At 37.3% G+C, this 144179-nt stretch overlaps 1 protein-coding gene across 5 annotated transcripts; it reads left to right on the top strand.

Annotated features, from left to right (window-relative positions):
* The first annotated feature begins 45328 nt into the window (after window positions 1-45328).
* Window positions 45329-111999, top strand: ETV1 (ETS variant transcription factor 1). Of its 5 annotated transcripts, none has more exons than XM_033066462.2 (13): window positions 45329-45353; window positions 46365-46499; window positions 47288-47375; window positions 49094-49141; window positions 58933-58986; window positions 79398-79527; window positions 81093-81281; window positions 85099-85346; window positions 97324-97392; window positions 99757-99825; window positions 102933-103102; window positions 106524-106625; window positions 109175-111999. In XM_033066462.2, the coding sequence occupies exons 2-13, from the start codon at window positions 46455-46457 to the stop codon at window positions 109394-109396; spliced, it is 1434 nt and encodes a 477-aa protein (XP_032922353.1). In that variant the 5' UTR covers window positions 45329-45353; window positions 46365-46454; the 3' UTR covers window positions 109397-111999. The 5 variants fall into 5 exon arrangements, with proteins under 5 accessions (XP_032922353.1, XP_032922374.1, XP_032922364.1 ...); XM_033066483.2 differs by lacking the exons at window positions 45329-45353; window positions 47288-47375 and adding exons at window positions 45664-45837; window positions 49517-49658; XM_033066445.2 differs by lacking the exon at window positions 45329-45353 and adding an exon at window positions 45665-45837.
* Window positions 112000-144179: the final 32180 nt, after the last annotated feature.

Below are 144179 nucleotides of genomic sequence, written 5' to 3'. Positions count from 1 at the left end.
CTAAGCTTGGACTGAGATGCAAATTCAGGCCTTTGCACTTTGTTAGTAGTGTTGGTCAAAAATTCCTTAACTTCTGTTTCATCAAAATTCATTAAATTGTGTGGAGGAACCTACCTTCACTAATCAATCAGCTTTTTCACTGGATTCCCATTTTAGAGCAAAATAAGACTTACTTTTTAAATGTCAAAATATTTTGTCCTTGAATGTCAAAAGGAAATGTAAAGTTCTCTTTGATTCATTATTTCTGGTTCATTAATGTAATGATTAGAATTGTAGTATAACTGACTTTTCACTTTAAAAAGCAAAATGTGAATAAAATGAAGCTAATTTTAATTCACTACAAACATAATTCTTATTTCCTTTAAGAAAAAATTTTAGTTCTTGTATTTGTTCAAGATCCTGCAATGAAACTTTCAACCTTTGTGCCTCTACAGCTGACAGCAGAGTAAAAGGCTGCTCATTAAATTCTAGTATTTATTTAAAATACCTGCATTTTTGATATTTCAATAGGTATGTGTCTCCAAAGTAGAGAGTTGCTTTTTCATTGTTTCTCTTTTTTCAGATTAATTTGTCAGTACAAGTCTACCTGGTCACTGAACAAAGAAGGGAAATTACATTATTAAATTATCCTAATTATTATAAAATAAGTGAATCACAGAAGAATATTTTAGACTAGGCATTGTAAAGCAAGTTATTGACAAGACAGATATAATGCTTGTTTTTATTCTAAGGTACAGAAGACGCTTAACTTAATTAAAAATATCCATTCAATCACTTATGTTGATAAGTTGTATGGCGTTGATAAGGCGTTGATAAGTTGATAAGGCGTGTATATGTCACTATAATTCTCAGAATCCTGCAGTCTTTAACATCTCTCCATCTTTCGGGTGAATTATCAGCTGCTATTGTGTGCTGGATGATCTGTGAACTCTTTTTACATCGAAGTTACCCAAAACATGTACACTCTCTGAAGTTTTGCTAGGTTCTTTTTGGTCACTCTGTCACTAAGTGCTGTCTACCCAATGTCTAACCCAATTGATACCATGCAAAATTCTTGCTGTGGCAATCGTCAGTCTCATTTTTATGATCTTGGAACACCAGGTTAGTGGACTTGCATGAGGTTAATGGGGCTTTAAGAAAATGTTACATTTCTTTGGCACAAGATAAGGTTCCCTTCTGATGGGAGTCCTGTCACTTTTTAAGATGTAACAACTTCCTCTGTCAAAGAGTTGAGATATTACTCTGTGTGAAATGATTTATAGTTTTTCTTTGGCTTGCCTGCTGAATCTTAGCCAAGAAAAAAAATCTTATGGCAGATGCCAATTGTTTCCTTTCAGTATGCATGTAGAAATACGTATCACCACAAGAGCTAGTGAAAGCATTCAGATATAACCAGAAAACCTGTACTGACAACAGAGAGCAGTGCTCAGTTCCTGGAGTCAGACTCACACAGGCAGAACTTGAAACGTTCATAAACGGGTTAAACACCCTTTATTCGTTTCTAGGGTGACTTCTGTCTAAAAATGCAAGAGTACAAGTAGGTATTAAATACGTCTGTAACTTGCCACTGCTAACGCTCGTATGTCTGCGCAATATTTCTGCTGTTTTCTGTCTCAGATATAGAACAAATGGTAATTGTTAACTATTTCTACTATGTGCTTCCTCCACAAAGCACAGTGCAATAGCACAGCATAAAACCAGATTTTAATAAGTGCAATAAAATAAACGTTTTAAGGAACCCAAGATACCTTCTGGTCCAATATCACAGGACGGTAAAAGGATTTGCAGGAAAAAAAATCACAGAATGCCAATTCCACCTGTTCTCAGTAGAAGTTGGCAACACAGAGGACTTCTAGCCAAATTAATTTATTGTTTCATTCTAGCTTGTTCACAAATCAATTTGGAGCGTTCCTATGATATGATCCTTATCGGAATATGCAGACACAATTGCTTGAGGGGATTGAGAATATTTTGGCAGACTTGGTTCCCCTTACACAAGTGCCATGCTATTTCTGCTACACCAATGGGGATCTCTTAGGAGCATTTAAAGTCCTAAAGTATAATGCCATATTCAGTCATAGTTTTGGCGATTATGATTGAAACATAGCCTTGGTTGAGACAATTTGAAGTTAAGGATGTGGCTGTGAAGTCCCAAGTCCACTGAAATCTTTGGTTTGTCACTGCAAACGCAGAGCCTGGGTTTTATCCCTGCTGTCTGGTGGTAGGGCTAGGAACATCTCTTCTGCCCCAGTTAAAATGTCTGCAAAGAAGTTCAAGTAAGAGATAGAGGAGTTATGTGCATTCACACATCTGTAAAAATCTACTGAATGGTTGCACTTGTGAAGTTTCGCCACACTATTAGCCTCGAAATGAGGTCACCAGATCTCTTCCTTTCAGCAGAGTGCTCATGTTTTCCTTTCTCACTCTTCTGTGCCCTTAGCAATCCTGTATTTCTGTCTTCAAAACCATTAGTTTCATGATACTGTATTAGAATGTTTTCATCTACACAGTTCTGTAGGTTGGTGGTTAGGCACTAGACTGAGAAATGGAAATTTTTAATTTCTCAGGTTAAGGAATAAATCAGGCTCCGGTTTTCTAGCAAGCACTGTAAGTACTATAAGCAGTGTTATAAGAGAGTCCTGCTCGGTTAAGGACCTGTCTTAAACTCCACCCTACAAATCTCAAAGGCAAGAGAATTTTCAAGCTCCAACTAGGTGGAGTTCACACATCACTGCTTTATTTTGCATCTGCCAATTCACATGTAAATTTTGCAGATTCTGTGTGTAACTGTGCCTCTTCTCACTATTCAGAGCCTTAAAAATCTACCCTTAATGTTTGAATCATCCTACTGGGGTAATGTAACACCGAACTTGAGTATGAATGAATAAATAGTTGCTTTGAACCCAGCTTTTAGGACTTCAGCAGAATATTGACTTGGTAACAAATTCTGTGCTGTTGCCTTAAGAGGCCCTGACACAGCGCTGCAAAAACCAGGTTTACATACAGCATAACACAACCCACTCTTAATTATTTCTGCCTAAAGTAGCTGCTGCTGTTGGATTTCTTGCCTTTCATGCTTAAAACAGCAGTGACGCAGTTGTGAGTCAGGCCTTTGCCAGTGCTTAAATAGCCAGGACTAGGTGCTATATAAAAACATTAATTTTTTTTTCCTAAAAGCTGGTATGTGTGTAATTCTTGGTAAGGATGTCATAGATCTAAGGTATGCAAATGGTGTACAAAGAGGGTATCTTCAGCCTCCTACATTTATGTACTGCTTTTTGTTTGCAGTATCAGCTAATGTCTGTGTAGTCTTGCTTCTGTTGTGTGATTTTCGGCACCCTCTGCACACCTTCAAGCTTGCTCTGTCTTATGTATAAAGCCAATCTCATCACTCATTTTTTCCATGTTGTTAAAATGTTAATCAACAGTTAGTATAAAGCAGGATATTAAAATATCAAATAGAAATATTTTGTGGGCACTTTTTATTCATAACTAAAAGAATTAATTTTCTAAAAACTGTTAATCTTATGCCTTAAAAAACTGTTGCATGTAGAACTATAAAAATATTTTAAGTTAGCTCACTGCTCTAACTAGTGGTAAAGAAAGGCTGAGAATACTTATATGAAGCAATCATTCAATTGTCATGTGACAGTATTGAACATAGAGAAGATACAAGGTTCTTGTCCTTATTTATTTGATTTCCATTATTTCTCAGTTTCATTCAGATATTCCTATGCATGCCATTAAGCTGGACTGCTACTTAGCAGTTCTTTGACTTCTGTTTAATCACTGTTCTATCTTAATCTTCAGTCATAAAATAATAACCAATTGTCTTAATTCTCCTCCATCTTTGAAGTTTTTGTTTGTTTTCCCATCACTTTGTTTTTCCGTCTGCTAGTTTGCTTCCTTTACTTTGTTCATACACTTCTAATTAGAAGTACTTGTTATTTTGATCTGAGTCACAGCCCTTGTAAATTTTCTTTGCTATTCAGATCCATTCAAAGTTCACCTCTAAAGGATTCCTGGTCTGTCAGTTCACAATCTTATCTTCTGTCAGGAGCCATTCTCAGAATGTTTTCTTCCCTGACACCCCGCCCCCACTTCCCTTCCTTTCTGGTTACATTAGGCACAGGTTATTTATTTGTCTTTACTTATGAGGCCTTTAGTGGCTTACATCTACCTTGACAAAAAGTATTTTTATGTCTGTGCCTAAAAACATTTAATGCTGACATCTCTCATTTCATAAAATCTCTTTGATAGAAAGGCAAATGCTTATTCATATGATCTACATCCATTTAAGCCATGGCAATATTCTTTAGCCAGTAGTTTTAGATTTTAAAGCAAATATTTTGGCAATTTTAACATACTTAATACCCAATCAAAATTCCTATGGAAACGTCTACAAAGCTACTCCATTACCTTCCTTCACATCCTTCTTTCAACTATGTTCAGAAAGACCAGGTTATAACTATTACTGCAGAAATCAGAACCTGTGGTCTTTCCTATTCTCATGTAACTGTATCTGTACTTAACAGCTTTTAAATTACAAGCTTGCTTTTAGGGATGGGGAAGAGAACTCCATGTTCTGTGGTGTTAGAGCATCAAGCACAATAGGAGTTCTGCTCCACTACTACATCATTTAAATGTTAGGCCAACAGAGATATATCTATGTAATTTTATGTTGGCAGATGGATTTATAGCCCACTGATGATTACATTGCATGTCCCATCTGTACATGATCTGCAGGAAACATGAACCCAGTTAGAAGATTTACTCTGTCACAGTTTTAGCTTACTCTTCTGAAACTTTTGTCATTCATTCTCTCTTCTGTTGGTCAAAACCAGCAATCATCATGTAACTGGGCTATATGGAGATTTCACTTTTTCCCTACTGCATTTTCCCCACAAATAGAAGAAACTGTAAAATGTTTGTCTCATAAGGATGTGCTTTTTTTAAAATCCCAAATGTCCCCCTGCCTAAAAAAAAGAAAAAGAAAAAAAAAAAAGATGTGACGAACACATATACAGTAATATCACGACCACAAGGCGCACGGGACTATAAGGCGCACCCCCCGGGAGTTGGCAAAATTCGCAACTTTGTAGATCAGATAAGGTGCACCGGACTATATGACGCACTTTTTTTTTTGCAGTGAGGCTCCGCCCCCAGCTCCCTCCGCGCCGTTGCTGGCCGACGCCCCGCCTCAACCCGGTAGCCATTGGCCCCCGGGCCCGCCTGTACCCGGCAGGAGGGGCGCCGCGGGCCCCCAGGCCTGCCTGTATCTGGCGGGGCCGGGGCTTGCCCGCCGCTGCTCTGTGCTGCCTCCACGGGGCTGGAGGCGTGCCCGCCGCCACTCCACCCCGCCTCCACCTGGCAGCCATGGCCCTGCCGGCTCCCCCCGTGGCTTGCAGCTCTCACTTCCGGGTAGGCAAATTTTTTTAACTTTGTCCATCAGGTAAGGCGCACCGGACTATAAGGCGCACTTCTGGGTTCGGGGGAAAATTTTAGTCAAAAGGGTGTACCTTATAGTCATGAAATTACTGTAATCCCAGATCGAGCAACATTGGAGACTTTTTAGGAAGATGCTGAATAGACCAAGTTTGCATGCTTCCTTTCTCTCCTGCATTCCCCAGGGAAGCTGGCCTTCTGAAATTTTTTAGCATTTAATTGATTTGCCAGAGACCTGATGCAGGATCAGAAAGAAAGATGCAAAAAATCTTTAGTCTGGATTTTGACTTGAATTTTCAGGTAAAATACCCTAACTATGATATGGGCATGCAAGGTTAGAACTTGAAGGCTAAACCTGGCCACCTGAGGTCACAGAAAGAGATTCCTGGCTTGAAGTACCTCCCTAGGCAGGGTGACACTGTAGTGAGGGAATGGATCACATACTCCTCTCTCAATATGCTTTATTTGATCTGCTATTTACCTTCTGTAACTTGTCTCATTTCCATTCCTCCAGTGAGAAGCTGCATTGCTAAAACTCGTTCCATAACTTTAGTGACAGAAGTTGCAAGAATAAAGAAGTATATGTATTAAAAATGAAGAGAAAAAACAAAATGCAGAGTTTGTCATAACTGCCAGTAAGCTACTTCTGTTTTGTTGCCCCCACCTGTTATTTTCCCTTGGTGTTCAACCAGGCAAGATGTTTTCAGGGATAAAGAGAGAAAGTAAGATTACTTGGAGTCAGGGGAAATTAATGTGTTATTTGCAACAGAGGTGAAGTTCAGTGCATTGTATAGAAGGTAGCTTTAATTAAAACCTCTGTTTCAGAAATAAAATAAGTAGGTTGAAGTCCAGGTGAAAGAAAGGAGAGGGGAATAAAAGTTGCATTGTCTTTCATTTTTCTGTTTTAGAGACTGCCTACAAGCTGAGAGCAGTCCCTGTGCCAGGCTGTGCCTGGTTTGTCATGGGGCTCTGCAGGCAGGAGAGGGGAGCACACTGCCTACAGCTCCTGGATCAGCCTTTTCAATAGCCTGGGTTTCTGCAGCCTGCCCAGTCTCCTTTATGCAGCAAGCACTGTCTTCAATCTACATAATACTGGAGACCCCGTCCCCCTGTTATGTGGCCCACTGGCCTGACACCTTTTAATGAAACTTAAGAGAAATAATTAAGTGTAGTTATAAGGTTACTGCTGATATTTTGTGCCTTCTTGGACAAATCTTTTCAGTGTGTTTTCATCACTGTCTCTAGCACTGTCTTGGTTCTTTGTTTCCCTGTACAGCTAATTCTTCTAGCTCTTCAGACCTTCTTAACATAGGAACTAAAATTTCAAAGAACTTACTGTATAGTATTTCTTTGCAATATATTTTTTGTCAGGAAAATGGATATGTTTCACCTTCCACCCATTTGCTGACCAGATAATATGCACAGGGAAAGCTAAGTACTAAAAGGATTAAATATTTTGCTTCTCTCAGGATTCCAAAGGTATACAGTAATTTCATGACCATAAGGCGCACCGGACTATAAGGCGCACCTCTGGGAGCCGGCAAATCTCGCAACTTTATACATTATATAAGGCGTACTGGACTATAAGGCGCACTTCTTTTTGGGAGCGAGGAGCTGCGCCACGCGCAACAAAGTAACAAAATAGTAACGGAATTGCGCAATCGCAGGGTTTACTGGCAGGTGCTCAATTTACAAACATTTTTCACAGATTGGCGTAGCCTTTAAACACAGCCCCAGGTACCCTCCCCATGCCATGAGCCTCAGCGCTCCCACCTGTCCACGGCGCCAGCTGGTGAGGCGCAGCTCAGGGCGGCCGCAGCTCGCAGTGGTCCAGGGCGGCTCGGGGCTGCCCGTGGTCTGGGTTGGTGCGGGGTGGCCGCGACTCACGGCTTCTGTGGCCGCCTGCTCCCTCCCTCCCCGCGTGGCTCACGCCGGGCCAGCGGCGGCACCTCCCTCTCTCTCCGCGCGGCAGTCGGGGCCAGCACTGCTCCGCTCCCTCCCCGCGCGGCTCGCACATGACCAGCGCTGCCTCCCTCTCTCCCCACGCGGCTCGTGCGGGACCGGTGCCGCCTCCCTCTCTCCCCATGCGGCGGGCGGGGCCAGCGCTGGCTTCCTCCCTCCCCACGTGGCTCCTGCCGGCTGCGGCCGCCCGCTCCCACCCCGCCTCGTGACTCGGCGCTCCCACGGCACCACCCGCCCATTGCAGCTCACGCTTCTGGGTTGGCAAATTTCCAAACTTTGTCCATTATATAAGGCGCGCTGGGGCTATAAGGCACACTTATGGGTTCAGGGGAAAATTTTAGTCTAAAGGGTGTGCCTTATAGTCGTGAAATTACTGTATTTCTTTGTTGCAGTCTGTTCCCTGAATGAAAGTACAGAGGAAATATCTCTGTTGCTGTCTTCTGTATTTCTTTTGCAGAAATGCCAGCATTTGGACTGGAATCTCGTTCATTGTAATTCAATTTCACAACAATCAGCTGAATTGTTCTAGATTTTACATGAGATTAGAACCCAGCCTGGAAGATTGGTTCAAGTAAGATCAGGATAAGGAATTGTTCTGAAAAGTATTTCAGGCTGCCTCATCTGGTTTGACTTTACAGCCATCAATGTGTTTTACAGATGTGAGAAGAAATTTCAGATTTTGCTAGCTGTACTGACAATGGTGTTCTTACTGCCTTGAGTGGTCCTTCCTTTCAGCAGCAGTATGAATTGCAAAGTCTGGCTCCCATCCCCAAGGGAATTTACCTATTTCAGAAGAGATCCTTAATTCAGCACACCTGTCTTTAAGAGTCAAAACTTTCTCAACTTCATAGAGAATTATTTATCAGTTATGTCAGAAGTGGTCTAATAAAGCAAAGATAGCAAAGTGGTGTTAAATGTGTGACTTCCATTTTTAAAATACATAACTAGGTCTTACAAAAAGGTTTTAATTCTGTATGTTAAGCAAGAAAAATCCAAATGAAACTTTGGATTTTTTAAAATTTTATTTACATTAGAATTATGAAATTGTTTGCTTTTTACTCTAGAAAATTAACTTTGGGAGAACTCTCAAATTCTCTTTGAGAACTTGCTTAGCTCTCACTCAGTTTGGGTTGAGTGATGTTGTGGTCTCAGCATTACTATGTTTGAAGTTTTCAGTTTATTCCAATGGGGACTTCTTGTTAAAGTACTCAGGGTGCAAGCTTATTAAAGGTTTGCTTGAGGAAGAGACTCAAGAGCTTGACTGGAGGTTTTGAAAACTGACTTACAGTTTGCAGAAAGGGCATTATCAAGACAACCCTTTTTCAATGAACAGAACAAAAAGCTATAGCCTGCAAAACGCACAAGTCAAGACTGGTTTTGTCAAATAAACACCTACTTCACCACAGGCAGCTATGACTCGGGACCTAACCTGAGATGTGTGACTTTGCTTGTTCTTTTACTCCCTGAGAGCATTTGTTCACTTACTGCCATGCAGATAATGCATTGCATTTCACAGCACAGCAAGTTTAATCAGGACATGTCATCATTAATTTGTACCGATATGCACTGATGGACAGGGCTTTCCAGGAGCGTGACTAGCTGTTTATCAAACGATCATCAATTCTGGAGAAGAAATGGTGCAATCCCCCTGTTGTTTTACAGCATCTGCTTTATCATCTGCTCAGAGGAGTACCTTTTTCTCCACTCCTTCTCTGGGTTTCCCTTCGTAGCTGTCACTTGTAGACAGCTTCATTTATTTTTGCTGCTTTCTAATTCCTTTAGGAGAGATGTCGAAAAGATGTGCTTGATTTATTGAAACATGTTGTGCAACTGAAATGGTTAATGATGGCAAGACAAGACTAAATACCACAATCTGCATTTGATTTCTGAGGCTTTCCTGTTATTTACAAAGTGTCTCTTTGAGTACCATAAATAATTTACAGTTCAAAGTGAGTAATTCTAAGTGCTAAAAAAGTCAAATTCGCATTTATTTCATTTGCTAATGTTTTCGCAATATAACACAAAGCATAAACCCCCCTCTCACTGCTCTATAGTTTAACAAAAGAGCTGATAGATTAGCACAGAAGCTCCAAAGGACTCTTATAACAGCAGGTTAAGGAGAGGTATCAGTTCTTCAGTCTTGTAGTCCCTACTATGGTAAAATTCTAACTTCAAGCACAGAGAATTTACCGAGAATTTTACCTGACAAAAGACACCAGGGTAAGCTTTTAGCATACAAAACTTACCTCACAAATTTGTTGTTTTATTGCTTCAAGGAATTTTACAGTGACAAGGACTCTGAAAACTAATCTTAGCAAATAATTTAATTTTATTTGGACATACTGTCACTTGTCTGTAATAGGTAGAAGTAGCACACATGACTTACAAAATTAAATCATAATCACAAACAGTAGAAGAAAATAAAATCCACAGAAATCAAAATGTTTGTCATTGATATGCAGTTGTGCACATCAATTTTAAACAATTCTTTCTATTCTTCTTGCTGTCATATAATCCAAGCCAAGTTAAAGGAATTTGTAGAAGCATTCATTAGTTGAACACTTCCAGTATTTTATCCAAAACATATAAGGCCTTTTTTTATAATGCCTAGTTCTTTTTGAAGCTAAGCATCCCAAATGCTGCTGACAAGACCAAAAAAAATAAAAAATAAAAGGAAATTAAAGAAGCAGCCATTAATGTTAGGGCAAAAAAATCAAAGCCTTAAACAGAACAAGAAAAGCTTACTCTTTTAAAAATTGAACTTAGTATCTTTATAACAATTATCACATCGCAAGATAACTGACCTCATTACAAGATTTCCTGTAGGAGATCAGATCCTGTCCCTCATTTTCTGGAGAAAGGTAAATATAGGTTCTATCTCACATTTGCATGGACATCTCATTCAAGGTGAAATACGAAATGAGCTGTATCTGAAAACTGTATCCAATATTTAAAATCCTATATAATTTTGATATTACAGAAATACAGAAATCAAATAGTATCAAATACTGACCAAAAAATAAAGTATCTGCAGAATTCTTGTAAAGAGAGGGAAGATGTTATGCATCTGTCTGTATTCAGTTTATTCCAAAAAAATAGTACTACTAGCACTGACCTATGACAGACTTGACCCATCAGACCTATTTATTATCTGTCATTATTTGTACACCAACTTTTCCTTCTGAATGATTGAGGTTTCCTTCGCCTACCAAAGTTGATATAAAGGATTGCTACGCTCACAGTTAAAATTAGTCTGTAATGTTTAATGTTATCTAACAATTTCACAAAGCTGTGTAAAGAGTGAAAAGTAAAACAACTAATGCCCAGAAGGAATTTTGGGGAAATAGATACTAACTCATCAGATCAACATTTCAGCATTGGGGACAGGTTCATAGTAGAGGTGAATAGGAGTAGTTGTCTCGCAGTAGTGGAGTTGATTTATTACCAGCTGAAAGACCAGCGCTGGACCAACAATATCCCAGCCCTGTGAAAGGACGTGTGCTATTCTGGGTGAATACCAATGGGATGGGCCTTTTGAATGGGCCTGAGTGGATGTTTTGTATGTCTGTGTGATTTGGCAAGTGGTTCATTTTCTGAGGCCTGAAACGATTTGCAAATTTGGAGGAAGAATTCAACCAGACGAAGAGAGGGGGAAAGGAAAAAGGAAAAAGAGGCCAAGATTTTTGGTAAAAGAAACCATAGGGACAGGGTGTGCTACCCTTCTAACAAGTGAGATGTAGCTAAGGGTACTTGCACTGCAAGTACCAGCCGAAGAATATGTCTACATTAAGGGACTTGCATCCTCACTCTCCAGTTTCTAAGAGCTCTCTCTATTTTGGTACCTGGTGTACTGTGAACGTACTTTGGAGCAAGCCTAGAGTGTGTTTTTTGGGAAGGAATGAGTGGATAGACTGTTTCATGGGGAGTAACTGCCTCAGGACAGGGACTTGGCTTTCTCTCTGAATAGATGGGTTTCACTGAATTTGAATTTGTCAGCTGAAGAAATGAAGGATTTTGTGGTAGGATAAGAAAGTGCTTTGTACCAAGCCTACTTTAACTTTGACTCTCAGGACCCTTCATTTCCTCCAGAACTGCCAAGGAAGGATGCGGGAGAGGAGCAAACTGACTGTGATGCGTTGGACAATTGGGCTGCAAGCTCTCAGCCTCACTTAAAGTATTCTAGTACATAGAATGAGATTAAATAGTATATTTCATGTAGCTGTTCATACATAGTTTTCTTACATGTATTTGATGTCATTGTCCTTCATGATACCTTAGTTTACCTTAGAAACTGCAGTGTGTGAAGTGGGCAAGTATTGCTTGTGAAACAGTTACTTCAGCTTTTTAAATGAGTTGTTTGTCAACATTTCACAAGGGACTTGCAGATTATTGAATCTTGTTCCAGCTGACACCATTTAGAAAAAGAATGATCTTTCATGAAATATAAAGATATAGCTATATATATAAACATATTTATGAACCGGAGACTGCTATGAATGTAGTAGTTATAAATTAAATGTAACAGCTAATTAAGAGGTGCCATTTCAATGAATAGAACCATGGATTTGGTCTTTAAATCCAAATTTTCCTCCGTTTAAATTAATCATTACTGTATTTATATGGCCTTAATAACTAAGGATGCAAAGTAAAAGAGAGAGAGGGACAGTGTAAAATGCCAGAAATCCTTGAGCTGTATATTCAAATTGAGACATAGTTACAAATGCAGGCAGCTTTAATGATAATGTTAATTGTCTCCCTTCCCCCTTCCCTCCAGCCTCCCTATCTCTGCTAACATTCAAATCCACTATTTCTTCTGGATTTCATTTGGCAGTCACATCCCACTCAATATGAAGGCGTGTAAAAGAGAAAAATCAGTCTGCTAGCATACTATATTGGACCAAATTTCTTACTCATCTCATGGCACCAAGACTTCTTTTATCTGCAGGAATGCCAACTGATAGAGCAAATGACAGATGAAGCAGTCACTTGCAACAGTTTGGTTACAGAATTAGGGATACTTTTTTTCCACATTGTGAAATGCCCTTTGGTACTGGCAAAAAAACTCCAACAAACTAACACAAAAACAAAAAAAAAAAAGCTTGAAAAATTGACAACATTTTCAAAGGCATCCAAATTAATTAGCATCCAGATCTCACGTTCCTTTGTACCATCGCATGAGAGCTCCACATTTATTTTTCCTAGACACACAAATTGTTGAAAGCTACCAGTTACTGACTTGTTAAAGTGAGAAGTGTCCTTACTTTCTGAAAGGCTAGAGTTACTCTTACTAAGTTTTCTAGTTCACCAACATGCAGAATGCCATGGGAATTCTATTGCAGCATAGCAAAGACATCCAGTTGTCTTTAAAAGGTAGTAGCATTGTATTTTGATTTTGTCCTGTCCTGAATCCTATTAATTTTATTCAAAAGGTTTCCTACTTAACTATTTTAGGATTTCTGATCTTCTCAAAAAGAAATTTGTTGTTGCTAAACTTTAATGGAAATTTCAATTTTCATTTTTATTGTATTTCCTTTAATTTCATTACTAGTTAGTAATTAGTCCTTGTGAATTCTTTTGAAATATTTCTGTGCAAAACACAAATTAGAATGACAAATAATTTAGATTTATACCCATCTTGCTAAAAACAGTTTTGCAGTCCTGATGTCTCTGAGGTTAGACAAAGGCCTTGTCCAGTTGAGTTTTGAATATGTCCAAGGGTAGAGATTCTAGTTTGTCTCTATTATGGTGTCCAACCACCTTCCTGGAGAAGATCTCTTCTTGGTGTCCAACTGGATATTTTCTTCCTGCAAAATACATCTATTGCCTGTTCTCTTCTCCACTGGTTAAACAGATGAACCTGCAGTGACCCAGATCTGCTCTTCCTGAAGACAGGTGAAGACATTCCTCAGAGAGCTCCCACTCGTGTTAGTCTATTCAGTGACTGAAGAAGTGTGTCTCAGTGAAACTTGCAGGCTCCCTCAGCTGCCTCTGAAGATCAGTCTGGTTCCATGGATCTGCATGTTAAATTTGCTCTGAGTCTTCCATGCTTCATATTAACACAAATAATATGTGTTCTGTTCCCCAGTATTAGGGACCAACCCGAAAGAAGCCTTTACAAGTTACAGCAAAGCAGACATCATGCTCCTCATCCTTTTTGTGTCTTCTGTCATTAAGTTCTCTGCCCCATTCAGCAATGGGTCTACATTTCTGAGACAACAATAACTTCTTAACTGCTTCTTTTGTACCTCCTGACAGCTGAGCTTTGGTATAATTGATTTTACAACTGAATGTCTGAGAAATATTTTTGAGTAGCGCAACACTGCTTCAAATTTCTGTACAATTCCTTTTAGCATTTGAGCTCACACAGAAGTTTCCTATTCAGGCAAGCTGGCTTCCTGTGCTTGACCTTTTGGCTCATTGGAATGGACAATTCTTGTTCTTCTTCTGTTGTTGAAGGTCAACCAGCTCACCTGGCCTACTTCAAGTCAGTTGCTCATGTGATTCTGCCTACAAGTTTTATTTGACTATTTGACTTCCTCATGTCTCTTAGGACTTTAAAATCCTTCTCCTACTCAGTTCTGCCAAGGTTATCCTTAACTACCGCATTCCCAACTGGTTCTTTCTTATTTCTGAGTAGCAGCTATGCCAAGAGGGTATAACCCTCCCTGCATCTTCATTGCTTGTGCAAAAAATTTCCCCTGATGTACTCCATAAATTTTGTGTGTTTGTGTTCTGAGATTTCCCTACTCCAGCAGATATCAGTATGATTCAAGTTCTCCTTGACAAAGAGGGCCTGCAGCTACAAGCCTTCCAGGTTTTTCAAGAAGGCTTTGTCCATTTCATATCAAATGGTATGTCATCCATACATTGCAGCCCTCCAGTCATGGTGTCACCTTCTGTCATGCCAAAGTGGGTTTGTGAATGTAGTCACAAATTATGACTACATTCGTAACTTTTTTCATCACTGAAATGTAGAGCACAAATTCTTGAACTGTTTGTTTGTTTACATTTGTCACCTTCTCAGAAAAATAGCTTACTCAGATCAGGGGCTTGCTTTAAACCATCTTTGCTTTCCCATGTTTAAAACTTTGCTGTCTGAAATGCAGGTTAAAGCACAGTTTGTCTATGGTGTGCATGCCCTGAGTTTGTCTAGATTTTCTGAGTGTTGATAATTCTCCAGTGAATCTTTAGTTCTCTGCCAAAAGGACCTACACATAACTAATGCAAGACCAGGAAATAATACAACAGTGCCTTATCTTGGAGGATGCACTAGGTGCCCCAGTGAGCACAGGGACAATGACAATATAGAAATCAAGGTATGGCATTGCAGCTGGGCTCTTGCTCCAACTTAGCCTGTACTATCTGAGGTTCCTGTCAGCAAACTGTACTGTGTAGGTATTTTGTATTTTATGTATAGCCATATAAGTATAGCTATACTGTGTCTTGGAAAACATTACCCTCTCTTACATCATAAAGACATAAGTTGTAAAGGCACTGGTTTGATTTACTGAAATTTTTTCTTTATGTCCACAATGAAAGAATACAAATTATTTTAGGTTGTGTTTCACAATGAGAGAAAACATTTGCTCAGTCTTGAAGGAACAAAAAGAATTTCATACACCCATATACATCAGAATAACTGGACTTTGAAGAAATCAGCAAATGGTGGTTTAATAATCATGTGTTTGTTTTCCTCTTACCTGTTATGTTGCTCTAAGATTTCACCTAGAAGTTGCTAAACTGGTGTAGCAAAAAGGTAAAGTTACTCAATTACATTGTGTAGACCAGCAGTGGTCTGAGAGCATAAGGTGATTGCAAATCTTAATGACTGCATGATTCACTTGAGAGCCTCTAAACATTCAGAACTTGTATATATGGTGTATATAATAGATGGCATTTCCATATATTGGAACTCAGGATTCTTGGACTCACAAAAGTCTTTACATGACAGTATCCTTGACACTTGTCTGCACTGAAGTGAAAAATTCTGGTTCTTTTTGACCCAATTCATCTCTTTGGGATTTTTCTTTTCCCTTAAATACTTCAAATAAAATGCTAAATATTTCCCCAGCTTGCCAAAATTAGTGCAATCTGGTTGCTAGAAAAGGAGACAGTAGCTTGGTAGAAGATTTAATCAGATGACATGTATGTGAATGATTTCTTTAAAGACAATGGATTTATCACCATTGTGACAGTAGAATGTGTCTTTAGGGTTTTTTCTGTGATGGTGTATTTTTTAGTGAAATTTCACAACCCAGAACTTTGCAAGTGATCAGAAAGTACTCAGCTACTACAGAAAAAATAGTAATAATTCTTTCTTCCCCGTCTGTGGAGGAAATAGCTCAATTAGCTATTTTTATTTGCTTGTTCATATGTTTGAGAGAGTAGTTACCATCCATGTAAATATTAGGTCCACTCAAGCCAGCAAGTCTCATGAATTTCATCATCATCAAATGATGTTCCTTTAACAATGCCTTGAAACAGTTTTCAATATCTAGGATTTATGGATTGGTGAGTTGTTTCTCAGGTTAATTTTATTTCCAGTTTTACAGATTTAAAAGACTCCCCGAGGGCTTTGTTTGGAAAGATATTTCCTTGCATTTTAACCAAGATTTAAAAAAAACCTTTTTTTTTAATCCTCTCGCCTTCATCTGCATGGGTTAAATAGAAACATGCATTATCCTGCTGAGCAAAGGAACTATTTTTCATTAAAGCAGTTCAAATGGTGTTCATAGACCCAGATAGAAAGGTGGGCTCCATTCATCTAACATCAGTCAATTGAAACTGGGACCCTGGGTGCTTATGTATTGATAAACAACTGCAGAAGTCCGTATGTAAGTTTATAATTAGACTAATTTAATGTTTTCACCTCAATGCTATTTTTGACCTAGGTTTCTATTTACTACCTCTTTTTATGGCAGTGCTGAGTTATTCCAGCCTGTTTCTGATTTTGAATTGGAATGCATGTTGATTCAATCAGAAATTAATGCAATTTTTCAAGTATATAACAAAGGGGTGTTTTAGTTTTCTGAAATCTGAAGAAAACACTGTTGAGAAAACTAGAAGAGAAACCCTACAGAAGGTGCACAAGAAACATCAGGGGAAATTTCTGACTCAGTTGGAAGCTCACATCATTAAAAAATTAAACAATTGATTTACCAGAGCAATAAGGCAAAAATCAGAGAGAAAACTGAGACTTAGATTTTGTAAGAATAACAACAAACTACTCAACTATTCTTGGTCTCGTTTCTATAGCTGCTTGTCTGGTACACTGTCTGGAACCCTTTAATTCAGAAACATCTGGCAATAAAACTTAGAGATTACCTTTCATGTTTTCATCACTTTCAGTCTCTAAGTCTTTGAGCACTCTGCTTCCTTGTATTTCGGAAAATAAATATAAGGCTTTTTGAAAATTTTTCGTAAGTTCATGGAATTGGATTTCACTTTTGTGCAACAATACAGATATTTAAACACTGCAAATGAGTTCCAGGTGCTGGAATCTTCACTCCTCAGGCTAAGAATATCTTTCTGGAATAAGTGCACCTCAGTAATTATGTTCCTATATAAAAATGTTCATTTCATCTCTCATCCCCTATTGATCGGTGGTATCATTTAACTATTTTTATTTTTTTCATCAAAGATGCCTCTCTTCATACAAAGCTGTATTATTTGATTACAGGACCAGAAAAATAAGTTATGTTTGGTGTTTCTTTAAAATATTATTTAATTTTGCTGATTAATATATGAAACCTTACAATTTCAAAGGAGTTGTAGTGATTTGAAAATACAAATCTAGAAAAAGGGGAAAGTGAATAAATATCTATTTTTTAATGAGAAAAAATATCTTCCTGGAGATTTCTGGGTGGTAATTGACCCAATAGATGTATCTTTTAAAATTTAACAATCCTATAAAATTAAAGCATTATAATTTTGGAAGCAGTTGGGCATATCTACATTCTCTAATTTTTTAATTGAACCTTACACTACTGAATAAAAACATTCATCCTTAGAATTATCCTCTACTTATTCCATCCATTTTGTTCCAGGATCAGCTACAGGTTGCTCCTTTTCTCAAGCAAATTTTCAAGAAATATATCAATTTCTTTGTTTATGATATGACTCAGCATTGTTTCTGCTTTGAATTTTAGCAGTTTTCTTTGGTCACTGGGTGAGAGCTGAGCCTTGTTTTTCACTCCAGTGCTGTCTATTGTGCACTGCATGCTACACAAACACGCATCCTAAAAAGGAGCAGTGCTCCAAGAGCGCTGGTGGACTTCCGGCATAGAATGGATCATGGGATTTGATTCTCTTCAGTATAAGTGGGTTTTGGTTGATATTTTTAAAATTTCTTTACTTGATACAAATTGCATTTTGACCAGCATCTAAAGTCATAGCAAATTAGGTAAGCTGCAACCCATCAGTTTTCTTCCTGCTCCCTCAGTCAATGAGGAAGGAAAGCATTACATCACCCCTTTGTACAAGCAGATTTCTCTCTGATGTACTTGCCCCACTACTCAAGGCAGTGAAATGTGAAGCGAGAGTCATTCCTTTGCTTTCCTTCATTTGTTCCTTTCTCAGCTTTTTGTCCCTGGAGCTACAAATCAAATGCTGCTGAGGAAGGGGAGCATGATTTCTCTGGATAACCTAAAAAGGCAGTGTTGATTTCCCTCTCTGGAATAAACAGTCAGTGGTCTTGTCCTCCCTTGCATTTGTTATTAGCCAGTGAGAATCTGGGAAGGATAGGAAAAGCACCTGTGGAAACAAATAACGTGGGGTTTTCCCTGAGCTTCTGTCAGCTCAGGAACAAAAATAGAAGTGCTTCAGCAGCACAAGAGAGGCATTACTCTGCTGCTTGTTCCTTGAGATACACATTCCTTGAGATACACTAATGCTCTATAGTTTGGGAGGGGTGTGTGTGTGCATGTCAAGGTTTTTTTTTTTTGCCGGTGGGGGGGAAGAATCATACAGGCAGCTTTTCTCTCAGTGGATAATTGGTAGTGTGACTGGTCACACCCTGGGCTCGGGGAGAGGACAGGCTCCAGTGCTGCTGGGAGCAGCAGCATGGCTGTGATAAAACACAGATATGCTCAAACAGGTAGTGTTTATTCACCTATTTTCTGGCATTCTAGCAGAATGGGCTTATCTGTTAAAATTACATTATGTTATGAGCAGCAAACAAATTTGCATTAGATTTCTCTGTTGCTTGGTTGGGTTTTTAATACATCAGTGCTTCAGATATTTTGTTACTCAATCTAATCTAACATCTGGTATTGAATTTTCGGTTTTCTAATCTGACCTCCATTATTTCTCAAACTTTTCCTTCAACACATTTAACACAATAAAAACACATTTTCACTCATCTCTGTCTTAATTTAGAACACAGTGTACTTTTGATCTTGATTTGTTCCTTTCCTAGACATAGAAAAATGGGAATGTTAAAAAAAACGAAGAGAGAGAACATTTTGTGGGTTTTTTGCCTTTCTGGTTGTTTTTTGGTGTGTTTGTTTGGGTTTGTTTGTTTTTTTGTTTTTTGTTTTGTTGTTTGGTTGGTTTGTTGTTTGGCTTTGGGTTTTTTGGTCGATTTTCTGTGGTTTTGTTTGTTTGGGGTTTTTTTTGACTGGTTGGTTGGTTTGGAAGATTTTGTTTTGCTGTTTTGGGAGGGAGGGTTGAGTTTTTTTAATCTCCTGGTAACTGGCAGTTTTTGTTCTTGTGATTTCATAATTTGTAATAGTGTTTGTTTTCTGTCATCTTCTGTATATGCATTTAGGGCTTGTGAAAAGTGACAAACTAAACCAACCTTTGCTGTCAAAGTAAAGGCCTCCGATAATCCATAAAGCCATTAAGATACTCATAAGCAGCAACAGAAATTCTCATTTTTTTGCATATCCTTTGAGACTTAGTTTTTGGGATATTTTTGTGGTTTGCCCTTGATATCTTGATTATGGACATCACAGAAATAATGACTGCTGTTCCTGAGGCAAACAACTGTAGTTGACTTGTATTTATAACAAAATCTTACCTGAGGAATTTAGATTTTCAGTGTTTTTTTTTTCTTAACAGCCAACAGTTCTAAATTCATCTTGTTTAAATTCATTCAGAAGTTCAAGAAAAGATCATTGATTATAGGTTCTTTAAAAATTCCCTAGTGTGCTAATTCTAGTAGTCAGTTTCTACCTTGACGTTTCTTTTGCATTCAAGAAACTGTTTTTAATCCAAATATTGTATTGCTGGCAGACTAGGTGCTTTGAGGGATTGGGATTTTGGGGTTATTTTAACTTGTAAAATTTTTTCTGGGTTTTACTAGACAAAGAGAGAGAAACGTCTACATAAGTCTATTGCACTCTAATATATGCACCAAGGTATTTAATAGTGCAGCCTACTGTCTCAGACAAGAAAACAGTAAGAAATTGTAACAGAAGGCAGCCAGCAACATTAACCTGGAGTTAATGATGGATAATAAGTTGATGACAACACTGATAACAGAATTTAAGTATTTTACCTTTAAGTGAAATTATAATGAAATACCAATTAAGCTTGTTTTAGAACCCTTATCATTGTTAATTTGCTTTGCAATCCAACTAAACCTCTACATTTCTTAATTCTGCATTACATTGTGGTTTCCAACTAAATGATTTGTCTACAAATAGAAAATAAAAGCCTTATGATCATCATTTAGCTTTCAATTTGGGGGGCTATACCCCTGGTTAAAATAACCATATGGAACTTATGGAGTTATATGTCAGCTTTGAATTAAACCATTCAGAAAATTTGCACATCTTAATGATAATTTCTGATACCTCTTTTCAGAGTTTTTTAGTAGATTCTGCTATATTATTTTTTTTCCTTTTATAAGAGCTTTTATAAGAACATACTGGATATTTAGACTTTCAAAGTGGCTTTGTACAATGTATGAATGATCTTCTACAACTCAGCAGGTTTGTCACGTGTGTTTATTTACCCTGAATGTACCTATTCATTCAATTGGTAAAGACTGACAGACTACTGTTTTTATCACTTTGTAGTGGCATAAACTGGCTTCCTTCCTGCTTTCTACATCAATGGAATAATGAGTCAATTTTAATTTTTACTTCCCTTTCTTAATGACAATGATAACCAAGGAGGACTTTGGGTTCCTGTCTGATTCTGTGGCATCTATTTTAGATCAAGTCAAGTACATTTGTGTGCAAAATGCTATGCAGAAACAAACTTCTTACTGAAAATTTCAGATTCCTTAGGTTTCAGACTTTAAATATAGATTCTCTAAATTTAGAGTGAGATTTGTCATCCTACTGAGAACAATAACCATTCTATGACTATACCTCCTAGTTTGTAGATCAGAAGGAAGAAAGATGTCCCGAACTATAGCTTTTGTGTTTAATGCGGTCAAATCCTAATTACTTTGAATACACAAAACTGAATTTTTCATGTAGTGTCTGGAAAGATGAACATTTTTACCTAGGGATGAGTTGGATCTAGTTGGTTCGTTGTTTTGAAACAAGCATAAAGTAGGGCATTTTCACAGTGTGCAAACTTAGTATTTTCTTTTGTGCATCAATATGGCCTCTTAATTAAATTGGTGGATTGCACAGATACAGCCCACATTCTTCTTGTGTGTACATCACGCAGTGCTAATGTTTTTTGTGGTCTACTTTGGTTCAGTTTAGTTCTCTAATACTCCTGAGAACGGAAGTTTACGATGTGATTGTATCTTTTACTGATCTCCTCAGACAGGGTGAGAACATGCTATTGGACAGCACAGGGGACTTTAATACCTGCTGTAGTGGGTTGCTTCATGTTAGGGAAAATACAATAGCACTGGTGTGGTTGAGGGTACAAGGTCCCTGGACATACACACACAGAGAAATCTGTGTGTGTCTTAGCACAGTAAGCACCCTTTTCGCACAGTTCAGTTCCACTTCTTACGCCAGTGCATCTGTTGGAAGTGCTGGTTAAATATAATATATAGAGCAGCTGAGGAAATGGTTCCTTACAGCAGATTCTCTCTTGCATTGTTTGTCTGTGGAGATGTTTGGAGAAGAGCTTGTGTTGCTAGCAATGAAAGATGAAATAGAAATTTCTTTTTGAAAAGGAAAATATGTTTTCCTGAGGTTTCTCTTGCAGTACACTGAACTACAGGTAGATGTCAATGAAAATTCCAGGCACAAGGTTTCTAGGTGAACTGTGATATTGTCAACAAAGTTATTTACATAACAAAAGTATTTATTAAAAATAAGTTGTTCTGATTATAAAAGTGCCACATAAATGTCACTCCTATTCCTATAGCATAAGAAAACAATGGACACAGAAACTTCATGTATATAACAGAGTCTACCTTAAAGTTTTTGACAGCATTTGGCAAATTTCATTCCCAGAGCAGGCACAATAGGTATTGGTACTATGGTTCAACTTGTTGATCTTGGGTACAAACTTTCCACTAATAGTTGACCACTAATGTCGAGCTCCATGCTACTATTGCCAGAGAAGACATATAAATGTAATAAAAATTTATCTTTTAAAGTAATCAAAAAACCCCAACCAAATCCATGGATAAAATAAAATTATGCTATCTTAATAGATAAAAAATAGAATTTTAAAATATCTTTTATTTCCTCCTTGATGTTTTCTTAAGTACTTTTCCTCAGTGACTACGACTGTCTCAGATCTAGCCTTCTATAAATAAGCTAAAAAATTAGTTTGACAATAAATGAGTAAAGAAAAATGGGGTACTTATTTCATGAGATACGTGTAACTCTTGATTAAATTGCTGACCTATAACTGAACCAAATACCTCTATGTGTATATTCCATTTTAGAAGTATTGCTTTCACCTAATATTTCAGATGTCTACGCATCTAAACATTTAAGTAAGTTCTATATGAAGTTTGCACTTAAAAAGAAATGCCTATCTTGAAAAAGAATACAGAAACTACATGTACGCGTCTACAACCCTTTTTATGTTGCCAATATTTTTGTGAGTTTGGGCACTATTCAGCAGTGAGATGCCTGTGCAGGACTGGAGGATGTGGCCAACAGAGCTTGCCTAGTAGCAATTAGAACACATCGCTTAAACTTTTATCTTACTTGCCATCAGACTGAGACGTATTTCAACTCCAATTTTATGAATTCCTCATGTGTTTTGATTATTATCACCTAATGGTCAGCATTTGATATCTCAAAAAAGAGACAGAAATTGCTCAAACCTCGGAAATACCTGCTGTATGCAGCTTCTGTTTCATAAAGGCCTGTGGGTTTTTTTCTGCTTTATCTTGTAAACCTTACCACTTGTATGTGCAATAATTGTGTAAGATTTATTTTATCGAGTTAGAAATTTAGCAACAAGATACCATGATTGCTTTTTTATTTGATTTTTTTTTCTGCTCAAAGGTAAATATTTTCTCCTTGAACTTCCTTTCTTCACTGTGTTACAGAAGAGGGATTCAGGTACCTTTTTGTTCATATGAGTTTTGCAAAAGCAGAAGAGTCATTGCCTGTACTGTTATTTTTTCTGTATTTCATGATCTTTGAGCTTTCAACCTTTACCCTGTTGCAAATCAAGTTTCTGCTAGCACAAGCAGCTCCTGAAGCAGCCACTTTGGCCATAGTCAACCTACCTGGGTTTCCTGAGGATGTTCACCCTCTGGTTTCACAGATTCTGAAAAAGGAAGCAATTTAGTGAATTCTATTCACTGGAAGGGTCAAATGCCCTCTGCTTAGAAAAATACAACTGTCCTAACAAGCATTACAAAGTGGAAATAACTCTTGTGTTTGCTGCTCGCCTACTTTATTGTCTTTCTTATATTGTTAGAAATGTTGTCTTGTTTCTGTTGGTGCTTTATATTTTTCACAGCACTACTCCATTCAATAGATATATTATATGAACACAGTTGAAGTTTTTATTTAATAAATATAAACAATTTACACCTAAATATGGACGGATTTGAATGCAGTAATTCTCTCATACTCTGTGCATTGGGGAAAGGAGGCTGTGCAAATTAGGTGTGCATTTCCAATTGACAAGCTCAGGACTCATAATCTTGAAGTTGCTCTTTAAGCTATGTGAATGATGACGAGACACTTAACTTTGAAAGTAAGAACAGTTGTTTTCAAAGCTATTTTTTTCCTTATTATTGCTGTGGGAATGAATAAAGATTGAGGTTTTTTTTCAGAAACACAAAAGCTTGAGTTTTTTTTCCAGTACATTTTCCCTCTTCTAGATGCAGGAACAGAACTTGCAGAGGTTTGTAACTATTGCTTCATCACTCTACTTTTCAGTGAATAAATACTGCTCATCGATAAAACCTCAGGCAGATGGTCAATAATGGTTGAGTATTAGGTAAGGCTACAATGAATGTCTGGATAAATTTATAGGTTCAAGGAAAAGACAACAGAAGACTCTGAAGGCTAAAGAAAATATTAAAGCATTCTATAGGAATTAGAGCCAAGTTGCTCACTGGATAGCAGGTATCTTCTTACCCCTTTGGGAAACCTAAGAGTTATGTGGGATTTTATTATTAGAAATGCTAAAGAACAGTTACGTCAGCAGCATTATCTTGTCCTGAAGATCCTTTCCTAGTTCTATATATAATTTCATTTAGCCCCATAGAAAAGCAAAATAGATGTTTGTTTGCTAGACATGTGTAATGTGTTATACCTTGCACCAGAGGAATTTTCTTTAAAACTTCCAAATGTTACTCATGGTACCATAGAGCTAGATACACGTGCCAAGCCATGCTTTAACAGATTATGAACCTGGTATATACAAAAGTAAGGTAACAGCAAAAGTCATCCTCTGAAGTGGTTTCAGATCACATTGGGCATGCTGGGCATGCTTTTTTTTTTTTTGGTGGCACATAACTGGCATATTATTTATTTATTTGTAGACCTGAGTGACAGCTAAAGGGAAAAAAAATTGAAGTTAACATGTTTGAAAATCTAGGCAAGAGAGAGAATTCCTAATCTGTCCCCCTGTGTTATAAGGTCACATTTGAGAGCTTTATTATCACACTGGATTTTTCTCCTTCTCCTTATGAGTTCACAGCCATTTAATTTTTCTGCCAAGACTTTTGGAGAATCTTTATTTATACTCTGTCTGCAATAGGTACCAAATGTAACATTGCTAGAGCTCATTTATGTTTTTCCTGGAAAGTTAGAAGCATAACAAATCTACTGCAGAACAGTCTTTCAGTCCATCTTTGAAATGTTTTCAGAAATTTCTCATTGCTCACCTGATTTTACTTTCTTCACAGCCAGTTCTGGACAGCAGAATATGAAGTAGTGTTGTTTTGTGCCTGAACAGCCTCCTTGGCTGCTGCTCTTTACAGTTCTATCAGGAACTTGTGTGAGAGTGTTTTCAAGTGTAGAAAGGTCCTGGAGGCTGCTTGTACACCAAGAAGATAAAACTTTAATTTAGTGAAAAATGTATTGTTCAAATCCATGTTGTAGGTGTCTTTATAATTATTTAGTTCCTTAATTATCATGATACCTGACTCATAGACACAGGATCCCTAAGATACAAGATGTCATTCCTGGGAATAGTGGGAAAAAGCACATAAAGTCATATGTCTTTTTACTAGGAGAAGAATGTGTTAAATCTGCACATTCCCTGAACCTGAGTAATTAGAATACTTAAATATTATTTAGTCATTAACTATTGATGTCTTCATATATATGTAGAAATGGAGTCCTATTCATTACCATTTTCTGCTTACATAATACTCAGGAGACTTAAGGGATCTCTTGGCAGTGGGAAAGCCTAGAGAGAAAGGTAATTTAGACAGAAGATAACTGCTGTGTTAAAAGGAAAGCATTTCCAATGTTTGGAAAGAGCCATTGAAAAATATGATGAGGTGGCTGTTGTTTGTTTTGCAGATCATTATCAATGATTATCAATAAGGTTTTTCTGTACATCTTTTTTACTTGGGGCTAGAGGCTGTTCAAGGAAAGATATTCATGTTCATTTTTTGTGAATATGAGGGATTATTTTACAAAGATAGAAGTAGAGTTATCTACCCAAAAGACTAGTTTAGGAAACAGAAATGGCACGTTCCAGTACATAAAAGGCAGAGCCAAGATGGAGTTGGAGCTGAACTTAGCAAGGGGTGCAGAGAATAACAAGAAGTGTTTCTATGGGTATGTCAGCCAGGATGGTTAAAGAAAGCAGTACGCCTCTGATGAGCAAGGCTGGCAGACTGGTAACAAATGAGGAGGAGGCTGAGATGCTTAGCAGTGTTTTTGTCTGAATCTTCTATGACAGTCTCTCTTTCCACACCTCTCCAGTGCACGGACTGCAAGATGGGCACTGGAGTAAAATGAAGAGGGACCTTGACAAACTTGGTAGGGGAGTCCAAGGTAACCACATGAAATTCAACAAAGCCAAGAGCAAGGGACAATCCCCAGTTATCAGCACAGTCTAAGGGACTAATGGATGAAGAGCAGTCCTGCCAAGAAGGTTTTGGGGGTGCTGGTGAATGAGAGGCTGGCCATGAGCTGGCAGATGTGTGCTCACAACCCAGAGAGGCAAATGTGTCCTGGACTGCATCAAAAGCAACATGGCCAGCAGGGCAAGGAAAGGTATTCTACCCCTTTACTTCACTCTCATGACAACTGATCTGGAGAGCTGTGTTCAGCTCTGGGGTCCTCAGCACAGGGAGGACAACATTGACCTGTTGGAGCAGGCCTAGAAGAGTGCCACAAAGCTGATTAGAGAGATGGAGAACTTCTCCAAAGCAAAGAGAATTGGGCTGTTCAGCCAAGAGAAGGTCCAAAGAGAGAACTTATTGCAGCCTTTCAGTACCTGAAGAACACCTGGAAGATAGCTGCTGAGGGATTTTTTTGAAAGAGCATATAGTAATAGGACAAGGAATAATGACTTTAAATTGTTTAGGGTAGGTTTCGATTAGATATTTAGAATAAAGTCTTTATTATGAGAGCAAGGAGGAACCAGAACAGGTTGATCAGAAAAGTTGTGGAAGTATTCAAGGTCAGGTCAGATAGGGATTCGAGCAATATGGTCTAGAGGTAGGTATCCCTTGGAACAAGATTATCTCTAAGATCTCTTCCAAATCAGACCGCTCAGTGATTCTATTATAAAAATTATTAACTTACCAGAGGTATCGTTTCAGAGTCTGTCCACAGGATGATGATGTTTACTTGACAAAAGAAGTTATTTGGTTTATCATTTATCTTTCTCCCCTTATTCTCCCTTCCCCCTGCTTTGCGTTGTTGAAAGGTAGAAATATATTATACAATTTTCTGGTATAGTGATGGTACTCTGAATCAATACATGAATCCTCATCTTGCACAAAGGATACTGAGCAATTTTATTTCATAATAGGATGCAGAAATGACCATACTTTGCATTTCCTGCCCTTGCAGTGGTTTTTGGCTTTCAAAGTCTCCATCAATATAAAGAAAGTAAGAGTCAAGTGAGATACAAGAAGCAGTGAAGAGACATGAAAACTAATGATAAGGTAGGAAGCAGACAGATCTATACCAAAGTTCAGGTTACAGTCATACCTCTGTCTCCATGTATGTTGACATCCTAACAAAGATGTAGGAAGCTGCTTTGGAGTGCAGAAGGATGTTTTTACTTACCTTCTATCTTCATGTAATTATTCTTTAAATCTGACTGTAGAATATTCATCTTAATATTGGAATTAGTACTGTTTTACATTTCTATCTGCAGTATCTCCCCTCATGTTCTATCCAGTTGCCTTTAATCTCTGGGCCAGAGGATGAGTTGTGTGCAAAGATGAAAGATTTGAGGCAGTTTATTATGGAAAACAGAAAATTCTGAAGAAATGTTAGGATTTCTATAAAAATTAAATGCCCAAAGAGAGAGGTGTCTGGATAGCGCAAGAAGTAATGTGATTAGTTTGACCATCAAGAACAAGATTCTTGCTATAAGGGACAGTTAAAAAGTGAAGTAGTTTGCAAAGAGTGACTGTGGATTCTTTGTTGCTGGAGGTTTTTAGAAACTGGTTAGACAAATATGTTAGGTGTGGGGTTTGTGCCTCCTGTTACTTGAAACAGAGCATGGTCTTGACAGCCTCCTGAGGTGTGTTCCACCCCTATTTTTCAGTTTCTTCTAGAAAGGTTCCAGGACAGACTACATGAAAATCATTACAAAAAATCTATTAAAACAATTACAATCACTTTACCCAGCAAACCATCTCTTTTAATTTTTTTCAGAGATGGCTTGGTTTGTTGTGGCTTGATAGGTTTTTATTAAATTGATCCTTGTCATTTATCATTCACCATCTGGTCTCTCCTAAGTGTTTATATATTGATTTCTTTGTTACTTAAATCTGACCGGGTAAGAAAAGGAAGCAGTCATCTTCTGTTCAGAGAAAGCAAGAAAAGTTAACCAACACCTGTAGCATGGCCCCTGCAATTCTTTCCATGCTTTTGTGTTGATAAATCTCTCCAGCATTTTCAGTAGTCTAGGCAGTGCTGCTATGCTGTCCTGAGCAATCCCTCAAGTCTCACCCCACGGCAGCCTTGTGCCATGCAGTTGGCATTAGGTACCCTTGACAGGATTTACATAACCTCCACCACCCCTGAGAGGAAGTGTTTTCTTCAAGCTGCACTTGAGGCCCTTACAATATCAAGTTTTAGTCCGTCTCACATGGATGTATGTCACACAGACATTTGTACTCTCTTGTGTTAATATGAATGTCTCGAACCCAGAAGTATTATATTGTAGAGTAACCCTGTGAAAACTGGAAAGGGAGAAAAAGACAAGAACAGTTTTTCTCAGCTAGCTACAAGAACTTGAAAATAGAAAAAAAATCTCAATTGAAATCTGCTTTAGATTTTATAAACCATTCATGTGAAAAACATTTCTTAAGAATCTTTCATACCATCAGGTTTTTATGCATGGAAGATCTAATAAGCATTTTACACAAAAAAAATAGTCAAAGCAATTTCTGTTCTGAAAAGGGAAACATTAATTTATAAGACAATAAAACAAAACCTTATGAGAATTTTATGACATTATTTCATTTTGGCATTTTTTGTTATTCTTTTCTCTTACAGTTTGAGTATCCATTCTCTAAGACTGACATTTTCAGTCCTGAAACACAGAGTTAAATGTTTTAGAAAATCAGGTCTGTATTAACTTTTTGCCTGAGCTAGGCATTTCTTGCATCATATATTTACAGTAGCAGTATATAATTAATAATATTTGCACTGGCAATAAAATTCCAGTAGTTTTTATTTTTGCAAGGTGAGGGAACTTTAGAACCCCTTATTGCCATCAGACAGTACCTGAAAACTGAGTGCATCCTGTTACAGATTCTGTAAAGAATTAAAGAAATTCTTGTGGATTTGTCATTACAATTAGGAGTCCTATTTCCTTAGACAGGCATTTTACAGGTGTTTATTTGTTCTAATACAACATAACCTTCCAGGAAAACTTGTTCTTCTGCATTGAATTACTGAATGTTCAAATGCTAACTAATTAAGCAGCTTTACTTTAAAAATTACTGGGGTACATTTCTTACCATTAATTACTATCATCTATACAGAAATCAACTCCATTTCATTTACTTGTGTGCCACAATATTGCATATTGTCTGAAGGGTTTCCTTAGGAATAACTCTTGTGAAACAAGAAAATGGAACATTGAGGGCTGAGACACTGAAATTTGCAATGAAATATATTGACATGGTACAAGGTGTAGTGGCATTTAGTTTGCAGCATGGAGACACACCTGGGATAAGAATATATAGGTATACAACATCTATGCTACCACATGATTGTTGCAATGGAATTCAGTTCACTTTCTTCTCCGTATCCTCAACAATTTACTATGGACATGTCCAGCGAAATGGAGGGTTATAAGGCTTTGAAGTCAGTTTGAGAGAGTGCATCTTGAGATGATCAAACCATTCTGGTACCTCAGACCCTGAGATTAGATGAAGACTTCTCAAAGTTGCCTGACATTCCTTTATTTTAGTCTTGCTCTTCAGGGAAATAGTAGTAAATTTGATCCTTAAAAATGGCTCTATCAGAGTGTGCATCCTCCCAGTGAAACAGTGAGAAGCTTTGTGACTGGTTTATAGGAATTGTTAAGAATTGCTGGAAGAATGTTTATGATATGATACAAGTCAAGATAGTTGAATATTCAAAGCTAATGCTTATGCTCTCTTCTTTGGCTTATGTGCCTTTTCTAGATTTTATGGATAAGGGAATAAAACACAATTAAGCGCTGTTGGAGACTTAAACAGTTAACCCTTTATGCCGAATTGCTAACCTACTATAAATGTCAAATATTTCCAGGGAATATAGCTTCCATTCAACTAAGTTTAAAGCAAGCAGCTCCCCACCTTCACCTACACAATACTCCAAATTTAAAATTCACTTATGGAGGCAAGTTTTCTTCTAATTATTTCACACCATTTTATATGTGACATTAAGGTAAATATTCCTTAGAAAACATGTAGTGGAAGGGTGTAAACAAGTGGGATTTAATGTGATTAAACCCTTACGAAATTAACAGAAATATTTCCACGAAGTTAATACAGATCTACATAGAGATATAAGGGGCAGATCAAATAAACAACCTGGTTATTTAAAGTAAGTGTAGGTAGATTTTTTGCCAAAGTTGAAAAATTGTAAATTCCTACTTCTCTGCTCTGTTTCTCTGGAGGAAGCCAGTAGAATAGGCATAATCTTTCTTTCTTCTTTTGAAGTTACCTGTCAATTTAGGTATAGGTGAATGTGTTGAATTGAACAAATAGAGCAGCTGAACAGTGACTGCATCAAAGTTTAATTTGTGTCCATCACCTGTTTTTCTGCCAAAGTAGCAACGTGCATCCAGTTCAGTAAACTTTCTTAAGGCTAAAGCAAATAACAGTAGTATGAAGTGCACCATCTTTCATGTGTTTCAAGGCCCTTATAGCCTACAGTGCACTGAATTGCACTAATTTTTGAGAACTGTAGTCTTTTAGAGAGCTTTTAGAGACTTGATTTAGATGGGGATCACATTATTTTCACAAGCAATATATCAAAATTTTCCACTCGTCTGTGTATTTAGTGGCTACAATAAAAATTTAATTATCCAACAATGGACAGTATTTAGGTATGCAATATCTATACATGGAAGTAAACTATTTGCTTCACGTGCATTATTATGCAATTATTTTTAAGATTAAGAGGTGTTTTAATGCTGAAGGTGAGAGGAGTTACACTTTCTCAAGTATTACACAATGACCTTTTTTCAAAGTCCTCTTAAGTCATCACTAGAGAGTTGATGATGCTCTTACAAAACACTCAATTATTGATTTTTAAGCACTTCTAAGATTCTTGAGATGAAGCTTATATGCTTGTACAGTTTAGAAGATGCACCACAACTCATGCTCTGAAAAAGATGCCAGATATTTATGGTTGTGTGTCACACATGAACTCCCAAGGAAGTACTCTTCTAGTTGAAGTGCAGTCAAATCAAAAGAATAGAAAAAAAGTGAAAAGTTTCAGTAATAATTAACAGTACCTAAAAACACCAGTATTTAAAACTTGATATAACATTGTAACAACATGAAGTAAAATTTGTACTCTTCCTTCCATGTAATTTATTTCTTAAAATATTTCTGAAAATCCTTAGAAATTTTGGTGGAAAATTCCTTTAACTCATCCATAGAGACAAATGTCAAAACAGAAAATGGTATTTAGCCTCTGGCATACTGTGAATTAATTTTGTTGTTGTTACTGTGTTATTGGGGCTGGGTTTCTTGAGGTGACTTTTTTTTTTTGCATTAAGGAACTTAGTATACAGCAGTGCTACTGTATAATGAGGTTTTTATGTGGAAGTGTCTATGAAGTAGTGGCATTTTTACATGCTTGAACAGATATGGATTAAATTTCCCAAACAGGGAACACAATCTCATTCGCGTAAGTTGATAATACAGTTTTCTTTCAAATTGTAGACATTTATTATGAGATTTATATCTGTTTTCAGACTTCTGAATATGTCGGTAATGCATAACCTTTATTGATTTCAGTGTGGGTTGGGAGTTAGTTGTCCATCTTTAGGCATTTTTATATCTGTCAAAATCAAAGTTTTAACTCTGAATAGGTGTTTTCCTTTCAAAAACACAAGGATTTGTTAAGGAGTTGTAAGAATGCATGCTCTAAAAAAACCCCCCATTTTTCATAAGTATTTATCTAAATCAATTTATCAAATAATTTACAAGTACTTCTGAGTTTCATTTGTAGACTAAAATTCAGAGACTACAGGCTGATAAAATTATACTCATTTATGTGTTTTGTGATAAAACTTCAAAAATCCATCATTTATATACCAGTATTTGAGGTGTACTTACTGAGGTGTAAGTACTGATAGTACTTAAAATTTTCAATTTCTGTTTGTATTAGCTTTCAGAAATATTGTAATAATTTTCTATTTCTTTGTTAAATATTTGTTTATTTGTTGTTAATCTGGTCCCTAAAATAATTTTAAGTAGATTTAGCTGTAATTTTTGATCACAGAAACTATTCTGGTTTGATTAGAGCTGCATAGACAGGACTAAAGTGGAATCATTTACTCAGGAATTTTTCTTTTATGAATAATGAGAATTTTAAAATTATGCCTATTGTTCTGCCAATTACTAAAAAACACTATTAATGGACTAAATTTAGGATTATTATTGTTATTACTATTATTATTATTAAATATGCTACTTCTCTTACAAGATTTTTGAAGTCATAATTGTCAGTTTTCATCAATGAATTATTCTAATATTGTGTAAGTATCTTCATACATAATTATTTTCACTTTGCATCTTTTTGGCAGAGGATAGGTTGCACAATATATCCAGGTGAATAATGAGGATAGCTCAAGGACAGATAATGTGATTTCACATGTACAGACAAAATGATCTATTCCATGTCCATATGTCTAAAAAACTGGGTGTTTCATCAGAGATTTCAGAGGAAAAACCAGCCATATGTGTGATTTCATGACTGAGAAATTTTCATTGCAGGTTCTTACCTATCTTATTTATCTGTAGCTTTTGTGTTACAGCTAGGTAGTTCGGAAAAGGGACACTCATGTGCTTTGGCATGACTGCTGGATACTGGGCAGGGAAACCTTCCAGATGAGATTTGTCCTTTCCCAAAAGCAAGTCATCAGGCATTAATTGTAAAAATTTAAAGATTTTATTTTCCGAAGAGAAGAAATGGAAAGCACTCACTTCAATGAAAAGTTGCAGGAAGTTAGCCTTAAGATATTGGCAAAATTGGAATGACATTGTGCAGATAAATAGCAGACCATTTTGTCAGATTCCATTTTACAGCTGCCTCTGCTGTAAAAAAATGGTTCTACTGCTTAAGAATATTACTTTTTAAAAAATAGAACATACTTAAGCCTTTTCCCAGTTTTTCTATTTAAAAAAAAAAAAAACCAAAATGAAACAGATCACCCCCTTCACACTGGATGTCTGTGTGGGGTTACCAAGGGTTGATCTCTGTTCTTACAGCTGAACGTGGCTGTGGCATCAAAGGGCAGAGGGAGGTAGGCTACATACCACCCTAATTGTCATCGTGTTACGCAACAAGGAAAGTGTGTAATTCTGAATAGCATTACTGGGCAAGGGTGACATTCTCAAAATTCTCCAACTTTTATGACATCTGTCTCAGTAAATCACTCTCTGTGTATTAGAGATCCAAGACTTAGAGTCTTGTTGAATCTGTGTGTTGTGCTGCTTCACCACCTACAGAAGTGAGGAGCTGGCTGAAGTGAAGATTATAACTGAAAGCAGTGGGTGCTTGTTAAAATTCTCTATTACGCTCTATTGGCATTTCATAACAGAGAATGGATGGATTAAAAATGTGTGCTGATTACTATACAGCTGGGACTTTTTAACAAAACGGCTGCATACTTGTGGTACACCAAAGAGCTAAACTATGTTCTCAGAAGCACTTAAACTGTGAATCTATGAAGACTTCCTTGCAGGGATGAGGTCCCAGCTTCTGTCCCTCAGTGTGCGGGGTTGGGTTCCTTGTGTGGGTGATGTTTCTGGGAAGCATGGACTAGTTCTGGGAGTCTGGTTTGATATGGTCAAGCAGGATACAATGCACTGTTGCTTTCTGTCTCTTTGTTTCTTCACAAATATTCTGTTTAGCTGCAGTAAAACAGAATATATTTATACAATATACCATATTGCATAAAACCCTCACAAATACTCGAATTGCATTCTCTTTTCATTGCTGTTTTGTGTGTGCTGGGTGAACTGAGATCTAACAAAATTTACTTTGACTTAAAACGTGAGATAAAGTTTTTCCTGACATCTCCATTAACATTTTACAAAACTTTTCACTGATATTCTGAAGTCTTATATGAAAGTCTTACACAAGATTTCAGACTGTAAAAATGTAAATTGCCTGTTATTTTGCCTATGCCCACTTCTTCGGTTTATCTAGTGTTGATGTGATGATTTTATTTTTTACTGCACATGCTTTTTGTTTTGCCCACCTCTCTGGGGGAAAAAAGAGCAACTCCTGTAAATGAGACTTCCCAGGTGACATTCTACACCTCCCCTTCCCTTTGTTTTTCCTCTTCCCAGTTTCAGTGAACATAAATATTGTATATAATGTAAAGTTTTGCATTGTGTTCTTTGGTACCACACTAAATAACAGTATTTGCTTTCTTCATCCCATAAAAAGACCTCTAGCCCCCAGCAGTATTGCTCACACCAGACATTACCCAGGACAGCACTTTAGTTATCATACCTGACAATATTCCTGAGCTCATTCTGCATAATTGTCATCCCTATGGAAATTTTAGTCAGAACAAGTAAAACCATACAAGTTAGGCTAGTCAGACCAGTATCAATAAATAAAATAAAAACGGGAATTTTGTGTCAAATTTGTATTGACACAATAAATTTCGATTTAGAATAGTGAAATATGGTCTGCTCCAAGAGTGACTCTTAAAATTTGACCTAGGTTCCTAGCCTTTTTTTTCCCCTTGAATTCTTAATTTCTTAAAAATTTCTTAAACTTTATTTATTATGTAAAAAAAAAAGAAAGAGGACTGAGACCATCCTTCCATGTCATGCTGAAAATCACTCTGCTGATGACTATTGAGTGAATTGATCAGCTCTTGCAGCTCTTCCAGATCTCATAGTCAGGGGTGCTAGATGTGGCTTATTTGATATTTAAACTTATGATAGCTCTCTCTTTTACAATAATGGTTACTATTTCACTACTCAAAACCCCTGATATAATTAAGTAGAACATGACACTATCATCATTAGTCTAAGTAAGCAAGAAAGTGGGTTTTTTTCCTTCTTGTTATTCACCAATTTATCATAACAGTGATAAACAGGCTGAATGTCATTTTTGTATTCATGATGAGGTGAGTTATGTTTAGTGTTTCACTCTAATGTGATGTGTAATATTTTCACAAGAGTTGCTTCTGGAGATGTTGGTACAGATGACAGAGGTCTTCTGAACATGCTCCTGTTATATTACACTATTAAGCAGTCAGAACAGCAGATGATATCCATATGGAAAGCAAGAAAAATATAAGAAATCCTATATTCAGACAGAAAAAAGAAACTGTGTTTAGTGGTCTTGCAAAAGCAAGATAGTTGGCAAGAATACTTTTCATGTTGACAGTCTTTGCTCAGAAGCCTAAGCCTAAATGCTCATCAAGAGTCAACTGCACTCTTCCCATTGACATGTTCCTCTTGGAAAAGCTGAGGGATGTTTGTCAGCCAGTACTGGCAGCACAGATTTCTCTGCTATATTAAACCCAATATAAACTGCTACTTTTTAAAGGCACAGCGTGGGTACTTCTTTGAGTTGCCATTCCAGCATTTTCCTGAAGTGCTCAGTTTCCCATCAAGATGATGTGTTTTCATATGTTTGGGGTTTTTTAAAGAAAATGCCAGAAGTATTTGGTCTCTCCTAGCTGTTTTTAGGGATGTGCTTGTGCTTTCAGAAGACTCTGAATTTGACTCTGATAAGGGTTTTCTAAATGAACTAGCAAAATTTGATAGGCACAGCCCACTAAGTCACATTTAGCTGACTGCATCACATGCAATAAAAGAACTATTGCTAGAAAGAACCACAGGATAAATTAGAAACTCTTAAAAGTTGTAGCAAATTATCTCTACTAGTCTTTACTTACCACACTGTTGCAGAAAAGTGGCATGGAAAGACTACTGAAGAACCTAAGCTAGTTATGCAGAAACAACTGTATCATCAGGAGCCTTCTGGAGAATCACAAGCTACTAGGAAGTAACCTTCAGTTGTAATACAGTGAAATCACATCTCTTTGCTAAAGCTATTGAAAGAATTTTACAGACACTGGCTCGTTCTCTTGTGACCTGAGCGCTAAAAAAAAAAATCTGTCCAGCCTACAGTTGCTCTTTTCTAGTAAGGATGGCAGTTAAAACAATTAGAGAAGCACTCGTTCAATTATCCTTTTTTGCTATACTATTTACTACTAGAAATTAGGCCAGCATCTCTGACATTGGTGAGGCAACACCTTCTATTTTAGAAAAATAATTGCTAATTTCATTTTAAAATTTTTTTTCAAGCTCTCAGCTTCAAGGTTTCGTTTGTTCCCTTTTAGAATTTGCTGATGTGGATGCAATATTAAACTCTAGAATATAGATATGTATTTTATGGACATCCATAGTTTTACTATGTGTCAACCAAAATACTTGAGGATTTTCTCTTTTTATCATTGTAATTTGTTTATGGTATTTTTAAATAATTGAAATTTATGTATATAAATGTACAATCCTTGACTATGAGTTGCATTATGTTGTAACAACTTCCTTATTACTTGTTTTTGAACATTGCCCAAGAACATCCTATCAAACTAACCAATATATGTCATGGACATCCCTTTTACTATCCTAAGGGTAGAAGTATGAGTGGAATATTTAGCTTTTGAGTGATTTTAGGTTGGGCTGAGTGCATAGGTCTGCTTTGTGTATATTACTGCTCCTTTTCAGCTGGGTCATCCAAAGAACGTGTACCAAAGATGGCATGTTTGTGGTCATGGCATGGACTGCTCAGGGAGGCAAAGGTAATTTTCATCCTGTACATTTTAGATTTTGAAATTAATATTTTGACACTCTGTTAAGAGACCTTGAGGGTAAATAATGGCATCCAGCCCAGACAATAAGGCAACAAAACTATTATATCAACTTAGAAATTCTCCTTGGAAGGTTTTTCTTTGACTTGTAGTAAAGCCCTCAAAAACTTGGTACATTTTTTGTGCAGTGAATTGGATTTACCCAATTAAATTTATTAAACAGAGTTGGTAAAATAAATCAACATTAGAAGAATGCAAGCAAGAAAGTTCCATAACTCAAGTATGTTTTCATTTGTATCTTCCTTGTCCAAAGGGGGAAAAAAAATCACAGTGACTCAGGGGGGATGCTTAGTAAATTTGAGCTTTCTTTTGTAAAATGCAAATAGAAAACATCTTCCTCCTTAGGCTATCATCAAAAGTATAGAGATGATAATATAAAGATTCAACTGAGTTTGCAACAGGAACATCCTGAATAAAATACAAGATTGCAGAGATTGTAATCTTAGATATAAGGAGCCTTGTATTTTGGGTTTTGCTGAAGCAAATCTACAGTCTGAGGAATTTTATATAATTCTGAGCTTCTGTTCTTACCTGCACTGGATTCCAAGTGAATGAGAAGATTCTTTTATTTATTTTTAAATGTATTCTTTTCCTGTTCACAATGGTATTCCAACATTATGAAATGTTATAGCATTATTTATCAGGAATTTAATTAATCTCCAGTTCAAATGTAGTACCGGCCTCTAAAATTAAAAAGAAGAATAAGCATAGCACTTAACATTGAAAGAGACCTAAACTTAGAATTATAATAAATAAAATAAATTTAAAAACCTAAATTAAATTACAAAAAATAAAGATGAACCCAAATCAAAATTGGAAAAAGGAATGCCAGTCAAGCCTGTTATGTTCAAAAGCCAAATATGATTTCTGTATTTTAATTCTTAGGTTAATGGTATGATGTAATTAAAAACTCTATGTCCTATCATACACAAACTGTAGCTTTTATATTGCTGTTTTTCTTAGAGATGTTTATTTCTTGTCCTTCCCTCTTTCTTAAGCTAGATATGATTTTGAAACACAGGCAAATAAATGTCAGTTCCTTTGGGCTCTGTTCTGCCACTCCATTGCTGAAATTCTGCTAAATTGAAAATTTCCATTCAGACTGACTGGCATTTGTTGAACTGGCAGTTGTTGTTATTATTATTTTACATTATTTTGACACTCTTTTGCAAAAGTTGTGGTGCCTTTGCATGACATTTTAAAAGTAGCTGCTTCTGGGACCTTTTTCACAATAGTACGTTTATTCCTGAAGACACCCTGACCCTCACACCCTGACCTTCAGTTACTTCTAAGCCTTGGTCTGTGATGTTTCCAAACTTGTATTTGAAGCAGGTACCACCCAGTTTAATACTATGCCAAGAAATACATAGACCAAATAAAAAAGTGCAGTAAAGATAAATAAGATCAGTGGAAGATTTTTCAGTATCTCTATGCCCTCTCCTCCTTTAAAACAAAATAGGATGTTGTACAGACTTTGTCTTCAGAATCTCTGCTCTACTTACACTTTTTATGATGAGAATTAATAGGCAGAATAATATGAACAAGGAAATAGATGGAGCAGAATGACTTATGAGGGCTTCTAATGCAAAAAGTGTTTTTCAGATTTACAGTAATTTTTTTCAGCCTGCAGAGAGTAAGAAAGGAAGATAAGACCATAGAATGTCACTATGCTACACGAATCGTTCTTGCTCTTTGAGACAATACTCGTGCTGTTTGGTTATTAAGGCAGCAGACAGTTCTCATAAGATATCTTATTTTAGTTACAGAACCGATTTTTTAAATATGCATTAATGGAAATGACAGGAGAATTCTTCTATAGTTCTACAGTCTTGAAAAGACTAAAATTGTGTGAATTCATGGCAATATATTTCGGAGAGCAAGAGCTCAGCAGCTTCCTTTTACCTGCAGTCATTTTACCTTGCTTGCTTCCCTATGGTGAACCTGTACCAGTAACAGCAGAAGTTGCAGGTGGAATTAGAGCATATTTGCCCCATTTGGTCCTTATCACATATATCAGGACTTAAATTCCATCTTCTGCTTTCAGTTCTTTTTTTTTGTTTGATTGTTTGATTGATTGATTGATTGATTGATTGAATGTGGGACAGTTTAAAATTTTATTTATTCTTCAAAATAGGAAAAAAATATCTTTATGACAAAATAAAATCCAATAAGAACCAGTAACTTAATGCCTTATTAAAACATAATACTTTCAGAAATGAAAATCCTTACATCGCATGTTCTTCCCTTCTCCCCTCTTTTTCAAATACTGAAAACTAATGAATTGCAAAATTGTGAATAATGGTAACCTTGCGCACTCTATGTGGAAGAAGCCTCTAACATCAGAGCTGAGTTTGGTGACCCAAAATAGCTAGGTCAAAGAAGAAATGAAGTCCTGGAATATTACTGAAATCCTCCCAGCATGCAACATTTGTCCTTATTATTGGTCCTTGGTATACTTGCATGAGCCTAATTTTCCTTTTTGGAAAAATAGGTATAATTATGCTTTCCTATCTTGTGAACAGATTTTGGGAGGTGCAAATGCAATTTTTTAAGCACATTAAATTCACCAAATGAAACGATAACTTCCTGCTTCTAAATGTTCCATGTTTTATAATTCTAAGGGTTCAAATGATATCTCCTTTGTGGCATTTATTATTTCTGTGAAGACTTGCACCATTTGTCTGGTAGGACTCTGATCTATAGTTCCTGTACACCCTTTTACTTCTGTGCATATAATTTTAGTTTCCAATTTTAATTTTTTTTTTCCTACCTTGCATTTCCTCCCAGAGGAGAATTTACTTACCACATGACACTAGCTGTTTAGTCCTTATTTTAAACCTTGCAAACATTGGCTTTTCCCACTCACTCTCTACTTACAGTTGTCTTGTGTCTGAACTTCATTTTCTCTTTAGGCATCTTTGCCTGTGTGTGCCAGGTACTGCTACCAGGGACCAGCCCCTTGTCTGTATTGCTACCCTCTCCCAATTTCCATGCTCTCCCCAGCCACCTCTCATAGATGCACCCCATCTTGGCTCTTTGCAATACAGTTTAACCTGAGTGTGAGATTGGTTGCTCTCTAATAGCTGTAAGAGCCATAAAAGCAGTAATGACAGCCCGCAGTGCCCAAAATTTTCTTCTTACTTTTTGCTTTGGATGGGAAAAGTTCTCATGGAAAGCTCAAGAACCTCATATATTGTGTTCTTTCAAATGCTGCTTTAAAACTGCTAATTTGAAATGCATCTGCTAGGCACAGATAGAAGTGATACACAGCTATTGTGTATTCTGTTGCCTCTGTCTCTCAAGGATGCTGGGTTTGGGTGGGAGAACACATTTTCATTTCTGTTTTGATGAGAAAACACCTCTGCTTTCTAGGGCAGAGACCACCATCTTTATTCAGCACCTTCACAGGTACAAAAAAGCCCTGCTATGAAGGCTGGCATTCTCAGCAATTAAAAATAGAGAACATATTAAATACGAGAAAAGTGAGAACATAATGCATATGATCTCATCTTCACAGAAATTAACATAATCTTTTTCTCCTACGTTATCTACCCTATAACAAAATATATGCCCTACTGCAAATGGGCACAAAAGAGAAATTAATTCCTCACCTGAACGCCGAGGGCAACACTTGCATCCCTCAGCCTCTTAATAGGGAAACCACTTCCTAATTAACTGGAGATTGGGGCAGGGTTTGCCTCTGAAACAACATTAACAATGTGCTTTTCAACTAATGTCTAGGTTTATTTAGGTATTTTTATCATCTTTACTAGGTTTCTGCTACTTTAAAAACCCTAAGAAATACTATTCTCTGCCTTTTAGTTTTTTTCTTTCTATTAGTAATCAACATCTGCTTTTCAGTATCTTGTCATTTTATGTGTGGAGCTGTGTTTAGATTTTGTCCATTTTCTTTGACTCTTCTGTTGCTTGTCTCAGCATACTCAGGCATTGTATGCAGACATCTAGATAGTACACAGGTAGAAGTGGATGGCTAAGTCCTAATGGTTATGCAAATTTATGATTTCAAGTGTACATATATATGATATAATATCAATGTAGCCATTGCCTGCTAATAGTAATAGTTTTGATTACTGCTGTAACTATCAAAATTCATAAGTAACCAATTGTGGAGAGAGGCCATATTTTTTATTAACCCAGTTGATGCAGTTGTAAAAAAAAGGAAATAGGCTTAAGGCCTTTCTTTGACTCCGCAAGCTTGTTTGTTTTTTTTGTCATTTTAGCCACTCATTTAATAAATGGCATTGCTTTTTCCTACAGACCCCTTGCTGCTATGTTAATATCTGTGCTCAAGCTCTGAGCATGTCCAATAGTGATCTTGAGTAAAAGTCTGTAATTCTGAAAGGGCACGTTGTGTCATCTTTCTGTCTTCTGGGTTTCAGGAGGGCTTAAAAGATGACCCAAACCATTTAATGTGCACTGAACAACTTCTAAATGAGAGATTTTGCAGCAGACTTAGTAAACACAATCTTTAAGCATTTCTCTTCCTCTTCCTTGCTTCATGTTTGCCTTAGACTAGAACTGCATCAAGAGATTTGAGGTTTTCTACAACCTCCATGAACTACAGTGGGGCAGAAATCTCACATAAAGTATGTGAAGGATTTTGAAGTGTTTACACGATTCTCTCTTGGTATCTGTACAGGAGGACATGCAAATTAAGCCATCTGTGAGATTATGCACAAATTCTTTTACTGGCCTGATATCCAAGTGACTTCTAGGCTACTTCATTATCACTTTATCATGGCTGGCCATTTCATTAACTTAATTGCAAGGAGAGAAACCTGGAAACTCCACTGACCCTGCATTTTGCATTTACATGTTTTAACTTGGTTTGTTCTGTTAGCGACTCATATATTGCTATATTAGGTCCTAGACTAGTATAAATTTTATTTTATTTTGATTTTGTCAGTTGGTAAGGAAATTAGTACCGTTGTGGTGGGATTAAGATGATTTCCACAACTCAGTGAAAAAGTTGTTTGATTTTTCCCTAGTATTTTGCCTCAGAGGACTGTCTGATGATTTGGTCTCTGTGTTGGCACAGAGAGCTGAGAATTCGTCCTGATGATGGATTCATAGTTCCAGATGATTCCCTCCTGTGAATGCTTTATAGTAATTGTCATTGAAATGAATACATATGAGGAGCATTTTCGCTCCTCAAAGGTTCAGAAGGAACTAGATCAGGACAATCCAAGGAGCTAGGTGCAGCCAGCATCTCCACAATCAATAGTAACAGACTATTATTGTCAACGGTAGTCCTCAAGTTAAGAACTCAATGCTCAATATCTCACTTTATAGGCACAAAAACCCCAGTGAGATGACAGGGGTGCCTGTGTAGAAATTACCCAGAAGATCACAAGGAGATCCAGAACAATACTGAAGTTACTCTGCTCCAAAAACTGGGCCAGTGCTCTGAGTTGCCAAGCTTATTCCTTTCTAAAGCTTTGAAGTTTTGTTTATGATGAAGGCTGAAAATATTATTAAACTTAACTTACTTTGTGTCTTTCATAGAATCATAGAATGGTTTGGATGGACCAGGCTTTAAAGGTCATCCAGTTTCAATCTCCCTGCCATAGACATGGACACCTTCCACTAGATCAGGTTACTCAGAGTTCCATCCTATCTGATCTTGGACACTTCCAGGGATAGGATATCCACCACTTTTCTGCAAAACTTGTTCTAGTGCCTCATCACCCTCATAGTAAACAATTTCTTCTTAAAATCTAATCTAAAGCAGCCCTCCTTCAGTGTAAAACTGTTCCTACCTTGATCTTTTACTGTATGCCCTTGTAAAAAACTCCCTCTCCAATTCTCTCCTAAGACCCGGGATACGGATGGCACACATTGCAATAAAAGATTTGCCTGGACTTTTAATTTTTTGTGCTCTTTGTGAAATATTTTAATTTTAGTTTTCCTGTGTAGAATAATTTTCTAGTACATAAATGTTTTCTGAAAATGGCGCTGCATTTATTTTCAGGTAAACAGGCATTGAAATGCAGTTGGTTATGGAGGCCTCCAGGTTAGTAATACTAGGTCTAAATGACAATGACATATGCAATGTTCATACAGTCAAACTGGGATTACTCTGTTGTTTTCTTTCCTTTTTTCTTTGAAGATACTTGTTTGCATGTACTTTTAATTCCACACATCATAGGTTCACCTATGAATATAATCGCCATTTTTTTCTTCCCACTTTTTTTCTTCCTTCTTTTCTTCTACTTTCCTTTTTCCTGATTTAAGGTTTAGTCCTTGATGCTGCATTTGAAACAAAGGCTTTACAAAAAGCCATAATGTCCTATTAATTTCTCTTCTTGTTTTTAATTTTGCTGTTACATACTGTTTTGTTATATGACACTAGCATCATGATAAAATAAGCACTGTTAATCTTCTTAAAGAGTGAGCGTCAAGAGGTTAAAATGTGGTCAAGGGTTAATTTACCAGACAGAAATCTCATTAGGTTTTCATGGATTTGCTGTAGTCAGTCACATACATAGCTGTCATTTTAATGAGTCTTCTATAGACTATGCTTTTAAAAGTTGCTGCTCAACAGTTGTTTGGATGGAGGGCATCCTTTTTGTTGTCTGTCAGGCCCATCAGTGACATCAAAGTTTACTGGGGAAATGCCTGGAAGGAATGGATAAAGCAAAACAATTTCAAAAACTAGTAAGGCTTTTTAAAATTAGTTTTGAAATGCACCTGTATATTATGCTGATGATATGACTGATGATGATACAAAATTGCAATTCAGCACACAGAACTACATCTACAGCATCTTCCTCTTAATAGTTAATGAAGTTTTTCTGAGTACCACTAAGCACAGTGGATGAACAAAAATGAGGATAGAGGGCTTCGAAACAGCTTTACTCTTCCTTTCCTCCCTAGCATGTGCAACAGGCCAGAGAGAGGGAGGAGGGAAGGAAGAGATGTGTGGCATGAGGAGGAACAGCAAGCAATACAGTGCTTCTCCTGCCAGGATGCATTTATTGCACAGCTTCTGTTGGAGTTACAGCCCAGCCAGGACCACAGAGAGCTGGGCTGCTTGCAGAGTGTCAACCCTCTACAGCTCAGTAAAGCAGGATGCCAAAGCTGTGCACATGGAGGGGGGTGGTGGCATGTGCTGGAAGGTGGCCACAGTGCTGCGCCGAACTTTGTAAGGTGCAGGTTGTGATGTAGGGAAGTGCAAGGTGGGACCTGGCTGTGTGAATTTCATAGGCATGAAATTCATGTGAGGCTCTGAAGGTAACTTTGGAAACCTCACTTGGTGTTGGTTTAATTACCGTGGCTGACTGACATACCAACAATTTTTAGTGCACTGTTTAAAGATAAGAAAATCCATTACTGATTTTGCTTTAGAAGAATACATGGTAAAGTCTTGTGCTTTGGGAGCTGTTTGATGAGTGGCTCGAGATATCCATCCAGTGGAGTGGGGTGGTCAGCTGGAGACAGTGGCTTCATCAGCTCTGTTGGTCCAGGGGTTCAGTTGGCTACTTGCTTCCCAGGGTCATATGTGTAGCCACAGCCTTCCCATAAACTCAGCAGCTGCTCCAGTGTGAGTATGGGTACAAATAAGAAAATGATGGCTTCTTGTTAGAGAAGCTGTGAATGCCCCATCCCTGGCAACGTTCAAGGCTGGGCTGGATGCAGCTTTGAGCAATCTGGTGTAGTGAGAGCTGCCCATGGCAGGGGGTAGAATTTCCAATTATTTTATCACGAAAGTGGCTTACAGGAGCAGCAATGAGACACTTGCTCAAGAATAGAATAAAAGCATTATAGGTTTTTACATTTAGAATAACATTACTCTCTTGTAATTGCAGGTATGCTGGAATGGGTGTGTAAAAACAGAAGGAGCAAGAACACAAAAAACGAGCTGCTGGTGAAGGCCATATGGGAAGGGCAGGAGTGGTGGGAACATGGTGCTTCTCTCTTCCTCAGTTGGACTGGACAGGTGAGTATGGATAGTGAGATCAGAAAGGAGGATAATCAAAGTGATGCTCCAGAATAGAGTGTAATGAAACAAGTTTAGTTTTCGAAACAAAGTACTACAGAAGATGTAAGTGGAATACTCTGTAAACCACCACGGGGAAATTATGCAAAAGCAGATTTATTTAGTTGGCTTTATACCATTAGCTATAAAGTGAGCCCTCAGAAAGGGCTGAGAAGCTGGACTTGCTGGCTTTGGCACTTGTTAAATGCTGAACTACATCAGATCATAGAAACCTGAAACTTTGTATCTCAGCAAGACAGCGTCATGAATACATGAATTTGCCACCTGATTGCTGTGATACCTGGAATTTACTGCTCAAAGAGGGGACAAGTATAGGTGTTATGAAACCACACAATCTGCTTTGGTGCATCTTGGCAGTTCAAAAAGGCAAGAGTTTTGGACACAGCCTTCCTGTGTTCAGCCACTCTGTCCAAAGAACAGAAAGCTTGCTTTCTTAGAGAAGTCCTCAGAACTCCTGGACTTGGTAGGTCCTGGCACCAGTACACCAAAAATTCCCCTGGATCTGGTGTATGAGTGCTGCCAAATTCTGTCCACAAAACCTAGAAATTATGTCATGCTCGTAGAAATAAAAACTGCTTTCTATGATTCAATGAAGAAAAAGAACAAAAAAAAAGAGAAAAAGAAAAGAAAAAAACACAAACCACCCCAAAACTGCCCAACAAAAGAACCAAACCTAGAGCAACCGTGAGCCCTGGGATGCCACCAGCTCTGGGCAAAGCGGTGCGGAGTGTCTCTCGCCGCGCTCGCCTCCGGGCGCCCGCGGCGCTTTGCGGGGCAGCTCTGCCGCCAGAAAGGGCGCGCGTGTGCGCGGGAGGTGTGTTTAGCTTTGCGGAGCCGGGGAGGCGAAACTTTTTCTTTCAGTAAATTTTCTTTTTTTGTGAATGGAAGGGGCTGCCTTGCCGCCCGGGGGGTGCGGCGTAGGGGACACGGCGTGCCCGCGGCAGACCGCGGGATCCTGGGCACCGGTGCCGGCTGCCGGCGCTCGGGCCGGTCCCGGCGGAGTCGCCCCCCGCGGGGCCGGGCGGGGCGGCGGGGCCGGGGCCGGGGCCGGGGCCGGGGCCGGGCGGGCGGCGCGCGGCGATCCGGCGATCCGGCGGGGGGCGCGGGGAGCCAATGGGCGGCGGGGATCCGCCGGCGCGGCTCGGGGGCCCCTGGAGGAGGAGGAGAGGAAAAACCACGGGATTGAGCTCTGTCAGTGGCGCTCGCGGCTTCCGAGGGGGAAGTGCCGGGGAATAATTAATGTTTTTATTAAATTTGGAGGGAATTTTTTGCAGCCGATCGCCGCGCGTGGCCTTCAGGTGGGTCTTCCCCCGCAACTTTGCCCGCCGCCCCGCAGGATTGCGCGGCGGCGGCGCGGCTGCGGGAGCGATCCTGTGGGAGAAGGTGGCTGGTGCGCGGGGCGGGGGGGCCGTGTGTGTGTCTGTGTGTCTGTGTGTCTCTGTGTGTGTGTGTGAGGGCGAGTGCGTGGCCGCCGGGCGCCGCCGCCGCCGCGAGGTGCGCGGCGAGCCCCGCGTTCGCCATTACGAGTTGAGCACACGCCGGGGAGCCGCGGCTGCCGCCGGCGCGGATCGCCCGCGGGCGCGGCGCGCAGTGTAAATAAAGCCCTGCCTCTCGCCCCGCCGGCCGCCGCCGCCGCGGAGTGCTTCTGCTCCGCGCTTTGCTGGCAGGAGCGTGTAACCCAGGTGAAGCAGAGAAGGGAGGGTTGTTTTTATGAATGGGACTCTTTGAGGTTAATTAGGTATGCAAATGCAAGCAGTTCATTCATGCTGCCTTTTTTTTTTTTTTTTTTTTTTTAATCTAAAAGCCATCTTGTATTCCCCTCTAGGCTGATTGGAGTCCAGATCCCGAGGAAATCTCCAGATCAAATGCCCAGTAAATAAAAACACTGAGCTAAGACTCGTGGAAGAGCTGCAGAATGGATGGATTTTATGACCAGCAAGTGCCTTACATGGTCACCAATGTGAGTGATCAGTTCAAAGTTGGTGTTTATAAACTTGACTCCGACTTATTTCTGTGGGGGAGTTTTACAGACACAGTCTCTGCTTTGTTACGGCAAAGGGGCAACTCTTCATCTGGGAGCTTTGCTTGCAAGATGAGCCTATCTTCTTAGTTATTGCAATAAAGCATCGTGTTCTTTTAAAGACAGTTTTGGGATGATTAAAAAATCATGCACATGATTAGCGGATGAGGGAGGCGAGAGCAGCAGCAGCTGCATTCAAAGTTTCTGGCTGCGTTTGCCTGCAACGTTCAAAAGAATGAAGTTGAGGCAAACATTAACCTTTTTCTTTCCTCTCTGCTTTTTTTTTTTTCTTTCAATTCTTTTTTCAATTTTATAAGTAGCACAGGGAAACAAAGCAGTCTGTCATAATTTCATATCTGGATTCTCCTGCATAGCTTGTGCTATTGGGATTTATGGGCTATTGTGTAGGTTTGTATACTTTAGATGCTAAAAATACGATTGGTATTGTGTTGCTGCTTGAGCACATTATATACGTATTGTACAAATAGATGTCTACATAGATAGATAGAAATGTGTTACATTTAGACATAGGAATCTTTTGGAGGATGTTAGGTGCTCAGCAATATCTTTTGTTAGAAATTGAAGGCTTGCAAGAAGTCTGTGTTTGAAAATGTAAAGAATTTATGCCAACTTTGCATATTCCTGATTAAATACAAAAAGGCCCAAAACAAACCCAACCAAATCTCAAACCTCAGATTTCTAAAGTAACTGATCTTTCCTGTTTATAGAATCCGCGTGGGAGAAACTGTAATGAGAGACCAACAAATGTCAGGAAAAGAAAATTCATTAACAGAGACCTGGCTCATGATTCAGAAGGTGAGGGCTTGTCGTTCCTCCTCTCCCCCCCACCACCTTTCTTACTAATGCAGAGAAGCTTTTTGAGAGCTGTTTATTTATTTATTTTGGAGATAAATATATCTAGATCAATCTGAATAAACAAGACAAGAAAATTACATTTACTAGTGCAAACCAAACTGCCAAAGGCAATAAGTTTATAAAGTTGACGGTCTTTCCTTGACTTACCCTGTTGCATTTTGTGCACATGTGGTGCACGGATGTCATGCACTCAGGACAAGCCTTTGCGGCATCTGACACAAGTCATGGCACCTGGCTTTTTCACCATCAGACCTCTTCAGATTTAGGGCATTCTTCATCCCTCCCATCTTTTAATGTCCTTTTCCCTGGTATGTCTTCACTGATGGTAGCAGGAGTGAGAGAATGTGGGTGTGGAGATTGTATTTTCACCAGCTTTACTGTATAGTCAGGCTCCTGGTGCCTGCTGGCCTGTTTCTCTTGTTGTATAACACTCACAGGGTTAAAAATCCAGGGAATTTCAATTAAGGGAGCCTAGAGTGGAGAAAGTTTTGGAGGGCCAAAGATTTGTAACTTAGTCTCATCAGTAGCCAGTCAGGATTGTAGCCTGAGAACTGTAGGCTGGTAATAGCTGTTAACACTTCTTTAGGTTACAAGGCTGTATTATGCTACGCCTACTGCCCTGAAAGTACATAAGACATACAGGAAGATATGTAGAGGCCTGTAACTTACCCCTATGTAAATCTTACCAGGGTAAGTACACACTGACACACTTTTCAAAATCCATACTTGCCTAGAAAAGTAGATTGAAAAGAAATCAATTTTCTGATTTTCAGTTAAATCATTTCCCAATGTGCATGTGGGGTATCAGTCCACAGGATAAATGAATAGCCTCTGTCATTTAAGTATATGTAAATAGTTATCTGTCAGCATTCATAAAAGAGGAAGTCTCTCTCAAAATACAGTAAATTAAAAATAAACCATTTGTTAGTTCAAATATCCTACTTAGTCGTAGCAAACAGAATTTTCTGAAGCTTGCAAGTAAGCCGAATGCTGCTCTGGTTTACACCCATTACAAGTAACTGATTTCAGTGAATTGTGAAAGATAAACTACTGCAAAATTCGGTCCATGAAGAAGGTACTTTTAGCTTTAAAGAAGTGCAGTGAATGCAGCATAGAGGAAATAGTGGTGATTCTCATGTCATACGAAATAAAACATAAGGGGAAGTACAAAAGATTTCCCATTTCTCTTTGCTATTGCAGCATCTCAGGTCAAGGCTTCAGAATTTTTGTATGATAGTTATGACCCTACTATTAAAATACTCAGTTATTGCTCAGGCAGAACTGTGGAAGTCCAGGAAAGCTTTATCTGGGGCAGATATTACAGGAGGAGGCCTGGATTGTATAAGAAGAAATAGTTCACCTGCAAGAAATATGATAATTTTTAATTTTCTATGTGTTGCTGAGTGAGCCTTTTATACTACAGAGCTTTGTTAAGATTCTGGCTATTATTTCAAGGGCTGAAAATACAGTAAGTGCTTGGTTTTTTATTACTAGGTGTAGAAAAATCAGTAACTGGTGCCTCAGAATACCTTATTTTTCTGTACAGTTGGCTTCCAAAACAAATTAATGTGTGTTGTTCTTAAGAAAAATTGTATTTTTGAACATATTTTATTCTTGCAAAGAGATTAAATTTTATCCATGTCTTTATCTTTTTACAGAACTCTTTCAAGATCTGAGCCAATTACAGGAGACATGGCTTGCAGAAGGTAAGGGAAAAAACTGCTTGTAAAAAGAGGAAAAACAACTCTGGAGGGGAAAAAAAAAGTCCTGAACTTGCTGTCTTAATGTTCAGCCCAATTAATTGAGCTCTAAAAGAGCCACCTCATGTGTCATGCATACATTAGAGCCTCTGATGAGTTTGTCTTTGGGGACTCTGGGGCTGCTCTACCCAGTGTCATCACAAATTACCAGGAGAAATTGCTTCCAGCTCACAATCACATCTGCTTTTGGCAAGAACTAATGCACCAAGACTTCAAGTTCTAAGCCTCTGTTCAGATTTTAATTGCAATTGATCAGGTTTATATTATTGTACCTCGAGAGACTACATACAGCCAGAACTGGGCTTGCTGTTTCCTTTTCAGCAGCACATATAATTATTTGGTGTTCTGGTGGAGTACTTTTCTGATGGCAGAAATTAGTTTCTCTGGGTTCATCGGGACGGGATGCTTCAAGATTTAAGTGCAAGTGTCTTCTTTCCACCTTGTTCACAACACAGAACATTAGGTGTGTATGAAATACTTAACCAGTACTTTTTCTTTCTTTCTTTTATTTTCTTTTTTATTTTTTTTATAGAAACCTTTAAATATTTTGCATGTTATTTTTGTCTTTGTATTTGTAGTCGGGAGTTTCTGTACCGGGTGATTAGAAAACTAACATCGGTCTGTTTTACATGTGCATGTTCTTTTAAGTATTTCAAATAATCTTGCAGAGCACATTCTAGTGAAGGGACAAGGTTTAAGAACAGTAATGTACAAATCTGAATTTTGAGTAGTTGAGAGATTCATTTAACAGTAACAGAAATGTGCTGCTGTATTAGGAGAACTTTAACAAGTTGCAAGGTATCTTTTTGCTTGTTCAAGTCTATTTGTTTTCAGCAACATTTTCTGGTTTTTTTTTCTTTTTTTTCCTTTGATATTTGCAATACTATTTATTTGAAGCATAAAGATTTTTGTGCATTATCTGCTCTTAGTATTTCCAGTCAATTTTAAATGTAAACTTCTGCATCTGAAATAGACATAAATTTGATGCAAGTTAAAATAATCTCTCCAGATTCATCCTGATTTAAATGAATGTGAGTATTCACATATGTTTAATTTTTTTCTTGTACAGGACTAGGCACAGCTGTTTATATAAGAGATGTTCTGTGTGGTTTTTTTTGTTGTTGTTGTTTTGTTTTTTGTTTTGCTTTGGTTTTGTTTTAAAGGAGGGATGTTGGGGTGAAATTCTTGCTGTTGGTGTTCATAGAAAGGGAAATATTGCTGATGCATACTTGCTTATGCCCTGATTCTGGTTTAACATCTTTTTCTGTAGTTTCTTTACCTGTAAGTAAGTTGTGAGGTATTGCTTATTTTGATGACATTTTTATTCTGCTAGTATTAGTTTTAATATGGGGTTATTCTGTGTATAATCAAAAACCCCTCCTGAAATTAATAGAACAGAGGATATGTTTTTATGAACTAATACAATTCTTCCCTAATAATTGAAAAGAGGATGTCCTGTACTAAGAGCTTTTTTGTAGTACAATGGTCAGATGCAACTGTAGCTGTCTCCCTGTGGTAATTTTCCTGAGGAACTCTTTACATTGTATCATCTCATTCATGTTAGCAAATCAGAAACATGTTAAAATGCTACTCAAAATATACTATTTTTAATTTAAAGGGTAACTTTCAGTTTGATTTTTTCACTGGCATGAATGCTTTTATTTCTGAAAAATGATTAAATTTCTTTGATCTTATGTCAGAAAAAATACAGCCAGATTCATAATGCATGTAGCAGATAATAATGGAAGTTTGAAAAATAATGCAGAATTTAAAACTAATTTGATAATTTCCATAGGTAAATAAACTAATGTAATGGCAATTTTTATTCTGAAGGCGCTGCTTATTTTAGATTGGAATCGCTTGTTTATGAGTCTTTTTACCTCTTTATCAGAGTGTATTTCACTGAATAAATTTAGATAGGTTTTGAGAGAGAAGGTGTCTAGTCCCATATCAGCTGGGTTGAATAACCTTTATAAAGGCAGATAAAATAATCTATGAAATACTGAAAAATGAAAAAAAGTTTCTTTTTTTACATAGCAGAAAGTAATAAAACTAAATAATACTAATTGTCCACAGTATATTGCAACCAAATATTACAGGTTTTTCTGAGTTCTAGAAATACTTTAAGAAATCTCTGTTTCGGGCCATGCCATGGTTTGAGCTGTTTCATGAAACACAAACTTTGCACGGTTTTCTTAAGGCTAAACTAAAATTGAAATAAAAAGTTAAGATGACAACACTAAATATTGAGCTGTTATCTTGATCCCAAAGTTTTATGGAAAAAAACCAACAACTTAACAACTTCTGTTAGTCTTTATAAAATAGAAGTGCTTGAGATGTAGCTCTGCTCAAATGTCTATATGGATGAGCTTAGCCAGGAAACAGATTTTGAAATCAGACTTGTTTACCCATTGCTAGATGTGTCCATTTATGTTCTTCTGGACCTTCCTAGGCTAGAAGTCTGCCAATTTGGCAGCATCAGTACTGTTTACATATTTCTTCTCATAATGCTCTGGAGCCAGGGAAATGACCATGAAATTTTAAAACATCTTGACCCTTTTTAAGAAAAGCAGTGGCAGCTGACCAGGTTTCTCCCACTAGTTCAGATCCCCACTGGGGAGTAACCAGGTCAAAAACTGACTTATTAGTTAGGAGAAGAAAGTGAGTTGCATTTTATGACACACAAAAATAATGCTTATGGATTTTTCTTTGTTTTGCTTTTCCTAAAGCTGTCCTTACTGCATCACATACTTTAGCCTGGAGATTTTTACAGTTAGTGTCACCTATGATAAGTTGATGGCAAACAAGTAAACAGAAAAGAAATGTATTCTTTTCCTCTTGGAAATAGTGGGAGGCTCACTTGAATTAAAGTATTAATCCAAATGTAAACAATTCAGTAACCTGTTTAATATTTTATTACTACATAATTAACAAGCTGAATACTACTTACAGAGAGCTCACAAATGTATTCCACTAGCTACATAGTAGATTTTTATGGAAATGAGTTTTGCTTCTTACTCTGTATAGTATTGTATATGTAAGAATTATTTTGATGTAAAACTTACTCTGAATAATGTTACTCCATGTCAGCTCTTATGTAAGACAGGAGATAGAGTATAACAGTTTTCTCATGTTAGAAATTGAAAATGGGAAGCCTTTAATAATTTTTTCAGTGTTCAACCTTGAAATAGTTAAAGTTGCCTATTGCTAACCAAGACAAATATTGTTTGGATTTTATCTTTTATATTTAAATAACTCAGTGGCAACATTTTGACGTGATAATACTATAAAATGACTTTATTGATTCCACATATTTGGAATCAGATTGGTTCTGTCAGGTAGCAATTATTCTGTGACTTGAAAAAAGTGGTTAAAATATTAATCTGATGTTATCTTGTCATGGTAGCTCTTCCTACTTATTGTGGAACAAAATGAAGAGAGAACAAATTGTTAGTGAGTGAGTATCTCCTTTCTATGGAGAAATCATTTGGTTTTGGGGAATACTAGATTAACAAAAAACTCAGATTTTTAAAACGTATTGTTTAGATACTAATTTCTCCTACAGCTTGTTCCAGATACGTAAAAGGCATCCCAAACGAAGACAAATAATAAATTTATGCACCAGATCTGTTTCTTAGAGCAATAGATAGTAAGCTTCTCAAATGGTAATATACTAAAAAAAAAATAAAAATTCTTTATGTGATTTGAAAAACATACAAAAAGATTAAGTAAACAATAAGTGGTTTGAAATAACAGCTACAGGTAACTGGTTCGTGCCTCTACCACAACTCAGCTAAATTGAGTGGTTGGCTTCTTCAGGCTACTGGTGTTCAGAAGCCACTTCTTAGTATCTGAAAGTAATTTCTCTCAAATAATTATTGGTCAGCTTTGGAATGAGCTTGAGGAAATAAGTTTCTTCCCTCTCTACTCTTAATGTGAAGGTCCCACCAGTGTTGCAGTGATGTGTGAGTGTTGACTTGTAGTTTATTTCTTGAATGAGGAGGTGTGAAACAGAGTAGTTTCTAGGTCTTGAAGGATTGCTTTTAATAAAAGGGAGTACTGGATTTTCAAATATTAATCCAGTTAGAGTGGCTTTGTTTAATTGGGCTAACAAGTTTTTTTCTGCCAAAAAGTTGTAAAATTTAGCCAGTGTAAGGCAGATGCCATGTAGCCACATTCAAGAACTATCCGCATTTTATAGAAGCAGTAAGAGTCAAGAAATAGTAATTTAATACCTCCATGACTGAAATCTGCTTTACAGGAACAAACACTCTTAAAAAGCAGTGAAAACACTTCCAGTTTGTAGTACAGAGCATATCTTCTTCTTTTACTTTTTTTTTTCTTTTTGGTGGACTCTAATGATCTTGATTTTCTTATACTCACGATTCATGATCATAAATATCTGCACAAAAAAAAGAAGAACAGCTAGATTAGGCAAAACGGGAGGGAAGGGGATGCTATGAAAAAAAATCCAAAAGAAATAAACCCATCAAAAATCCACAAGTCTGAAAGTCTGTGTAGTAATAAACTTTTCATGTTTTACTTGTTTGCTAGAAAAGTAAATAATTTTTCTCAAAATCATAATTTTCAAGTGTAGAGGGGTTTACTAACGATGAGGCATGCAGCGAAATAGTAAATGTGAGTACTCATTTTAAAGCTAATTTTTTTTCTCATGTTTAGTATAACAACAAATGAAGAACAGATTCTGCAAACCCATCTTCATATTCCTAGGGATTATTCACATAAGGAAGAATTTTGAGATCTGGAGCTAGTTTTAAAGTGCATTTAAGTTTATTAGTCAGAGCATCTCACGTTATGTAAAAAGGGTTGGGGGTTGTTTTGACAGCAAATCCAGTGCTTATGTGAAATAATATTTTTTACCATCTTGAAATTTATCACTGTTTTGCCTTCCCAATGCTTCTTTGTTAGAAACAGTTGTTCCCGTGGAAAAAGAACAGCCACAAGCCAACACCCCCCCTCCCCCAGCTCTTGCAGGAATACTTACAATTTAGCCAATCTTTCAGATATTCAGAAGTGACAATGAATCAAAGAAAACTCAATAGATCCATTACTGTTGAGGCTCGAAGTCTTATTTTAGCTGAGGCCAAAATACTACTGCTCATATAGAATTTCCTGTCAATTTCAATTTCTTTTGCCACTTTGAATAAATGATGGATATTTTAAAACTAATTGCTCTTAGCTCTAAAAGTGAAGCATGAGGTCAGAGCACACAGTACCGCAGGAAGTGTTCTGCTACCCAAAATAAAGTTTTAAGTGAAGCATTTTCAGCTTCTTGTTTTTCTGGACAGTTTCCAGGTTTTTTTTTAACAGGGACACCTTTCTCTGGAGTGCAGCTGAGCTTTTGGAAGCAGTTTGTGAGCGGGAGAAGGAAGAGTTAAGTTTAAGCCCTTTATAGTTTGCTTAACTTTTCATTTATTAAATAACGTTCCTCAGCAGGTCTGTGCTGCATCTTGAGACAAAGCAGTGAAATCACTGTGTTTATGCCTAAAGTTCAAGTTTACTTTGCTGTAGCTTTCTGGAAGGGTGTGACATGAAAAGCTTGTGGTTGGGGCCACATGGTTCATGCTGGACTGCGTTTTTGTGAATGGAGGCAGAACTCCAGTTCTGACTGCTTGTCTTGAGGAATTGCTTCGGAGATCAGCTGTCTCATTCACTGGCAGAAAGAATGACTCATACATCTTCTGCCTTGTTTGGCTCCAGGTCATTGTTACAGTGGATAGAGCTGGTTTTAATTAAATATTAACTCCTTTTGTCCTGGATGCTTGTTAATGGGCACTTTTTGTTTACTTGCAATGAAAGCAAGCTAACTGGCCCGAGTTCTAAACTTTTTTTCCTTCCAAATTCTTTCCCTTTGCAAAATGAGCCGTCAGTTCAGCCTTTCCAAGAGTGTTTAAAGCTCTAAAAACTACAAACAAGTATTAAGTATTTTTGTGCTGTGAATGCTTGCATAGCTCAGTAGGTAGTGAAACTGTAAAACCTAAACTGATAACATCTTCAAGATCATCATTAAGGTTTCTGCATGCTTTCCAAATCCTCTTGAGACATTACAGCTATAGTCAGAAGAAAAAAAAACTTTTGGTAATATTCTAAGCTGAGTTGGATAGTTTATGCTGCAGATGTCTGCTTCAGGAGTCTGAGACTTGATGGCTCTGAATGTGGCATGAACTAATGTAGCTGCTTCTGCAATAAGCAGTAAAAGCCGCGTGCTTAATATCCTTCAAAACCTTTTATTAGTCTTTCGGAATATACTTGCCTTCTCAAACCCCCATAATTAAGTAGCTCAAGGGAATGTTCTCATTCAGATGGGGGATCATTTCAGATATCTTTTTTTCAATTCCCCTCTGAATGGCAAAGTTTTTAAAAAAAAAAAGGTTTTGGTGATTTATGCATTGTGTCTTGTGTATGTTAAGAGAAGCTTTTATGGCAGCTTTGCTAAGTTGCAGTATTTATGAATAAAAGAGGAAATGAATGGACTATGTATATAAATGTGTAGACAATTTTGACACTGCAAGTTACATTTTCCTTTCAGATATTCATGTTGAAATGTCTTTACCTGCCTATTTAATTTGCTGCAAAATCTACCTGTAATTATCCAAAATCCAGGTACAAAAGCTCTCTTCTGCTTGAGCAATGGGATGATGTATCTCAGTGATACAGCGAGCTGCTGGTGGAAGGAGTCTCTGATGATGAGTGCTTGCATTTCAGCAGTGTGATCGTGTGCAAGTTTCGGTTCTGCTTGTCTAAGAATAATATCAGATTAAGTGAAGAAATAATTTCCCATTTCCACCAGTTAGCTGGTCCTTTTAATTTCTCTGTATAGGCTTGTGGGCTCATTTGTAAGGTACTGATGCTGCTAAATTTACAATCCAGTTGGAAATGCATGTTCCTCGTTTGAATGTTTTGGATGCTATTATTTGTTTTGTTTATATTTAGCAGGGTTTGAAACACTTCTTAACTTGCTGTGTTCGTTTCTCTACAGAGGCTTTTAAGGCTGTGTTAATATTGCATTTAAAGTAAATTTTGACAGCGTGGTCCCCACCTGTTTCTAGAGTACTGATAAAGTGATGTGTTCCATCTCTATTAAATATGCCTTCATAAATTTTGGGGATCCATGAATGAAGTACATTATTCTTGTTTACTTCATAAATGAAAGCAAATCAGGGGTAATGGCAGTAATGTAGCGGTTTCCATGACACTTCAACCAGATATATTTTATTTTTTTCTTACTGTATGGTTGGGGAAAAAAAAAAGCACCTTACTCACTGATATATACATAAATCTTTACAACTGATTTTTTTCCAGACAAAGTCAAATTAAACTCTTAAAACCGGGATGAAGCACTGGTGAAGCTGTCCAGTGCACAGAAGATGCTCTCGGAAAGTTATGAGAGATTTCTATCCCTGTTCTGCAACCACTAAATGTAGCCTCTTTATTTAAACAGAAGGGGGTTTTGTTTTCTTCGAGGCTTTTAAAGATATCCTAGATTCACAAATTTGCATATATATATATATATCTACATGTAAATATAAAATGCAGGTGCATGTTAAAAAATTAATTCTGCTAGCCTCCTTGCTGCATTTGGAAATGATAGGTGGTTTAAGAAAAATGTGTGGGATGTGTCTTCTAAACAAGAAGTTACTTGACTTTAACTCTGAATGTACTCACAGACCCTTCCAAAACAAGTGGAAATACAAAAAATCTTAGGAAATTATTTTTAAGTAGAAGAACTTGATTTCATAATCAGATTTTTCTGTGACAGTCAAATAGTTGGTATTTTTATAAGGAAAATGCCGAACATTCACATGTAGTCAATTGCGTGAAATGTCAGAAATTGCGGAGTGTTAATATTTGGGCTCGTCCTGTCCTTGAGTTTGTTCTTGGTTAATCTTCTGTGGTTTCTCTGGAAGGAAGAGAAATTGAATGCATCAAAATACTGAGAATATTTGGGTTGGTAGTGTTTTATACAGCTTCAAACTTTGAGGAGCCAATATGTCCTCAGAGGTACTTGTTTATTCTAAAAGGATGGGTTACTGTCAGGTTTAATTTTGTTTGGTATTTTTTTTAATTAGAAACCCAAACAACAAAGCAACAGTAGCTATGCTTTTTTATCAAAGTAAGGCTAATTACACTTAGTGTATTTATCTTACTCATACTTCTTCTCAAATCTGCATTTGTACATTTCCAAGGTCATTTGTTTTTAAGGGGTATTTGCTGCAATTAAGACAGTAGGATGTGAAATTTATTTTAAAATCCAGAGTAAATAATTTTTCAGTACTATGAGCCTGATTCTGAACTCTTTACCCAGGAAAAAAACTTCCAGTTAAGTCATTAGAAATATTTCCTGAGTAAAGGAGTGGAGATCTGGTCCATGAAGAGCACTGTAGTGCACATTCAAAATAATTGTGAGTAATTTTAATTAAATATATATTTCGAATTCAAACCAAGTATATTAATATACTTTTAATATATAATATTAATATATTATATACATATATAATGGCGAATATGCACTTCCTCTACTAGAAAGTGCTCTGAAGGGCATTAAAGTTGCATTTTATCATTTAACGTATTTGAGAACATTTGATAGTCACGGTTTTGATAAGTGATTATATAAGCAGCATTTACCTTTTAAATCTTGTTGGGTAACCAGATCATGGCAGATGTTAACTTTTAATTAAGATCATGTGAATTATTTGCTTGTCTTTGGACAAGAACTGGGGAACGTATTTTTAAACAATAATTTCATGCAGCTTTGCTGTGGCGATTCCAGTTAGCGTGTATGTTGAGGAAAAGATGACAAAGTTAGAGGAGATAAGCTGAATCTCTCTTGCCATGTACCAGAAACAGTCATGCTCTGAGGACACCGTTTCTCTGTGAAATGTTCTGCAGTTATTTGAATGTATTCATCTATAATAAACGTTCAGTGCTATTTCAGCTTAAATGGTTTAAATGAGTTTACCACACAATTTGAGAGATGGCTAATGTCTTAGATATACAACGAAAAGGAAATGTGGTACCAGAGGAGCAAAATTATCTATCAGCAGACCGTGAAATGATTGTACTTAATAGCTCAGGTTTGTGATGGAAGTTTCCTAAAAGCAAAGACGATCTTACAAAAGGCAAGTGGATATTAATAGTGATTTTTGATTTAAGTAAATCTTTTTTGATGTTTGAAATGTTGTCATTAAACCAGGAATTCTGTGGTCTGGTAATATAGTTATTTTTGAATATTTAAAACAATAACAGAAAATCCCTACTGTATTGGCTGACTGCCACGAACAATTGGAATCACTTTTAAGTAAGCTGAAGGTGTGGTAGTTTCAGGTTAAAGAGGCATTAGTGTTAATCAATGAGATTTGGTTTATGTGGACTTTATGCGCAGGTATTTTGAAAATGAGCACTAATGAGTTTTACCAGTGGCATGGTAGGTCCAGACTCTGGTACAGGTAGTAAGGCAGGGCCAGTGAGCCCCCACATCCTCCCATTCCCATTGCTTCTGTGGACTCACACAGCTTCACCCCAGGGTTTATCTGATATTAAAATGATGTGCTTGCCCGATTTTCATACTCAACAATGAAGAAACAAAAAATCATAATTTTAAATTTGACTGCACTTTAAATTAAGCACAAGAGTCTTTATTTATGCTTTAATGGCTTCTTTTAATTCTTGTTTCTTTTTTTTTTTTGTTTGTTTCGTTTCTGTTTTCCTTTCTTCAGCTCAGGTACCTGACAATGATGAGCAGTTTGTGCCAGACTATCAGGCTGAAAGTTGTAAGTATACTACAAATCATCACTTTCTTAAAATATGTATATTTGTATATTTATATCTGTGTCTTCGTATTTGTTATTTGTTTTGTCATCTGTGGTCATGTGATAGATCCTTTTGCTGATCAGTGACATCAGTGTGATGAGTAGATAAAGCAAGTGGCATTTTGATGTGCAGTCAAAAGAACATGTTTGGGCTGAAGGTAGAACCTTTAGCACCAGGCTCTTTCCTGTGATTTCCTCCCACAGCCCCCGGGAAGCATGGAGAAACTTAGGTTGTGGAGGTGGAAGGAGTTTCTTTGTCTGTAGTGTGCGCAGAGGAGTTTTTTAGCCAGTACAGATCAGATTCTGTGGGACATAGGATGCATCTCTGCTGAGCAGAAGTCTGTATGAATAAATAAATTAACTTCTCCACATAAACAATCAAATACAGTCACAGCTGAAGCATTTTAAGATGTCTTAGCATGTGGCATTTTCTTGCTCAAATAATATTTTCCTTTGAGTTAATTGGTGAAAACAGGAGTTACGTTAAGCTGGGTACTTTGCATTATTTTCTACTTACTTAGCAAGAGCCTAAACTTATTTTTATCAGCCTGTACCCCTCAACTCTGGCCTTTACCTATTAAAATGCTCTTATTCTGTTAAATGCTGGCTCCCTTTTGCTGTACCTGCTGTTCTCTGGTATTGGGTGATTGCAGGGACATAGCATGAGGAACATCCAACAGTTACAGACTTCTTGGAGCTTCTTTATGCAGTTTTCTTCTTCATGGCAAGGCTTATCTCTGTCATTAGAGGTTTCTTCTAAGCAGTGTCTGCTGATTGTAGCAGAGCACATGGTAGCTTTTCCATTTTACTAAATAACTTAAATAGTTTATCCTATTGGAGTGAATTACTGCACTTTACTAAACCAGATAGCTGTTAAACACGGCATTAATGTACTGAAATATTAAGATTAATATAGAGAGATTAGGAAGAATTGCATTAAAATAGTCTTTAACCCAAAAAATAAATTCACACTTGCTGAATTTTCCTATAAATTTTTTAGTTTATTTTTTCCAGTTATTAAGAAGCTGTTTTAAGTAGGATTTATTGAGAGCATTCATAACAGCATTTTGTGAGGCAAAAATAAAGCCCACACTCTTTTTTTTAATCCCCTGGAAGTATTGCTGTGCAGGAATACTATCCTGCACAGCAACAATTTAAATTCATTTTTCTCTCACAGTTCTTGTACATATGCTAACCAACAATCATGATCACTTTTCAACTTTGAAAATTGCCTTTTATAATAGAGGGGTTTTTTTCACTTTTGTCTTCAAAGCCTTTTTTTTTAATTAAATTAAATATGAAAGACAAAACCATCTATAAATTGAAAATCAGATATGTTACTTTACATATGAATCTGTGTCCAAATATAGTCATTCATGCATATACCTTTGTTTAAGAGTACAAAGTTCAACTGGGGCTTCTATTAACCCACAATTATCGTTACACAACAAGTCAATGATTCTTGGAAAATAATTTGTGGACTGTGAATGAAAAGCCCCATTGAAGCTGGCCACTGCTTTTGGTGATAAAGAAATTCTCCTAATATGGCTATTTTATTAATGCTGTTGTGCTTCAAAGTTCCTTAGCCACAGCTTACACAGTATTATCAAAGGAACATTTATTTCTTCATTTCAGTTGGTTTCTTTATCTTAAGTAAAGGTCAGGAGAGCTTCCTGGAGAGTTACTCTGGCAAAGGTTATGGAGTTTCAGACATATACTTGGATATAATGTATGTAGCTGTGGGCTCTGCAAAACAGGAACGAAGAGCAACATAACCAAAGCCATGGGGAAATTACTGTTGCAGAAGTAGCACTATTGTGACTGTTTTCTCTAGGATCCAAGCCTGCCTTCAAACTCCTTTATAATGACTTGCTCTATATAGTCTGTAACTGTGCAGTACTGAGCCTGTTAATGGCAGCAGTCTGGCAGAAGCACTTGACTTTTTTTTTTTAAATCTACTTAAATTTATTTTGTTTTATTTATTTTAATTTTAATTTTAATTTTTATTCTTTTACATGGGAGAGAATGGACAAACTTTCATAGATTTAGTGTTTAATACGTTTCATTGACCAAAAATGAAGATGGACAGGAATGTAAACCGATGAAGGGGGTCACAGCCACTTTAGTTCGAAGGCATCTAAACTAAGCTGTGCTTTGCTACAGAAGTTTCATTTATGGAGCTGTACATAGATAGGGGCGTGTATGTGATGTGCAGAGTGTGTAAAGAAAACGGAAGTGTTCCAGTGAAACTGTTACAATCTGCGGTCCAGTTGCAAAAAATAATGACATTTTATTTCTAGCTTCATTGCTTGAGAAAGGGGCTTTAAAGCCAGACAGATCTGTGCTGTTAAATTGAAAGTTGTAATGTTAAATTGAAACATTAAAAGGAGAGTTGAGAAGCTTCAGCAAGAGTGGCAGTTCTGGAACAATGTGGTTAAAAATGTCTTGCCTAGAAATCACCAGCTTGGTGGTTTGAAGAAGTCATCTCTCGAAGTAAGATGTGGAAGGTAGTGGAGGAACTGATACTGCCAAGATCATGTGCTGTGTCCTAGCACAGGATTAAATGCCCCTTAAAGTGCTGTGGCTTTTGCAATTTATTTTCTGTAATAATGATTTTAACTAGTGAAACTGCACTGGTATTAGTAACTAGGGGAAACATTTAGTTTAGATTAGATATACAGTCCACTTTATCCACTCAGGGATTTAACTTCAAAGCTAGCTTGGGACCATGAATATTTCAATTATGAGTTGCTATTAAACTTCAATCAGTTTTTGAAAAGCAAACATAATACGTGTATTTATAGTTAGGTGTGGGCTTTAGATATAATGAGTGAGATCAACAGCTAGCATAACTTCATGTGGTATTATTGACGTTATTGGAATTACGCATATTTCTGTTAGCTAAGGATCCAGCATGTCAAGCTTTAAGCTTCAGTTTACCTGTTTAAAAGTAAAATCTATTTTGTTACTCCTTTATTTCTTCTGGAAAGAGGCCTTCCTACTGTAAGAATCTTAATAACGCCTGCCCTTTCAAACCTTAACTTTTTGTCATGAAAGCCCCATCTTCTCTTACCTTTTAAATATTTTTGAAGTTGGCATACCTATCACAAAGAACCTTTTTGTGATTTTGTTTAGAGTGAGTGGAATTTAGAGTAGATAATGACTAGCTTGTTTGGCTGAAATTTGAAAAACAAAACACAGTTTCGTTTCTTGTACCTTTCTGCTTTCTGTGAGCACTGAAATTCTTGAATTCTAAAAGACAAAAATGTGTATAAAAAAAGATTTTTTTTTTGTTTGAAGTTATACTGGAAAAATATTGAATTGCATATTAAATAGTGTAATTTTCTTACTTTTTCATTTCCATTCTCGCAAGAAATAAAAATTCTCCAGAAGGAGTGAGGAATCACTTCTACAGGTTTTAACTCAAAAATTCTGTTTCAGGCAGGTTGGTTTTGTTTCTTTTTGAATCTGCTTCTCTAATGAAGTTCACTTGTTTGCTGAACATTCAAGTAACTTTCTAATGACTGTAACTTTCTAATGACTATTCTTTAACAATAACATGAAAAGTTGTGTAAAGCAAAGATGTAAAAAATCTGTTTCTTTTAAAAAGGTGAATGTATTGGGATGGTTTTTTAATCAACATTGAGTATGTGAGTTTTCTAACTCTTTTCCAATTCATAAAACCTAATTAAGCTGTTTTCCCTCCACATCAAGTCAGTACTCACATTTGGAAAAGGGTGACCTGTGTTAACTTCCTCAGATAAGGTTTCCTATTGTTTCAAGTCCATTTTCATACACTGAGGAGGAGCCAGATCCTGAACTGGTTGTAATCAGTGGCAGGGCTTTCAGATACTGTAGAACAGCAAGGACTTTCCACTCCAGGAGCAAAAATGAATAAAGTGTTCAGTTTGCTCGAAGTCAATAGCTGTTGAAGTGAAGATTACTTGCTTCCATTGTTTGGATGGTTTCTGTGACAGACACAAGAGGAAGTAGGTAGGATTTGCTGATGTTTAAAAGATGCAGTTGGCAAAGAAAACTTGGTATTGTCAACAAAACACTGAATTGTAATGCGACCTAGGTACAGTTGGTTATAAATGGGGATTACTCTGCACCAAACTAGATTGCCTGGTGTCTTAATAGTATAATCATGGTTTGATTTTTTTTTATAATAGGTATTTGCATGGATCTACTTTTTCAGAGTTTTCTTTAATTTTTTTTTTAATTTTCTTTTGCCCTGAAATGTCAGTTATGTATTTAAAATTAATGATAAATTCTAGATTTTGGTTTTTATTTGTTATGGAGTTTCTGTTAATGAGGATTTGTCTTGTGCTTCTCCTTCTTGATCAGTTTCTTTTCTTCTCATTTATTTTGTTCCTGTATTGTTTCTGAGATCATCACAGCCTTAACTTAACACTGCCAAAGGGGTAAATGTTGCTGTTAGACCACATCTGTTGACAGTAAATGGGAAGGGCTGGCTGTGAAAATCCATGCTTCTCCATGTCTGATTAAACAGGATAGGATAGGAAAAATACTTTTTTAGTAGTGATTTTGTCACTGATCTTTCATGACCTTTTTTCTTCCTCCAGGTTTAGTAAAGGGGCACTTTCAATGTTGATGCCAGGAATCTTAAATTATTCAGGGATGTGCTTTTTAGATGCTCTAGCTTCAATCTTTAAAAGCCTGTTAAAGAGAGATTCTTTACATAGGCTTCAGGTACCTGTATTCTTCTGTCATTTTAACGAATGGTGTAGGATATTCCAAATGCAGTTTAAATGAGGAAAAGCTTTAATATTTATTTATATTTGCAGCATATGAAATAATGAATTTTTTTTGCATTACCAGATAAAAATGCTTCGTTTGTTTCATTTTCTTTCTCTTTCTTCCTGTGATTTAAATTTCAAAAGTGAATTTCAGAATTAGAAGAGCATTTTCTGCTTGCTTTAGTATAGCAAGTCATAGCGAGAAATTGATAGAGGTTAATTTTCCCTTATTTTGACATATTTTGGAGAAGAAACCCCACACAATTAAAGTAGAAAATACCAGAATACTAGGAGTTCTGACAGGTCTACGGAAGTCAAAATGAGGTATATTTACTGGAACAGTTTTTGGTTTCGATGCAGAATAGTTTAATTTTGCAGCTTCTAGAAAAGATTTTAGTGGACTGAAAAAAAAAGTAATTTTTTTAATGTGATGATTCACTTCATAGGCAGCTGGTAGTCATGTCTTGGTAGTGCACAATGTTCTAGAAATTACAGTTGGTAGCGTTTTGGTTGTCTGCGTGTGGCAAGTTGCACACACCAGCATCTTTTCAGGGTTTTTTGAGATTTTAAAATTTTATTTTATTTTGCCTTTATTTAGAGTCTATGTTTCTGGAATAACCTTTTCTTTGAGTGTAGCTCTGCAAGTGTGGTGCTACAGCAGGCAGTCTGACAAATATCCTGCAAGGTGGTGCTGCTTATTCCTGGTGCTGAGCTGTTCTCTGGTAGGGCTTTCTGCTGCAGCTGTGTTTTGTTTCTTGCCACTTGTCTTGAAACTACTTCCTTCCATAGGTCAGATGTTGTCAAATACAGAGACATTTGCTTACTTCTTTTAGTGCATGCCCGACTGTGATGGATTCTTTCTTAAAGGCTGTGAGAGTCGGGACTCTGTGGTTTGTTCCTGCCTTTAGCTTTGCATGACCTTGGGCATGTTGCTTAACATCTTTGGTTCTGGTTTGAAGTAGGTACAGAAATGCATGTATCACTCTGCCTGAGATACACAGCTTTCTTAATGATCACTTATCTGGAGATCTCAAAAGCATTTTACAAAGACAGTCCAGTGCAATTGCTGTTGTAAGAGCTGGAGAGGTCAGGCTGAGGAGTCGATGCTGACCACCTTATCTCCCTTCATAGTTGCCTTAGATAGCCTTGCTTCTTTCATTGTATCCCTGAGCACTTGTTTCCTTTGTTTAAAGCAGGGCTGAAACTGTTCCCACCTGTTAACTTTTTTTCTTTCCCTTTTTTCTTTTTTTTTTATTCACATTCAAAAGAAATTAGGATTTGGTGTCTTTCAGAAAACTGATTTTGTGGCTCTTTGATGGGCATTAGCCTGTGCTAATTGGAGTTTTGTTTTTCATGTTTTTCCTCCAGAAGATTTTTGGAAATATTTAAATATCTGCCATATAGTTGTGGCCATAATTGCAAGATTTGATTCTTGAAAAAGTTTTGTCATGAGGGAGAGTGTTGACCATGATGCCTTTAACTTGTAATCTTAATAATGGAGAATTTGTGGGCTTGCTTTGATTTTAATAGGCAATTTCTGTTTATTTTCTTTTTATGCTTGTATTTTTATACTAAATTTCCAGCTTTGAAGGTGCAAAGATTTAAGATTCTCCTGGATTGCAGGAGTGGTAGTGTCTCACAGATTATGTAAATACTGATGGTGGCAGTAGCACTGTGAAACAAATTAGAAGACCCCATCAAGAACATAGCTTTTGATTATTAAAACTTCTAAAATGGAAGCTTTCTTTCAGAGTGGCCAGCAGGCTGTGATGTGAATTTTATTGCTTATGGAAAGGTACCTCTGGGCATCTGCAGAGACAGCAGACACCTCATGCAGACTGGTTTAACTGCACAGGACCAATCTGAACCTGGTCTCCAGCAGTGGGGGGCAGGGGGGAGCCCAGGCAGCTGGACAGGGCTCTTCTTATGGGGTTTTGTGCCCCTGTGTCCCCACTGCCCTTCCACCACCATGTGGCTCAGGCAAGCTGAGTTAGTTTCCTTTCCTTAGAGCCCCATCCTTGTTTGCTGCTTTATTGCAGATTAAAGGCTTGGGTTGCACGTGAAGGTTATCAGCTAATGAATAAACTTCAGTCATCCTGTCCTGTGATAAATCTGTCTCCTAGATCAAAGATGAAGCATGTAGACCTTTTTTCTTTCAAATGGTAATTTCTTAAGGCTGTCAGATCACTTCCTAAGGTCTGTTTGCATGAAAACAAAAACATTAAACATATTTTATTCAAAATGTTGAATTCTCAGTTTTGAAAAAAACCTTCTATTTCCTCTCTGAGGAAGCTTCCCCTCCTTCCTTCCATGAACGTATCACCTGTAGAAATACAAGCGATCCTCACATTGTAGCTTGTGGTCACAGGAGTATTTTCTTAATGCTACCATTGTTCCTGTGTTAAACCAGACAGTTTTTAATTTCATCAGGAGTATGATATACGTGTTAGAACATTTTTTCAGTTTCAGTTGTGCTAAAGTGTGCATAAACTTCTTTTAGCTGTATTTTCACACTGAAACCAAGCAAGGCAGACCGAAGGGTCTTTGTGATTCTATTTCAGTACAAAACCCTAATTCTCCTAAAAATCCTTTCCAGTGTTTTCACAAAATGAATTTTGTATTTCAAGAGCCATGTAAATACCGGTTTGAAAAATATATAAGCTCTGGAATGGTGTAAAATAAGGAGGCAGTCTGCAAGCTGAGTTCATCCACTTCTATATATTACATATGCTTCTTTATGTAAAATGTATTTGCAGTCTGTATAATTTTTTTATCTTTCTGCTGCTGCCTCAGCAACTGGAGATAGAAATCAGGCTCTCCTACAGAGTGCTGTGAAGTTTTCAAGGGATATAGCAGTTAAAAAAGGAGGAGAGAGTGAAACTCCTCAAGACATCAGTTAAGCACTGAGGAATCTGTGACACATTTGTGTCATGTAGGACAGAGGTAGCCCTCTGTAAACATACAGGAAAAATAGCCCTTGTTTCAGGTTCTAAGTCCTTTTGTTTTGGTCCTGTGCATTTCAGTACTAGGAAATAATTACAGTGAAATCATTTATAAGCTGATAAACATGCATAAATTTTTATATTTATTAATTCTGTTGAGTTTTAGAAGTCATCAGTGTTTCTTTTTAGAAATGGTCTAAACCTAATTTAAACTTGTAAGTGGAAAATTGATTATTTTGTCAAGGCATGTGCTTGCCTTTTCCCTGAGAAGGATTCTTTTCCTTTCACTTAGTCTTCATTCTCTTTGTCTTCAAGACATTACTCTTACCAGGTCCTGGATTCCAGTATGACCTTGATGAGGTGAATGGAGAAGTGAACTGTCTTGGTAAAGGATATCTTTATTCTTACATATCTATTTCTTCTGTAAGCTGAGGATTATGCATGTTAGAAAAGAGTGAATCATTAGCAGCTTTATTTCTGGTTGTCTTTTTTCCTGTGGCTGTTTATGAACTTATTCAGCAAATGTGGTTGCCAGTAAGTTAATGTAGTGAAATATTTTCTAGCAGTGACATTTAGTGCCGAGTCCTGCAGTCACTGAATAGGAAGGTTACTGACTGGCCAGGTTTTTTGTCTTTGAATTTATATATTATGAGTCGTCATCAAGGACATTTGAAAAATTACGTGTGCAAAAACAATTCCCAGTCTTGCTAATTTGATCCTCTTTGCTCAAAGGTTGTTTCCTTTCTGCTTATAATGTATACCTAGAAAAGATAAACAGTTTAATTCATTTTTAATACTCTGTCTTCATGCTGAAACTGAATGCAATGTTTCCTTACTAACCATCTGTTAAAATTTCACATGACCAAAGCAATAAGAGAAATGGGGACAACAGGGACTTTTTAAAGTGTCAGTATTCTGTAAAGACAAAAAGTTTCAAGCATTTGGAATTAGAATTTGGGAGCTGGATAAATGCAAGTCTGTATAGTCAGTGTATAAGTGCGTATATATACGCACACACACATACAGGAAACACAACATTTTGTCAGTCATACTGATTGTATACACGTATAAAATAATCATAAAACTTGAGGAACACACACAGCCAGTATATTGGTAATGTACATTCAGTTGCAAGTCTCATATACATAAGGAATGCTTTAAGTAGCAGCAGAAGCCTTAAATATCTGTGCTGAGAACTAGCACCTGGTTGCAGGTGGTCAAACTTCCACTGGCTCCAGAGAAAGAGCACTATGCTAAGAGTCTTTGAAAATCAGCCTACTTAAATACAGTCTTGACTTTGTGTTCCCAGACGTAACTACTTCTGACAATGGCTTCTTTGTTTCCCTGTTGAGTCAGTGATAAAAATTGTGAACTGAATTTCACTGTTGACTTATTTCAATGGCCCGCACCTTTTCCACTGGAGACTGCAGGTTTTGCAGTAGTTTTTGGTAGTGAGCTAGAGAATTCAATTTCAGCCTTGCTTGAGTGATCTGTAAAAGTGATCTATTGGAGTTGTTACTGGTGAGCATTTGTGAAAATCAAACACTGAAGCATGGAGGACACATGTATTTAGAGTGGTGACAGTCTCTTTCTCCACATGAAGTAAATAACATCCCATTAGCTAACCTGAGTTAGTGTAGACATATGTTATACACACTTACTCTATAATTGTATATGGTATAATATACAATTATACAATACTAATTATACAGCAGTAATACTTGTGTTGTATATACTTATTGAATAATATACAATTATACAATACAATTATACAATAATATACTTATTGTTAAAGACAAATTGGAATTGAAAATAATGTCAAAATGCAGTTTTGTTCCTTTTTGGTGCCTATTATTGGGAGCTGCTAAAATAAAAACAAATTGTAAATAATCTTTTAAATTAGTTGTTTAATTCATGCTAGAGAGCACTCAGTGTGAAGTCCATTTCATTATTTATTGTTTTTTCTTGCTTTTGCACATCTTGAGTAACATCTGACAGGCACGATTATCCTTAAGGATAATCTTTTATTAGGATGCTCTTTTCTTATGAGGATATTCCTGTTTTTATAGGGACACAAACTGACACAATGGTTGTGGATCTCTGAGGGTAGGGTCCTGAGGCTGAGCTACTTCAAACTAGAATCAACCTTCTGACACAGGTTGTTTGGATTATGGCAGAACCAGCAGTTAAATCCAGTTTCTTTCACATTTTGTCCAGCTGCAAGAACAAGATCAGTGGCCCTCTCATTTATACATGGCTGTTAGCTCTTTACATGAATACATCAGAAAAGAACAGCAAAGATAATAATTATATTGATGTAACTTGAAACTTCTCCATAAGAGGGGAAATGAGGCAGAATCAGTTCCTGTTTGTTTTTTGCTGCGGGCATATTTCTAAATATCAAGTTGATGATACCTTTAAAACAATAAATAGAAAACACAAAATGGTTCGTTTTAGAGTTTATTGTTATGTTTGGGAAAAATGCTTGTTATACTTTCCAGAGTTTTCTTCATAGTTCTGTTCTACAAAACCTATTTAAATCCAGACCTGAAACTGTCAAACTACAGAGTTACCTGAAGTGGAAAGTGTGCATGTGTGTGTATGTGTAAAATGCTGGGATATTATTGGATATTTTGGTAATGGAAGTTACGCAGTGCTTTAGCCATTACCTCTCACAATTTAAATTAAATTTTGAAAATTGCTACAAATGGAAATCCTGTCCTCAGAAAAGCACACAGACTCTGATATAGTGGCCAGCTCTTCTCTTTGCATTTAACTTTATTGATAATTCCCAGGTAGGAATACAATTTAAGTTTTCTCCCAGGCTTGATTTTACATTAAGAACTTCCTCCTTAGCAGAAGCTCTAAAGGTGGATTGCTTCTTTTTGCACCGTGCCTGGGAGCCTTTGGAGCCAGATACATTATCAGTAACTGTAGGAACAAATGCCCCTGATCTCCTCCCAGGATTTTAACAAAGTGAATGCGGGTGAAGAGCAGGCCTGTTTCTCTGGCCAGTTGTGGAGGTTGAAGATCCACTACAGAGGGATTAAAACTTCTTTGGAATTTTTTTTTCCCCTCCTTATAATCATCTTCATCTATCCTCGTGGTTTAGTTCAATTGCTGCAGAACTCAGCTGGTTTAATTTTATTAAGTTACCACTTCCTCCTCCAGAGAGCCCTAAGCCTCTGTTTATTTTGGGGGCAGGGAGAGCTCTTCGTCCTGCCTCACCTGCTCTCCTCCAACATCAAAGTGAGCCAGTTCACTCCTCCTAGTTAATCCTTCCCTTCTCCCTCCCACCAATGTTCTGCAAATTTCCTTGTATTATTCTCAGTTACCCAGTGCCCATGGTATTTGTTAGCAGGTTCACTTTTGTCCTGGAGGTACCTGCTAGGAGGCAGAGACCCTCTGGCAGCACTTTCCACTTGACTGCCTGCAGCTGTGAGTGTCCCACAGCTGGACAGGTAAATTGTCTGGAAAGGAAGGAGAGCACTGCAGGAAGAGGACATAAATCAGAATAAAACAGTGCCTGTGACAGGCTTCTTTTGGGTGCTAAGAAACTGGTATCTGCAGCTCTTGCTGCCTGAAAATACCTTCTAGACAATTCTTAATGGGAAAGTGTAAGTCTTTTGGAGATGGAGGCGAAGAGGAATCAACCAAAATTGTGCCCAAATGTTCCATGCTTGGGGATGGAAGAGTACAGACAGTCTTCTGATACTGTGTGGCAATTCAGCCAGGTAGCAGCTGCCAAATACACTGTCAGTTTATGACAAAGGACCTATAGTGCCTTGCCTAGGTATTTACGAGAAGCTTTTAGAAAAGTTTGCCTTGGAATTGCTCTAGTTTTGCATTTAGTGATATTTACTTTTGTTGATATTTACTGAAATTTACTCCCTCTAACCCCCAGCTGGGTAGCTTACCCTTTTGGGTGGGCTTTTCAAATTCTGTTATACTGAATAAATTCAGTGAATATACTGTGCAATTTTCAACTGACACGAGAAGCCAAGTGGCTACAAATATCTGAATTATCTCGGTGCCTTCAGCCCTTCCAGTGTCAGAAGGCTGCAGGTGTACCCTCAGTAACTAACGAGCATTTCAGAAATTACAACTGCACAGACAAGCAAATCAGGGATATCTTGCACTAAAAGTGAGGATTTATAGCAGTGAACCAATTATTAAGCTGAATGGGTACAACCTCTAATACTGTGCTCCCTCTCCCACACTAACTGGGAACCCCTCCACCTCTCAGGGGAGGCTACATCTGTCATGGCAAGGAGGTCTTGGGTTAGCTGCCCAGAAATAGCTATACTGGCAAATTTTTTTTAGTGTCTTGGCACACAAGCTTTAGAAAATTCCAGTTAAAGGATGACACTTATTTTCCTTTGTGAAGAAGCTTCTAGAATAATTTCTTTGCTGAGCAAGAGTAGAAGCATCATGTTTAATTGTCAAATAAACTGTCCTGCGGGGAAATGGCATATGCCTGCAACTTAGTGATGTTTTTATTGGTCACCTCTTCCCTGTGTATAAATGTCCTCGTATAAACCTGCCTGATGGATACTGATGCAAACTTGGTGCACTATGGGTGCAGTGAACTCTTCTCTGTTTTCTATTTCTGCACTTTTTTTTGGCCTCAGGTGCTGATCTCAAAGCCTTCATGTTAATGCCAGATCATAGTCAGGATAGGGAAAATTTTGGTGAATATTTAGAATTGACATAATCTAGAGTTGAACAGGTGATTCAATTAATTTAAAATTGAGTTTAACCAATGCATTTTTTTTGGTCTTTTAGTCATTAATCTGTAATGCTTTTTGCTTTAAAAATTAAGAAAGAAAAAAACCCTCTCACTCCAAAGCAAGAGCAAGTTATTTTAGCAAACACTGCTGGCTAAGATGGATGCATTACTGTAGATCGTAATGTCCAGAATTTCCCAATATCAATTGTAGGAAAATGAGCTGTTATTTTCCATCTTGCAACTCCTTGGTAGTAAACAAAAATAAATTCCAGCTTTGGCTGCAGCTCATTTTTACCTGCTCGCTACTTTTTCCTAAGTCAAATTCAAAATCAATATTTTTTTTTTCTATTCTCATACCATGTAATCTGAGAACATTCCATACAGGCTTTCAGAAAAAAAATCTCACAATTTTGAGCTGTCTTTTATTCTTTACCTCCCACCCATCCTTTCCCACCCCCTAAGGATTGTAAAGACTATACTACTGCATCGCATACATGCGATTCAAGTAGACCATTAATTGACATGCACAGTATTGTATGCTTTGGTTTGGAAGAGAAAATAAGCAATTTGCTTCATTTTGCAGCATGAGTTCTAACTGTTATTAAAGTGCATTTGTAGTTGCATATTTTCCAGTAAAGGTGACAGATTACTTCAAAGCTGGTATTTTCTTTTTGTTAAACAAGGTTCTCAAATAGATCCATCTTGCCCACGTATTCTATTCTTGCCAGTTGGCTTTGAAAGCTGGTGCTTGGGCTCATCGTTCAGAACTAGCTTCCAAAAAATGAGGTCCCATGCTGTTTCTATCTTTTGAGCTAGTAGGGGCTGGAAGGATCTGATCTGAAGCCAAGGCGAAGACTGAATTGATGGAATCATATATAACGGCTTTGCCAAGTACTGCCCAGTCATGAAGTCCCACTTTCTGGGAAAGAGCACTGAGACAAGGGGTGGCAGAGCATTATCTCTTTTAAAGGCTGTCCAGAGATCTACTTTTCTAGACTTAGAGTCAGGCTACCACATAGGAAAGAACTAGCTTTTTACTGAATGCTTTTTCACACATTTATGAGTTGTTACTTTCTTCTACATGCTACTTACCCGTTTTCTCTCCAGTTATACATATCCATTTGAAAAGGGAAAAGCTTTCTGCTCTTCATTACAGTATTACACATCTTTTGACCATATGTAATGTATCATTGCAGAGACATGCTTGCACATTCAGTATGCTTACTTTCATTTGACTCTGTGTGCACACACAAACACCCAAACATACATGCAGACTGGTTCAGGTAAATGGTCACTACTTGGTGAGTCTAGGTGAATGCCAGTTGTCTTTAGGTCTAGACCCTGGATCTTGAAAGAGTTCTCGTTTTCTAGATGCAACTGTAAAATGGAGAATAATATCAAGATCACGTGTTTCTTCAAAAAGATACTTGACAGGAATGCATAGATTCTTGCCATTCCCACTCTCCCTTCCCTTGCTAGCAGCTTTCATTTGTAAGGTAGTGAAAATTCTTGTCTATGTTCAGCTTTTTCTATAAACTGCCAGGATAGTCTCTGAAACCACAGTGATGATACATATCTGTGTGTCAGATATCCAATTTGTCACCAACTTTTTCCAATATCTGGCAGAGTGCAGGACCTAAATGAAATCCAGTTGACTGGAGCTCAGCTAAGATCTGATAGAGGTGACTTTGATAGATAAATGGTTGAAGAACCTGATGGAGTCTGTGTAGATGTAATCTGTTCAGACACTTTTAAATCAGTCCACAGCCTTCAAGTCTTGCTCATTTCTGCATCTGTTGCAGTGGTCAGAAAAAAATGGTTTTTTTGCAAGAGCTCACACAGGGTGAAAACAACTGCAGATCTTGCCTCAGTCATCCATGCTTGCAGTCACTTCTGTCTTCATCTGTAAAAGTCTTATATATTTATAGGCTTTTAATTCAAAATCATTGGGAACAGTTTAGCTGGAAATACTTGATTACTAGCCTTTACTATCCTAGCTCTCTTCATCTGTCACCTCTCCCACCTGATGTTTTTATTTCAGGTTTTGTTAGTATACGAGGCTGCATACCACATCCAGCAGCAGCACAATAACCTCTAGAGTATGAATGGTCAGCTATGTTGAGAACCTGATTCTGATAACTCCTGAGCATCTCAAAGTTACCAGTAAAACTCATCAAAATACATAGTAAAATGAAACTGAAAGAGCGCCCTGCTCTGGCATCCTGATGTCTTTAATCTGATGCTTATTAAATGATTGTTGAAATTCAGAGTGAAGCTGTCTACAAAGGTCTAAAGCTCAAACCATAATAATCTAGAAATAAATAATCAATAAATGCCTTCTAGAATGCAGAAGGCTGTTGTTTCATGAGTTAAATGCACATTTTTGAAACCTCTTTGGAAAATATATAGAAAGCCTGGCATTTCCACCTAGAAAGCTACAGAGAAAGTGTTTAGTTGCATAGCTCATTGCATCAGATATGCAAATACCTATATGGAATGTATGATTCAAATGTTGAGGAGACCGTTGCAAAAATAAGGCTTTTAAGGACTCGTGAACCCACAGTGTTGTGCTTGGATTTTAAAAAAATGTTTTCTGATAAGAGCACCTAGGTTATTACTATCACCTAAGACATAACTAGCATTTTATGCTCTTTGACGAACTGTTCAATAAACTGTTTAAAAGCAGATTTTTTTTTTTTACTAATGCCTACCTGTTGTACTTATAGCATAAATAATTTGTTTGAATCATCAGGTGAGTGCTGTTAAGTTATAGTGAGCGAGGAAAATGGCAAAAACATGAATTAGGGTCCCTGTCCTTAAGTGTATTTCAGTTTGCATTTTGATAGCAGTTTAGAAATGTTATCGCCTGTTTTGTCACAGACATAATTCACATCTTTCTCCAGGCACTGTAAACAAGAGAAATGGTTTAATGGCTCCATAAAAGGCACTCTGTGCTGATAGCTGAGATTAGACCCTTTAGTAATGGATTTTTGTGTGTTGGGGGAAGGGGAGGGCTTGGCAGAGGTAAATGTACTGGAAAAGAATCTTGGAGAGACTCTGATGTATCTGAAGTGCCTGCTGCATTGCTGTATGTATCGAGAGATGGATTTAAAGTGTGACAGTGTTGGCTTTATCAGTACAGGAGCCTTTCCTTCTTACATCTGAAATTTTACCAAGTATTATCTTAGGTCACCTCACTCAGTCTAGTACCTGGAGTTGCTGTGGTATTAGCTTAAGTATTTTTACATCTTCTGTCTCTTCATCTTGCTGTCGAATCAAGTCCCCTGTGTGTGTTCAAACATGTTCAAGAAATGTCTCAAAACTTACATTGCATACTAAAAATTTTGCCTCAATCGGTAATAAAAATTAGTGAGTTTATTTACAGAATTGTGCTTAGGGAATGATTTGAGAGCATACCTTGGAAAAGCTGCTCAGAAACACCATGTTTAGGCCATGACTTACTGTTACTTCCTTTACTCTTCAGGTACTCAAAGTCCTCAAATGTAATATATGTGAATGTAGTGTTACTTAGGAGACATCTGAGTTCACTAGCAGGAGCAAGTGTGGTATAAAATCAATTCACAGCAGTTGATTTTATACCATATAGTAAATGCTCTTGACCCACAAGTGTGAGATAGGACATCTTTGTCTCTTTGATTAGTGGAGTCAACATTGCCTGCCATTAGCCAACATTACTGAATTACCAGTTATATTTTGTGGTTTTAAAAAGTATGTTTAAAACCATTCTTCCTCAGAAATAAGATTTTTATCATGTGTTCCGGGCAGGAATCTGAAGTTTGAAAGTTAAAGTGTTGCTTTATGTTCAAAGGATAAATTACTTGCCATTTCCTATAACATATTCCTCATTTCTTCTTCACCTTGAATAATCATCTTTTGAACTGAAAAATATTTTAAGCCATTGCTTAATGCAGTGCATTTCAGGGCTCTCTCCAAAGAAGTAGATTCAGTTCTGTCTGTACAGAGGTGGTACACTTCCTGTTTCTCAGGCTAGAAAGTGTACACACCAGACTCCTTTGAGGCAAACCAATTCCTCCTTTGATTTCAGAGTTCTCAATAAAATTGTTCTGCATTTGAGTGGTGTGGTTCTTCATTCTTTGGGTGTTATTATGAACAAAATGTTCAGGGATTAGGCTGTTGACAGATAGCAAAGGAGAACAGCACTTCTGAAGGACGGATGGCAGGTTTCTCCCTGTGTTTTTGCACGTTGCATGTGAGTTAACTTTATGGTGAAATCATTATTGCTTTGTATAAAATCTAGGTCTGTACAACAGCATGTTATGTATAATATGCAAGCCCTTTTACTCTGCAGATATAAATAGATGTATTTATGCACAGAGAATATGCATACAGTAATGTATTATACCTTCATCAATTTGCTACAGATGGTAGCAATCCTGCTTGCTTTATATCTGTGTGTTGGCTTCAGAGCTGGTCCAGACAGGGTCTGTGGGGCAAGGGTCTTCTTCTGATACTGATAAGCCTGACTTTGTGTGGTAGTTGAGATGAGGTGTTGAAGCCATCCATCTCAATACACGTTGTAAGATTGTTTGCCTTTCAAGTTCAGAGGTAAGTAAGTAATCACTTGGGATGAAATCTTGGCCCTTGGTCACTTTTTAATAAGATCATTATTAAGGCAGAGAGCCCCTTACTTTAATAGGGTTGAGACTCTTGTTCTGGGGTTAAGCAAAATGAATTTACCATCAGGAAGAAAGACGTGGTGACAAGCTGGTTGTTTAAAATGTCATTTTGTTAATATGAATGTGTTGGTAGCTGGTATGCTGCACTAAAATTAGATTGTATAAATAAGCAACCCTGCTCTCCTCAAAGGAAAGAGGATTGAGAACATAATATAAAATCCAGTTTAGCAAAAGAGTGTCTGTTTAAATTCTCTTTTAATAGGTGCACTGTAGACTGAGTGTCACACTAAACTCAGAAGTGATGGGTGGAGGGTTTCAGTGATGGTACAAAAACTGCCTTGAATATTTGAAATTTTCTTGTATAAATAAGTCTATCATCTTCAGCTACACTTAAGATGTGGTCTGAAAGGGCAAGTACCCTTCAAGAAAGCCCCCCAAAAATGCAGTAAGTATTTTTATCAGCCTATCTTTTTTCCTTTCTACCGCTAAAAGTGTACTCTTAAGGAGTTACAGCTAAAGCGTAGCATGGTGACTATGTCAGGGGACTGCCCGAGGAAGGCTTTAAATTTTACAGCTACATTATCTTTCTGGCTGTAGTTAAGATAAAGATCTAATATAAAATCACTTTGGTCGGTAATGCTTTCTCTAAATGAAGTGAAGGTGTTAACCTACTTGATTTGATACACTTTACCCCAGCTTATAAAGCTGGGAGGAAGGTGAGGTAAACTTTAATTAAAACTACAGCACAGATGTCTTCTAGCACTGTGCCCTGTACCTTGCTAGGACTGTACAGTAAGCAAAATAAAATGTACCTCGCAGTTGAGGCAGCAGGCTGGAGCCGTGTTCAGTGAAAGTAATTTAATTAGTGTTGATCATGACTCCAGATGATGGTGATTTGATAAGGAATAATTTAGTACTTAACAGCCTTTTACATGCACCAACTCCATGTGGGAAGGTAAAGCAAATTGCACAAAATGAATGTGCTGCTTTCACTTGTGCCTGTGCCAGTGAGCTGGAAAACTGCCTGTTAGCAGACGTTCAGGCTCTCAGCGCTGTGATGAAATACCCAGCCAGTTCTCCACACAGGGCTGTAGTGTGGGAGTCTCTGTACTCCCGTTATTTAAAAATAAATAAGGGAAGTAATTTTTCATAACAGATTAACTCCAAGGAAGTAGCAAAGTAAAAATAAAAAAAAAAAATAGAGCAGCATGTGGCCTTTGTGCAAATATGTGATACTGGCTTTAAAAAAGAGTCTTGTTGCAGTTGTGTTTTAATTTTTTGATTCAAGTTAAAGAGGATGCCTAGCTTAGCTTTGGAGCCAGCATCCCAGAGTTGTGGGGCCTATCATATGCACTAAGTGTGTGGTATGCATGATTTGACCAAGACATACAAAGGAGAGTCAGCAGTAAAAGTTCACTAGAAACATCCTGAAACAAACTACTGGATATCAGCCTGCTTTGTGATTACTTTGGAAAGCTGACAGGGCTGCATTTTGCCATATTATTAAATCTGAGAATCACTTTTCAAGAAGTCCATGTGGGCTTCTTTTTAGTGCAAGTTCAGACAGTTTTGTTCAGGAAGAAGTTTTTTCTTCTTGTTACATTCACATTTTCCATCTCTGTTTCCTATGTTGTGCTGTGCATATGCATTTGTATATGTTTTATTGTCTGCTTTTCCTTTCTAATCTTTCCACATAACTGACTATTATCCACCAAATATAATGGCTGAATAGCAGTTTTCTGCTAACTCTTGTGAGTTTTGTGAAAATACATGGCAAAATAGAATAGTGTTACATTGCAGATGACTCAACTGAAAGGCAGTAGTGGAAGCTGTCATGTAATAGGGTACAAGAGGATCTATTTGTGAAAGAGTTCTGTGAACATTGCCCAACCATGAGAAAACCCATGGCAAAAATCTGGAATCCAGACCTTACTCACAGATGCCAGAGTTTAGTGGTTCTGATGCTCACTTCTTAGACAGCATTTCATTTATCTCTCCACTGAACACTGACGTGTGTATGCAGATGCATTGGTATCAGGAAATACGAAGTTTATAACAATTTGTCTTTCCCAAGTTCAGGTGCAAGAGAAGGGGGTAGATGGTTCTTGATGGTATATAATGATAGCCTGACTTTTTGCTGAGATTCCCTAACAGGAGCTGCAAGTGTCTCTGTCAGGCTGGAAATTGATGCTCATAGTATGGTGTTTTGGTGACAGCATCCAAAATTAGTGATAAAATTATCTCTGAATTCTAGGCATCTTGAAGTTCAAAAATGCATTAACAATCTCATTTTATTTAAAACTTGACAGGTGTGTTTTCAAGTTGTTACATACCTGCCTTCTAGTCCTTTGTCCTCCTAGCCACTTACTTAGGTTTGTCAACATCAGGTGAACTTTGAATTTTCTTCTGCTTTAATTTTGGTTGAGATTGGAAATGCAATAAGGAAAATTGTCTGGTGTAAACTAATTTGGTGGTTAACCTTGCCTTTACCTTTGCCCTTTCTGTTAATACAGATCAACTTGTGCTTCTAATTAATGCTGCATTTCTGTCACACCCTCTCTGGGGTTTTTCTTTTTAGTTTATAAAAAGTATAATTTTTTTTTTTTTTAGTTTTTGGTTTTCTTTTTCTTTTTCACTTTGTGTCTGTATCACATTAATATTGAGTTTGGTCAGCCCAGGATTTTATCTTGCTTATTTTTGAGAAAAATTGCTTAAACCATTTCTTCTGAATTTTTTTTGGGATGTTACTTATAATTAAAAGTGCATATAATCATCCAATTTCAAGGGTTTTGATGCAAATTTTCAAGCATTGTGTGGAACAAAAACATTGCTGATTATATACTTGAGGATGATATATCTCAAATTTATTTTGGAGTCATTTGTGTGGTACTCTTTGAAGTGGACTGCTATTGCATTTATGGCTAAAAGCTACCTCTGATATTACTTAGAAACATTTGGTGCCTGGGAAGTATTTTGCCTCTGACAACATTTACAGTAGTTAAGCCAAATATAAGTGGGCTGTTATTTTCCTGCTAATGAGATGGGATGCTGGCCATCATTCTATTAAACAATAGAAGTGATAATAGCCAATGTGAAGGATCTCTGGTGTCTATTTTTCAGTTGACATTCAAAGAAATATTTGAAATGTTTGTTTCCTATATTGTTTTTATTATTACAATGGTTTAATTAATCATGTGTTTAATTAGCAGTGTCGAGCTTACTTGGGAAAGCTAATTGTTGATATTGTACTTGGGTTTTAATTGCATTCTCCTCCTCTTTTCAGTGGCTTTTCATGGTCTCCCTGTGAAAATCAAGAAGGAACCCCATAGCCCATGTTCAGAACTTGGCTCCGCTTGCAGTCAAGAGCAACCATTCAAGTTCAGTTATGGGGAAAAGTGCCTGTACAATGTCAGGTAAAGCAATTAGGAGTATGTTTGCAGTGAGAACTGCTGGTTTAAATGAGGACTGACTAAAGAGTAATAAAACCATAATAGAGATCTTATAAAAGTTACCTCTTCAGCAGATAACAGACTGATGAGATAATGCGTTTAGCTGATGAACACTGATGGATTTGTTTACAGTTGTATCAAACACTTACATAATAATTTTAAAGCAGTGTTTTTCATCAAAATGCACATCCTCCATTCCTCCTCCTCCATGGGAGCTAGCCAGAGTTTAAAAACCCAGGGTACAAGCGTGAAATAGAAAGGAGTAGCTTGTTTTCTGTGAGCTATGTTGAAAGTACTTTCAAAATGCATTATGCACATTAGGAAAGAGAGATCTGTGTAACAGGCAAGGGATTGGCAGGTCTGAGCAACACATTAGGTATTTGACAAATTCTGCAGATGTTGTATGTGTATATTCCTGGGTGATTACCTTTTAAAACTGTGTTTCATTAGTCTCTGTATCTTTAGTACTTACTCAAAAGCAAGTTGTCTTCTTTTATAGGCATAGTTAATAAAAGTTTTATTTATTTGTGGGTGGTGGAGGGGCTTGATACCTCTTCATTCCTTATTGACTTTCTTTTGGTTGCATTTGCGTGCCACTCCTTCCTTTAGTGTCAGCAGTGAAGGATTTCTTATTGATGTTTCAGTCTATTTTAGAATCTTTCATCTAACTTTGATTCTCATTAATGTATTACAAAAACTGTTAGCACTAAAAGCATTATAACATTTAACTTTTTGGATGTGAATGGGGGGAAAAAAGGAAAAGGCTGGCACCTTTGCCAGGTATAAGGAATGATTTTGGTTTCAAAACTCAAATGAATCCATTGATGGATGCTGAGAGACCTGACATAGGAAAGCATGCAAGCTTGTGCTTACTGTATTCCTAAAGTATGCATTTTTCCTGGTTAGAAACAGGGATGATCAAAGTGTTCTCAAGTCCTTTCCTGATTTGAGACACCCTTGAAAATAGCAGCTATGTATTTGTAGGACCAGCAGTTTAATTTTGAGAAAGAGGGAGGGGTAAAAAAAACCTGTCAGGAGAGGCTGCTGACATCCTAGTATGGGTAGCTAAGCCAGCATTCCATTGTTTTTCTGGGTCAGATCCCTTCCCTCTGGCTGTATTGTTTTACTGTCTCACTTTGTGGTTTGTGCAAAAGAAAAAGAGCCTTGACAGGCACTGTCAGCTCTTTGTGCTCTAGTCCAGGTGCTTCTACTTTTATGTATTTTGTATACCTCCTGTTAGAATGTGACTGTAAGACTGAGTTCTTTAAAAATACATTTCTGTGCCTCAGAGAAGAAAATGCTGTGCTGAATCACTTGCTCTCTAACATGACTTCTTCATTGCTCTTCTTAGTGTAAAGTTGAGAATTCTTCTGCCCCAAACTGGTTAATAAGTTAACTATAAGCAAAAGCTTCTAAATGGGGCATGTGTAGTGATGGTTTTTCCGGATATAGATGCTACGATTTTGGTTTTTTTTCTTCTTTCTTTGGAAAAAATAAACTGCCTTGCTTTCTCCTTGCCTTTCTAATAGTGCCTATGATCAGAAACCACAAGTGGGAATGAGGCCCTCCAACCCACCGACGCCATCCAGCACTCCTGTGTCACCGCTGCACCATGCCTCCCCAAACTCCGCTCAGACTCCTAAACCTGACCGGGTGTTCCCTACCCACCTCCCTCCATCCCAGTCCATGCAAGACAACAGCTTCCCTATGGATCACAGGTAAAACACAGAAGGTGTTTCAGTTGTGGCTACCACTCTCCTATACAGGGTACTACTGGCTTTCTGCCTATAGCTATTCCCTTTTAGGTTGGGGGATGAAGGTGGTAACTCGCAAGGTTCACAGTGTCAGAAATGTGTGTGTTTATGAAAGGCTGGCACCAGGCTTGGTGCACTAGTGTATGAGTTCATATTGGCAGTGACAGAGTTTAAATTACATGTTGGTTCTGTCTTGTGAGGGTGATTACAGTATGCTGGATAATCTCCTCTACGCTCTCTTTCCCACGAAAGGTTGGACCCAATGGTCTTTCAAGGTCCCTTCCAACCTGGTCTGTTCTATAGTTCTGTGATTCGCTTTAGGCTAGGAAGCCCTTCAAGGTGATGAAGTCACTAGTAAGTGTGTTCCCAACTATAAATATCTGGCCTCTCACTAAGCAGTTCATCTGTCTAGGGGATAAGTGACCATGTTACAATGTTCCTGCTTCAGAATATTCTTTAGAAGGGTGGATCATTTTTCCAAGTCCTTTTGTAATGTAGCATTTCTAAAAAAGATGCCAACATAAACCCTGCTTAAATAACATTAGTCTGAGTAAAAGCCACAAGAGTTAGAGACTAGAATTAAAGCTTAAACTGTCCTTAAGTCACCCTGTTTTGTTTTGATATGTTAGAAATCCCCAGACAACTATCTTTCTTAGCTCAGTTTTGCAACAGATATGCTCAGTGGATTTCCCTGTTTTTTCAGTCCAAACACTTGTTTGTGGAATTCTATTTACCCTAAGCTTTATTGCATGAACCTGTTTTTGTATGCTCTGTTTTGATTGCTCTTGAACATTTAAAATTCCAATGGTGTGTAAAGAGATGTATGTTCAGAAACTTGTTTTACCTCTTAACCATTATCAAATTAAGAAAGACCTGAAAAGAAAAACAGTTGTTGGGAGTGTGATTTGTGTGCTTCTGCTCTAATAAGGGTTGTTATCTCCAGGGATTTGTGCAGATCACTGCTGAAGGAGGTTGCTAACGTTAATATTGCTGTTTTGTGCTCTGCTGAGATATCTTTACCTACCACCAAGGTTTCTCTACAAGCCCTTCTGGCCATCAAGAAACACTGAATTGGCCCCTTCACCTGCCATAGTTCTCATCTCCACCCCAGCCGTGGACTGTGGTCTAACCACAAAGGCCCCCGGTGAAGCCAGGCAGTGGTTTAGATTACAGGATGGTGGATGAATATGTTTCTGCACATACACCAGAGTCAAGCTGCCAGGAGACTGAAATCGGCAGAAGCTAAATGACTTATGTGCAGAGAGCAGTAGTAAGATTTTTCAGATGAAAAAAATCTTTTGTTATAAAGCAACTTGTAAAGAGAGCACTGAACCTGTATGTCAGCCCTAACTTGAGTATTTATAGACATTTACATATATCCTGGTATAATTTCTGTATCCATAACTCTTGCTCTGTCTAAGCTTTGTAGGCTCTTTACATGATTTCTCCTCCCTCCCTCCCCCATCTTTGATATTTTTTAGGGCATTTTGCACTAATGCTTCCCTTCTATTATAGAATATCATGTGCTCTAGTAAAGTCCCAAATAGTTGGCTCAAGAAAAAAAAAACAAAAGATGAAACCAACAAAAAACCTCATTTTTCTCCATTTTTAAAGAAAGGTAGAATTGTAGTGGAAGATATGAAGATATTTTTCCACGTTTTCTTATTTATTTTGAATCTTGTGTATGAAGCAAATGTGTACTTCATATTTTTGTGAAATTCAAATTTTCCTGATTTATAAGGTGAGATACTACTACAATGAGTGTATTCAGAAAATATCATTTAAACAAATGACCTGCCAATGGAGTTCATATATGAATCTATAATTTAAGGTACAATTTTTTTGAAACAGGCATTGGTGGCATAGGATAGCATTAGTATCTAGTACGTACAGCCCATATATCTTCACACAGGGCATGAGTATATGAACGATAAGTGGTACTAACAAGTACCAACAGGAAACAAATCCACTTGTATAAACAAATGGCTTGATTCCATACAAAGCTTCCAGTACAACAAGTATTATTAACTTCCTTTGAGGCTTTGTGAGTGAGCCTGTTTCTTATTTTATCTTCAAGTTGCAATTTTCTGATTCACTCCTTGACAGTTCTTAATGATAATTTCTGCTTCTTTTTTTGGCTAATGAAAAAAGGGAAAAAAGGAAATGAATGCAGTGCCAGTCAGCCTAACTGTTTCATAATACATTTGAGTTTCTAAGTTTATTTTCTGCAGGTGTAGGTGGAATTGCAAAACCCAGTGTTACAGCACAGTACTCTTTCTACTGCTAAAATTATAGTATTTACAGCAGCATTAGAAAAATTCATTTTGTCTCCACTACTACATTGTAATAGTTTTTATCTCTGTAGTTTCCACAGTATTTATAATTTAGCTATGATAGTAAATATTTGTCAGAACAAGTTGCAGTAGTATTATGACAGATGGTAGTAAAGTTTCAATTGTTTTAGAAATATGTAGTACCTAAGAGCTGATAGTCAAGGATTTTATTGCTTGTGCAATCAAATCTCTTCATTGTGTTTCACTCACATAGTTTTCTCCAAAAAAAAAATCTTTTGTGTGTGTATCAAATCTGGTTCAGATATGAACTACAGGAACCTCAGGAAAGATTAGATCTTAATCTTTTTGTGTGTGTGACAGCAAGAAGCTTCCAAAGAAAGGCACAAGTTACTTTTTTTTTTAATGTGTCTTGTTTATAATAAGTGATAACAGGACTAGTAAGGAGTTTGTTGCAAGAACATTGCATCTGCTGTTGGTTAGCATGGACACAATAATACTACTGTGGTGGTTACTACTGTGGTAATCTGCAGGAGATAACGGAACACATTATGCAGTTCATCAGGGCCCAGTGGGAAAAGAACATCCTGGTATTCTTCTGTATGCTTCTGAACCTGCAGATGTCCAAGTAATTACATTAGGCCTTTTAGTTCAGGTAGATAGGTTTTATGGAATTAAAAACAAGCACAGGTCCCTGAGAGTAGCATTGCATGTAAATCAAGATAACTTAAAACTAAATTCTCTTATTTTATGCCTACTGAAGAACATTTGGGAATAACAAATGACAGTGTGGCTTGTACAGATTACAACTTTCATGTAGAAATGGCTAAGGGGAAAAGTTAAGGCAGGAGAGTAATTGTCGTAGCAAAAATTTGTACCCCCTCCTTTGATTGGGGTGCTTACATTCCCTTCCTGTTACAGTTGGAATGCAGTGCCATCCTTGCGAGTCGATCTCTCATGACACTACCCCTGAGAGGACAGAACAGTGGACTTTTACCTTGGAATGTTTCCAAATGCTAGAGCAGACAATACTCCATTCAGAATGTGTTTATTGTGGTCAGAATGGTTTCCGTGTAACAGTAAGATGGGTAAGAGTAAATTAGAGTATGGGCAAGATGTTGCTAACATTTGTGAAACAGCAGAGAACTCTGTCTACGCCTCCTTCGTGTCACTGTGGTAGAATCTCAGTTTTTCTACTGTTTTGAAGCTGGTGCATTTCCTGTTTGCCTCTTCTGCCGAGGGAGGATATTGAAAGCAAAGAGGATGTGGTGGAGACAGGTCTTAGAGCTGGTATTAATAGGTGGGATTTTTGTTTCTTTGCTTGCTGCTGTTGTACGATGCCAGTGATCCTGATGGGAGCACTTGGCATAACCATAAGCAAAATGTTTGTTATTGAGAAAGTGATACAACCAGTAATAATGACCTGAAGATCTTTGGGGAATGGAATTTAGCTCATGTCCTTTACATGACCTCTATAATTTGTGTTCTAGATTTCGCCGCCAGCTCTCTGAACCTTGCAATTCTTTCCCACCTTTGCCTGCAATGCCAAGGGAAGGACGTCCAATATATCAGCGCCAGATGTCTGAACCAAACATCCCTTTCCCGCCTCAAGGTTTTAAGCAGGAGTACCATGATCCAGTTTATGAACACAATGCTATGGTTGGCAGCGCAGCCAGTCAAAATTTCCCCCCTCCTCTGATGATTAAACAGGAACCTAGGGATTTTGCATATGACTCAGGTAGGTGAGATTCTCCTTTAGTTCTGCATAGCAAAATGATATGTGAGTCCAAGCCAGTGCTATTGATGTCTTGATCTTATGAACTGAAACTTACTTTTTTGGACACTTACATCTCACAAATTATGTCTGAGACAGTTTACAAAAGTTGCTATATCATATAGTGGGACTCGTGTCACTATTGCCTGCTCTTTAAAGGGTTTCATTTGCTAGAAAGGTCTGTCCAGAAGTGCACATGTTAAAGAAGTCGAGGAAGAAAGTCATGGATGCGAATTTGCTTTGTTAAGAGGGAACTTGTTCTGTACTATCTCATCTTTGACCTCTGAATTTGTGTGCTCCATTTTATGAGTTCTTCCATTTGCCTGCCAGAAATAGAGGACTCTTTCTCCTCTTGCTTGCATTACTTTAAATCAGGAGTAACTCCACTGAAGTGGGGTTTATACAGCTATAAAACCGATGAGGGAGAAGAATCGGCCAAATTGGTGTCAGCTTCTCAGTTTGTGCATACCGCTGTGTTTTGTCGAGGTACATAATCTGAGATGCCAAGTTGCTGATGTAGAGAATGCACTGTTGCTATTAATAATGTCTGTTATGATTGTGCTTATGGGGCAACTGGAATGGAACCGTATTGCTCTACAGACAGTACAAATGGAGGAGGTGGTGGCATTCTGCTCTCAATAACTTCTGATCAAAATAGGAAAGATCAGTAATAGAAAGGATAGAAAAATAAATCAAGAGAGGAATACTGTAAATGTTTTAAAAAATTTTAACACAATATTTATATTATACTTGGGAAAATAATGAGAATTAAGAAGTCAAAAAAGAAATTTAGTAATGAGTACCAAGTAACAAGGTGAAGGAAGCTACAAAGAAGAAAGCTGGAAAGGTGATATGAAAAGAAGCTGAGATTAAAACACGATGAGTGCCCTAGGTGGGGTTATATAGTTGATTGGTATGGAGCCAAGATAATGCAATCAAAATGTTTTCAGTTTTAGTGTAACACTGTCTGCCTCAGTCCTGCTTTGTATACGCCACATTGTTGAAAGGGAGGGATTTCAGGATGTCCCAGCTATGCTTCTGGAGGAGGGTGCACTGCTTTTGTACACATTCGTGCTGACTTGGGCAGGGGGAATGGATGGCTCTGTCTGACTTCAGTCTGACTCCCTGTTTTTCTTGGTGCTGCTGTACTCCAGGGCTTTCCTTCTGGTTCAGTCTCTGGCTAGATGCTTTTGCAGTTTATTTTCCAAAGGCTGTATGACAGCTGAGTAGAATTGGCCTTTGAAATTTTAGATCATGAAAAGCTATCTTGCAATTTGATATAGCATAGAACTGTTTTTAAATTTTCTTTCTGTAGCTAACTTAACAGTGTCTATTTGGCAGGGTGTTTTGTGGTTTCATTAATGTGAAGTGCATGTTATAGAATTGATCTCAATATTGGAATGGGAGAATTTGGAAAGTAGAACTGCGTTTTCCTTTCTTATTCTTAACAAGCAAAGAACCAATCCTTAGGAAAATTTGAGTTAACCCTTAACAGAGAGGAGACCAGGGGTGAAATATTTCTCCAAACTGAAATATAAGACAAGGTGAAAATGAAATCGAATTACAGGGATCGGATCCAGAACTCAACCCATTCATTGATGAAGGTTCTGAGATCTGTGGCTTTGGGGAGTTGTGTATTTCTAGTCTTAGAGCATATGGAAGAGACTGTGTAGTTCATGTGGCAGTGGATAATAAATGGGGGACTGCAGCTTCAGGCACTGCCAGTCCCTTGCAACCTTCACAAGGAATTATTCATCTTGCTAAATTAAAGGTCAAAAAAAGGCCCTTTTGTAGATATGCTTCTTATTTGACTGGGCAGTGGGATCTCCTTATTGCATGCTGTTACTTTAAATCTGGATTGGCTGCTATTGTTCATCTTTCTTTGGAATATTCTGTATGGAAGAAAGCAGGAAATTTTATTCTGAAATGAAGATGTACAAACTTGTATCCAGTCCTGTCATGCCTATTTATTTTGTGCCAGCAAGAGTAACATTCCACTTTATAACAATTATCTTCAAGCAAAATTGTTCCTTCTTTTGTAGATGAATGATTAGTTTTTAAAAATGTAATAGCTGTGTAACCAGTGGTCATGAAAAATTAATCTGTTGGTATCAGGAAGTACTTTTATTGGCCTCAGAATCACTGCATTTAAGTTGACACATCTGTACACTCCATAAATTGCAGTCAACAACTGTGGTCTGTTGATATTTTGTCTTGTAACCATCTGTTCTCTAGAAACCATCATTTTCCATCCTTGCTAAGAGTACATTAAATAACCCCTTAGGAAACATAATGTATTTGTCACTGAATCATTGATTTCATTTTTCACCTATAGATGTTCAGGGAAGGAGTAATGCCAGAGTAAAAAGTCTTTTTTTCATTGTATTTTATTGCAACTCAGATAAGAATATAGAAGCATATTTAAAAAGTTCATTGTAATGCACTGAGATGTTCCTTTTGGGATGTTTTGAAAGGGGCTCATAAAAGTTCATTGCTTTTGTGCACTGTTCTTTTATACTTTGTGGGAAGCTGATGAATGAAAAGCATTATTATAGAATGATTACAACTCTATTAAAACATGACATTAATTATGACATGGGAAATGGCAGATCAATTAGTTGTAATTGTAATTGCAGGTATGCAATTTCTACTGCAGAATAGAGATAATGGAGATGTTTGAGATAATGGAGAAAGAAAAATTTCAACAAAGTAGAGGCTCTTCCTTATCCATCCTCGCTTGTAGAAGTCACAGTGCATCATATATGTTCAATCAGACATTTTCTGCCATAGATTTTTTTTTTCATCTGACATTCATTTTTCAATACATCTGACAGTCAGATGTATTTAGTACTTGATGGTAAATCTAGCAACTTTAGTCACAGAAGTGCAGCCAGGGACATACAGAGCTTTGAGATTTTCGTAATTGATGAATATACTCCAAAAGGCTTCCTAAGACCTTTGTTTACAAGGCCTAATAGTGGGTATTCCTGTACAGTTAGCACTTGTAGAATTCAATAATGTATTCAGGCATTTAAACAAAAAGGCCAAACTTGATATAGCTTGTCTCTTTTGTCCTTTATTGTTGAGCAGGATCTTCACAGGCTTAACCCTTCCTACATGATGTAGTGTATTTGCAAATATACTAAAGTATGACTCTAGCTGAGTGTGTGTCAATACTAAATATCAAGTTTTAAAATGACATCTTAAATTATTAAGTTTAAATCTTGTATTTGGTTTTACCCAATTAAAATGGTTATTTTGGTTGAGAAATTTTTGTGACCATGTCTTTGGAAACTGAAATTTGTCACACAGTACTAATGGAGATGAATAGAGGAGGAGGAGCTGATGCTTGCATATGCTAGTTGCTGATCGCCAGGAATTTTTCTGTTGAAATTTAGATAGATTCTATACTTCCTGAATGTGTTACAGGCATTAGCAGGGCTGTTCTCACAGTTTCATTTCAGGGTAGCCTCACAATTAATATGCTTGAGTGGACCTTAGAAAATTTGGATTCTCTCCCTGTCACTTCCGAGACACTACTCGCATCACTTAAAGAATGAACTCTCCAGACAGAATTATTAGCCTCCATGTCTTTCTTTCTGAGTTGCTCATCCCTTTAATTCCTGAAGCCTCACAAGCAAATACCTTGTGTTGGCAAGTGAGAATGGATGGGGAACTGCCCCTCTGTTAAGAGAAATGAGTGGAGGCTGAGAGACAAATCAGATACATAAACCTGTTTGTTTTGGATACCCAGTTAGAACTAGGTGATTTTTAAAAGAACATTATGTACTACATATGTTCAAATCCTAGCTCTGAGTGACTTACTTTGTATTTCTAGATGAGGAATTATGGGAACATCAGATAAGAGTCTCAGTGTAGGCAGTATAAAAATACTTAGTACCAAAAATCTGGCAGAAGCAATGTGGCTACTTTGGAAAACCATGTCGGAGCTGGAATGGGCTTTACTGGGGCCTAAAGCTGACCATTCAGCTGTGTTATGTTTTGTTTCTTGAAAACTTCTGCCTCATAGTACACAGACAACTTCCAGCTCCTGTAACAAATTAAGGAGGGGCTCCACCTGCTAAGCTGTTTGCAGCATGGCTCTCCTTCCCACAAAGAGTCATGACCTGTGCACTCAAGACGAGAGTGCCGAAGCAAAAGGCTGTATCATATTTGCAGCAGAGGATTTATATAAAGTTTGTGCAGGAAGTTGTTAATGATGACCTTTATTAGCCTCCTAAGTTTGCTCTTACAGGTATAGAATGTTGGTAGCATTCTGCCATCCACATTATAAATGTATTTACCTAATGATGAGAAACAGAATAAAATGTAAGAGTCCTCTCAAATGCCTGATGAGGTGTTTTTTGAAAAGCAAGACAGTGGGTATTAACATGGAAAAAAACCCCTAGTAACACATTCTTCCCTAGGCATCAGCCAATGTATTCTTAAATTTGGGAGTTTGCAGAATAGCATAAGAGAAAGTGTTGAATTCAAATTTCAAGGGAAAAAAGTATTTTTTCAGGTTATATTTATTTGTAGGCCAATTCTCCCCCTCCTCCCCTGTCCCATTGATTTTTTTAAACAATTGGTTATTTTATTGTACCTCTGAAGGCAAAATTTAGATATTTGGAGATGCTAGTGTGAAGAGAAAAAGTCAATTGGTGACAGTGCTAGTTTACTTTTTCCAGGATATTCTCTAGTGCATTTGTCAGTGCAACATTTAAAGTGACACAAGTCATGGTGCTTCCATGACGGTTTTTGTTTATATTGGCTAATTTTTGTACCGTGCTCTGAAATTATAAAGTTCTGTGTGAGTTCTAAGTATTATTATTGCTACTATTTTTCCTCTGGGATATTGTTTCACAGGCAAATAGACTTCATAGTTAAGAAATATTTCTTGATCATAAACCTAAATTTTCTCTTTGATTGGTTGCATTTCCTTGTTCGTAGCTACACCTCTTTGTAAAAAACTCTTGGTATTAATGTACCACTTCTAAATCACTGTAGATGGATTGTGTGCATGCTCTGTTAGTGTGACACGTTGAGATGGTGTATTTTGCTTCTAAAGTCTTGCAGCTGTTTAGTCTTTTTCTCAGATTCTCTCCAAGTTTCCTTTTTCTTTTTTCTGTTCTTTTTTTCCCCCCCTTTTTTTTTTTTAATCAGGATGCAAATACTTGCAGTATTTTGGAATGCATTTTTATAAAATGCTCTGTGAAACAGAACTGACTCCATCCTTTTCCTGGATATGGTGCTTCAGTACACACATCTTGAAGCTGCATCTCCTTATGACCTTAAAGAAATTCTTATACACAGAAGTATAGTTGTTCTCAATGAAAATCCAGATGGCATAAAGGCAAGAGAGGAGAAGGGGCAGGGTTTTGCTCTTGAGTTAGGAGGTTTAAGAACTCTCCCCTCCTTTATTTTGGTTTTGCAGTTTTCCCTGCGGTTCAAAATATTTCATCCCTGTGTTTTAGGAACTTGTCTTTGCTGTGTTGCTTCAGTGAATGAGTATGAATTTTGTTCAATAGTTAAGCTGTGCTGGACTTTGTACTTGCTCTTAAAACACAGATCTGCTGTCCGACTGTGTGGCAGCAGAAAGTAAGAGTATCTGACAGGGAAACTTGTGAAGCCTGGACTTCAGAAGATTGCTGTCAAAGGCAGAAATTTAACTTTTCACTTACTGTCAATCTAGCTGATTTCCTGTATTCACTATTTCTGTCTGAAATAAATCTGTAGTTAGAAATTATTTCATTTTGCAGTGTTATGTTTGTGAACAAAGGAAACCTGAATACCAAGTTAATGTGAGTATATAGGCAGGAGACCATATATGTATTTTTGTTTTCACGGCAGACAGTACGATCTGAAAAATTGTCCTGCAGTCCCTGTTTTTCAAAGAAATGGATAAATATCCTCTAAATCTACAGTTACAGTAAGTGGCACTGGCTAATGATTTGATTTGAGGATTGAGAGCGCAGTCTGGATTTACTCTTTGTGCATTAAGGCAGGTCAAATGGACACAGGCTGCATTTTAAATCAGTAATGGAAGGCTGAAGCCTGCCTTAAACCAATCACATCAGACTTGCCCAAGACCAATTGATCCCGAGAGACTGAGCCCTGTGAGCATAGCTTTTATATGAATGGACTCTGTGCAGCCTGAAGTTTCATTCATAAAATGGATGCTGAAGGGGAAAAAAAAAAAAAAAGCCAACCCACACACGCCAAACCCTGGAATGTCCATTTATGCAGAGCTGAAGGGTGTAGTGTTCCCTCAGCTGCCGCTTTTGCCAGTTGCCTTAAAGTAATGATTAATGCTGCTTGGCCCTGCCTGCCTGCAACCTGACACCGTTTATGGCCTTGGTGTGTTTCTAATGTATAGTGAATGAGAAGGCTACATTCTCAAATGAGAAACATAAACAGGAACTGGTTGGTCTGAATTCCATTCAAATATGTCACTTCAGCCGTGCAGTGTTTGTCCAACTTCGATTTTACAGGCAGGGAATGGGGCGGGGGAGAAAAAGCAACACAGACATTTTTGCAGTAAGATTACCAACAAAAGGAGAGAGGGAGAGAGAAAATACTGCTGTCTTTTGTTGAATTCAAAGGAGAGCAATGTTTAAGATACATTTTACAGTTACTGAGGTTAATAAAAGTAAATACATGATTTTAAAGTGTGCTCAAAAGATCAGCTCCATGTGGAATTTCAATTCAGAGCTGAATGTATGAGCCTTTGTTTTCCTGTTCTGCTGTACAAAAAGTTACACATCGCCTAGACAGGCTGTTGACATCTGGTCTCGCAAAATGCATTGGATGTTGTCATAGATCTAAAAACCAAAGTTGTGGAAAAGGAAGATGTTTGCTTAAGTTTTTTTTCTATATGTGTATAATATTTCCACTTTGACATGATCTGGTGGGGCCAAACCTAATTCTCTGACAAGATTTTGTGAAGTGAGGTGTAAGAAATTAGACTTTAACAATTTTAATTAGCTATTTTTAGAAGGAAGTGTAAGTGTATCTATGACTGCACATACTTGTAAGTTTATTTTTTTTCCTAGATTGCTGGCACAAAGGCTGGTGACAGAGAAAATGAATAAAACCTTCCATTCTGAATGTTTCTAAATTGCATAATGATTTGGAATAAGATAACTTAATTTTAAAATAGATTTTTTGAGATTTTTTATCTGTTTTCACCCTTGTAATTTCAGTGCACCTACATTTTTTCATGCTGAATCTGCTACTGAAAAAAAATAATGCTGACTTTTGTATTGCCAGGAATTTACCAATTTGTAGAACTCTGTTCATTACATAGCTTGTAGGGGGTAAATCTTCTAAAGATAGTTGAACTAAAACTTGATCCACCAACTTTTGAGTGATGAAATATGCTCAAGCAATTCTTGTATAAGGAGTTTGTAATTAATTCCACTATTTCTTCTTGCATATCTCGTTTTGGGAAGATATGAGTTTGAATCTAAATGTGTTCTGCAGGTTTAAAAATCCAAAAGAGTAATTGTTACTTCTCCCTGCAAAACACAAATCATGCATTTTTCTTAGTGACTCCTGGTGCTACTTGAACGATTTGTTACCATCTTGTTTGAAGAACTGCCTTTCTTACCTAAAACCGTCCTGTTTTTCTGGTGATTTCATTATTACCTTCACCCTTGAGCTGGTCAGAACTTCTCTATGGTGTTGAAAACAGCTGCTTTCTACCAGGAGGCTGAATGTGTTTCAGTGGTGGATAAGTGCTCCTTTGTAAACAGTTTGTCAGTGCTCTTGGAAATCCATGAACAGAAAAGTTATTTACAATAATATTGTGATGTTTTAAGTTTAATGCCAGAAGTATGATGTGTTCTAGTTTGAACATTTTATTTTTAAAAGGTTACTTTTGTCTCTGCACTTGGTAAAAATCTCTCCCAGTACACCAACCACCTGCTCATGCAGCAGAGAAGTGCTTGCACTGTGCAAGGGAAGCTCTAAAGGAGCCGAAGGGATGGCTGGTGTCAGGGAGTCAGGGTCAGGCTGGCACATGGGAGTGACACCAGGTTTGTCCCAGCTACCTAAGGGACTTGTGCATGCCCAGCTGCACAAAGGAAGACAATCTGCATTTGTCTGTGGGAAGACGTGGCACATTTAAGTCTATCTGTATAGACACACAATTTTAATTATTGAAATAGGGGCCAAAATTCACATAATTACTTTTCAGACCAAAACGGCAATTTAGAAGGACACGGTATAAGCAAAGTTGCAGGATTGCCAGTGAAGCCCCTTCAAAGTTTTGGGGAGCAGCTCCTTTTTGGAACAGTTCCTTATGGAATCTGCTTCTAATATGACTTGATAATAAAGTCAGGAAAATAAAGGGCAGGAAAACAGTAAGAAGGTTCCAGTTTTATTGTCATCACTTTGTTTTAAACCTGTAGGGAAGTAGGCGTGTTTCACTATGAGTTGAGTGTTTGGTGAGTTTGAGTGACTTGTTAACAGGCTCCCCGACTAAGGCAGCTGCTTGCCAGTGCACCACAGTTTTCACCTGAGCTGCCACATGGAGGGTGAGGCCCCAGGCAGGCAATTCCCTTCTTCCCTTCTTCAGATGGCCTGTGCCTTCTAAGGCTTCACCTCCACATCTCTCCCTCTGCCCATGCACACAAGCAATGCAATGCCTCTGCATCACACTGTGCTTTGTATGAGCACATAGGGTGTTCCCTGGGCCTCCAGATATTCAGCTGATGTTGATAAAGGGAACTGAAAAGCAATTCAAAGTTAGAGTGTAACATAACAACCTGCCTTTTAGTTAGGGAGGCTGTGTAAGGTCAGAAACAGGAAAGGCTGAAGAATAAATCCTGGTTCAGGTTTCCAGTTCTTGCTTTGCTCTGCTTCATTCAGAAGACAGTCAGTCACTTCATACCATAGAATACAGTCTCGTCATTTCATCCCTTTGCCTGCAGAAGCTCCATCTTCCCTGTCTATTCCGGCTAGGGACACAGGCTGCAATTCTGTTTTTTCTGTGCAGGATGGGATGGTGGGAAGGAGACCTCATCCTTATCTCTGAAAAACAATCAGAAAAGAGATTTAAGGATTCTTTACCTACTCTGAGTTATACAGGACTGAGACAACCTAGCCCCTTAAATTGTGACATGATAATTAATATGAATTACCTTAGCAAGGGATCAGTCAAGCATCTTACTCGATAATGAAACTTAGAATCTGTGCCTGCTAAGTTCAATAGCAGATTTTTCTTGTCCTGAAAAAGTTTCTTTGAGCTTTTTCTGCTTGGATGTATTTTGCTGTAGGCATAGCAGAGCTTATTTCCATTATTTTTCTCTGTGATGGTCCTGGATGAGAGGACATTTTGGCAGTGTCTAGATTGCATGTGCTTTTTCAAACAGCACCTGCTGGGAAAAGAATGGTTTCATGGTCTATGATATAAGACCATATTAATTGTTTTAAAATGACTGTTATGTTTCTGTTAATAAGAAGAGCAATGAAGAATGACCCCTAAGTATTCTAAACTGGTAATGAAAGATAAACATTTTTTTTTACATTTCCATATTTTTAGCTAGTGGTTTTTTGGTTTTTTTAAAGGGGTTCTGCTGTTCTTGAGCAGATGTAGCCTTAAGATGTGAGTTACTTCATTGGCAGTCTGAAATAAGCTTTTTGTGTGTCTAAATCCAGGCACATTTTTGTTCAAAGACTAAAACTTGCAAAAAGATGATGAATCAATCATCTCAAACACTTGGATCTTGCCCTGGAAGTATTTCTTGTCTGCTTCTGTCTTATTTATTGTCTTGAAACAATGGTTTAAGGAGAAGAAAACATAATTGCTCTGTAATTTCTACACTAAAATGTTTTCTTTTGAAGTAGCTCCGCTTAGCATGTAAAAATACTTCTGGGTCTTAGTCAAGCATTTAGTACAATTTAAAACTGCAATACTAAATTTCATTGGTTGGACTTTTTATTAGATAAGGTAGAAATGAAAGCAGCAGGCAATTTAATTAGCAGTAATTTTTCTGGGCAAGTCATTACTTTGATGAACTTCAGAGCAATGTTTATGGCTCCTAATTAACCATGTTAGTCATTTGATTGAATAATCACTTTGGAAATGTTTCTACAATTTGATTAGAGTCTGACCCACTCTGATAGTCATAAATTAACTGATAGCACTTTAGGATAACAAGACTCTAGTTACTTTACGAGAAATAAACTCTTCCTTGCTATATTTTTTTGGTCCTCTGTGGACTGTTTAAGCACAAGCTAACCAGAAGATTAAGTAATGTTGGTACAAACAATGCTTGCCTTAAAGAGGCTCCAGATGTTAATTATAATTGACTTAGGAGCATGGGAGATGAAACCCCAACTTGGCTACGAAGAGATCTTTGTGGATGCATGCATAATTCTTTATTCAGTATACTCTGCTCTATCACTTTGCAAGAGTGGAGTTCATGAGTCAAAAAAGGCTTTGCTGCCAATACTAGAGAAGTTTTACCTAAAATAGAAAATAGCATCTGTTTCAGTTCTACAGCTTCCTCTTCTTTTACGTAGATTTTTCCATTCTCCTTAGAATTCAATCTACTTGGTAACATGAATGATTCCTTGCAGGTGAAGCACTGCTTGTAGCCTTTGACTTCTAGTCTGCAGAGCTATACTTGACTCTGGTGATCATTGAGTCACTGATTCCTGTGGTTGCTCAGAGTAGCTGCCTGAGACATTAGAGATTCCCTAGGCCTGAGGAGGCAGCCACGGAGCGTTTTACCGAGAGAGGAGGTAATGAAGAGTTTGGCACAGATGTGCAAGAGGGACCGTGGACTGTTAGAGGAAACTTATTATTACTGCCCTGTGTTTCACTTGTTTGTGAAGTCGGTGTAAAACCTCATTTTCTTATCCTACCAAATCTTTGATACTCATCACTAGTCAGTGAACAGTGAAATTTGGAATCACAGACTGAAAGAGTCTGTAGGCACTGTTGGAAAAATAATGTCTGCTCTTTTGACCTCTGTTTGCATCTCTTAAAGAGTTACAAGTTACTGGTAACATTGCCTGGCTTAGGGTAGGAGTTCATTGAAAGATCAAATAGACTTTGTTAAGCAAGACTTTTGATATCCAAGAAGTAGGTTAAACATGGTCTAGAAGGGCAAACATTTACAGTGTGTTTCTGTTTGCAAGTCCCTGTGCACAGGATGTGACTACTTGGGGACAGTGCAAGACATGGGGAAGAAAAAGAAAGACATTTGAAGAACACGTTTTTTATCTGTTCTATTTGGCTTTTCTCTTTCTTCCTGAAGATTTGAGTAGAGGTGGAGAATTGCAAATAAGTATCAGTATTACTTAGAATATGCACAGTATTTTTTTTTGAAAGGTATAATTTTTATTTTAAACAAATACAAGTGGACAGTGATATAGACAGACCTACATTTCTATATAAAATGCTTAGCAATTGCAGAAAATTTCATTAACCCTTCAAGTCCTCAACCAGAGCCTAAAAAGCATTATCCTACTCAAAATTCACTTAGACATTTCTTGTGTAAGTGTAGAGTCTCCAGTGTGACTGAAAGTCTTTTCAGCACAATTGATTAAAAACTTTGGGTTGAATTAGTCACAAAGATAGATATACAAGCACAGGGTTTAAAATATTAATGGTCACTGGTGCTGATTTTTCTGTGAATGGTCCAAAGTGTAATTGCCATGGGAGTCAGCTTTTAGCAGAGTTGATTACAAAAGGTTTGGAGTTCAAGTGCCTATCGTAGATAGGATCTGTGAGCCTCACATCATGTCTTTCTGTTTGGCCATATGTACTGTGTGCTGCTCTGAAATGCTGACTGTGTGTTGACAGGTTCCCTCTCACTGTAACTTGCATCCTTTTCTGTTGCTCTTCTGCTTACAGTCTGTCCCATTGATAACCTGCACACTTTTAATTCCAGACAGTCTTTTGACTTGCATTGTCATCTTCTCCTTTCAGAAGTGCCTAGCTGCCATTCCATTTACATGAGGCAAGAAGGCTTCCTGGCTCACCCAAACAGAACAGAAGTTAAGTTTTCTATTATGCATCACTTTTATATGAGAGAAATGTAAAAAAAAATTAAAAGCCTGGGGGTATTTGGGGTTCACTGGTTTAATTCTGCTGCTGGGAATACTTGCATCATCCTTCTTTCCCCTTTCAGTGTTGAGTTTCTGATGCACTGAATTTTTTGTAGCTTCTTTTAGTGTCATGGGTTGATCGGGATAGAAGCAATTATATTATGAACTTTACTCATTCTGATTTTCAAGGCCTCTAGCAGTTGAAAGGAAGAGACACTTAAAAATCTGTCTGTTTCACCCATTCTGCTCAAGTGATATTTTCCAGGCTGTTAGCATGACAGACTCAGTTAACTGAGCAGTTAAGTAATCCATTTTATACTTCAAATTCAGTGAGGGTTTTGTCTTTTTCCTTTTGTTACTATTTTTGCAATGTTTTGGTGCACTTTATGCCCAAATTGAATTGTACCAAAATTCCCAATGATTCCAGTAGGGCAGAGCTTACATAATTGTCAAAATTAATAATTCTGATTGGAAGCACTTTATATGTACTAAAAAGAAGAAGTCTAACAGAACTAAAATGACTGAAAGAGAGGTTATAGCCTCCACTGTCCTGTTTTAGTTTATCTGTCTTAACAATATATCATTTTCTGCTTGTTTGTTTAGGATTAATTTGTTTTTCTTCCAGTGGGCAAATTTCAGAAACATGATGGAATCTGGTTTTGAGACTGATGAGAATCCAGATAGATGTGTGAATCAAAGTCTTCCATGAAGACTTCATTTGCTAGTGTAAAGACAGAATCAAAATGATAACACACTTGGCCAAAATCCTGTTTTTTCTGGGTTGAAATAAAGACAGGGGAAGAAAAAAAGGTAGTATTTAACAAGAAAAGTGAAACAGGAGATGGAAATTTCTAAGTCTTATTATATGAAATTATATGAAGTATACAAGCTTGATAAGGGATGTGAGAGGCATCAGGAAAAAAACTTCAGGGATTAGGGCAAAAATCTTGAGTTTTAACCACACAGGGGAAAACCCGTCTTAGTCATGTTATGTTCTTGTAAGGAGTTGGAGGTGGCAAAATTTTCATGAATGATGTAAAAAAAGCAGTGATGTTTGCTAAATATTTGTTTTCTGTATTTGGAAATCAATCAGCATGATTTTACAGAATAAAGGTCACGTCAAATTTGATTCTGTTCTTTGCTGAAGATAAAAGTTTGATTGATAAAGATGCTTGTATCGCATAGTTAGACTTTTTATGGCATTCAATTTACCTCTGCATTACATTCTGATTAAGAAGTTAGCACAAAGCAATATCAATAGAGTACACATTAAATACATTAAGACCTGGCCAACTGACAGATCTCAAAGCGGCTGTCACCAGGCAATCATCTCTGAATGGATTATAGTTCTGTAGGAATTTATATCAGGACTGTTGCTATTCAATATTTTCAGTAAAGATATGGAACAAAGTTAATAGATAACTTTATGGCACAAAGATAGAGCAGTAAATAACTGGCAGGACAGGGCAGTCACACAAAGCAGTTTGAATTGTTTGGTTATCTGGGCACATTAAACAAAATTTTTTTTTAGTACATGAATGTGGACTGGGCCTGTGGAACGGGAAACAATATATTGGAAAAAAGGATTCTGAGATGGGTCTCCTCCTCAGCGTCACAGTGGGAAACCAGCCCAACTGAGCACTGTAAACTTGAGGCAAAAAGCCTTCTGTAATACTTAGGCAGTCAAAAGGAGGGTCAGAGGGCAGCAGGAGAGGAGGAGATGTTTTGTCTCACTCAATAGCACTGGTGAGACCAATACTGATAAACAGTACAGTTCTGGTTAAGCAAAACATGAGCATAACAGGAAATAGTAAGAATGTGTACAGAAAGGTGTGCTAGAAAGACTGCTGTGTTATAGATAGTGTCTTAATGATGAAATGAAATTTTACCAAATGATCTTAATTGGAAAGAACATCAAGAGCAGTGTATGAGGGTGATTTGTGTGGGTGTGAGGAGGAAATACTGAATGGTACTTCTTTAGTCTTGCAGGGAGAAGACCTGCAGGAACTAATGGTTAAATGTCAAAGGCATGCTAGTTCAAACAGGAAATGAGCAAACATTTTGTAATAAATCATAGAGAAAAATGGGTGCTTTTTCATTTTAGCAGGTGGAGATTAACAGTCTCTTGGGAATGAATATGTTAATTAAACACCCTTGTACTTAGACCAAAATGTTGGGATTGGGCGGTGTGTAAAGGATGTGGGATATGAATCTGATTCCTGTATAACTTAGTGTTCCCTCTGGCATTAAGCCTGTGATCTCTTTTTTCTCCATGCATCTTTTCTATAAACACCTGTCTCTTTTTAACTTACAGGCTGTATGTATGAGAAGGGACCTAGGCAGTTTTATGATGACACTTGCGTTGTTCCAGAGAAGTTTGACGGTATGTATGACACATCTCTCTTTTTCCTGTGTAGTGAGATGAAAAAGAAAGAGATGAGGGACTTTCCTCTGTTGCTGATCAAAAAAGCCCAGTAACGTTCCAATTTAGGATTCCTTAACACACCATTTGTGGTGCGCCCAACCAAAGCTGACCTTTGTCTCTTGAAACCAAAGTCTCCTCTTCAATAGGATGTGATTCGACTTTTGCCAGCTAAAGATGCTGCATCCAGACTTGTGGCAGAGGAGCTCGGTTCCTGTACTATTGAGAAGTAATAAGAGGATTTCCATTGCACTGATGATCACATACTGCTTGTTGTTTGAGATTTAATGAAAGCTGTACTTATAATTAACAAAACAGTGGAGAAAGCAGGGGCTTTAGTTTTACTGAGGATTAAGTCTCTTGTTGTCTACGAAGTGATGAATAGTGGGAAGTGAGTATATAGGGCATTTTTGTGTTTGTGACAGTGTATTTGCACTAGGTTGAATGTACTAGTAGTTTATTTTTCAGTGGGATTGATAACAAATCAATGCTTTGTTCACAACACTACCAATTACAGCAGTTTTTTTTAAAGAGGAATTCTGAGGTCAATTAAAATGAATGGTCCAAATTATCCTCAGTTACTCTGACATAGAATCAGTTTCCTGGTGTAACTCAGTTGATTTCAGATTTATTTCATTATAAGCAAAGTAGATGGACACTAGTTCTTGCCAGTGACTCTGTTAGTCTGCAACTTTGGGAATTAATTTAGAAATCAATTACTTAAATTTGCTAGGATGATATTATGTTAGTGTATGCATGCTAGTGTAGTGTTGTTGGTGTAGCTTTTATATTAGTGTATGTATATCCAGCTTTATTTATTTCAACAGGAAAGATTAGATATTTCCTGATAAACTTGTATACAAATGTCTGACCACAGCTAAAAGGAGGGCTGGAGAATGAGTGTTTTTCTTCTACTTTATTTTGTTTGTTTTTTCCTGAGACTCATGAATTACAAAACTATTGCATGTTTAGCAGCATTTGTAGTATTTGCTGAAAAACTGGAAACTCTGAAGTGAAAGTAACCCAGAGAATTGCACATTCTTCAGAGTATCACATGTATTTTTATGTTGGTAAGAAGTAGATAAAGAATTTTAGATAATATTAGATCTAACTGAATATTGCTCAATCCAGTATTGCATTGTCACTGTATTGACACAGTCACAGAAAGAATGATGTATTGAAAGTCTACTTTATACCTGAGCTTTGTAATGTGAGCTCATTTGAGCTTTTAAAAGAATTTGAACTTTTAAAAGAATTTTTTTAAAGCACACCGTGTCAGGTATTTTTTTTTTTTGTTCCCCACAAATGATTGTGGAGCTGATCTGAGTGCCGGTGTCAGGTTTATATATTTTATATATCCATATATCCAGATATATAGATATAATTTTTTAAATTTAAATATATGTTTTATATATTATTTTTGTGGATCAGACCCAGTACTACAAGAAGTTAAAACTCGTTAACAGTAGCATTTGTCTATGTCTTCCTTGAAAAACCTTTTGGTTAATTAGGGTTTTATACAGGAAAGGGAATGAAAATGAAAAAGAAATACAAATACAGTAAAAGGAATAAATGTTGAGAAGTATTTTTGTGCCAGATAAAGAAGCACTGTGCTGCTACTTTCTATGACTACCCATTGAGAGAACACCTTGCATTCTAGAAGATTGAGTTCATCATGCAAATATCTATGTGTATGCTTGCAGCGTGTTTTGAGGGAAAACTAGTAGATGTGTCATCATATAATGGCCAGTAAAGCAAAAGTTGGATAAGCCCCAGGACTAGTCTTGATGTTTCAGAAGTAGATGCTCAGCTGCTTCATTTGAAATCAAAGATCAGCACAAGGAAAGAATTTGATCCTGTGTAATACTGCACTTGCTATTTGCACATTGCTCAGCTATCATTACAAGAAAAAAATCCTGTCCTTGAAAAAGAAGGACTTTCAGGACTGGAACTTGAACCTCGCATAAACCAAAAAGCCTTGTGTTGATTTATTTGTTTTCCACAGCTATTGAGTCAATTTTCTTTCCTGATTACAAAAGGAAGTGCTCCATTTTTAATATTATTATTCTGCCTTTCACTACACAGAGCCATTCTGTAATGGCTGTCAGAGCATCCTAATGCTGTGGTTGAATGTAAATTCCTGACTTTCCTTATTAAACAGGTCACACTGTTTATTGGAGGCTTTTGCTGTTCTGATAATTGAAATGAGGAATTTTACCAGTATATCTAGAATTGCAGTCCTTGTGTGGAGAAAAAATTACTGTCTGCTTCAGCATCAGACCTTTCAGCTGTTGTTTGCATGAGTTGTTCAGTATAAATTTGATTTAAAAACAACAAAGACAGTATAGATGTAGCAGGATAGTTTTCTCATTGACAATTTGTGAAACAGCTAGTAGAATGTTATTGATATTTTTAAAAGGTTTTTTGAGACTTAAAATTTTAGAAAAATTAACTTATAGCTTTTCAGAGGGAATACTAATTTGATATGTAGATATGAGTAAAAGTAATTTTTGCTCATATGCAAGTCCAGTGTGCCACAGAGGAACTCCTGTATCTGCAGGATTTACATGCCTATGCATAAAGCACATACTGTTTAAGTCCAAGTCAAATACTTTGTCAAATTTTCCTCAGAACCATTTGCATGCAAGAGAAGTTTCACTCAATAGGGTTTTGCAGCTTTGTGAAGCCTACATTACTTTACCAACACAGGGGCCTGTGCAATGTATAGTACACAAACACAGTTCTATCAGGGTTCCTTCAAAAATAGTGTATGTTCTTTCAGAGAGGATATTACAAAATGGTTTGCAAGAGATTTGCTTTTATCAAAACTACACGGGGAGAGGCTTAGTGAGACTTCCATAAATCATGAATGAATTTAGGTGCTTTTTAGTGTATTGATATGTTATTGTAATATTGTCCCCAGCAAACAGGGGAATGTTGCATTTGAGGGTGGTCGATTCTTCCCTCTGTTTTGTTACCCCTAATGATTGCTTTGGCAGCTTCTCTGACAGACAGAGTGATGGTGCTCCAGGGCACTGCTCCTGTAACTCCGTTGCTGTTGTGTGCAGGTGATGTCAAGCAGGAGCCAGGCATGTACCGCGAAGGACCCACGTATCAACGGCGAGGCTCGCTTCAGCTCTGGCAGTTCTTGGTAGCTCTTCTCGACGACCCATCCAACTCTCACTTCATAGCATGGACTGGCCGAGGCATGGAGTTCAAGCTGATTGAGCCAGAGGAGGTGAGTTAGACAGACAGCACGCCCTCACATCACTGCCCCTTCCTGCAAATTTAACTGTGCTCCTTTGGACTTAGGCCTTATTTTCCAGTACTTTGTTTCAGTAGTGCTTTAGAAGGGTGACACGAAGACAAGTGCTTCAGTTAGGACAGAGGTATGGTTAAGCATAGATTTGACTCCTAGTCCCACAAAATAATAAAAACATAGCAAGTACTAGAGTTAGTAAATAGTTCTCATTGATTGTGAGGTCCATGTTTTTCAGAATCACTTTATGGACAGAACTGTATTCCAAAATCCTTTGAAAACTTGTCCCTTTCTAATCTTTCAACATCAAATATTAGATTCATGAGATTGTTTAGTATAGGCTTAGATCCTAGGCTTGCAAATGCTCATGCACATGCATGGCTCTTTTGAACCATGAAGGACTCATGCGGTAGATAAAATTACTTATATTCATGAACATTTGCTGAAGCGTGGCTTAGTTCACTTGTGTGATAAACAGGAATAAATTGAATGTTTTATTATGTAAAATGTTTTGGACTAGGTAATATTATGTAACCTAGCCTGCATTCTAAACTATCATGGAAATTGTTGGAAGATCAGGTGTATATGAATTTTGTTGTAAAATTCATTGACGTAAAGGATTTAATTAGGGTTGTCAAAAGGCAGTATCATTCTGCTTTATTTTTTTTGCCCCTTAAATAGGGTCTTCTAATAGAGGAGACCACGGCAAATTTTCTGTCAGGATCCCTTCTGAATTAGACCTGAGTGGGAAGACTTGAGGGTGTATGGCTGCATTCCATCAGCTACTTCTGCTCTTTGCCATCCATCTACTGGCATTAGCAGTCTGAAAGCTTTCTTGCACGTTACTTACATGGCCTGCTAGCAGCTCTGTGGAGAAGCTGGAGTAGCTGGGGATGGTGTCAGGACTGATGTCCCTTTCCTTCCTGACATGGTCTGGCTGAGGAGCGTGTTGCTGCAAGGACCCCAGTGCTGGCTCTTGTTTGTCTGAGCATCCCCTGCTCTAGTGATAGTCACCATGGCAGATCCTGGCATTGTGTATCTGAGGATTCAAACTCAGAACACTTAGTCAATGTGATACTGAAAATTTGCAGGCAGTCTGAGGCCTTAGCAGGCTACATGGATTCCTTAGCTGTGTAACCTGTCCTGGAACAGAGCGAAATCTTTGGAAAGTGTTTTGTTTGGTTTTGGTGGATGATGTACATGATTTTCCCTCTACCGTAGTCTCGTATTTTTTGCTCTTTTTTGTGTTGTCTTGTTTTTAAGGTATGTCCAGTTTTTTTTCAAGATTGAAGAGTTTTATTGAGAAATGGTTTCCAGCAGATGGTGCAAAAACTTTATAGATTTTATTAGCTAAGGAAAAGAAAGTTACAAACCCTTAAAGTTTCCTTATTGTGTTATTCCCTGAAGGACTAGATATTCGAATTTAACTTAAACAGATCATCTGCATGTCTAGCTATGTAGAAGTTGCTTTGTGATTTTTAGCAGCATTGTATCCAAGATCTGGAGGAGGCTTGAAGCTTGTCTCACTCTGTGTGTTCCTAGGAGTACAAAGGATTCTAAGTTGTTTTCATATGATTGTCATGAATCTGACAAACAGTCAATTAAAATAAGAATACCCTATGGAAAGTTGCACAATTCTGTTGGTTGCCAAGTGTAAATTGAAGGGAAATCAAAGAGCTTGTTGGTTCTACTGTGGCTGGTTAGGACGTCAGTGACATGACCTTTCCATCCATTCCTTACTGGAGGTTTACACCCTCATAGAAAGAGTGACAACAAAAATGAATATGTATCAGCTCCTGGAGAGCCATAGTTCGTTCAGAAAGTAACTGCGAACTATGGAGCCTGAGAATTGGGCATAGGTCCATTTATGCAGGCTTGTCACAGGGACAGCAACCTTCAGCAGGAAGGTAAGGTAGAAGGGTAGAGGCCTGAATCCCTTTCACAGAGCAGGACTAGGTATATACTATGCAGTTCAGGGATGGGAACTGGACCTGATTGCTTGTCTAGGAATGTCAAAATACCACACAATATAACATATTCTTCACCGTTACTTGCTTTTTTTCTTTGCTATGTATTTATTTATTTTGCAAGCCTGTTATGTTGGAGACTTAGGACTCAGGAAAAAAAAAACCTTGGAAGGAATAAAAAAGGAGTGATGTGGTCATGTGTTACAAAAATGAATAAATGAATCAAAGTTAGACATCTAGGCCAAATCTGCAGCTGGAATAAATTTATGTGATTGGAGGTGTGTTTCAGTACAGCTAAAATGTAGCTGAAGTTAGCAGAGCCGTGATAATTTACCTAAGTCTGAAAAGCTGCTCCACTGAAAGGAAATAAGAAATTTTAGAAATTATTTTCAAAAGAAATTTTAGAAATTATTTTCCAGGTGGACACTGAAATCATGAATTTTGCTCAGTGTTGTGTGTTGACTTGCATCAAAAAGCTCCAGACACTGGAAGTTTTGCAGAGCAGTCTGCGAAGAAGCTGCTTGGCTACTCTGTCATTTTCCAGAGCTGCATGCATATGCACCTCTCAGTCATTTTTATAAAATGTGCTTTAAAGAGTTCATCAACTCTGTCTTTTTTTCCCTCTGGTGATATTACAGTCATTTTTACAGACAGTAATTGAAATGTCACCAATAGCCGATTAAATTTCAGGCGAGGAATAAGAAGTTAAGCTCTCTAAACAAAGGGTAGCTTTGTCCAAAACTATCTTTAGCAATAAAACAGGAAGCATAAAGTCAAGTAGAAAACATAACTCAGAGAAGAAGGCATATTTTTTCTCTATGGAATAGTTTCATGAGTTACTTGCATGCCGCCATATAGTTCTTCCATATAGTTATTCTGCCTCCTCAGATAATTTTTTTTTTTTTTTTTTAGCTGAGGTAATGTTTAAGACTGGGAGTTGTCTTTTGACTTGTATCTCCTAATAATTGCAACATTGCTATCATTCCAAGTACAGTCTGTATTAGTTAATGAACTAAATGCATATGCATGTGTGTTTAAAATATTTTTTCTTTTCAGACAGCAAGGAAAAGACAGGCATGGTACAATTATCCATCGTATCAAACTGAAGAAAAAGTTTTGTGAAAGTTTTCTGGTGGAACTTGCTAAATATTTTTTGTCTGTCATCTGTTTATTTTTTCATTGGTTTTCTTAATTAAAAATCAGAGAAAAACCCTAACCCTCGACCACATTGTCCAATAAATCTGTTTCAAGTTTAATGATGATGTACATCCAATTAAAATTAATAGTAGTACATGGGAAGTTTCAGGTCATGGCAACTTCTTTCCTATTTGTTGCAGGGTTTTCCCTCTTCCATCCCCAAATAAAGTATCTGATGATAAGATCTGCTTGTTAAATGCATTTAACAAATCATTGTTATTCCATTTTTGTGGCAGGTGGCACGTCGCTGGGGGATTCAGAAAAACAGACCAGCTATGAACTATGATAAACTTAGCCGATCTCTTCGCTATTATTATGAAAAGGGAATCATGCAAAAGGTGAGTAGTTAATTTTGTATTACATTTCACCAGAGTCTTGCATGTTAATCCATAGGTCAGTTTACAAGGAGTACTTGTAATTGCATGGCTCAGGTGGTTTTTGGCTCAGCTAAGCTTTTGGACCTACTAGGTCCAGCATATGGATTAATCTTTTTTTTTTTTTTTAATGTAAAAAATATATGTGGTTTTAGTTCACACAATGCATTTCATGATTATAAGGAAAGAAGTAACATTCAAAAATATCCAAAAGAGCTTCCTGGCAGCTGGGAAAGGCAAACGTAGAGTAGAGTATGATTAATGTTTTGCAGATCTAAATAAGCTGCCCAGCACTTGGGTACTTTAGTAAGTGCAAGATAGGGTAGAATAATTATGCCTATTAACATACCAAGTACTTTAATATTTTTACCACTGGTGTTGTAGTAATACTGGTTTTAAGTGGAATTTAATATTTATAATAGACTGATTTAGGATAAATATTTAGCAATAATTTATATATTACAGGCTAGTCTTGCTGACAGTATTCAATCCATCCTCCTACTATGCCTTGCTGATTTTTAAATCTTGCTGTGTAGTACCATGTAGATTGACTGAGAAATCAATAGGAGAGACCAGTCTGCTGTATCTACAAAATTTTCAGGGGTGCTCAAAATCATAATAAATATATTGAGCTGCAAAACTTATTCCATATCTTTTCACATTTGTCTTGTGACCAGTGATAATGAACATGTTTAAACTTGTCATGTGCAAATTCCATGAATGGAAACAGTGCTTTCAGCTCAAGTTACTGGGCAATTTTTCCAATAGGTTTTGTAAAGTCTTACAAGTTCTCTTTCTTAGATTATGGGATTGTTGTAGTGCACTCCTTTTTTACTACCAGTAGAGAACTTGGACAACACTCTGGGCTAGTATTGACTTACAGTTCTTCAGTAGCTCAGCACCTCACTCATTTTTGTGTGTGACGTAACTGTGTGCTGAGTCTTTGCAAAGTGGATTGGAAACTGGGTCTGATCAGGGAGAAGCAGAACCACCAGCAGCTTGGTTTTGCTGACTGCTGCTTCAGGCAGAGGAGTTCCTTGTTGCAGGTTACAGCTCAGCAGCACAGGCAACTGTGCTGCCAGCACACTTCAAAGGCAACACAGGGGGAAAAAAAAAAAAAGTAGCAGAGTGAAGCAAGTTGAAAAGGTGGGGATAGAAATACCAGAAGGCTGATAAAGCTGCCCCAACCCACACATCCATTTAACATGGAAAGTTTAAAAGTACTTTTGACAACTGGCTTGCTACGTTCTAAACTACTACTTTATTATCTGCAAGAATCTGTTTAACACACGTTTTGAAAGCTTGCTTGTATGCTTATTTCTCTGACATAGCAATGTTTCAGGTTTGTCCTGGGATCACTCTATCTGGCCAGTTTGTGTATTTTAAAAACTAATGAGGGTTGTAGATGCAAAGCAGGTTTCTTTATGGCAAAGTTTGTATGCATATTTTCCCTTCTTTTTTTAAAAAAAATCAAGAATGATAACAGGTTATACAAAAGCCTGATTTCTGAATGTGACCTCTAGTCTATCAAACTTGCTGACATTAATTTGATTTTAAAAATTCTGCTGCAGATACATTCCCTACCAAATTCTATTTGTAGAATAAATAAGCTGACGGATTAAAGAGGTGCTTCAAATTATTTTGCACCTGTAAGAAGAGAGTTGTTAAGTTTGCAAAACTTTTTCTGTTTTCGCTAACTCACTTCATTGCCATGGTGGCTAGAGTTGCAAGAAGCAGACAATATGATTTTAACTTTAAAATAATTTTAATAAATTGTGAGCATGCAATTTAATGCATGTTTTTAAGCACAATTTTTAAAATAAGGTACTTGAGAAGATACTATATTGACTTCCATTTGTTGTTTTAATAAGACAGCAATCTGTGTTGTTTTTTGCCATTCTCTAGCTTTTAGGAAATTGAAGCATAGACATTTAAGGCTGTTTCTGATTAAGGGAAAACTTTATGATCTTTGCCCCTCCATAAGCAAATCCCAGCTTTGCATGAGCAATTGCTAAGTACATATTAGCCTACGTATTTGCTTACGCTGCCCCTGTGCAATCAGCATGCACTATAACCAAAGTGCTTTTATACGTATGAATCAATCTGTGTGAAGTGAAATCCAGATCTCTGTCATGCAATGTGATTCTTTTTTCCACTTCGCACACAGAGTGTGTAATTTTATTTTGCAACTGTAGTGACAATTTGTTTACATTTTCCAATAAGAACAGTTCCATTTGTGGTTAAGTATAGGAAACCATCACAAACAAATGTTTAGAAGCAGAATACTTAATTCATCTTCCAACAGGATGTCACGTGTGGCAAAATCAAGAGCATTTTGCACAGTCTTTGGCAGGTCCCACTTGTCTTTGCTAGGTCACTGCCTTACAAGTTCTGCTGTCATGTTATTAGTTGTGTAATAAAGGTGAGTTCTTCACAGGACTGTTGAACTTGGAGTTGCAAAATATGAGGCCTTAATTCTGCACCGTTTTTTTTTCCCCTTTTGTTATCCTAAGGTGGCTGGAGAAAGATACGTCTACAAGTTTGTTTGTGACCCTGAAGCGCTTTTCTCCATGGCTTTTCCCGACAACCAGCGCCCCTTACTGAAGACTGACATGGAGCGCCACATCAATGAGGAGGACACTGTGCCTCTGTCCCACTTTGATGAGAGCATGGTCTACATGCAGGATGGAGGCTGCTGCAACACCCACCCCTATAACGAAGGCTATGTCTATTAACAACAGAGACACTGAAGGGGCGTTTCTCCCTCCCTTAAGCTTCTCCTCTTTCCCAAGACCCAGAGGAAAGCTGAATCGACTTCAGTTTGTTTTTTAAATAGTACACTAAAAGGGGCTTTTCCTGTTGCATTACTCCTATGGTCTGCCATGGACAGCGCACTTTATTTGAAAGGGGAGGGTTGGAACCTAAATGTTATTCTGTGTAAAAGGAGGAAATGGGTGGGTTTGCTTTTTACTTAAGTTTGGGAAGGGAACATACAGGTTTTAAGTACAAAAAAAAGCTATATCATGTCTGTTTTGTTTCATATCAGCATAAGATATTGTACATTTTCTCTGGGTATCCGTAGTACAGTTAATTCTCATTGTGCAAAATAACCACTTTTGATGATGATATCAGCACAGCATGCCTCGGGCATTTGTTTCTTGCCATTCTTAATTGTCTTTCTGCAGTTATAAAAGAGAAGCAAAGCATACACCACAGCATTTAATTTAGAAGTTTCCAGTGGCAGAACTTGTATCTTGCCTCTGAGAATAACCAGATAATTTTCCTAAGGTGATTTTTTTGTTTCTTTTTTGTTTGTTTTTGGTTTTTTGTGTATGACTTAAAAAAAAAAAATCTTATTTAATGACAGACTGGCCATAAATACAGTGACCAAACAGTGAAATCCCTGACTTCAGACTTGTAGCTGCATGCTGTATCCAGTGCCACATTGCTATACATATATGGCCCATGTGCTAGGGCCTTGATTTTTCAAGATCCATTTGAGGGTAGTAGTTACATGGAGTAGGCTTTCTGATGATCATGTCAGCATTAAATACAGGATCATGATCAGGAGGGAGAAAACATTTTGTATCCTTCCATTTCCTTTGGTACATAAATAAGTTATTTAATCAATAGGAATTAACTGTACTAAGTCACATATCTAATTATGCTGTTTAGACACAGCAAGCACTCCTTGAGAAAAATATCCAATACACTAAATAGGTACTTTAGTAATTTTTAGACACGGTACCCATTAATATGCATTTAAACCTTTTACTGCTGTGTTATGTTGATAACATATATAAATACTAGATAATGCTAATGCTTCTGCTGCTGTCTTTTTCTGTAATATTCTCTTTGATGCTGAATTTACTATGACCATTTATAAGCAATGCTGTAACTACAGGTAGCATTTCAGGACAAAATAGATGACTTGAACCATTTATTGCTTAGAAAATAGCTTACGCCATAGCTGTGCTATAAGCAGCTTTTATGCGCATCCACAAATGACTAGTAAGCTTCAGCTTGCTAAGGAAAGCTCTGCAGAACCTTTTGTAATTTTTGGTGGAACAGAGATGAACTGTCAAAGAAAACCATGAAGTTGCTGTATGACGTTGTAGTGCTGGCACTGGTGTTACCAATCAACTTGTTTTGGACACTAAATGTAAATGTGATCAGATATGCTCGAAAGACAATTTAAATTTTGAGGGGTTTTTTTGGTTGTTTTGTTATTTTTTCAAATCGTTTTATTTTTGGAGAGGGGTTACCTTGAACACAGACCACACAAGCTATTCTGTATGTAAAACAAAAACAAAAAGCGGCAACCCCCCAGAAATTTAAAATATTTATGAGCACCTTTTTAAAAATACGATAATTCATAGTTTGAAGGGGTGGAGAGGGAGGTAAGAATTGGATTTAATTTTGCCCAGTGAAATTTAAATAGTTTCTATATGAAGTACTTCATTTTCCTAGATTGTCAAGAATCCAGAGAAAAATAAATACATAACCATAAAAAAATGAAGAATTATTTTCCTCATAATGGATGGATTTCAAAGACAGTCCTAGGTGGTGGATTAATCTTCCATCCTTTGTCAGTTAAGACACTACTTAAGTTATGAATATTTTAATACACATTTAATCAAAAGTAAAGAAGTAGTGGTCACTAGAAACCACAGGTGCATAAAAAGCATTTGGGCAGGTATTTAATTTACCTAAATCCATGAGACAACATATTTTATGATACATGCCTTAATATGCCACCTAATTCTGTCATCCATAGATCTCAATGGCACTTAAATACTTGGTGATCAACTGAGAAAAAGAAGTCTAAAATTGCAGAACTAGCAAAAAGGAAAGGGAAAATGTTGAGTAATATTGTTTAAAAAAATTTTGGTTTCCATTGAAATAAGATTCAAATGAAACATGCTTTGATGAAAAGTCCTTGGATTGGTTTTGGTTCTTTAATGTCAGCACAGAGCGCCTCTTGCCTGTGGCAGGATGTGGGTATTTGGGAAAGGGGTTGGACAAAAAAAGGAAAAAAAAAAGATTTAAAAGATGCATCGAATGTGTAATATTTAAGAAAAAAAATATATTTATATCTGTATACGGTAGTGACTCACTGAACAAAACAAGCAGTCAGACCAACATTACATGATCTCTCAGCAGAAGACAAAAAGGTCTTTCACTGAACTGATTAACCCTTTTTAAAATGTACCTAAGAGGTTTATTTAAAGTCTATTTTTATTCCACTTTTTTGTTTGTTTGGGGTTGGGGTTTTTTTGTTTTGGTTTGTTTGGGGGTTTTCAGGTAGAATAATAAATCTGGCAGCTGATTTCTGCAAGATTGTTGTGTATTGGATTCCTGACCATTTGAATTGGAGAGGCCCCTGCAGAAAGGTTATTCTTATGGGAGAGGAGACGATGCTCTGTCCCCAATGCCTAGAATGGCTTGCTTCAAAGTGTAACAAAAAAAGGAAAGGAAAAAAAAAAAAAGGAAAAAAAAAAGGAACAGGGGAAAAACGGTGAGGAGTATGTACAATTCAAGTGTATGTATATGTAAGTTATAGCCAGGAGTCAGATGACCGAAGCAGCACATTGTATGCTACAAATACAGTCATTGTATTTGACTGACAGAAGGGAGGAGGGTGGTCTGTATATATTTTGGGATTGATTCTACTAAGAACACTTACACATTTTCAGAGGGCATTTAAATACCCTACTGGATTTGAATGTGGGATGCTTGGGGCTGGGGTAAGGGGGCTGGGTTTTCATTTGGTTGGTTTGGGGGTATTTTGGTTTTGTTTTCAAGCTGTACCACAAGTGCAGGGAATATGTAGCTTTCACTGGGTTTTAGTAGGAGCTGTAATAGAATGAGCTTGTTTCTGCTCCTCTGTCGCTTTGCTGGGCAGGGCAGTGGGTCAGACAGGGTAGAGCATCCCTGGAAGACCTAGCGCTGTGGAGGAGGTGGAGGGGCTCAGGTTTCATGTGCTATCACAGATCACTTGCTTCAATAAAGGAACACGAGTGAAGTTAGTGAAGGGCTTGGCAGATTCCCTCAGAATCCATTTGAGAGTGTTAACATTACAGGTTTAGGACAATTGGACAGATTTTTCTTTAGGAGTATGACTTCTGTGTCAAAGAGCCTGTCCTTTTCTCTCCAAGGTTACACCAGCCTAACTCTTACACACCAGCAGTAGGACAAACCTTAACATTACATTCACTGTAAGAGCAAATTGCATCTGCTTGTCAGACCAAATCTGTTTGTGCTGTACTGACAGTGGTCTGGTGAGGCTACTAGGGGAAACTGGGATACATAAAATTCCTTTCTCCAGAAATTCCCTGCAAAGAGCCCTTTGCTCAGAATCTTTTCATCTTTGGGATTCTCTGCTACCTGGGCCTATTCCCCAGGGATTAATGCTTCAAGTTTTGTTGCCCTTGACATCTGACTAACTTGGGCTTCAAGTCCATCTTCACAGGACAGTATAATCTATTAAATATTTTTGCCTTCTTTGTGGTTTTTTTTTTTTTTTTTTGGTTGGTTGGTTTTTAATAGCAGGAAACAGATCAATGTGTACAAAAGGTATTATGAGGAAATCTTTGAGTTGTTAATGGCTCTACTTTCTCCTCTGAAGAGCATTAGCTTCAGTTCATGTATTACAGGTAATAGCACCCATAAACAGTTCTATTCAGTGCTCACATTAATAGTGCTTTTCTAAATAGTCTGCTTCAAAGATTTTTTGGGAGTCTTAATTAATATAGTATCTTATACTCTAAAAATCATCACTTTGGAAAATTCCACTAAGATAAGAGCCTAGGATCTAGCAATAAGAGCCTGGGAAATTAATTTCTCAGTTCTCTGCTTATCTGAGGATTTTTCTGTTGTGTGTGTTTGAGTTTTTGGTTTGCAGTTGTTTTGGTTTTTTTATGTCTGTTTGTTTGAGTTTTTAAATTTTGCTATGTTTTGATTTTTTGTTGGGTTTTTCTGGGGGGGTTTTTTCGGTTTTTTTGTTTGTTTGTTTGGTTTTTTTTGGGTTTTTTTGGTGGGGGCAGCAGCGGTTTTCTGGTTTTGTTGGTTAAGTTTTATTTCAGACTCTACTCTGCTAGGAAAGGAGGTAGCAGCTGAGAGCAGGTGCCTCTGCCTAAGAAACCCCAGTTCAAAGTCCACTGCATTTTGCTAAGATACCAGGCTGAGAACTGGAGCATCTGCAATACAGCACTGAACCCTGCCCTCCCTGTGCTCTTACAGAAGAGGGAACTACAGTGCACTTTTGTTTCTTCTGCTACGAGAGCAGTAATTTCTGGCAGAGCAGCAGGATGGAAAGCTGGGGGCAGTAGCATTTTAAAACTGCAGGATTACCCAGATCTGTCTGTCTGAGACTCCAAAATACATCAGCCAAGTGCTGTCCCTTACCTCCCAGCTTTCGTGATTGTGTAGGTAGGTAAAGTTAGCTTCAATTTCAGGAGGTTGAAATACTGGTTTCCTCCCTGAACACCAATTTAATTTCTGTGGGAAGGAAATAGCTGTGCCATCTTCTTATATAAGAGTCTGAAAATGTCTATGAAGTGTCTTGTTGACATTTTCCAAAAGAATTTTTTTTGTGTGAAAATGCCACAACACACATCACCAAAAAAAAATAAACTCCAAGAAGCTATCCATACATCAGGTTCTCCAAAGCTATAGCAGTATTTACTCTAGCAATGTATCATGTCTTTAATACTGCTGTATTGTCCTTATTACATAGTTTCATTGGACTGACCTCAAAAATACTCGGTGTACCTTGAAATTTTGTGCGTTTTAAATGACCTTTTAAATGAATTACAGGAAGGTACCCCTGAGGCAGGGTTACAATCAAGCATTTGGATCTGGTAAGCCATATCTCTGTCTTTGCTCTTGCAAAGCTCTGTGAGCACATATGCCCATATAAATGCTTTTTAGTTGTGTGGTAGAGAGGCAAATGTGGCCACTGGCTGGATTTGGGGGGTGAGGTGGTTTGGTGGTTTTTGAGTATCTATGACTAGCTTTGTTTCAGAAGGAATGTCTATATGTATTACTTTCCACAGTTACTTTCCAAGTGCTCAGGTGGAGAATCGGTGTCCAAAACAGCATTTTTGCTGTGTGATTTACAGTAGAGGCTAAGGTATTTTCCTTGCTGCTGCCCTAAAAAGGAAAGAGTTGCGGAGATTTCACCATTTTCTTTTCACCTCCCTTCAGTGATAGGACCCAGCTGATCTACCTGAAGATAGTTAAGCCAATTCTTCACTCACCCATGATATTTTAATGAAGAGTCTGCTCATCATTACAGTGGTGCTTAGTAGAAGCTCAGGTACAGAGTACTGAGTATTTTAGATGTACTGCAAAGGGCTTCCTGTGGTGGTTTTGAGTCAAAGGAGATATTTTTTGCAGAGGCACCAGCTCCTCAGATCTTGAGACATTTGCTGAAATCTGCAGTTTAGGCTGTTTCCCGGACAGACAGAGTGAGTCTGCCCTGGAAGATCTGGCGAGGAGCTCTGTGTGTATGTAGAAGACCAGAGAGAGCACGATCCCTGAATGTTTGAATGAGGAAGCAGAGAGATGGGAAAAAGTCTCTCAGGGGCAATCTGGCTCTACCAAGTAGCTATTCCAGAGCTGATTAGTACAGGAAGAAGGAGGTTATATGACCGATACAGTAAATCACAAAGATAATTATTTGAACGACATGCTGCAGGAGAATCATAAGAAATGATGGAAAGTAATAAACTCTGTAAACAGCAGTAATTTTTAAGACCCTGGTGCTTGTGGGAGTGCTTCAGGAAAAGGAAGAAAGTAAAACACAGAAAGGGATGATAATATTAGATGAAAACAACAGGAGTCAAACCATGAACTGCATTAGGGGACTTGGAAGATTGCAGTGTTTTAGATAAAAGGAAGGGACTAAGATAAGTGCAGAGTCAGTACACTGAGATAAGAGCAAGAGAGAAAAGGTAATTGGAGGCAGTGCACTTTGTGGTCAGTGGGCCAAATGGGTTAGGCTCAGAGCTGCAGTGAGGATGTATTTGGGCCAGGTAGCATATCCCCAAGAGCAGGAATATCAGTTCTGACTTTGGAGTGATTGTTGATTATTTAGTAAAATCATCTGCACGATGTTTGGTAGTTGTTAAAAGACCAAACAAGATACTGGAATATGCAGAGAGTGTTTGGAGCTCTAGACGCAATGTCTTTTTCATCCCACTACACTAAAAAAAAAAGCCCCAACAAAACCCACAAACAGAAAAGAAAGAATACCTTTCAGGATAATGTGGCAGATTGTGGGTTGTTATAACTCAGATTGGTTTCCTTTAAATCAGCAATGTAGCTTTATGTTAACAGAGACTGTATTTGGTAAATGTGTATGCCTGTCTAGCATAGTATATACACAGGACCTTTTTACTTGTTGCTTTCTACAGAAAGATATACAAATGATCAAGTCCTGGGGCATAGCATGAGACCAATAATAAAACATGAAATGAAACAAAAGTACATGTCTTCTGAATTCTACTGATGTAGACAAGTCATTCCACTTTTGTATAAAGCTCTCTGATAGAGCTCTATACACACCTCTAATCCTTGCAATTAATTTTTTTGACCAATGCTGGCAGACTCTGTATGCTGGAGTCTCTGCTCCCAGTGGCTCAGCACTAATCTCTACAAAGGTCTTTGGCATCTGTAGGGTCAGGCTGCCTGCCCAGCTTGTCACAAAGACCATGTGATCATTTACAAGTCTTAAGGGCTGCACTAAGTTTCCAGTCATTTTCTGTGTTAGCAAAAATCAAGTATTTTGCTGATGTATCCAGAAAGGCTAGACCTGTAAAGGAATATACCTTTGGCTACAGATCACTTGGGTATAGCTGGACATGAGTATTTGAAATGAAGGCACAAATTTCTATTAGTATAAAGTGGTTCTGTGTACAGCATTTTGTTTGGGTCCTTAAACTGTACTGAATAGGAGGTAACAGCTCACTTAAGTAGTTTGGATTTTTTTACACTAAATTGCAAGGGCCTGTGGCTGACATTGGGGTTGGAGTTATTTTTAAAGGGAAAAGAGAAATATTTCTGCATTTATATTTAGCTGGGAACTGTATGTCTTTCAACGAAGAAGAAATGAAATAAAAACTCAAGAACAAAATACAACCAATTAGTGAATAATATTAATTTTATGTCCCTACCACTAACACCTAACATTTCACCATAATATTTGCACTCTGAGGGACACTTTTGCCTATAGGAAACTAAAGCTATATAGTAACATAAAGGGTTGAAGTAGAACTAAGAAGTTATAACCCCTAAGAGTAAGGAGAGAGAGAAAAACACGCTAATAAATGTCTTTCCATTCTCATATTGCCTCTAAATTTATCAATTCCATATTCCATAATACTCTAAGTTGCAGCCTCAAAAGATAACATTAAGCAGCACATATCATAATTTCATCAGACTTGGACTCTTCCTTAAAACCTTAGGTGACTTCATGCATTTATATCAATTTTATCAACAGAGCAATGCAACTGACTCTCTGAAAGCAGGTGTGGATCCAAGACCAGAATTCTCATGACAAGAAGGTTTGAATTTTGATGGGATGCTTATGATAAACACAGACAGCAAGAGACCTGAATCTCTCATGTAAAATAATACAAAAAATTCTGGAAATATTGTGCATGTGATGTCTTCAGTTAGTTATATTTTTGGAAGACTAAAGGCAGTTTTATTTGGCTGATTTGTGTTACTTGGGGGTGACCATGTGCATAAACTATAATGGGAAGTCAGTATTTCTGAAAATTTTTATAAGAAGATTTAGCAGAAAAGTGTGACCTGCTGACTCATTGTCCCAAAATGGTATCAGTCTAAAATATCATTGCAAGTGTGAGCTGAATTTTCATAGAAGCCCTAAATGGGACAAACAGTAGCTCCATACATTAGAACAGGCTGTCATCCAGTAGAGAAGGGCAAGGAAAGAATCCTAAAACAATTAATCATAAAGATAGAAGATGAAAACTTTCAGTCTTGGTGCAAATTGTCAACTGCAAGCTGTAAATTGTAATTCATGAGAAACAAAAATTAGGTAGAAATGGCTTGCTAAGAGACCTTTGATTCTGGAAAAGCAGCTGAGTTCAGCTTCTGTTGAATTGCATACCTAGAACATGTAAGTAACTCAAACCAATGAATTTTTGCACTGCATGAAATGGTCTCAGATTTACTTCTAAAATAAGCCCATCTGGACTGGTCAACAAGACATGCTAAAGAAAGCATTATCACGTAAGAAAATGAATTTCTATATCAATAAGAGAAAAAAAATTGAATCAGTTAATGGATGATCACATTGTTAAAGAAAAGGCCCTTAGGAGGGCCTATATACATAGCAAAAAAGGACACCAAGAAAAGCAAGTCTCTCCAGCATCTCAGGTTTTAAATGTTTAGACACATATAGGGTTGCTTCCTTTTCTCAGGACCCTACTTTTGAAGGAAAAATAAGGTCCTCTTTTAAAATTCAATAGCTATCAAGATTCCTAATCTCATCCTTTATTCTTCTTGTTGAAAGGTAAAATCCAGATTTAAAGCTGAAGCCTGTAAACCAATCTACTGAATACAGTTGTTTCTATGTCATAATTACAGAATAATCATAGAGCAGTGTGGTACAGGGTTTTTTATTGACATGGATATGAAGGAGTTGTATTACTGGGCCTGAGCTGCTTGTTATTTCCATGCTGTTTGTTTCTGGAGACAGAAGTGTATTTTACAGCTTTCCCCCTACCCAAATAAAAAAGACTTTTATTGCAACAATCCCAAGCAATTTTCCTCCTTGAACCTCATATGCTAACAAAAAAAAAATTAAAAAAACAAGTAGAAAGAGAAAACTATTCTTCAAGTGTTTAGAAAATTTTAAATAGTGGCACAGTAACTTTTTTCATTTTTCTGCTTATAAAGTCAATGACTGTGATGGAAAGTCTAAAGTCCTGACAAAGAATTTGAAAGTGAAATCGAAAGAGCATCTTAGAGAAGTAGCACAGATGTGTTAGCTAATATTTGTGTGCATACGCACATATTCAAACTGTTTCTTTCAACAGAAGTTGTCAATTATTTCAGACTTTTATAAGGTAGAAATTGGTGGTTCCTATTTTTCCTAAACTTCAGATTTTGTGAGAAAAGAAGGAAAATCCTAGCAGAAAAGAAAAAAAAGGAAGATTAACTTTTCCAGATTGCTGGAATGTGACATTGCCCAATGGAACAGGAAAAATGAAGTTAAAAATGAATTACAGTTGACATATAGCTTTGTGATTTACTACACGGATACTATTCATGTACATAGACTCTATAGGCACTTTATATAATAGCCATGTAATTAGTGTATACATTATTAATATATAAGTGCTTCTATTAAGAAATGTCATTAATGATTCTGCCATCCTGAAGCTGTAAGATACAACTTAGTGTGATCCCCATAAGGCATTTATTCTGCTCTGTCAGAATTAAGACAAAAAAGCTGCACTAAATTCTTACCAGTACATAAAATCTTCTAATAAATGTTTATGAAAGTAGCCAGTCTAATTGTCCTGGAAAGGAAGCACACAAGCCAATTTTTGGTTAAATGGGCAGAAAAGATAAGGAAGTAGATCAAGGACGACTTAAAATATACTCAGGCCTTGAAATATAGTCAGATCTCTAAGAAAAGACTGTAAGAAAGACTGCACTGATATATACTCAAAGTATAAAAAATATAAAACTTCGTGTTTTTCCTTTGTCTAGTTTCAAAATAACTGTGGAAATTAGCAGTTCTGAGAGGAAGAACGTTTAACAGATTTCCACTGCTGGCATAAGACAATTCATTTATTTTTTGCGAGTTTCTGCATAACAGTAGAAAAATGTTCACCTTCCACTTAGAACTGTAAAACAGAATGTCTTCAGAAGACTTCACAAAAAAGAACAATAATTGGTGAGTTGAAGGTTAAGTATGATAATTGCAGCTGATAATAGAGTGTTTAGGATTGCAAATACAATCAGCTCTGTCAAAATAAGTTAAAGAGAAGAATATTTAGTCACAATGTTTCAATGTACACAGCTCAGCTGTTTTCTCTGAGTCTGCCTTGAGGCCTGGACAGAGACTTTAGGTTCCTCTTCTTTTTTTTTTTTTTACTTGTAAGTGATGTACAGTTTCCTGAATGCATGAACATTCTCTGCACAGGTGAAACTCAGAACTGTGAAGGGACAGAGTTCAAAGGCCAAACACAGTAGCATCAGTTTTTGCCAACATTTTCTGGCAACAGAGCTCCACTCGATGGTTTGGTAAATTCTCCAGCTTTTCGTGCAGTTCTATGACTTTTTCCATGCAGTTTAGTTAAAACAAGAATTCAGAAGTCTATTGAATTCAATAGGACTGGCCCCAAGATTTCCCTACTCCACCTCATTTTCATATGGATGAAGCTAATCTTGTATGCCTTATTGGATTATTCGTGTTTGCCTGCTATGAGAAGACTGGTTCATTCTGCCTCTGCCCCTTCTTTATATATTTATTCTTGTGTAGAGGGTGTGAATTGAGCAAGGTCAAACCAATCAGCATGAATGCAAATGAAGATAAAAAAATAAAGATCTGGGATGTGGCATCCAGTTGTTTTCTATCTTCTCCATGCAAATCCAAGAGTTTTTCCTCCTCCGTTTTTTAGCAGTAATAGACTAGTACATATTTTCTGTTTTGTTTCTCTGTCAGCACCAGAACACTGTGATCTGCTGTTTCTCTTCAGATGAGAAAAATCCTTTTTGCTTTTTATCCCATGTTTTTCCATTTGCTTAGGTTCTTCTTCTGTGTTTCATACTCTTTCATTGTGAAAATTCCATTTTCAGGAAATTAAGACAGACATAATGGTATATTGAGACAGGTTAACATGTCTTACTGAGAGTACTGTGGCAGAAAAATATTACAAAAAAGCAAGTATCTACAGTATTTTAGGATATAGACAATATTGTCTTAGAGTATCAACTATTTAAGCATTGCCTACTAAAATAAGATCACTGTAAGTCTATAGAAGGATATTATACAGTATTATATACATCTTCCTTGCTGAAACATGGACAGATCAACTTCAAACACAAAGAAAGCATTACACATCTCTGCTTTGTCTCTGTTCCTGTTTTTGAGGACACCATCATCATCCTGTAGTAGGATGATGTTATTTTTACACTGCCTGTTGCCATCAATATATTTGAAAACTCTTTATATCGTCCTCCAGATTTCTGACTAGTTTGAGCTCCAGCTGAGCTTTGGCCACATGAATTTTCTCTCTAGAGTAGAAAGCAGCATCTCTCTATTTTTCCCCTGCCACTTGACCTTGCTTCCACTGGGTGTACACCTTCTTTTTTTTGCCCTATTTCCAAGACAAGATCTGTTTTCAACCAAACTAGCCTTTTGCCTTGTCTGCTTGCCTTCTGACTTTTGGGAATTGTCTGTTCCTGTGCCCTTAGGAGGTGATGTTTAAAATGTGGTCAGCACTGATGGACCCCAGCAGCTTCAAAAAACAAGAGCCAATCCCTGATTTCTGCAGGAGTGCTGCCAGGACAGGCATCTCCTGCTAACCACGTTCCATAATGGCAGCTCCACTCAACTGAAAAATATGGAATAAGATTGGAAATTTTGGAGGCTTTATAATTTCAGTAAGAGAAAAGACCAATCAAAGTGCTTGTATATCGACTACTCTCTGGACTTACTAGGAGGTTTTCCTATCCTCTTCCAATTCCATCTATGCCCAAGGTATTTTGTATTGTCAAAGGAATAATGTAGCAACACTGAAAAACTAACATTTTTGCTACCATTCCCTGACTCACAAACCAGGATCTGTCTCATTTGCATATTCTTTATTAATCGAGGAAGATGGTTCTTTGTTTTTCACTGATACTTTTAATAAATTAACTAGTAACAGGGACTAAAGGTCTATTGTGCCATCCATCCAAATCACAGTGTCCTTTCTTTGAACATGAGCTATCAAAAATACATCATGAGCATGACTCATATGAGACCTCAAAATTTGTTTGCTTTTGTGCCTAATGCCAGAACTTACACTCTGTTCTCCCAAGGCTGAAAGGCTAATGTACCAATTCACAATGTCGTGCAGCTGCCTATTTGGTGGAGTTTTCTGTTATTCTCATAGAAGGTTAATTTCCATAAAAGGGATTTTGATTTGACTGGGCTTGTTTGGACAAGATTTTATGGGATTTTGTTTCAGTCATGGTGTTTGATGTCTCATTATGTAAAGAAATACAACACAAAAGCAGAAAATAGTTCTGAATTTTTAACTGTACAAGCCTGTCTTTTTGTATTGAATGTGTGTGCAGGTATATTGTCCTAGGCTGGTGGAGTATTTTACTGTGTCTAATACTTAGCATGTCAAGCCAGAGCTCTTCCTCACTCTGGATTTTATGGTGCTTATTTTCAAAGGATATGTATCAGAAGATAAAACTGATTGAACTAGGTAATAGGCATCAGGAACCAAATATTTCCACTTCTCACTTATGGGTTTATAGTGATCTGGGGAAAATACTTGACTGTCAGCAAGTCATCACAGAAATCCTAGGATTTTCACAGCCATGTGTTAGAAGTGTGAAAAATGCACAACCACCCCAAAGAGACAAAGCAAAGTTAAAGCAGTTGGTGGATGTGCACCTGATCAAGGCACACAACTCTTGAAGAAGTTAGTTTCTATGAGTTGCCTTGCAATCAGAGCTAATAGCACTGATTAATAATAGAAGGAAGGTGAAAGAACCTGTAGATTGTCATGACTCAGATTCCTTTTGTGTTCTGGCCTCTCCAGCATGCAAGAATCAAAATGTAGAGCAAAAATTTCCATCAAGAACCAGTAATACAACTGAAGTAGAGGAAAGAAAATCTCAAGGCAGTAAACAAATTCATCTTCTTTAACTCTAGTGGGTGAAATCTAAGTTGAGATCAGTCTTGTACAACCTTGCTGAATTTAAAGATGTGCACAGGGGTAAATGATGGCAGCATTTACCCCTGCAACTCATTTAGAAATACATCTTCATTTGGCGCAATCCAGCAGAGATGAAACACAGCAGCACTTTGTGAGCTCTGCTGAGCAAAAAGGTTTAAAGCAGCTGACAAGCACCATAAGATATTGTTGTACCTGTTTGTATTGATTGTGCTGGAGGGCACCTCCTTCTGGAAGAGGATTGATTTTTGTCTGTTTTCACAAAGAGATTTTAATAGTCTTTGTACTTGCTGTCATGTCGCAAAGGCCCACAAGCAAGGCATTCCTGATACCACAGCTTTAAATGATCAGCCATCCAGCTTGCAGTAAGCATCAATTAATATTGTATAAAAACATCTCTAGCGCACTTATACTGAAAACCAATTTTTATAAGCTATAAGGTCAAATTTCTGCTATAGCAAAGAAATCAGCATCATCCAGGAATTAAATTAGCTCAGCTTCAGAGAGTGATTAAGAGAAAGAGTACTCAGTTTCTGATTCTTTGTTAAGAAGGTCAAATTCTTTCTTAAACTCATGAAAATGTGAAAGCTGTTAATTGCAATCATTTGAGTCATTGAATAGAAAATTGTTCCTAGAGTTTTTTTCTTTTTGTTACTTCACTCAGAAATTTAATGCCTCTATAATTTCCTGAGGTAAAAATTCAGAGCAAAGAAATGCCTAGCTAGTTAACTTTTTAAAATTTGGACAGAAAAAACACAGAAAAGAGTGTAGGGGTTTTGTGCCTAGGTTTTTAGTGCCATGTATGTAGGGTAGGTCAAATGACTATAATATTACTAAAGCTTTATCATAGATCATTGATGCTACTATCAGTACAATAGTACGTCTCCATTTGGAAAACTCTTGGAGAATTTAACAAGACTGAAACCAGAAATGGAACACGAAATATTATGTGTAAAAAGCCATCTTTTCAGTGATGTTATAACTGTAGTAACTTCCAACAGATGTGTCAGGAAAAAAAATATTATTTTATCTACTGAGCTTTCCCATAAGATGAGGAAATAATTTATAAATCCATGTCCAGTCTGCCATCAGATGCCAGCTCTGCTGGGATGGAGTGAAACATCTGTTCTAGCAGAACTGAGGCACTGGTTGTTGTAGATGCTCCAAGCAGCAAGTGGTTAATTCGTGGTTTCTCCTGACCACAGTAGGTGATGCCCCTTGCTGAGCTGAGTAGTGACTTCTGGAATTGCTTGGCTGCTGCAGGTGCTCAAAAACACAAGTGAATGTTGCACTTGTGGATGTGGTTAGTGGTGGACTTGGCAATGCTTCATTAGTTGAGCTTTGCAATGTGAGAGGTCTTCTTCAACCAAAACAATTCTATGTATTCACTGAATGTCCTCATGGGGCTTGCCATGAAGTACTGAGCCCTGTATCCCAGGTGCCACTCCAGATGTCATAGTCTCTTCTTCCATCCCTTCTGTAGGTATCATTCTCACTTTCTTTCTTCATGTCTCTTTACTATGAGTATTAAAGAGAAACTGAGGTGTGCCACATAGCCAATAGGTAGTGCTAGCTTTGCTTTCTGATTTGGCTTTTAGAAGCAGCACTGACAATGCACATGCTTAAATTAGTTGCCCAAAATCAGGGAAAAATATTCTCTGCTGCTTTGGTTTTGTTTTGTCTTGGTGCTCACAAAAGTCTTCTGAATTTTCAGGAGATTGTATGTGACTTGCAACCATTACAATACAAATTACAGATTAAGCCCAAATCAACATGGAGGTAAATAAAATTAGCAGGACTATTTCCACCAACACAAATGGTAGATTGATTTGAGTTAATAAGATTTCTGAATAAATGCTTTTCTTTACTATATATTCATGCAGTATTTTGTGAAGCAGGGTCTAGAATCTGTTTTTTACTGCTGCTGCACTAAAAATAGTAGTGATGTAATATACTTTGCAAATACTGAGCTTCACTGTGGAACCTAGAGTTGTACTTTCTAACTTTTTCTAGTTTGTTGCTGCAATTTATTACAACTCTACCTGTATATTTGGACAAAGAAAGTTCAAATGTTTGAGTGATGGGAAAAGTGAAGAGCAAAGAAATGTGATGATGGAAAATGTTGGATAGTTCTTAGGAAATAAAGATAGTTTCTATTCAAAATAAGTGAAGAAAACCTTCATTTAGTAACTCATTTGTCTAGAACATAGAAGACGTGAGAGTGGACAGAAAAAACAAGTTTCTTAATTGTAACAAAACACAAATATGGAATATTTCAAGATAAATCATACTCTGGTCATTATCAAAACCATCAACACTATTTTTTGCAGAACAAATATGCACACAAAGAAAAGATTGCATCTTTTGTACAATACAGATCAAAAAAATAGAAAAAAAGTAGTGAAAATGTGGAAGACAGACAAAGAGAGAATGAGTAACACGACTTTGTGAATCAGCAAGTATTGGCAGTGCTCCTTCAACTCTTAGCCAGCTGGGAAAAGTTGGCTCTGACTGTAAGTTTAGATACAGAACATTTATATTCTTCAATATAACAGAATAGAAAAGAAAATATATTAATTAATTGTTTGAAGAGGAATGAAATTATGAGATCAATATACATGTAAAATTCTTTATATGCTGTATGTTTATTAATATATAATGTATATTATATATTTTGCATCTTGTACATAGGGAACTGTGCTATCTCCTTCAAAACTGTGATTTTTAATTTCTGATGTAAGATGGTAGTACAATGGTCTCCCATTATTGATTAGCTTTCATCTTTCCTTCAGCAGCTCTTTTTGGGAGAATGGAAGGATCAATTCATTAGAAAGAGACTAGATGAACAGTAGAAGAGTCTTGAAATGACAAGGTTTTTCCCATGCAAGCCCAGCAGAACATTCTGTCTCAGAGTTAATTTTGAAAGCCTGTTGGGTTTTTTTTGTGTGTGTGTGTCTCTGTGACACAATTTAAGAAGTTTTTAAAAGGAAAGTGCTATGTGAGAACATTTGGGGATAAAAGCAATGAGATCCATGCCACACTACTTGATTAAAAGAGTGGATCTTAAAAGGCAGGTCAAGATGTTCAGGGATCAACTGCACAATTCTGTTATTCAAGGAGTATAGAAGCTTGACCACAGATGCTTGTAAATATCTTGTATTAGAGACAGAAAAAGACTTTATATGCATTATCTCACTCAGCTCTCTGCTGTGTAACTGTTTCATATAATATTCATTGTACTGTTTTAAAAATATCACTATTTAACTTCCAAGTCTGCCTTTAAAAACAATGTTGAGTAACTGAGATAATATTCTTATGCAAATATGATGTTTTATTCTTAGAATTAGCATTGAATAAATAATGAGAGAAAGGTAATGAGTTGTGATTGTATAGTTGATGCTGCATAGACTTTAACAGCTACTGTTGCGTGTATGAGATAGATGTCCAATATTTTCTAATGCAGTCATCAAATATTACACGTGATCCTCTACACAGTCAAAGAATTCCTAGCTATTTCTTTCTAGTTGCTCTGCACCATTAGAGATACAGCTGCATTCTGCTTTTAGGACCTTGCAAAGATCTCTGTGTGTATCAGCTGATATATTTCTCAGACAAGAGAGGTAGAATGATAATTACAGGATAAACACCTGTGAAAAGATGAGAAAGGAATGACCCCAAGGGCTCAGTTTTTAACCCTAAGAAACATGAGTGTGTATGATGAGCTTGCTGTGTTCCTTGTCAATTTAACTCCTTTTGTTTCATGATCTCAATGATGAAGTATGTTTTCATATCTAACAGTGGAATTAGTTTCTAGACTATATATTTTCACGTTGGTATGGAAGATTTCACGTAGGTGACTTTTCTTTAATGTTTATCAGGGGAAACTATGCTTAAAAATTTGTTGTCAAATATTTGTCATATGCACTAGAGAAAATTAACAAACCTCAGTGCTATGTGTCCAGAGACCTGTCTGTCCATTCGAATTTTTACCTGACCTATTTTACAAGGGTGGTGACCATCTTCATTTTTTTTTCTGCTCAAGTTCTCTGTCCTCAAAATGTGAGTAATTGCATTGATTTGATATCCCCAAATATTATTGTTAAGCATAAACAATCGTTCATGCAACCTGCTACAAAGACTAGGGTTTTTCAGAAATGGTAACAGGGGAGAGAAGAACATCTAAGCATTCCAGAAGTACTGAAAACTCAGTAACTTTTATTAAATTGTTGACTGATTTTTGGGGTGTGGTTGCTGACATGCATAGAACACATGTGCATATACAACCACAAAGGGAAAGTAGAGGACTGTAAGGAGTGAATATAATGGGTTAGTTGGTTAGTTGCACTTAATTAGTGGCTTATTTTATTTTCTTTTTTTTTTTTACTTTTACTTAGAGCCAGGATTAAAACATGAAGGAGACGAGTTGCTCGTTCAGGCTTGGTTTTTTATTAAATCTTATCTATAGTACAGAGAGTTTTGCAACTCTAGTTGCAACTTCTAGTTACCAGTTAAAAGTGAGCAAAATGGAGGTGAATCTAGCTAGTTACAAGGTTTTTTTAAAGCAAAATAGCTCAATAAAGAGCTGACACCTATATTATTTATACTTTTGACCTAATAACAAAACACTTGTGACCCACGCTGCAGGATTTTTTATCTAACTAAAAACTACTACATGAAAGCATGAAGAAGAAGGAAGAAGACAGAAAGAGGTAAGGCCTAAGAACTTCCATCTTGTCCCATACCTATTACCGTATTTTAAAACCCCCAAATTCAAAACAGTTTACCATGTGAAATTACACACTTCCATTCTAACTACACACCCGTGACTTTAACATCATCACTCTAATTTGGAAGCCATCTCCAAGGCCTCAAGTCAAAAGCTGTGTTCTCCTGGGGGTCAGTGCCAGAAAGCACAGAAAGTTCAAAACTCACAGGCTTCTGGGTTCCAACAGGTGAACAGAGAAGCATGTGTGCTTCTCTAGGCATTGCAAAGTGAGAAGCAAAGTGAAAAGGAATGAATTGGAGGGAAAGTAAAGAAAATGAGGAAGGGATCAATCTGTGATTAGAGCCATATGAAGAATTTGGGTTGTTGGAGAAGGGATAGAGATTAGGGGGAATATCTAGAAAAGACTTAGAATGGAGAGAAGAAGACTGGAGAGTCATAAATGAAAAAGAGGCAGATGCATTTGAATGAGACTCTGTATTACTAAGTTCCTCCTGAACAATCTGTCCTTGAGGCAGATTGTACACAGAAGTACTTGCTGCAGGAGGATGTGATGTGGTCATGAAAAAGCAGATGAGGTTCTAGACTGGATCAAGGAAGTTGTGACCATCAGCCACTGAAACCCATCAGTCTCATTACTGATTTGGGCTGTGTTGATTATATACTTCCCTAAGGACTCATAACCAGGACGAATGCGCAGAAGAGTACTCAGAGCCTGTTTATTCTAGACTGGTCTTAGGATGGGAGTGTCTGTTATGCGCCAAAAGACTCAGACAAGCAGTTACAGGAAAAGGGAATACTATTAGTATTTTCTGTGGTTCTAGGCAGCAGCTACTGCCTCATATAGCTCCTTGGTTCCTCTTCTTTGGTTTCTAGCTCAGGTCACACGTGGCCCATCCTGTTTAGGATGTTGATGCAGTAAGTGACATTTCTAGGTGGTCCATCTACCACCCTTCTGTGGAATTGAAAAAAGTGCCATAATATGACTCATTTAATATTAGGAGGCTTTATTGCCACAAATTTTACTAACAACTTCCATATGTGCAGTACATTTATTTGTACAAAAGCTAAATAGGAAGTAGGAAAGTGTTACTATTGGTAGAGGATTGCTGCAATTGTACATCTTGTACAGTATTTCAGGCGAGTCAGTCGTGGTGGGATGCAGTCACTAAAATACTGCTGAAAGCTACTTGGGAGGAAAATCTGATCAAATTACAGGAGCTCAAATATTTTAAAAAGTGAAATATTGAGATTCTGAAAGTTATTAGAAGTTCTTTCTAGCTAAATGAGATGGATTTGGTCTCAAAAATATGTATTTGGAAAGCCAAAAAGCCAGCAATATTAACCTACTGGTTTATTATACTTTGAATAACTGCAGAGCATTCTTGGGGAAAAGAAAAAAAAAAGAAAAAAGTTTATGTTTAAATGGACCATAGGAACTAATTTGTAACTGAAACACTGATGATAATTTTATGCTTATTAGCTTCTATCATTTAGGGGGAAGATTAAGCTCTCTACAGAACCCATAAACATTTAGTTTGTTGTAACTACAGATTTTAATGGTTGAAAAACAGGCTTATCCATCTGTTGGAGACCAGCAAAACAAATACCTTGAGTTACCTGCATAAGCTGCTTTGTCTGCGCATGTAGTTCTAAATAAGCATGACATGATCTGATAATACTGATCATTTTTTAGACAGGATGTCAAATTTAGGGTAAATGATGCTAAAAAATATTGTAAAATGGTCCCTAGCCTCTGTCAGTGCAATAAAATGATCACAGCAGGTTTTTTTCTCATCAAAGCAGATGGCTTTAATGATTTTTCAAGCCATGCTTAATTCATCTGCAAACAACAGAGATTGGTTTCCAAATGTGTACCGAAAGAGAGAGATGTTACTGTTCATAAATGCTCTGCAAGTTTGTTTTGCCCCATCATTAGTGGCAAATGGTGTTTACTTAAGGTAAATTATTTTTTGTGAACTGCCTTGGAGTTAGTGTTGCAGTTGCAATAAATTACCTGTAAAATGAAATGAGCATCACCTGGTTAATGTGGCTAGTACAAAAGACCTGATGGAATATACTAAATTATCTCTTTTCTTTTGAATTAAAATTGCATTGTGGAAATGACTCCCATCTTTTCCAAACACTTATTTGTTTTGTACTATAAACTGAATATTTTTGGGTTTTTTTCAAAATTTTCTATTGTGAGTTTGTTGTCATATTGTTCTTTAATACCAAGTGAAGAGAAACACAAAAACACATGGCCAATTCACATATGGGTTCATATTTTAAAAATATCTTTGTTTTTGTGTTATGTCAGAAGTTATTCAGAGAAAACTGAAGAACTAGTCTGTGTAAGATATCTTACAGGAAGGGAAAGTTTAAAATACACTGAGTAAATAAAAAGAATTATTCCATCTTCTTTATGCCTCCAGAGGAGGAAATGCAGTTATTCCTAAGATTATATCATTCCTCCATTTACCTAGTGACTGAAATATAACTGGAGAAAAAAGTTTGTGTTTAATGGATGTATTACTGAACACTGAAACTTATGTCTGTAGAGGCTTCCTCACATTAAAAGCCTTGGTTTTTATCAATAATATTGTTGCTTCAGGCCATTAAGAAATAGAAAATTTTGTTTCTTTCTATAGATATATACCAAAATGCTAAAAAAAAAGTTTTCCATAACAGGCATTTATCACTTATAGATGTGAGTAATGTACACATTTAGGCCATAGAAGCCTTGTTTTATTTCTAAACTGATCTTAGTTGAAGTTAAAATATGTCTCATGATTCATGATTGATGGCTTGCCAGCTAAACCATTTAAAATGTAGCAAGAACAGACAAAGGTGTTGGGATGACACTGACTATAATAAATAACATGAGATATGTGTTAAGAAAACTGTGAAATTAGATATTGAAGGGCATTGATGCTTGGGGTTGTAGATGTTCTTGATTTCAAACTGGAATTATAAACAAAAGTTGTACTAAATAATTTCAAAGAAAGTTAGATGCAGGTGGTATTCCTGATATGAGCATTATATGTTTCTTCTTAGTCTAGACCTTCATGCTCAAGCTTCATAAAATATTGAAACCTGTATGTAATTAATACGAACGATTCACTTCCTTTCCGTGTCATATTCTGTGCTCTTCCCCATCACTCCCATTGAAAGTGTTGAAAATAAAAAGCCATACTCCCAACATTGCTCAGGTCAGAAAGGGAAGTTCAGGGCTATGCCTGTACAGAGAGTTTAGGTATGCAGAACAGAGTTAAACAGTGGTGAGGACCCCTGACTAAATAAGTATCTAGACAAAAAAGGATTTGATGACTACTCTCATTTCAGACCATGACTTTCAGATTTTTCAGTCCTGGTAAGTTCAGCAATAAGAGATACACAGGGTTTATGTGTCAATATAAAATTTTCATTAGGCAGACAATAGAAAAGATACTTCCAAACAATCTTCTTGTTTCACTGTTAGAATATTTTTAAATCATTCTTATTTTAAAACCTTGCTGACACAACATTTTTAATTCTGTCAGTTGTCTGGGAGAAAGATAGCAAGCCTCTACATGCAAAGTTTTGATATTTTTGAGTCACAGCAATTAGTTCAGTTATTGAACACAATACAAGTAGAAGTGAGAAAAAATGGGGCAGAACAGGAATAATCCTCAACACGTCTTTCAGTTCAGAAGGGGGTCAGGGTTAGAAACATTGCATTCAAGATGTCAGAGACAGTGTTAGAGAGCATAATTTAGCAGTGACGTTCATGCCTAGTGCCAGGAAAGCAGCTGGCATCCTGCAAGAAATACACTTGAATAGAACATAGTTCAAGACATTCAAGACCTTTCTGAGAAGTGAAAACCTAGATGAAAATACAGCCTCAGAGCATAAATGGAAACTCTGTCTAGCACTATGTTGTTGACATTCTATTTAAAAAAAAAAAAAAAATAAATAACCCACAACAAAACCCACAGTTGGAAGGTGGGAGGAGGGGATTGTATCCTGCTAAACTGTGAGTTTCAGTAATAAGGCTTCACTAAGAAAAGTGCAGCATAACTAAATTTAACATACATTCTAGAAGAGCAATCAAATCATATAGCCAGAGCTTCAGTGAATAATTCATGTGAAACCTGATGAGATAAAAGGACTGACATGAGAGAATACCATAAATAACATACTGTAAAAAGACTCAAGACCAAAGATCTAGGCTTTCATCAGCAGATATAAGGCAACACTGTCCTTTGGAAATGCTGGTGGTTCTTCACTCAATCTAGTCAACTTTCATTTTCACACTTTTTAGCTGGGAAACTGTCAGAAGACAAATTTCCCAGCAGAAAAATTTAGTGTTGCTAACTTGCTACTAAACTCTAATTCTTGCCTATTCCCTGATTTTCTCAAATTGATATTTTACTGAACAGGATAATAAATATGGGACCTTGTTGCCATTCCTGGTGAGTGTAAACACCAGAGTGATCTCTTCTATTCAGTCTATAATCCACACAACACCTTTAACAGCTTCTTATATTTGGCATAGAATACAGATGCCTCCTTGCCTGAGTCACACAGCTTTTCTTCATCTGATCTTCTAGGTTAGAATAGAGAGATGTAAAGCATACACTCAAAGACTGAAAAATCACTTTTCTGGGGAAAATGAACTTTTTTTAAAAATACATCTCTACTGCAAAAGATTAACATACAGTAATTTCACGATTATAAGCCGCACTGAGTATAAGCCACACTTCAGGGTTTCAGCAACTTTTTGTTTTTTTGTCCATATATAAGCCGCATCTGATTATAAACCGCATGTTACAATACAGAGTGTGATAAAAGGTATCTATTCTATCACCATCTGTTGAGGGTGGGGGCAGTGATCCTTATCTCAATGGCAGATATTCTGCTAATGGGCCATCCGTTGAAACCAGACAGGGCACTGTTCTTTATCTTTTCACAACCCATCCTCCCTCCAGTGAATAATTTTCTGCTAATGGCCCATTGAGTCCCACTGTGGGACTGATAAAATTACTGCATCCCATTGAAAGTTGCTCCAGCCAGGGGGAAGAGCCCAACATTTCTTACCAAGATAAAAACAGAGCTTTTGGGACACTAAGGGAGCCCCTTTCTCCACTGGACTCCAGAGGAAAACCGGATTTCTCCACATCACCACTGGACCTCCAGAGGGAAACTGCACCTTCTACAGCACCACTACTCCAACTGAATCACATCTGTCACTGCAGGAGGATGCAGCCACCATTTAATGGGACTGCTGCCAACACCCTGCCTGATGGGGTGTCAGGTTGTACTCTGACTTTGTCAGGGTTTGGAGTTTGTTTCTTTGTAGTACTGTATTTCTATTTTAATTTCCCTAGTAAAGAACTGTTATTCCTAATTCCCATATTTTTGCCTGAAAGCCCTTTGATTTCAAAATTATAATAATTTGGAGAGAGGGGTTTTACATTCTCCATTTCAAAGAGAAGTTCCTGCCTTTCTCAGCAGACACCTGTCCTCCAAACTAAAACAGCAACTTTTTGTTCTTTGTCCATATATAAGCCGCACCTGATTATAAGCCGCACTTTGGGTTCGGACCAAAATTTTAGTCAAAATGGTGCGGCTTATAATCGTGAAATTACTGTAAGTGAAATAGCACTTTAAAAATAGTGATAATCCATTATCTCTTCCCTTCCATAGCTGTGTTGCTCTTACATGGGCTTTCTGGTTGTGGCAACTAAGACAGAGTGTTTTCCAAGTTTGTTTTTTTTACCCCTGACCTTTGCAAGAACACCTGGGTGACCTTTGTCAGCATCTGCCAAACAGCAGCAGTGACAATCTGTTTTATTTCTTCCGATGAAAATGACACCTATGCTCATGTAGTTTACCCCAAAGCCAAGCTGAAGAAGATTGTAAAATTTCTTTTCATTCTAGATGTGTTATGGCGTGGTGTTAATGCTTGACAAGGTGTAAACCACTCCCCTCCTCAAGTATTTGCCTTAGTTAATGTACTTCTGATTATGTTGGCTTGGGATGCAGGCATAGTCCCTTTTTTCTTTGTAAACAAATACTGACATACAGGGAATAACAAAGTGTCTGTGAATTCAACAGGTCCCTTTGGTGTAAATAATCAGACCAAGGTGGCCCACTGAATGAGTTTCCACTGATGGGACAGAGTCAACTAGAGACCACAGTGAATTGTAAATTTGCAGGTGCAGTATAGATACTGGATTGTTCTTGTTTTTAAAGTTAAATCTACTCTACTCTGCTTTTTCTACACCAAAATGCCCAGCACTTTGTAAACCCAAAGGGCTTATAGCATTTAAACTAGATCTACTCATACTATTTTCAATTACCATGCTTATTCTGTTCAAAAATGTATATTTTGCACACACGCACAAAAAAAAAGGCAGAAAAAGAAACAAACTGCTTCTGTCATTATGGTATGATAACTTGTAATCTCGTAACAACAATTTAATTCATTAATTTAAATCAAATTTAATTTCTTTTTAGATAAAGTTAATATTAAACAATAGTTTCTGGCTTAGCTTTCTGTTAACAATTGTTCAAGTAATTCAACTTTACATGGCCTGACATATTCAAACTAGATTCACAGTTTCATAGAAGGAAAAATGTCTTTCAGCTTTACTTCGAATTGGTGTAATGAAATAGTTTGATGCTGAAATGACCAGAAGCAAATTGCTTCATCTTTAGTACCAGGATTTTTTTTTTTTATTTTTGCATACACTGTGCGAGTAGTTCTGTTTCAAATTGTCACCCCAATCTGAAATAATGAAAAATATTAATGTATGGCTATTGCCTATGAAGCATGTCCCCACTTCTACCTAGATCTCAAGAACTTTTCTTCCTGGTCTGTGAGAGCTATTGCATTCTATACCAGAGAAATAGCCTCCCACAGCCCATTTGGATTGCTGTGGTGGGCCAGTGCTTAGTTCACTGCAACGCAGTGGTAAGCCACAATGTCTCAAGAGATACTGGACTTTCTGGAATGCAAAGCTAGCATTTGTCATTTTAGTCTCCTGTACATTGCACTGAACAGCTCTGCCTGCCCCAAGGACAAGGGCCAGAAACTAACCTGGTTAATCACTGGATTCATTCTTCTGACAGGTCTTTCAGCTGATACTTCTTTTCTTATTCTATGAAGTTATTTCACAGGCTTTCTATTTATAATGCATTTAATGTCCCCTACTGGTGGTTTATTCGTGGAGTATAGTGGTACAAAAATACGTATTAGAAGCAGACTATATCAGTCCTAGATATAGTCTCTGAATTTTATTGAGCAATTGCTTTTCTTGCCTGCAGGCACTGATTCATTACAACACAATCTAAACAACAACCTTGGATTTCAAATAAGTAACTGAGGTCAGAAATTTGGCACAAAGCTCTTAAACCAATAGTGGAGGAAATTACTTTATTACAGAGTTAGGCTGATATTTTCAGAGGCAAGAATAACTCCCATTAACATTGTTGGCAATCACACAGCCTAATCCCAAGCACGTAACTTAGCAAACTTCCCCCTGTGTGGACAAGTGTTCTCAATGAGTTTCTAAATTTATAGAAGCCTCAAAAGCCCATAGTCTCTATGTTTTGTTGTTAGAGTCTGCAGTCAATTCCCAAAGGTAGGACTCCAGCATAGCAACAAGCAGCATTTTTATTAGGCCAACATTCAGCAAAGTAACACTGTTTATATTATACATTCTTATTTTTACACATAAGTTTCATGATTCCGTTTTAGCTCTATTCCCGAAAGATGTCTGAAGTACCATTGCTCTAATCTCTACTGACTAAGAAAACATGCAGTAGATTAGGCAGTGGTAATGGTTACCAAGTGTGGGGCCCCTGCTGTTGAACTCAAATGACAAGCTCATCATGAGCTGTTTCTGATGTTCGGCTGTTTTACTTCAATGTTCTCCAAGAAGCAAAGTTGGCAAGGTCTCTGCTCTGAGAACAAAGTGACAACATAAGAAAAGTCAAGGCCCAAATCACGACTTTCACAGCCCTAAAGATTCCAGGAAAATTACTTCTTTGTTAGTATGATCTGTTTTTAACTTTCAAGGACAGCATGAAAATGACTTTTAAAATAGCAGTAACATCAGCAAGAAGTTGCCATGACCTATAAGCTTGTGTTATAATATCTATTCTCTGTAGTTCAGCAGTCTGTCTGAAATCTAAATGCAAGTCAGGCTTGTAGTACTGCTGTGCCTTGGAGATCATGAAGCAGAAGTTCCTTGTGGAACAATTTTGTTCTTGAGTAATATAAAATTGCAAAAGCTCTTAATGTGGCAGAATGAGAAGAAGCTGGAACAAGAATCTAACATCTGGATATACCCTGCAGAAGTTCCCATTTCTCAAAGAGGTGAGATAGTAATTCCTTTACCTATTTAGGTGTTGTGATTGCTATGAATTCTATTTGGATAAATTCAGAGCCTCACACTCCTCACGTTCACAAAGACAGGACTTTCAATCTGTCTGCAGAGAAATATTGAGTCAGGAAAACTAGCAACTCCTTTGCATTTCCCATCTTCTGGTTTTGAGGCCCATCTCTGTACATTCATATGTAGCTACATCAGGCATGTTCCAGAGACTCCTGAAACATTGGTCTGCTTGTTACTGGCTGTCAGCCTTTGCATTCAATTACCAGGAATAAATCTTCCTGGGAGGGAAAATGTAGAAGAGAAAATGTAACATTTGCAAAATGCATGAATAAATTAATAGGATGCACATAAGAGTCTTCTAAAATTCTGCTGGTCCTAGTCCTGGTTCAAGCGATAGAGACTATGGGATCCTTGAATGATGGATGTGCCAGTATCTAGCAACATGGTTCCACTCATTTGCATTTTAGTGTGAAGATCAACACAAAGGCATCGTTACCAGGAGTGCTCAGGTTCAGCTTTCTCCAAGGAGGTAGAGTGCTGCTCACCCAGTCCTTTGGGGGACTGATAAAATCAGTCCTTAAGCTGTGTGTCCTCTGCTCAGTTGATGTTTTGGGAAGGAAAAAGTGATGGCCACAATAGGCTGATGAAACCTGACAGGAGCAGATATGGTATGGACAAGAGAGGCAGCCTGGATGGTGACATGCAGCAGGGGTGGAGACCTACAGGGCTCAACCCAGCCTTTGAATGAGAGCAGTTACTGTTGTTGTCTGGGTTTGGCCAGGATAACAGAAAGTGTATTTGGTCTTGATAGAGTGAAAGACAAATATTTGGAGCGAGATAATATTTGACTGAGAAAGACAAATAGGGTGTGGATGATGAGTTACATATGAAAGAAGATAGGAAATCTCTGGAAGTCATGCAGGACAGGTCAGGTGGTTAGGCCAAGGAAAGGGAACAAAAAAGCATTCAACAGCTGACAGGATGGAGAGGATAAAATAATAGAAGGGAAGAGTGAAAGTGGAAGTCCTTATAGGTAAGGGAATATGAAAATTCAGGAGTTTCCAGTATATTTTATGACATTGGGAATGAAAAGGTAATAATGACAGAGAAAGAAAGTATTGTTGCGGTTTATCAAGCTATTGTTGTGCAAGTTATCTAATAAGTAGGTAGACATGACTCCAATAATGCTTTTTACTTTTTTTTTTGCTTGCTTGTTTGGTCTTTGGGGGATTATTTTTGTTCCCAGAGAAGTCATTTTGAGAAGAATTTTCACCTTTTTATTCCAAAAAGTTCCATATTTGAAGACTCTGGGAAGCACAGTTCTGGTCTTTGATCCACTCACACTTATTTTTAGCTGTGTTGTTCAAGAGAGGAAGTAATATTTTTACACTAATAGAACCAGATGCTATTTATTAATAAAACATCTGGAGTCCTCTCATTGTAAATTCTTCATTATTTTGATTGTACAGAGTACACTCATTAGTACCTTTACAGTGATACCTTAAGAAAGAGCTGTATAACCAAAGAAAGTCAGTTCTCCAGCACCCAGGTTAGATTAAATATTTGCTATATATCTGTGGCAAAAAAGAGCCACTTTAGTTATATTGATGGCTTTAACTTTATTGTTAATGTACAGTTTGGATTTTTAAAAAGTGGAATCTATTAACCCTGTGCTTCAGAGTTACTATGTGTACAATGAAAGGTGATGCAGAAGGACCAGTCTGGGCTTAATATGTAGCCTTGCTTGTGGCAATTTCCCAGTTTCTTCCTCAAAAGCCCAGTCCTCTCTGTATTCATGTCAAAGCTGATATGTTCAAATTTCTTGGCAGTGGTAATAAATACATTCCTGGTAAAAGGGAAGAAAGTAAATTGATTTCCTCTTAAATCTGAGCTTGGTTATGAACAGTTCAGGCTTACACAGTAATTGTCTAAATTCTGTTTTTTTACGAAGTTAATTCAAGATCAGTATCTTTAAGATACTATCTAGCTAGCTCTTCAATGATGCTAGTTAAAGAGTGTGTACTGATTCATAAGACATCCCAATAGAATGCATATAGACCTCAGATATATAGCTGGAATGAAACAAGTTGCTATGAGCACTTCATTTGGATGAAAGCAGTATCAGAGTCTGGATAATTTTTACATAATCAGTATGTCTAAGGTCAGAATGGATCTATGCAGCTAATTTGGTTCAAAACCCCCATTCAGGTGGGACCCTCTGGAGCCAGTAGCCCAGGACTGTGTCCAGACTGCTTTTGAATATCTCCAAGAAGTAACACTTCGGAGTTTCTAGAAGTGCTCCGCCCGTTCCCCTTTGTATCTGTTACTGAAGGAGCAGGCTGTACACCAACATGCACAATGCATCACTAAAAACTCATGAGTGGACTCGAGCTTTGGTGTGGGCATGTATTTGCCCCATCCCTCAGAGTATTATTTTACTGTGGTGTACAATCAGCTAAAGTCACAGCTCTTCCTCTCTTCCCCAGCCTCTAAAAAGAAAATTATCTTCTGCTGACTCAGCTCCATGAGCTAGCTCAGTGGCAAATCACAGAAATGCCAACATGGGTGAGAAGGAGGGATTGAAACTTATGGCCAGGGGAGAAGTGAGGAGTAGACAGGATTGTTCTAGTTTGTGTTCGAGTATGACTTAGCAGTCACAAATGACATAAAGGGGAGAACTGAAAAAAAAAAGGTAAAATATTAAATACAGTTCATTCCCCTTATTGATGTTGTGCTGATTCCTCTCTCAGTCTACAAAGTGCCTCTGCTCTCTAAGTAAGAAAAATATTAAGATATCTTTACTGAATGTTAAAACCAGTCAATTGTAATTGCAGAGTAGGGTAGAACACAGTATAAATAACGATGGTAATCATATTGATAGCTAGATCTTTTCCATTCAAACTTACTATCTTCTGTGGCTAATACCCTTAGGTTTTTGTTGCAAGAGGTTAAGTATTTTTCTTCAAATATCATGGACAAATTGAAGCTAAAGCATCTTTTCTCATTCTGTGTCATGCTCAGCTGCAAGAGTCAAACTAAGTTATTGCAGTGATGTCTGAAGTAACAAATTATGTTACTAATGTCAGCAAATATAAGAATATAAAAATTGATTAAATTGAAGAGATTGTTGAATTTTATATTTTGGCTGCTTTGGATTTTATCAGAAGAAATTTAGGTATCTCTTCCCTAATGCAATGTATATTCCAAATTTTTTTCCTGCCTGTTGTTTCTTTATAGGAATATCGTTATTCCAACCACATCACTTTTCAATGTAGAGCCCTACATGGGCAGTGATTTGTGAAGGATTATTTGCAAAGCTTACACTATGTAAAAAAAAAAAAAAAAAAAAAAGAAAGGAACAAAATAATGCTTACAGTAAGGTAATGTATGCTGGTAATATCACATTGATTCTACATGCAGTTTCAAGTCTGCTGTTTTTGTAAAAAAATATTGTTTCAGTTTCTATCTGTCAAAGAGTAATCCATCTGCAAATAAGGATTTGCTTTAAGCTGTCTTGTATATCAAGATTTCAGCAAAAAAACCTGGTAACTAGAATTTGTAACTTCTATTGTTATTATTATGCTTAAGGGTAAAGGGGCCATTTTAAACCTATGAAACCAATGAAATTTATTATGATTAGCATACCGATAGCACAACTGTGTTTGCACCCCCTGTATTAGGTGCTTTATAAATCCTGAGGCTTAAACATCAAAGCTGTTGTTCACTGTGTGCCTGACCAAGGGGACTAGGTACCACCTTGTTCATATAACGAAAATAGGTAGGATAACTAAATTAATCTCTCTAGCTGCACCACTGTAGTCTTCTCAGATACAGCCTCACTGCAGTGAGCTGAAACTGGCAGCACATCAGCTGTGCTCAGTTCCCTGTTGCACTGCTCTAGCTGGAGCAAAAACATCACTTTGCATCATCCCTATAAATATAGGGTCTGCTAGAAATGTAAAAGAAGTGTATGCAGTAAAGCTGGCACATGTCACTGGAGAGCATATGTGTAGAGGCAATCAGGTGGTTTCAAAAGTGAGTGCCATAGGAGTAGTGTAAGATTTGGTTTTATCATCTGTCTACGCAGCACAGTGATACACTGATGCAGTGAATGACGTGCAGCTTTCAGCTCCTTGTCTTCTGTGATATTTCACTGTCTTTAAGACCGGTGTAACTTCTGTTTGCCTTGTACTGCAATGTACTGAGTTTCACATATGTTTTCTCCCTGTGGGACAATCAATTTTTTTAAATTTTGGTTTTGCACTTCTTCTTACAAGTAGCCAGACATCATAAGTGTTAAGTAGATCTATCTTGAGCCTCCATAAACAGAAATAATATATACCTCCTTCCTTGGTTGTACCAAAGCTGAAGAGCAGGAACTTTACAGGATTCAGGACTCTGTTATTGGAAGAGCTAAAAGTGAAAACTAACAAGATAGGCTCTAAACCTTCTAAGTGACAGCCATAAGCCAGTCATGCTCTAGTCTGCTGCTGTACATTTATGCCTAGATCTGATCTTTATAGCATCAGAGCTCTGTAATAATACCATAGTTTTTGTATTTCTCAATGGCTTTGATAATTTCTCTGACCTACTAGTCTTCTTGGTCAGGTCCTCAAGGGCCACCTCACTTTTAATTCATTGAGCATTAGATACTCAGATGCAAGCTGGACACACAAATAGGTTTGAGGACTGAGTGAATGTTTTCTTTGCTGTGTAATCTCTCCTGGCCCTCCTTTTTAGGTGATCCTTGACTTCCCTTTCTTTCTTCACCATGGTAAAGGTTTCAGCAATGTATTTTGCTTTGCTATTTGCATATTTCAAACAAACAGCCTTATACCATTTTAGTGCAAGGCTTGTTCTGGTTTCTTATTGACTTCACTTAGATTTAGGTTAGGTCTAGATGCTGGGATGGAATATATATTTTAAGGATACAGAGTTATGTGAATTCCTGTATTTGAGTGATGAGATCATTTCAGATAGTTACCTGCCTCTTATGAGTGAAATGTCAGGTGCTGTGTGTTCTGCATGGTGCTGTCCTGGGTACCTGAAAATGGCATCTGATCTAGGCAGTGTTTTTAGTTTCTGAATATGTGTAAGAGGTACCTCAGGGTAACACTCAATTTCACTTGAAATTGTATCATTTTCCATCAATGCAGGTGTCCAAGGCAAGAGCTCTCAGCTTTCATCTGAAAGATTTAAGGATGGCAATGTTTTGAAGGAAGGCCCTTCAATCCAGAGCTTAATCCACCTTGCTGGTATTACATAGCCTAGGCATGTAACAATTTGTCTGTGAACACTGGATTTCCTTAAAGTAATGCCCCAGGCTTAAGTGCAGGTGTAGAAAGTCAGGGCAAAGGGAGGGAAGAATGGGTATCAAGCGAAGAGAGGCAGGTAACTAATACCTGTAATTCTTTACAGCTGTAAGACCCTCTGAAATTAGGAATGAACTTTTAAATATTTCTAAAGCTGTTAATGTTGCAAAAAGGCATTTGTTGCAGCAAAATGGAAACAACCAATCTAATCAAATAACTCTCTTGCTTCTAAGTATTCGTATCTTGCTTGTCAAGTCAGAACTTTTGACAGCCTAAGTATTAAAGTTTCTCATTTGCAATCACATGATCCTTTTCCAAAGAATAGACTTGAAATTGAAAAAAAAAAAAAACCAAGAAGGAAATAAAGAAAAAAAGAGCAGAAAGTAAAAGGAGAAAGAAGAAAGGAAAATAAACCTCAAGAATGTGTCTTTCTTCTATTATGTCTCTCTTTACCTCTCTCTTTCTCCTTTCTTGCTCCACCACTTGACTATATCATACTGTGTTGCTGGTTGCTGAGGTGCTGCTTCACCTTCTGCAATGTTGCTTGATCTTTGATTTCCTGTGAAGCACAATGAATCTTACATTAGAGTGTGCAGAGTCAGGTGGTGCACCATCTGTTCCCAAGCTCTGAAAACACTGAGTAACAGAGAGCAACAGAAAGCAACAGCTACACCAGTTTATCAGAATATTCATATTCACACAGTAACAAAAAAACAGATGACTCTATTTTCAAGCAGAAAAAGGCATTTAGTTTTCCAAGTTACCTATTAAATATAACATGTTCGGATGGTTTTCTTTCATTTTGTTAAAATATGCTTAATACTCATTAATATGGCTCAGTTCATAAAATATGTTAACCAATTCATACTGTTTAAGTGATTTGATGTTATGGAGACCACGTGGCAAGGACTGCAAGTAGTGTTAATTTAACTGTATTTAAGAACATCTGTGCATGCAGCGTCCAAACAGCTGCTGGAAAACTTTGGTGCTAACATCATGAGGAGCAAGTAATGCAGAGGATTGGTGATTGCCTAGCCACCAACATATGATAATACTTCTTTCTTTTAGTGTGCATTAACATTCTGTTGAGAAAGATTGTGTATCCCTGACTTAGCCTTAGAAATCTGTGTGCTACCCTACTGAACACTGATGATGAATCATAGGCTACAACTATTTTAATTATATGTTTTCTTAACTACATTTTAATCAGACAAAAGAGAAATACCTTGAGTGGCTTAGAACATGTTTATTGGTTCACAGTGTATCAGCTACAGTCAAAGTTGCTAACAAAAATGCCTCTAATTCTTCAAGGTTCCTCTCCATATTAATGCTAGAACAGCTTAAATCAGATTTGCAGGAGTTCAAACTTGCTATAACTACTTTGCTAAACATTGTTCTTAGTATAGAAGAAACTACAAGAAAATTTTATCACATTTTTAGAAACCATTTAAAAAGCTTCATTAATCTTCCGGCACTTTAACTTTTTGACACTCTTATTTTGGATTACTATATTACAAGAAGAATATAAATGTTCAAAAATAAAATTGCTTCTGCCAAAAAATGAGGAAGTCAGGGAAGAAAGAAATACTGTTTTGTGTAGCACTGGTACATCAGTACTCTCTCTAATGTCTTCCATCTCTCAATACACAGCACTGAAAATAAACTGCATCTCATGGGTAGGGTTGCCTATTCCCAATGTGCTCATGATTTGTTGAATGATCTTGAGAATTTGCTATGTGCTATAGTTCATCCAGACATGAGTAGAGACAATGATGACTGTATATACAATGATTTTGTATATGCAGGATCTTTGACTCAGAAATGATCATATATTTTACAGCCACCCAATTATCTTTCTCCATAACTTCCTTGAGGAATTACATATGTCTAACTGGCAACCACATATAGCGTTGTATAATCATATAATACAAAATGTGTTCTAAGAATTGTATTATTTTACATATGTGCATATGTGTGTATGTGCTATATGACTTATATATAATGTGTGTAAATGTAGCTATCCAGATAGACAAATATACAACCCCCCATGCTATGCAGAGGGTTACTGCATGGTTGTAAAACATTTGAAGATGTCTGCATCAAAGATATTGTACTAACACAAAGTGAAAAAAAAACCCCTCCTACCTTACAAAAATGCTGAGTCCCTCACTATAGCAAACAGAGCAATGTGGGGGGAAAATGTAACTCAAAAAGCTGACACAAACATATTCTGTGTCTTGGCAAAAGTTGGTAGCAAAATTGATTTTGCATTGTCTGAGTTTGGAATGGCTAATGTTGAGATCAAGCTGCAAGTCTGCAGAGGAGCTAAGACTTTTGGCAGATACGAATAAACATAGCATATGCAAGTAAAATTCAGGAAAAAAAGACCCCAAACGCTGTTAAATTAGAGATAACTTCTGATTTTCAGCCTGGGCAGTGCTCAGTGCCCAGCTGGCTCAGCCCTACACTTCATGGCTAATCGAGGTGATCAATTAATATATTTCTGATTGCTTGATGTGTAAGTATGTCCTAGATCAATGAGGCTTACAAGTCCTATAATCAGATGTCCTAAGCTTTTAACCTTTAATAATGGAGCTATAAGAGAAGCTTCCTCATTCTTCTTGAAGCCTTCAGGAACATGTGTCAGTTTATTCTTTGCTTGTTAATCGTTCTTTTGAATATAAGAGTGTCTGACCCTGTGTTTGCTGACCTAAACAGCAATATTTCCATTGAACTCCATGGATTTGTCTGCACTGTTGCTGCCTGGGGGCTGGTCATCTCTGAACCAGTATAAACACATGGGGTGTTGTATATGCTGGAAACAAGCAAACAGCCAGCCAGAGATAAGCTGTTAGCAGGACGGTAGGTTTGCTGGTTGCAGCCTGTGCAGGAATGTTTGTGAATATAAAGCACTATGTAGACAGTACTGAGTTACCTCTAAAGAAGGAATTAGGATCAGTCCAGCTGCAACACTGAAATTGTTTTCCAGCATTGGAACAGGCTTCCCAGGGAAGTGGCTGAGTCACCAACCCTGGAGGTATTTAAAAGATGTGTAGATGTGACGCTTGAGGATGTGGTTCAGTGGTGGATGTGGCAGTGCTGGGTTAGTAGATTCAATGACCTCAGAGATCTTTTCCAACCTAAATGATTCTGTTACTCTA

The sequence above is a fragment of the Catharus ustulatus genome, chromosome 1, assembly GCF_009819885.2.
Source record: "Catharus ustulatus isolate bCatUst1 chromosome 1, bCatUst1.pri.v2, whole genome shotgun sequence".
NCBI classification, from domain to species: Eukaryota; Metazoa; Chordata; class Aves; order Passeriformes; family Turdidae; genus Catharus; species Catharus ustulatus.
This window is presented reverse-complemented; position numbering and strand designations above follow the sequence as displayed.

What these genes read in the sequence shown, in the direction of transcription:
- ETV1 (XM_033066462.2), top strand. Translation starts at nt 46,455, where the DNA reads ATGGATGGATTTTATGACCAGCAAGTGCCTTACATGGTCACCAAT. An exon ending in AAGTGCCTGTACAATGTCAG is followed by an intron (nt 79,528 to 81,092) that starts GTAAAGCAATTA and finishes CCTTTCTAATAG; the next exon opens with TGCCTATGATCAGAAACCAC. An exon ending in AGCTGATTGAGCCAGAGGAG is followed by an intron (nt 103,103 to 106,523) that starts GTGAGTTAGACA and finishes TTTTTGTGGCAG; the next exon opens with GTGGCACGTCGCTGGGGGAT.